The following is a 123,795-nucleotide window of genomic DNA, read 5'->3' on the forward strand; positions in this document are numbered from 1 at the left end:
TCAAATGCTGCTAATGGTTGCCGCTCAAATTCTGTATCCCAACTGTATGGTTACGACGAGTCCATTGAAATTGTGGTGTCAAGCTTATCTCTAATGGTTTGTACTTTGTCACGGAAGAAATTTGCAAACATGTCAGGAAGGTCGAGTGGAGAGAAGGTAGTTGGAAGTGGTGTAGATTTGTTCCTTGACATTAGCTTGTTAGTAATCTCGAAGAGCTCTTTGAAGCTGGAACTTTCCATGATCTTAGTAGTGTAGTAGGCTGATTTCTCTGCATGGACTATATTTGTGACATTCTTCTTAGAGGCTTCATAGATTTGCTTATGAATAGTGCGTCTGGTGGAAAGCCAAAGCCTCTCAGCTTTACGGCGGTCTCTTTTAGCAGCGCGCAGCTGGTCCCTAACACTGCTATATCATGGAGAACACTTTTGAATTGATACTTTGCACTTGGTAGCTGGGGCATGTTTGTCAAGCAATGAACGCAGGCAGTTATCGAGTTGTTCTGCGGTAGGAGGTAAGCAAGTTGTTAAGTTAGCTTGGATGTCGTGCATTAGTTTGGTTCTATTTATCATACGGAGGTTTCTCTTAGTAGCAGATAAAGGTGGAGGGTTAGGGACTGATACGTCAAGATGGCATATAATGCAGAGGTGATCTGATGCAAGGTCATGGGATACCAGGGAGGACCGTAGAATGTTATCATCAGGTCTACGAAGAATCCAGTCTAAAATGTGCCTTTCTATAAATTGTCAAGTTTTCGATGGTTGTTGCTGACTGTGGTCAACCCGCTATGGCGACCCCGATGTGTTAATATGTATGGTATAGCACTTGACCTTGAGTTTAAGGTCGTCACTGGTTAGGCCGGAATATGGTTTTTCTCCAGCACTGCTTTAATAGTGGCACTTGTCGATTTGCGTGACCTAGGGCTAGGATGAGCTTTACTACGCAACTGGCTAAGGACCAGTCGAAATTGTCGTCTAGCCTTTAGTTCATTGGGTTTCAGCTTGTCGGCCTGATGGTCATCTCCACAACAGTTGCGTTATGTTGTGAGTGGCGATGGTGCCTGCCCCGCATTTTCAGCATGACAAGAGTTGGACCCCATCTCAATATTGCTGGGCATGTACCGTGCAATAGGCGTTGCAGCATTTTTGTCCACAGGGTGTTGCCTGTCTCCAAAGTATCCATGTACACGTATTTGTTTCTAGTCGGACCGTCGCTTAAACATACTGTGTCTCTATTAAGGCATATCTTTGATGGTTGCTTGCTGGACACCTCGTTACCCATCTCACTATGATCGCTCCAGTCGTGTTTCATTGTATCCCATCGACAAACGTCGTTGTTGATTGAGTTGGTAATGTTTGGCTACCCACCCCCTCTATGACTGCCATCCTCTTAAACCCGCTTCATCCTGAATACAGCTCTTACTGCCCTCTATTTGACTGGCAACAGCTTCTATTCCCACTTACCCAGCATGAGCTCCCAGGGTCCAGGCAAGCGTTACTGCTCCGTGACTTAGAATAATGTTGGGCTAGGTCGAGTCAAATTTCCCTTTCACTTATATTCTGGTTGTTATAATATGGAGTCTAATTTTATATTAAATGCGTTATGTTTTGTCCTTCTAATAAACTGGCTCTTTTATAACTGTGCCTGTCTTGTGGGCTGCATTGTTACAGTACAGGTTTGACTGTTGTCTTTGATTATAATGATCAGTAATAGGAAACATTCGTCTGTAGCAACAGCACAAGCAATTCACACATAGTGGGTGTACAAGGTGGGATGGTGGAGGCCCAAGATTCCCATCAGGCAACCTTTTTAATTGAAAAGGAGCCCCATTATTAAGTTTTGCGGGGTGGGACCCAGAATTTATTGCTACGCTACTGATTGTGGGTAGAAATTCCCATGACCTGACAAGAACTTAGGAACAACATCCAACTGGAACCTAATTTACTAAAATGTACTATTCAGATACTTATAATAAAAATTAGATCAACACTATTTTGTAATAAGAAGAAGGATATTCCTGTAAATGATATGGTCTCTTTTTTCTTTTCTTTATTCTTGTTTTCGTTGCTGTTTGTTTGTTTGTTATTGTTGTTTGTTGTTGTTTTGTTTTTTTTTGGGGGGGGGAGGGGGTTGCACGCAGTAATGCGTGATGATCTAATCCTACTTCCTCTTTTTATGTTGGAAATCATATATCAACACAGGGAGTCTAAATGAAAAGAATTTGTTAAAAATAACTATTGACTTCAAGTTTGAAATAGTTCCAGTTTTAGTTTATTAAAGACAAATAAAAGTCACTCCAAACACATTGCGTCATTTCTGCATTTTGTTTCAGTTGAAGATTTCACAGATGTTACTATAGCAGTCGCATGCAACTTTTTAACTATGCTTACTTCATCAATCAGATTTAATTGTAATGTATTGACAATGTATTTGTTTATAAGTTCATTTTGTTATTATGATTTTCATTGTAACCTTTTTTGCTCGATTAAATGGCACTAGATATGTGCTAATTAAATTATTTTCGATCCCAGATAGCCAGTTAAACTCTAAACAGACACCAACGATATAAAAAATACTATTAAAAAAAACAACCACCATCACTCCCGAAAAACTCCAAACAAAAGACAGCAACTTTGACTGAATCAGATTATTCCGAAACTGGAGTACGTCTTGGCAAATCATTCCGATACTGTTGATCTGGTTTTAAATTTACTTATATCGGAAGTAATTCTGTTTATTTCCTCTGCTATTAATGGCCAAACTTTCCTTATTGTTCGTTTGAGCTTGTGAAAAACAAAAAGATTGAACACAATGCTGCGGATATCTTCTAGAATTATTTTATTGACATTAGCGATTTTTAAAGACGTATTACTTTCCGACTGTTTTATCAATGGCGTTGATTTACATTCAGATCTATCACCCGAGTTTCTACAGTGGCACTTGACTCAACATCACAAGCCTTTCTATACAAAGGCGGAAGTTGTACAAAATGGTGTATATAAAGCAGATGAAGATGCAGGTAAAATAAATGGCTCCAAGATTGAGAATATATGCCAGGCTTTTATCAGTTTATTTGGAGAGCACTCCTCGGATTTCGTGCGTTGTTCAGTTGAAAATGCTAGGCCGTTCAGATTTTGTGAAGGTTGTGTTGTATATTATCGACAAACGAAGACAACCTACGAAGATATACAAAAGGTAAATATAGCTTAGTATCAAAATAAAACTATATATGTTGTAGTATTTTACGACACCTTAACACAAAATGGCTATGTAGTGTCAACAAAATTTAAAATTAACTTGCATAAAAATATAAACTAACAAATCTCGTGTTTTTTTTAAAAAAAACTTTTCTTTCCAGAATTAATGGTAGCGGAGACCAACTGGGCGAGGCAGTATTTCATAATGGATCTTTCTGCAGAAATATTTTTGGACTGTCAGCTGCTTACTAGTAATTAATAAATTTATATAGACTGACCTTTGTATGCTGATGGTAAATAAAATCCCTGTATTTTTACCCATAGCATTAAATATTTCAGAACACTCACTTTTTTATTAGCTATTCTTGTCAGAACAGAACACCAGTTTATCTATCTTCTGTTGACCTTTTTTCCATGTGTAGAAGGCAGCATCACCCCAAGGTAAGAGTAATACGTGAAGACCATCTTGCGAGGACTGTATCACAAAGATCAGTCTAAATAAATTTATTGATTACTAGAGAGCGGCCAATAGTCTCAAAGCATTTCTGCAGAAAGATTCAGTAGTGTCAGAAATAAAAAGTAAGGAAGATATAGATCTACATGTTGGTTAGCACAGTAATATAAAAAATTAAATCTTCCTGAATAAACTTTAATTGGTTAAACAAAAGAAAGTAAGATATAAAATGTAAAGACAATAAAACTTGGTAAAATGTATGTTGAACAACAGACAAAGGCAACACATGCAAAACCACACAAACACTATCTAACATTGTTGTTTAAGCTGCACCCCCATCCCCCAAATAAAAGTCCAAGATCCTCCCAGGCAGCATGTCCTCACATAGCTTCTTGTAGCGAATATTGAACTAAAAATCATATTACGATAAATTACCATCTAACATACATGCCAAGTTTTCTGGGACCAAATCAGGGAGATCAGGGTTTCGCAATCAGGGAGATTGGGTCCAAATCAGGGAGATCAGTTAATGAATTAGTCCAAAGATAAAAAATGTAAAGACATTTTTTATGTATGAACACTGTAGCATAAATATATGAACACTATAGCATAAAGATATGCCTATTCATTTGCTCCCATGCATGTTATAGTGTTTTTTTAAAACTAGTTTTAAAATGTTTTTGACTGTCTGTTGAAATTTTAGAACTAACAAAAAATAAATTTGTTGTTTAAGTAGCAGTAACTTTAGTATTTCTATCTATTTATTATTACAATACTGTATTCTAGGTACTCCTATCAGTTAAAATGCATTGATTCTGCTGTGCTCTTTTGAATTTTTATGGCCAAAGCACATTGCATAACATCTCTATCCAAATATAAACACTTTCAATATGAATGCTGTTATGTATATTTGATTTAATTATGTCTGATTTAATATATATTTATTTCAATTTAATTGTTTGTCAGTTTTAATTTTTTTATTTTTCATTATATGATATTGTAATGTAAATTTACTCACTTGAGATGATACTTTTTTTTAGAAAATAGTTTGACCTTGACTGTCAGTTTATAAACACCACATGTTGATATAAATCCTGTCCTTGTTTCAGAATTTGTAGCAACCTTCGTAAACAAGTTCTGTTTTATTTTAAAACTATTGGTTGTTTACATGGTCATGATGGGAGCTTGTCTTTAAGATATAAACAATTTTTTATATTTTTTATTTCTTAAAAATGATTGGTTTTCATCAGGGTCACACTGGGTAAACTTGAGCTGTAACAAGTACTTGCTTTTATAAACATCTAGAAGATGATCACGTGACCTTTGTTTATGTTTTAGAAAGCCCATATAACCCATGTTTTGGAGATTTAATCTCAGTAGAAGTTGGGCTGTTAAACTGTTAGTTATATGTTGTGCCGTTTGGAACTATTTCAAATTACTTGGTTTGGAGTTATTTCAAATTACTTGGATTCAAAAGAATTAATTCTGTTAATTTTCTTGAAAATAAGTGTGCTCATGTAATATTGTGAAACAAGGACAGTTTTTTATAAAAATTTATTCAGCTATCAGAAACTGGAGTGATAATTCTTATTTCTACAAGGAACTGTTGACTTCAACACTACAGATTGTGGCATACGTCATTGTCTTCCATCTTGAATTCTTCATCGGGATTCGAATGTGAAATCATTTGAACATTTTGTTATTAGGACTACTAAAATTTTATTCTCTGATTATTTTTGGATCATTTTTTTATTTGATTCTATAAAACCGTAAGTTCATATTTGTTTCATTTTTACAGAACTTTTCCAGGGAAATAAATTATTGTATTTTTAAAAGCTTGTTGTTTTCACTCTTTCTTGTGTTACTGTTTATTCGAGCCTTAACAAGTGACATAAGAATGCATATACCAAATGTGTACAATGTACATACAACACAGAAAATTTTCCATTTTCAAGATAAAGTATTGCGTAAAACCAATGTTACGTGCAAATACCCAGTATGCATAATGAGAAATAGAGACCACATTTCAAAAAAGAGAACCAGAGCACTGACACATGAATAAATTTATATATATATATATATATATATATATATATATATATATATATATATATACCGCTTCCTCGATAACTTGCGCCCGGATAACTCGCGATCCCGCTTATAACGTGGTGTCCATCTTGGCTCCCGATTTTTTCCAGACAAAATGTATTTAAAATATCTTTAAAATATGCTGAACATGAAAAAATTACGATTAGAATTGATAAATTAAACCTTGATACATTGCTCGTTTTATCATCGAAAATGGTGATTAATGCCCGTAAAAATGTATCCATATTTTGAAATTTGCAAGTTCTAAAGAAGAATTAATTTCAGAGATCTCGAAAACGCTTAATTACGCGTATTTGGACGCCAATTTTTGATCTGGGACGCAGAAAATCACTAAGGCGGGAGTCCTCCGTACGCATGTAATAGGTGCGCGGGAAAATTCAAAGATTTGCTGGTCCTGTTTCAGCCACCTGCTTTGTGGGAAAATGTGTTGATCAGTTAACTGTGCTGATATTTACAATGACAGAATTCAGTGACTGAAAGGCTCTTTGATGTACTGTTACCATTTTATAAGAGTACATTAAAAAAAAAAAGAACATGATGCAACAGCTAGGCGGCTAGTTCAAAGGCTTTGACAGGCGGTCGAGTGAGAAAATGTACTGATATTTAGTGATTGAATTCAGAGGCAGAAAGACCCAGTTTTAAAATCCTAGCGAGACCTCTGTTTAAAGATATCATATATTATGTAAGTTTTTATGATAAATAGTTGTCAGTATACTGTAAATAAGCAGTCTGGTGAAATAGCGATCAATGAAAACTTCTGGTAGATGCTAACAGGTGGCAACAGAGAATGAAATAAACACCAGTTAAACGTCTTCCTGTGTGAAAGTCACGTTCTAATCCTTTAATTCCGTTTCATTGTAAACATTATAATCACAACATATTCTGTTCATTGAAAACATGAAAAGAGTCAATCGACCGTCACATCGAAACCTGTGAGTACTTCTGTGAGAACCTAATTACATGTACATGCCGGCTTTGTTTTGATCAACAACTTGGGGAAGTGTTTGTTGCATTAAAAAAAGAAATCGATTACAAGAGACCTCGGGTGCTGGATTAAGGGTTTTGGAGCTGCCTTTGGCGTAAAGCAAAACAGTAACAGACACAATGACGATGATAGTGACTTCGAAAGTTTCAGTGAAACTGATGTCATTAATGCCGAGGCTGTTTGGGAGAAATTCATACAGACTCATGGTCCTGAGATGGGCGTTTCTTTTGATGATATGGAGGAGTGGATTTGTGCTGATAATGATTGCCCCACAGCCGAATACATGTCAGATGAAACTATAATTATTTCTATAGCAAACAAATTTGCAGCAGAAGATGATTCTAACTGGAGTAACACAAGTGCTGAAAGTGATGCAGACGCAGATGTTGCACCCCCCACCCCTCTGCACAGGAAGCAATCAAATATTTTGATATTGCCATAAGGTGGCTGGAGACCCAAAATGTTGACTGCGTAAAGCTCATGCAGTTGAGAAATCTGAGGGATTTTGCTCGGCGGCAGAGAAACCAAGGAGTAACACACACAAAAAAAATAACTGATCTTTTTCAAAAAGTGAATTGATATTTGTCAAGCGTGGCACAAACGGCAAGTGTTAACTTGTTCTAATTTACGTTGTTTTAAATTTGTAGACCAATTAAATATGTTAGTACTGATTAACCCTTGTTTTTTTTGTTTTCCATTTTACTTCTATCGCATTCAAATCTATCTATCTATCGTTCGATCGACACTGTTTCTTGAAAAGAGTCGATCTTTTGTATATAAAAAAACGTATAATTTGGATCAAACAATAAAACTAGAATGTATCCAATTCAACATAAAAATTAGTGACTTAGTACACAATGTGTGAAGTGGTACACATGTTAAGCAAACGGAAACCAGGTGGAATAATGTTTTTGATGATCGCCACAATATACTGTAATTTATCCTGAAATTAATGTTGTCCTATGAGGAAATAATAAAGTACACCGTTATGAAGAGATATTTATTAACAGTTAATCTCAGAACGATTATAAAGTGAGTATTCAACAGTATAATCTGCCTACACCCCCCCCCCCATTTCTCCGTTATGTCGTCAATCACTTTATTGGTTTTGGGCTTATTTTATAGGACCCTCGATAACTCGCGCCTCATTTATAGTACGGTCAATGTTTCTGGACCCCGATGTGCACGAGTTATCGAAGGAGTGGTGTATATATATATATATATATATATATATATATATATATATATATTTTGCATTTCTTGCTTTGCTGCCATTTCTCTATGTTCTACTACCTATTCTGTACAAAAGAAGAAGTCGGTTCTCTCTAAAAGTCAAGTCGGCTTGGTCCTTGCATTCCCCCATCAACTTTGTGTTTTAATTTTGAAAAGGAAAGTGGAAGGTTAGAAAAAAGTTGTTGTATGTTCTTTGGTCAACATGGTGCTGATAACAGAATATCAATGGTATCAAGAAATCACACTTTTATTTTTTTAAAGTGATAAATTTAATATTTTAACACAGAAGTGAATTATGACTCACTGGATGTATCCAGATTAATTAATAAATTAATCATTTTATTTTAATGTTTAAGATGGACAAATTTAAGAGCTAAGTACAGGGTTTCTCTTAACAAAATAAATAGGCATAGTATATGGTTGCAGGACAAAAAGTCACATTGTTTTGTAATTTTCACAATTGTGAGACACATGTAGGACAAGAAAGTCACTTGAAATTCTGTAATGGTGCAGGGTTTTTATGTGAACAACAATTAATTGCAACATATTCGTTGAGATGTTAACATTAAAAAAAATATCAGCCATATAATATTTTATAGCAGTTTGTAACAGAATAAGAATACATAGTACTAAGAAATTAATCACATTGTTGTAACAAGGAATTGGTTTTGGTATTCTAAGGCTGTGGACAAACTACCTCTACACACAGTGCTAGACCTAGGTTTTCACTTTCACCATTAATTGGACTTACCTAAGGCTTGTATAGTGCACAGGTAACCTTCAAGACACAGTTGAGAACCACCTTTTGTTGCTTGTGATGATCTCCATTTTGGAATAATTTCTTTGACAAAAACCTTGGGAGTTTTATTTTTATTTCAGTAAAAGAGATTTAGTTTTTTGTTTATATGCCTATATTTGAAGTCTCATGAAAGTAAAGCAGTTTAGCACAAAAGGGGTTTGATTTTATTTATATACATGTTTAAAAAGTGTTTAGAGATTGCAACTTTTTATGCACATATTTATAAGCAATTCCTAGTTGCAACAATCCTTGGAGTTTTGTTTTCATATATCAGCATGACGATTTATCATCACCAGGTTTTAGCATGACAATTATATTGGCCAAAAAATATGAATTGTTGATATGATATATACAGCATATATTCATTTATAAGTTGAGTAGTTCAACTGTACAGATAATGTGCCAGCAGATCTTTATCTGTGTAGTTTGGTTAGGAATAACCAGTAGAACAAAGAACATGATCCTGATCTCCAGGCACATTATGCTACGTCAGATCAGTATTCTTGTTGTTTGCAATCTGTCTTATAAATGAATATATACGGTATTTGAGATTCCCAATCCCATGTACGTACATTTCCAATTCACAGCAATACAGTGTACTAAATACTTAGCATGTTTACTGTAATAAGCTTTGTCCTCAGCATACATATATTTTAGTTGATATTATTTATCAGATATACATGTAAGTAACAAGTATTCAGGTAATGATTTTTTAAAATATGAACAAATTTAATTTTCCATGAGATTGCGATGCGAGAGGACATTTGCTTGAAACAAGTGAACGACACATATCATTGAGTGGGTGAAAATACTTGATATTTTTTTACCTACAAGAAGAAATGTATCCCTAATTTACTTCCATCAGTTTTCTATTTATTGTATATTCAGACATTTGGCTAGTAGACTGAAGTAGCAGATTTATTGATGTACCCTGTACAATAATATCATTGGTTTATCGTTTATGTTCTGCTGTCTTTTGTGCATATTCACACAGAAAATAGTAGTAGTAACATAATTCTTCTTCCTAATTCAAGAAAAAAAATACAAAATAGTTTTTAAAAAGATTGAAAAATAAGTATAAGTACTTGGTTACCTTGGTTACCTTACGTTACACTTGACCAAACAAGGGTCTTAATTCAGCTCTTGGTCATAATGTTATTGATGGGGCAGTGAAAACACATTACAGTCCAGTGAATTATCAAATTTATTTCTCTTGGAAAATCCAGTAATTCACAGCCTGGCTTAAATTGAAATCTTGATCATATTCGACAGGCACAGGTCTTTCACGTGCTTCGTGGAGAATGACACTGCACATACAAAAATTATGATGTTATACAGGGTCATGCTACCAGGTGAAGTGGGTGATTAAGTCACCTAAAAATGTATGCTTCACCTTCTTTTGTTAGGAAAGCGAAAACGACTTTGCCCTGTGTAGAGGAACATTGAATGACTATCCTTTTTGAGATGCTCCCTCACCTTCGTCAGGTTAGTTCCAGTGTTGTGTTATATAGCTCAAGGCAAAATGTAGGCTTCAAGCCATCAAATAGTTGATGTTGATATCAATTGCACCGACAAGCAAACTCTTGCACATTCACAGACATGTGTTTTGATAGCTGATTGACCATTAACCCGTTCCCAATTAAAGTTATCAACTATTACTGTTCGATTTCCTCAAGTTATCCTTTGATGATAAAAACATGTACATGTGTTCAAAACTTAAACTTTTTTAAACAGCAATTTGTGTTTTAAGAATAGAATTGGTAATATGAATATTTTAACTGCCACATGTACATTATTTTCATCATAAAAATCAATTTGAAACAATAAGTGAATCTGTCATGGGGAAATAATGGCAGACACTGCTCTGTCAAGGAAGTACCACTTTATCAGATTGTCTCTTTTTGCAAACCATTGGGCAAATATATTCAGAAAAATATACAATTCATTGAAAGCAGAGTCTGAATATTGCATTATTGAAGATTAAATTTAAATGCTATTATGTAGGTCAGAAACATACAGGACAATGCTATGCTGTACAATTTGAGAGATGCTGTATGGTCAAGGTGTATACTAAGTTCACTCATTTTTTGTGAAAATGCAAAAAAAAAACAGCAAAACAAATACTATTTAACCAATGCATAATGTTACACCAGGTACATAGACAAATACAAAAACCAAATATTTGCAATCCTATCAGTGTTGTAACAAAGCTAAAAAGTGATTAGTTACATTAAGAAAACCCCTTTTTCTAAAATTAGATGTACTTGCATGTTTGCTGTGTCAATTAGGTTTCATATACTGACTTTAATTCTTCAGCATGTTGTCTATGAACAGTTATGGTAAAGTTTTATAGGCAACAAAGAAATTAGGATGAACAGTTTGATCTGAAAGATGTGTGCATTTGCTTTCATGTACAATATCATTACTGAACACAACAAGGTCAGTGATAAACCATATAATTATAGAACCATTTAAAAAAAGTTTCTAATACTCTGGAACTCTGCTCTGGAATAGTATTCCAGTTGAGATTAGAAATGCCCACTCTATTTCCTTCTTCCAAACCCAATATATCCAGTGGCTTCAGAGATGCAGCTTAAATAAATGAATTCCTTTGTATGTGGGCCTCAAGGTAGATTAGTTTTTAGCTAATTGTGTTACCCTCTTTAAATAAGGTCATTATTATTATTATTATTATTGTTGGCAACTGTTGGCCACACATTCTATATCTCTGGAGATGGAAGTTGCTCTTTTGAAGTAAGTATCCCACAGCGCACTCACTTTCTACAGAGAAATTATTTTGTAATAGCTTTTTGTTTTCAATCAGCAAATTTATATGATGTGTGAACTTGATATTGTTGACTAAACTGGAAGATATGCAAGCCACTTCAACATTTCTTTCTGTGTCTTCACCTGTTAATACAGCACACTGTTATTGTTTCAGGATGATGAGAAAATGAGCAACTGTCGTGCACTATTGCTGAGTTCTGATCGTGTGCAGGTGATTCGTTCAGTTGAAGAAAATATAAATAAAATCTGGGAGGATGCAGCTTGTGATCGTAAGTTTTTGTTTTGTCCAAGTTGAATGAAGTTCTTATGGCAGCTGATCTTGAGTTCACTCTCTGCCAGCATCAGCAGGACAGCATGTTTTGGATCTTACCACTTTATTAAGTAACATTTGGGTTTTTGTCTCGCTTTCAACACATATCTAAGACTTCGCTGTCACTTTTAGAACAGGTTTGTTGTTTTTGGTCTCCTTTTAAGAACAATGTTAATTACTTTTATTTATTCTCCATCTTTTAAACTGCTTCATGAGACTTTGTAGGTTAGAGTCATTTGTAAAACTAGGTAACAGTGATTCACCTTATATGTTCCTTTAGTTATTTTAAGTTTCTGCATTTGGCTTCTTTTCTTTACATTGTGCCATGTACAAACCTATCATCAAATTTGTTAAGTGCATTCATTTTGAGAACTAATGATTACACATTGGAAAATGTGGTCAAAGTCATCAGCTGATTGTGCTTTTGTGATTTTCAGTGTTTTGGATCATGCAGAAGTTGACAACAATACAACACAGTCAGTGGAATTATGTTTGTATGCTGTGCTAAAAAGTACAGCCAAACTGGGTTGTTAATAGAACTGTACATTTTTGTGCCACTAAAATTGGTAGCTTTACAAAATTTTATGTTTTCAAGGAATATTAAAAGGTGTTTTCATTAGTGTGAAAATAAATCTTTCTCATGTTTCAAGTGGGTTATTCATTATACTGGATATTATTTCACACCCATTTATTTATGTCACATCACAGTTTGCCATAATTTTTTAACAGTATTTCAGTGAGTATATATGCAGGTAGTTGCCCCCCCCCTTTTTTTTTTCATGAAGAGTGGCTAGCATAGTATCATCATTCCCATCCCTCTGTCCTTCTCTCCATTCTTCACACTTGTTTATGCTCAGTAACTATATAGAGATTACAGGATGAAACTTCGTATACTTATTGATTTAGTAGGTGTGGCACATATTGCATGAAGAATGGCTAGCATAGTATCATCATTCCCATCCCTCTGTCCTTCTCTCCATTCTTCACACTTGTTTATGCTCAGTAACTATATAGAGATTACAGGATGAAACTTTGTATACTTATTGATTTAGTAGGTGTGGCACATATTGCATTAGGGTGAGTTCTTTCTTTATTTTCTAGGTCATGGCTTGATATTTTAAGTTTTCCATCTTACTCACTCCACTATAATTTTCATGCATTTTGAGATTAAGGAATTAAACTTAGAATACCTCCTGTAACATAATCATTCTGAGCTGAGTTACATACCACATTCAGGTCCTATCTTCAAGGTAAAGATCATAGCTCAATATTTTTTATGTTTTCCCCCATACTTTTCATACCATTCTAAGACTTACAGGCCATTTGAGATGAAGGAATGAGACATTGTAAGTTCAGCCCCATCAAGGTGTTTCATGTATCACATTGGTGGTTTTGTCATCAATTCCATGGTCATAGTTCAACATTTAAAGTTTTCCCACACGTTCCTTACTGCATTATAACTTTCAAATCATTTGAGATTTACAGATGTAACTTGGTATACTTGTACATCATCATTGTGTCAAAAGCTGCATTTGGGGGTCCTATAGTTGAAGTCAGGGTCATGGGTGAATATTTGAAGTATTCTGTCACATTTTCCATTCCATTTTACAACTTAAGAACCATTTGATGTTAATTTTTGAAACTTAGAATACTTATCAATCATTGTTATAAGGTGAGTCACGTTCCAATTTGTTTGACCTATCTTCTCGGCTAAAATAATAGCTGAGTATTTCAAGTTTTCCATCAAACCTTACATTTGGCTGTACACTTCTTGAGGTTAAGAGATGAAACATGGTTTGCTTATAGAGTATTATTAGAAGCTGTGTTATATACCACAGTGTTATTATATGTTAAAGGTCAAGGTCATTCCTTATTATTTGAAATTCCATGCACTTTCCATTCTGGTCGTTTATTTCAGAGCTATTATAAGAGCTGGGGTCTCCAACCACCAGACTTACTGGTTTATGTGAATAGCTTATCACATGCTGAAAAACCCACAGAACCATACTGTTAAAATTTTTATTTGTTTGTGACTGGCAGATAACCTGGTACATTCTTGAAGACTATACAATGATGAGATACTAGGTGGTGGTTTACAGACTTGGAATAATGCTGATTCAGAATTTATTGTTTTTCATGAAATGTTCTGTTGCTGAACATCCTTTTCCAAGGGTATATGTTATGTTTATTTGATTTAATTTTATCTGATTTAGTATATATTTATTTCAATTTGATTTAATTATATCTGATTTAATATATATTTATTTCAATTTAATTGTTTGTCAGTTTTAAAAATATTTATTTTTCATTACATGATTTTGTAATGTAAATTTATTCACTAGAGATGATGCTTTTTTTAAGAAAATAGTTTGACCTTGACTGTTAGTTTATAAAAACCAGGTGTTGATCCAAATCCTGACCTTGTTTCAGAATTTGTAGCAACCTTCGTAAACAAGTTCTATTTTATTTGAAAATGATTGGTTGTTTCCAAGGTCATGATGGGACCTTGTCGTTAAGATACATGTATAAACAATTTTTTATTTTTTTATTTCTTAGAGATAAAATGATTGGTTTTCATCATGGTCACACTGGGTAAATGTGATCTGTAACAAGTATTTGCTTCTATAAACTTCTAGAAGATGATCACGTGACCCTTGTTTATGTTTTAGAAAGCCCATATAACCCATGTTTTGGAGAATTAGTAGAAGTGGGCTGTTAAACTGTTAGTTGTATGTTGTGCCATTTGGAACTATTTCAAATTACTTGGTTTGGAGTTATTTCAAATTACTTGGATTCAGAAGGATTAATTCTGTTATTTTTCTGGAAAATATGTGTGCTCATGTAATATTGTGGAACAAGGACAGTTTTTTTTATAAAAATTTATTCAGCTATCAGAAATCGGAGTGATAATTCTTAATTCTAGAAGGAACTGTTGACTTCAACACTACAGATTGTAGCATACGTCATCGGCTTCCATCTTGGATTCTTTGTTGAGATTCAGATGTGAAATCAGTGGAACATTTTGTTATTAGGACTACTAAAATTTTATACTCTGATTATTTTTGGATTATTTTTGGATTTGATTCCTTAAAACTGTAAGTTCATATTTTTTTCATTTTTGCAGAATTTTTCCAGGGAAATAAATTATTGTATTTTTAAAAGCTTGTTGTTTTCACTCTTTCTTGTGTTACTGTTTATTCAAGCCTAAATGAGTGACATAAGATATATTATGCAGTTCAGTTAAGTTTTATTCTTCAAATTCTGCTTTTTCTCTGCTTTGCTGCATTTTCATTTGAAAAACAACCTTTAAACTTTAAAATATGATATTGTCATTTTCGAAGGAAATTTAATAAGTTTAAATGGAAAGGAAATAATATTGGAGCTGTAATTAAATTACCGTAGGAGGATTACCATGAAATTTTATACACATTCATTCTAAGATTTACTTGGTCCAAAATGAAAAACTTGCTGCTCTTACATCCAGTATGGTCACCATGGCAGACATCTTGACAGTTTTGTTTTTGCTTCTTTGGAGGAATTGATGGTCATATCAACATGGGGTTTTCACTAAAAGACTTATTATATCTAGTTGGTCCAAAATGAAAATGATGCCAATCTGATGTCCATTATGGACACCACAGAAATCCTTCTTGAAAATCTTATCACTACTCTTCCGACATGGATGGTCATATCAAAATTTGATTTTCATCAAATGACATTTTATGATGTCTAGTTTGTCGTAAATTAAAAATTATGCCTATCGGACAGCCAATATAGGTATGTGGCAGCCATCTTAAAACTCTTATTACAATTCTACCTGAACAGAAGTCATATTGACATGGGGTTTACACTAGAAGACTTCATATGATGTCCAGTTGGTCTCCAATGAAAATGATCCAAATTTGACATCCAATATGGCCATCAGACAGTGGCCCATCTTGAAAATCTTGTTTTAGGCAGCTACTGAATTAGGGAGTCATATCTTGAAAATATTTTCTCTACTCCTCCCAAATGGATGGCTATATCAATATGGGGTTTTCACCAATAGCCTTGTCATACCTATTTGGTCCTGAATGAAAATGGTGCCAGTCATACATCAAATATGGCTGCCACAACAACTGACTTTCTGACTTTAAAATATTGTCACTGCTCCTGAATGGATGATCATTATGACATGGGGTTTTCACCAAACTCTTATAATGATGTCTGCTTTGTCCAAAATGAAAATGGTGCCAAACTGACATCCAGTATGTGCATTGCAGCAGCTAATTTAACAATTTTGTTATAGCTGTCAGAGATGGTTTGAACACTCGGCAGTTAAAAGGAATAAATGGTCTCATCTTGAATTCCTGGAAATTTGTTTTGCCTAATAGATTAACAGTCCCTTTATGGGACTCTTGTGTTACCTTTTGTCAGTTGTTGACACTTCTCTTATTAGATTTAGGTTAAGCTCTTGCTAACCATTTGAAAACATTTTTCTTCATGTAACTGATCAACCAGTCATACTGTTATAATTATCATATTACCTTATGCCAGCTGCATACCTCTGAGTTAGATCTTTTGTTTTTGACTGGTAAATCAGCTGCAGTGTTTGGATTGAGCATTTCTGTCCATCAGTCTATCCTTTCATCCAATGGATTGAGTATTTCTGTCCATCAGTCTATCCATTCATCCACTGGATTGAGCATTTCTGTCCATCAGTCTATCCATTCATCCATTGGATTGAGCATTTCTGTCCATCAGTCTATTCATTCATCCACTGGATTGAGCATTTCTATCCATCAGTCTATCCATTCATCCAGCATCATTGCTTTGACTTCTGTTACAGTTTGTCATGTGCTACAGTAAAACAGTGATTATTCGTATATAATTATTTAAATTTCACTCATCTGGATCAATTAAATGTTTCCTAAATCTACAATGAAATGTCCTCTGAACCTACAGTTAATTGCGCACTAAATACCCCTGAACATACAATTAAATGTTCCATGAATCATCAGTTAATTGTCCACTGTTCTATGGTTAATCATCTGGTGGTTAATGTCTCCTGACCTTATCATTACATATCCCTGAACCTACAGTTAAATGTCTGCTGCATGTACAGTTAATTCTACCCTGAACTTATGATTAAAGCCCCCCACCCAGTTACAGTTGTATGTCCTCTGAACCTACAATTAAATGACCCTAAAACTTTCAATTAAATGTCTTGTGAACCTGCAGTTAAATGTCCCCAGAATCTAAAGTTAAATGTCCCCAGAATCTAAAGTTAAATGTCCCCAGTATCTAAAGTTAAATATCCATTGACCTTACCATTAAATGTCCTCATAATTTACAACTAAATATTCCTAGTCAGCAGTTAAATATCGCTAGAATTTACAAGTAGATGTCCCATGAGTCAAGAGTGAAATGTCTCCAGAATTTGCAATTCATTGTCCCCCGAATCTACAGCTAGATGTCTCCTGAGTCAACAGTTAAATGTCCAATGAATTAAATGTCGCCTGATCATCCAATTTATTATCCTGTGAACTTATAATTAAATTTTCCCTGAATCCAAACTTAAATGACCATTGGATCTGCAATGAAATGTTTCAGGGCTCTATAATTACATATCATATGAACTTACAATTAAATGTCCCCTGAACTTACAAGTAAATGTCCCCTGAATCAGCATGTATGTGTTCCCTGAATCAACTATGTCCTTTGAACCCATAGTTCAGTGTCCACAGAATCAATGCTTCTTGAATCTAAAATCAAATGTCCTCTGACAGTTCCTTCAGTTTAATTTATTTTATTGAGTAGCAATATTCATGCTTTTTGTAAGAAAAGCCATTTTCCTGCATATTTAATTTATTGTAGTTTGCTCTATCAAAGTCTGCAATTTTATATCTATTTGATTTCATGGATTAAAATCGGGAGTTTACCAGAATAAATAATACAAATATGCCAGGAATAAAGTTGGGTCATTTGAATGGCCAAAACAATAGTATCACTAGTGTGGCCACAAATTAAACACATGTCAAGATGGCCACAAATTAAATGCATGTCAAGATAGTAGCCACATTAGTAAATCTCCCCTGAATCAAGTCTCCATGAACACAAAGATCTTTGGCAATCCAAATAATCTCCATACTGCATAATTACAGCCCAACTTCATCAAAGCCACAGAAAATCTGGACCAAACTCTTAGACATTTTTTGTGAACTTAGAAATAAATATCCCATGAACTTAGAAATAAATATCCCATGAACTTAGAAACAAATATCTCCTGAACAGCCTTCAGTTAAATGTCTGATGAATTTACAATTAATAGTCCTGGAACCCACAACTGAAGGTTCCCATGAATTTACAGTTCTATTTTCTCCAAAATCTACAATTAAATATCCCTTGAATTTTCAATTGATTGTCCCCTGAATCAACAATTAAATGCTCCCAGAACTTATAAACTTCCCCTGAACTTACAATTAAATTTCTGCTGAATTTTCAGTTAAATGTCCCCAGAATTTTCAGTTAAATGTCCCAAGAATCTACAGTTAAATATCCCAGACTTGCAGTTAGATTTCCTCAGAATCTTCAGTTCAGTGTCCCCTGAAGCTACAATTAGACTTACAATTAAAATATCCCTGAACTTACAATTAAATATTCTCAAAATCTACAATTAAATGTCTTCTGAACTTTCAGTTAAATTCCACCTGAATCTAAAGTTAAATGTCCTGTGAATTTAAGAATTTAATGTCCAGTGAACTCCTGAATCAGATGCAATTTCTGTCTTTCAGGGTGTCTGAATAATAGCTGTGTGACTTTATTAGCAGCAGTGTCTAAATAATAGCTATGTGACTTTATTACCAGCAGTGTCTGAATAATAGCTGTGTGACTTTATTACCAGCAGTGTCAGAATAATAGCTGTGTGACTTTATTACCAGCAGTGTCTGAATAATAGCTGTGTGACTTTATTACCAGCAGTGTCTGAAGAATAGCAGCAGTGTCTGAAGAATAGCTGTGTGACTTTATTAGCAGCAGTGTCTAAATAATAGCTATGTGACTTTATTACCAGCAGTGTCTGAATAATAGCTGTGTGACTTTATTACCAGCAGTGTCAGAATAATAGCTGTGTGACTTTATTACCAGCAGTGTCTGAAGAATAGCTGTATGACTTTATTAGCAGCAGTGTCTGAAGAATAGCTGTGTGACTTTATTAGCAACAGTGTCTGAATAATAGCTGTGTGACTTTATTAGCAGCAGTGTCTGAATAATAGCTGTGTGACTTTATTAGCAGCAGTGTCTGAATAATAGCTGTGTGACTTTATTAGCAGCAGTGTCTGAATAATAGCTGTGTGACTTTATTAGCAGCAGTGTCTGAATAATAGCTGTGTGACTTTATTAGCAGCAGTGTCAGAATAATAGCTGTGTGACTTTATTAGCAGCAGTGTCTGAATAATAGCTGTGTGACTTTATTAGCAGCAGTGTCTGAATAATAGCTGTGTGACTTTATTAGCAGCAGTGTCTGAATAATAGCTGTGTGACTTTATTACCAGCAGAAATGCAGATACATGATGATGAACTATACAACATTTAGACAAAACTTGGTCACTGTTACCTATATTTCACTCTTTGAGAAAGGTTTTAAATTTAGTGGAATCATAGAGATGTAGCCATTTAGTTCACTCTGACTCACATCACTACAGTGATTTGCAGTAAATTTTGAATTATTGTGAAGCTCATTTGATCAGACGCTATTGACGAGTAGTTTTCTGTTTAAAACAATAATGAAAAAGAAAATTATACATACTATCCCGTTTAAGGTTTATTGTCAACTTTATTCAATCCAATAATTTTGTTGATGATTTTCTTTTTTTTCAGAATGTTTTAATGGTGAAATCAGAGAAGATGAAAATGGCACGGTCACCTATGAACTCGCACAATCCACCAAAGACTTTTTACTTCTCTACCAGAATTTTACAGCGTGTAGATCTCATTATGGGAATGATACAAAGGTTCATTGCTGTCTATAAACATTGCTGCATGTATTTGCACAATGCATGTACTTAACATACACAGAAAAACATTTTCACATGCTATGTAAGCACATGTTCACATGCTATGTAAGCACATCAGGCTTTTTAGCTCACCTCTGTGACGTACAGTACAGCTCACGTGTATTTTTGGAACTCCACAGATTGCAGTGGGGATAGAGAGTGAGTGGAGAGGATTAAGAAAAAACCTCTACCATCTCTCCGCATGTCCTGCCAGAGCTGCCACAGCAACTCGCAGAGAAATGCTGTGCACACCATGCTTTCTCGTAGAGTCATTGAGGACAACCACCATGGAATCAGTCATATGGAAATTATGCATCAATAACCTAATCAGACTGTAGATCTAAGACGTTTAATTATTTCAGTGCATTTACCTGTTTGTGACTTTTAACATTTGGCTATTGAGACAAAAAAATAAAACATGTAAACTAATTTCTTTCAATAGTATTTAGCGGATTTTTGTATTTGTTAAAATGGAAGACAATGGTTGGATTCCTGATCTTAATCGATCAGTCGATCGATAAAAAGATGGCTGTTATATTTACATTTCTATAACATGATGTAATGACTTTATGCAAATGAAAGACCTACCAGTAGCAGTGATAAAAAATTTGGTCTCTACATTTATCTCAGATTGGTTTAGTTCCTTCTACTGTATATTATGGAATTCTCTTCTTAAAACGAAAAAAAAACTTAAAGTGCTGATGGATCTCTTTTGAGTACATTTAGCATAATGAATGTTATTTAAAAATTATCAGTGCTATTATTATTGGAATGTTCAAATGGATTCATTTCCTTATTTCTGTTGCAGTTCATGCAATATACTTTGTTAAGTATTAACAGGAATTGAACAATATTGCACTCTCTACAGTGAAAAGAATGATAAACATAAAACATTTTATGAAAAAGTTGCATTGATACTTGATTGATGTGAAACAAAATTGCACAAGTTCCAATAGTTACCCCAAGAATGAGCAGTTCTGGATCAGGTCAAGTGTTGGGTGGGTGGGTGGTTCCAAAATTTCAAAATTACCCCTAATGCAAAATCTTGTATGTTTGTTTACTAAAAGCATGCATAATACCCAATAAATGTGCACATGAATAAAACGATGTTCAAATTTCAAGTAACTGTTCCTTTGTTTGTCTGTGTGTGTTTGCAATATGTTTAAGGTTGGGGGGGGGGGGGTACTGGTCTGGCCCTGACGAGTTCTCAATAATATAATGTACTATTTCTTCCAAAATCCAATCACAGGGTTATTTAAACATGAGATTTTATATTATTAAAGGGTGTCCTGCAATTCCTTTTCATATTTAAAATAAATTTTTCTTGTGATGAAGGAAAAAAGACCAGAAATATCCTGGTCAGAAATAATATTCTAGCTCCATAAATTAAATGGCCTTGCAGTACATGTGTAGTTAAAATTGAACAAGTATGTATATTCAACCTCATGTCTGGGTCATTACATGATGTACAAATTCAGAATTTGCTAATGTGTTTGTTGTTGTTTTGTTGTTTTTATAATTAAAAAAAAGAGTGGCTGTTAACTGGAATTTAATTGTCTATTCCTGGATGATTACTTTTCATTTTTAAACAGGAAGATAAATTTACGCTGTTAAAGAGAAGATCAGTATGGTGTGCCTCTCGTCAAATCAGTGCTTAAGTTTGTTCAGATTTCTTTGAATAAAGTGTAAATATATTGCAAAAGAAGTCAATCAACTTCATGGAAATGGTATCTGATTGTAAATAATGCATGACATCTCTCTTTTAAATGTCAATCAGTGAAACTTCATTGTTAATGACTGGACCATATTTTGAGCTACTTGTATTAAGTGCAATGTGCCAAATCAATCATGACCGCTCCTGTGGCCCTGTAGTTAGAGCATCCGCCTTGGATGCAGGGGGTCGTGGGTTCGATCCCCAGCCGAGTCATACCAAAGACTTACAAAAATGGTACGAAAAGCTGCCTCGCGTGGCACTCAGCATTAAGAGGTTAGTGTTAGGACTGGTTGGCCTGGTGTCAGGATAATGTGACTGGGTGGGACATCATGCTACATGTCTTTGGCATGATGCCCCAGTGCTAGACATCACTTTAAACTTCCACACTACAGACATTGTAGCAATATGACTGAAAAATTGTTAAAAGCTACGTTAAAAATATTAATCACACACACACACCAAATCAATCATGCACAAGAAACACACCTTTCTCAAGCTGAAAATGATATCTTCTGATGCTAACATTTTGCAATGGTCACTGCCATGATTGTGGCTGAACATCCACTGAAGCCAAGTCTTTATTAGGGGGAGACCATTAAACTGTCTTGGGGAGGTGGGGAGATGCTTGAAACCTATTGTCTTATTCCAATTTGTGGTATGAAAATGGACACTATGACATTCCTTGCTTTACTTGAAACAAACTTATCTTGTGATGAATAAAATAATAAAAATTACCAGTCATGAATAATAATTTAGCACCATAAAATTAAATGGCTAATTTCCATACTGTACACATGCATTCAGAATTTCACTAGTTATTTACTGTGTACATGTATATTTCTTATCATAACTGGGCCATCAATGCTTAAGGACTAAATGTGGTTTGTATTTAAGTGTAAATTCAGTATTTTCTTATTTGTTTGCATTTTTAAACAAAAGATGTTGCTCTCTGGAATTTAATTATCCGTACCTCACTGGTTTGCTCTTTTTGTTTAAACAGTAGGATAAATCTACACTGTTCAAGAGAAGCTCAACAAGGTGGGCCTCACATCAAGTCAGTGTGTAAGTTTTCTAAATGTGCGAAATATACAAGACTTTTACAATTAATTTCTTTTGTCCATATATATGATCATTATAAAGATCACTGATTGCTGAAATGGTATTTTATTGTTAATCTCTCATGACAATCAGCCTTTCCATGTGTTGTCTTCATTGATTGGCTGTTCAGATGTAAATCAGTAATGCCACAGCAGAGATGCCAGCCTATTCATGGTGGTGATTTGTATGTATGCACCTTTGTGGATTGTTATCACCATGCGAAAGTAGATGGGGTTAAGTCCCCCACCATGATGTGGGGTGTTCTAAAATTATACGTGAGCTGTACTGTAGAGTAGAGGCATTGTAATGCCCATGGTGTTGGTGTCCGCTTTGGAGTCCACGTATATATAAGCATATTCTTATAGATAATCTCACTGCATGTGAAACATTCTTTCTTCCTAGGTCCTGGGCAACAGATTGGAGTGGTTTCATGTTACCTACCCGCTGGGAAGGGGTATACCTTTCTACATAAATGATTTAAATTAGTTGCACGTTCTTAGCTACATGTAAGTTACATTTTTGCTAGGGTGTTCTGCACACTATATACACCTCTCCCTGGATAACTCACACCCAGATAACTCACAAACCCGATTATAATGCATGGTTAGGTGTGGATCACACTTGTTGTTGTCACACAAAAATTCTAGAAAATACCAAAGCAGCTGACCCATATTTGTTGAAAATGAACAAAATCATGATCAAAATTGGTAAATGAAACAAAGATATATTGCTTGTCTTTTCTTAGATTAGTGCCTGGAATTTTTTTTCAGTGTCATGAAATACTCATCTTTTAATAAGAAGTCATATTTTGTTAAATTTTATTTCCAATAATTTCAGTACACTACATAACTTTATATGATACAATTTCAATAAACGAAAGTGTCACCAATGCATACATGTGGCAGCACTTTAATTAATAAATATCAATTAAATAAGTTTTGTAGAGGGAAAGATTTTTTTCTTCAGTTCTATCTTTTGATTCAGTTCAGTGTAATTATCATAAGTGGAATATGCCCTCATGAATTCAGTCATGAAAAAATATCAGTATATTTTCACATCTATGTCCTCAAGCATTTTTGGGAGAACCTAATTAAGTGCTGACTTTGTTTTGATCTCTGACTTGTACAAGTATTTGTTGTCTTGTTACACTCAGCTAAAACCAGACCTGCTTTGTATTATCACATTGATCACATCAAACAAAGTGGTTGATATAAAAGAAAAGTTAAAAGGCATTCAGTTCCTGCATGCATATGAGCTAGTGGTCATGGTCATTTGTTATGTCAACTCATTTAAGTTGATTTGTGTAAGTATTATAGCTAAACTACCATACATTAGTCAATTCATTTCAGTTGATTTGTGTAAGTATTATAGCTAAACTACCATACATTAGTCAACTCATTTAAGTTGATTTGTGTAAGTATTATAGCTAAACTACCATACATTAGTCAATTCATTTCAGTTGATTTGTGTAAGTATTATAGCTAAACTACCATACATTAGTCAATTCATTTCAGTTGATTTATGTAAGTATTATAGCTAAACTACCATACATTAGTCAATTCATTTCAGTTGATTTATGTAAGTATTATAGCTAAACTACCATACATTAGTCAATTCATTTCAGTTGATTTGTATAAGTATTATAGCTAAACTACCATACATTAGTCAATTCATTTCAGTTGATTTGTGTAAGTGTTATAGCTAAACTACCATACATTAGTCAACTCATTTCAGTTGATTTGTGTAAGTATTATAGCTAAACTACCATACATTAGTCAACTCATTTCAGTTGATTTGTGTAAGTATTATAGCTAAACTACCATACATTAATCAACTCATTTCAGTTGATTTGTGTAAGTATTATAGCTAAACTACCATACATTAGTCAACTCATTTCAGTTGATTTGTGTAAGTATTATAGCTAAACTACCATACATTAGTCAACTCATTTCATTTGATTTGTGTAAGTATTATAGCTAAACTACCATACATTAGTCAACTCATTTCAGTTGATTTGTGTAAGTATTATAGCTAAACTACCATACATTAGTCAACTCATTTAAGTTGATTTGTGTAAGTATTATAGCTAAACTACCATACATTAGTCAATTCATTTCAGTTGATTTGTATAAGTATTATAGCTAAACTACCATACATTAGTCAATTCATTTCAGTTGATTTATGTAAGTATTATAGCTAAACTACCATACATTAGTCAACTCATTTAAGTTGATTTGTGTAAGTATTATAGCTAAACTACCATACATTAGTCAATTCATTTCAGTTGATTTATGTAAGTATTATAGCTAAACTACCATACATTAGTCAACTCATTTCAGTTGATTTGTGTAAGTGTTATAGCTAAACTACCATACATTAGTCAACTCATTTCAGTTGATTTGTGTAAGTGTTATAGCTAAACTACCATACATTAGTCAACTCATTTCAGTTGATTTGTGTAAGTGTTATAGCTAAACTACCATACATTAGTCAACTCATTTCAGTTGATTTGTGTAAGTATTATAGCTAAACTACCATACATTAGTCAACTCATTTCAGTTGATTTGTGTAAGTATTATAGCTAAACTACCACACATTAGTCAACTCATTTAAGTTGATTTGTATAAGTATTACAGCTAAACTACCATACATTAGTCAACTCATTTCAGTTGGTTTGTGTAAGTATTATAGCCAAACTACCATACATTAGTCAACTCATTTAAGTTGATTTGTGTAAGTATTATAGCTAAACTACCATACATTAGTCAACTCATTTCAGCTGATTTATGTAAGTATTATAGCTAAACTAGATACATTAGTCAACTCATTTCAGTTGATTTGTGTAAGTTTTATATCTAAACTACCATACATTGGTCAACTCATTTCAGTTGTTGTTGTGGGGTTTAACTCCATTTTTCAGCACACGATAGGCTATACATGGCAGCCAGCATTAATGGTGGAGGAAGAACCCGGGGAAAACCCCAGAATGAACCACCAACCCACGAGAAGCTACTGGCAAGCTTTCTCACATACCCACATTGGCCAAATCCGAGACTTGAACCCACGCAGACATAGGTGAGATGGTAGTGATCCGTAACAGAGATAGCTTTCGGCCACTCAGGGCCCCTCATTTCAGTTGATTTGTGTAAGTATTATAGGTAAATTACCATACATTAGTCAACTCATTTCAGTTGATTTGTGTAAGTAAAATATCTAAACTACCATACATTAGTCAACTCATTTCAGTTGATTTATGTAAGTATTATAGGTAAACTACCATGCATTAGTCAACTCATTTCAGTTGATTTATGTAAGTATTATAGGTAGACTACCATACATTAGTCAACAAATTTCAGTTGATTTTTCTTTTCATCACTGGCTTGTCACACAAATTACAAGCTGTTGTGACCAAGAAAAGCACACAAACATTCAAATTTAGTGTTCAGTGTTTATTTCTCAGGCATTGTTCATGCAAGAATGATAAATTGATGTTATTTTACCTCCCTGTTACTACCAAATCCTTACAACAAAAGATTTTTTCAAGCTATATGCATCCTAGCCTTCACAAACCCTTTCTGAATTGTGCAGTTCACTTGAATTCTGTTCTCCGTATTATTGACTATAAATTGTATATTGTTGTAGGTTACTATCAGCAGGTTAGCTGTGTATTGTACATGTGAACGACGAATGAGTTTATGATTAGACTGTACACTTCTTAGTTGATGATATGTTGTGGCTAATACAAACTGTGACTCTGGTTACTGTAAGCCAACGACTTTCATGAAGTAAAACCTGGCTTTTTAGGGTGGACATTGATAATAGCATCTGAAGCAGATTTTAAGAATAATTATATTTTGTAGAATCATCTCTGGATTTTGATCTCACCTGGTCGGAGGGACAAGTGGGTATGGCCTGTGTTCATCATACATCCATAATTGGTATGGCCCTGTGTGCATCATACATCCATAATTATTCATGGTATGGCCCTGTGTGTATCAACATCCATAATTATTCATGGTATGGCCTTGTGTGTATCAGCATCCATAATTATTCATGGTATGGCCCTGTGTGTATCATACATCCATAATTATTCATGGCATGGCCCTGTGTGCATCATACATCCATAATTATTCATGGTGTAGCCCTGTGTGTATCAACATCCATAATTATTCATGGTATGGCCCTGTATCATACCTCCATAATTATTCATGGCATGACCCTGTTTGCATCATACATCCATAATTATTCATGGTATTTATTGATGTTGTCAACTTCTTTGCAAAAAAACATTGAATTGATTTTGGAGAAATTTTACAAATGATGCCAGTCTGCAATCACAGATGGCTAACATTACTGAAAAAAAAATGAAAATATTTAAATGACTTCTTTTCAATAACTGCTGCACAAAATATGCTCCAATTTGAATGAAAGCACCTGGAAGAAAGACATTTCAGATTTGTACAAATGATGCCTAATACACTTTCAAATATGGTCAATTTTACTACAAATAAAAAAGTAACTTTTGCTAAAAGTAGAAGGACCTTTAAATGATTTTCTTATCCCAAAATTTTTCCAAACTAGAATTTGACCAAACTTGACAGAAAGCATGAATTGAAGACCAGTTAGTTTGGGGCAAGTGATGCCGATTCATGTGAGCTGTGTAATGCTCGATTACATTCTAGTTTCAGATGTAGCATAAATTCATAACTGTTTGCAGCATTTACAGTTTTTTACGCATCACTGCCATCTCACCTCTGTCTGCGTGGGTTTGAGTCTCGGATTCGGCCAATGTGGATATGTGAGAAAGCTTGCCAGTAGCTTCTCGAGGGTTGGTGGTTCTTTCCGGGGATTTCCTGGGTTCTTCCTCCCATTAATACTGTCCGCCATGTATAACCTATCGTGTGCTGAAAAATGGCATTAACCCTACAACAACAACAACTAAGGTGGCGCTATACAGTTTCGCATTTTGCATAGGGTTAGGATTTTAAAGAAAAAGAATTTCCCCGGCTTTCCTCACTGGTTATACTGGCTGTTTAAAAAAGACCTTGTATATCTTAGGTATAATGCAAAGAACCTTTAATTCCCTTTATTTTGGTGTATGATTGATGGGTGTACTATGGGTTATAGAGTATACAGCTTGGCCTTACTTCAAATGTGCACCTTTCAAAAAAGTGCTAGCTCTACTTGGTCATTTTCACTTCCTGAACTTCAGAGGTCAGTTGTATAAAAAAGAGCCGATAACTTATTTTACATTTTATATATTTGGTAATTCATTCATTGCACTTTCAGAAGCTGGTATTGTCTAGTCTGGCAAAATTCATTTTCCCTATTTTAGTAGCTGCTATGTATAGTGCACTTGAGACTAATTCAGACTGACTTTTTAACACAAGGGAGCAGTCATTTTAGTTAGCAGTGTGCTTAAATCATGTAAAATTTCCAAAAGTACAATATCCAAAAGAAATATCATCCGCATTACATTAATGTAGCATAGAGATATGCCAACATTCTCTCCACTGTGCATGTTTTAAATGCGAACTACTTCACCTTACATATGTCACTCTCTCAAAAGTACATATTATCTGGTGAGCGCCACCATAAAGAAGATATAGGTATTATTTTTGTATGATTTAATTATGTTTATATGGCTGAAACATTTAAGTCGCAAGCATCAAAACAATCCTTTTGAATAATTCTCCTGCCTTTCCCCCCACAGAACAGTATTTATGAGTGTCAGAGTCTCTAACAAGTCCAGCCTCCCCCCCCCCCCCCCCGATAAAAGTGAGCTATTTTAAGAATGCACATTACATTTTGTAAACATAGCAACCAATGTTATGCTGAATGACAGGAACATGAAACTAGCCAGAATTATTTCTGAGAGATCAACAATGAATTTTACAATTAGAAAAGGGAGGTAACTCATCAGGTTCATAAAGGTCAAAGGTCAAAGTGTAAAATATTTGCCTATTGTTTAATATGGAAGAAGCGAATTCACTTTCTCTTCATTTATTTTTTTTTATTTCATTGCAAATGAATGAAAAGAAACATTTTCACCATATATTTCTGTCACTTATTGCAACAGTTTTAAATTTAAGTTGACTCTATTCCTATATTCTAAGACTTCTAATTTCCCCATAATTAAGGTCCCTACTCACACAAACATACCTCATGGAAAGTTATGTAAGCAAGAGAAAAATGATCATAATTAGCTTATTTTCATGCTTAACATCAATATGAATGTAGCATTTTATTCAGAACATCATACATAATTATATAAAAATAAAAAAAAATAATTGCAAACATTTTTATATTTTCTTTAAGGTGGCGCTATACAGTTTCGCATTTTGCATAGGGTTAGGATTTTAAAGAAAAAGAATTTCTCTGGCTTTCCTCACTGGTTATACTGGCTGTTTAAAAAAGACCTTGTATATCTTAGGTATAATGCAAGGAACCTTTAATTCCCTTTATTTTGGTGTATGATTGATGGGTGTACTATGGGTTATAGAGTATACAGCTTGGCCTTACTTCAAATGTGCACCTTTCAAAAAAGTGCTAGCTCTACTTGGTCATTTTCACTTCCTGAACTTCAGAGGTCAATTGTATAAAAAAGAGCCGATAACTTTTTTTACATTTTATATATTTGGTAATTCATTCATTGCACTTTCAGAAGCTGGTATTGTCTAGTCTGGCAAAATTCATTTTCCCTATTTTAATAGCTGCTATGTATAGTGCACTTGAGACTAATTCAGACTGACTTTTTAACACAAGGGAGCAGTCATTTTAGTTAGCAGTGTGCTTAAATCATGTAAAATTTCCAAAAGTACAATATCCAAAAGAAATATCCACATTACATTAATGATGCATAGAGATATGCCAACATTCTCTCCACTGTGCATGTTTTAAATGCAAACTACTTCACCTTACGTATGTCACTCTCTCAAAAGTACATATTATCTGGTGAGCACCACCTAATCTATCAAAATGCTTCTATCAAAAGCTACAAACATTGTCTTCAAAGTGAAGTACACAATTCATGAATGGGAAATACATCACAGGGGCTCTGTACCAAGAAAATTGAGAGCATCTGTCAATGAATGGAGGGAGGTATGTGAGGATCCAACCTGTTACAAAACGGCTGGGGGCTGTTGAACCTGTAACGATATGTTATATTGTTACAGGTTGGATCCACAAGTCCTCTATTCATAAGGTTAATCAGTAGAACAAACAGCACAGACCATGATCTCCAGAGCAATATGCAATGCCAGGTCAGTTGCTTGCAGTTAGACCTGAATTATATTCAAGTATATACTGTCTTTTAATGTACAAGTCTTACATGCTTCTTTGTAATCCTGATCTTATTCTTTTGTAAAAGTGTGTACATATATCTTTTGTAAAAGTGTGTACATATATCTTTTGTAAAAGTGTGTACATAATCTTTTGTAAAAGTGTGTACATATATCTTTTGTAAAAGTGTGTACATAATCTTTTGTAAAAGTGTGTACATATATCTTTTGTAAAAGTGTGTACATAATCTTTTGTAAAAGTGTGTACATACATTTTTGTAAAAGTGTGTACATATCTTTTGTGAAAGTGTGTACATAATCTTTTGTAAAAGTGTGTACATACATTTTTGTAGAAGTGTGTACATAATCTTTTGTAAAAGTGTGTACATATATCTTTTGTAAAAGTGTGTACATAATCTTTTGTAAAATTGTGTACATATATCTTTTGTAAAAGTGTGTACATAATCTTTTGTAAAAGTGTGTACATACATTTTTGTAAAAGTGTGTACATATCTTTTGTGAAAGTGTGTACATAATCTTTTGTGAAAGTGTGTACATACATTTTTGTAGAAGTGTGTACATAATCTTTTGTAAAAGTGTGTACATATATCTTTTGTAAAAGTGTGTACATAATCTTTTGTAAAAGTGTGTACATATATCTTTTGTAAAAGTGTGTACATAATCTTTTGTAAAAGTGTGTACATAATCTTTTGTAAAAGTGTGTACATACATTTTTGTAGAAGTGTGTACATAATCTTTTGTAAAAGTGTGTACATATATCTTTTGTAAAAGTGTGTACATAATCTTTTGTAAAATTGTGTACATAATCTTTTGTAAAAGTGTGTACATATATCTTTTGTAAAAGTGTGTACATATATCTTTTGTAAAAGTGTGTACATAATCTTTTATAAAAGTGTGTACATACATTTTTGTAAAAGTGTGTACATAATCTTTTGTAAAAGTGTGTACATATATCTTTTGTAAAAGTGTGCACATATATCTTTTGTAAAAGTGTGTACATAATCTTTTGTAAAAGTGTGTACATATATCTTTTGTAAAAGTGTGTACATAAATCTTTTGTAAAAGTGTGTACATATATCTTTTGTAAAAGTGTGTACATAATCTTTTGTAAAAGTGTGTACATAATCTTTTGTAAAAGTGTGTACATACATTTTTGTAAAAGTGTGTACATAATCTTTTGTAAAAGTGTGTACATATTTTTGTAAAAGTGTGTACATAATCTTTTGTAGAAGTGTATACATATATCTTTTGTAAAAGTGTGTACATATATCTTTTGTAAAAGTGTGTACATATATCTTTTGTAAAAGTGTGTACATAATCTTTTGTAAAAGTGTGTACATACATTTTTGTAAAAGTGTGTACATTATCTTTTGTAAAAGTGTGTACATAATCTTTTGTAAAAGTGTGTACATATATCTTTTGTTGTTGTTGTTGTTGTTGGGTTTAACACCATATTTCAGCACACGATAGGATATGCATGGCGGCCAGTATTAATGGTGGAGGAAGAACCCGGGAAAACCCCGGGAAGAACCACCGACCCACGAGAAGCTACTGGCAAGCTTTCTCACATACCCACATTGGCTGAATCCTAGACTCGAACCCACGCAGACAGGTGAGATGGCAGTGATCCGTAACGGAGAGCGCTTTAGACCACTCGGCCACTCTGGGCCCCGATATATCTTTTGTAAAAGTGTGTACATATATCTTTTGTAAAAGTGTGTACATATATCTTTTGTAAAAGTATGTACATATATCTTTTGTAAAAGTGTGTACATAATCTTTTGTAAAAGTGTGTACATACATTTTTGTAAAAGTGTGTACATACATTTTTGTAAAAGTGTGTACATATATCTTTTGTAAAAGTGTGTACATAATCTTTTGTAAAAGTGTGTACATATATCTTTTGTAAAAGTTTGTATATATATCTTTTGCAAAAGTGTGTACATAATCTTTTGTAAAAGTGTGTACATAATCTTTTGTAAAAGTGTGTACATATATCTTTTGTAAAAGTGTGTACATAATCTTTTGTAAAAGTGTGTACATAATCTTTTGTAAAAGTGTGTACATATATCTTTTGTAAAAGTGTGTACATAATCTTTTGTAAAAGTGTGTACATATATCTTTTGTAAAAGTGTGTACATATATCTTTTGTAAAAGTGTGTACATACATCTTTTGTAAAAGTGTGTACATATATCTTTTGTAAAAGTGTGTACATATATCTTTTGTAAAAGAGTATGTACCATACATACATGTTATGGTGGGTAAAGACTTATGTTCAGTTTCAGTGTTGAACGTTGAGTGCTGGATTGCAGATTTCTTGCAATTTATTGACTATTTTCACCAATCTTGACCCTCTATGCCCCCTGGTCACACTTTTTCATCTGAATAAAATCGAAAAATATGCCGGCGAGTTTTCATTAGTGGATTAAGTTTATTATGGTACTATCAATGGCTAGAGCCACGAAATGTGATAAAAACTGTACAGAGGTAATGAATATCTATTTTGAAATAATGCATAATGGCAATGAAAATATTTAATGTTTGTTTTAGTCAGCCCAGTTCCAATGTAAAGTATAGATATGCAAACATGTTAATGTTTACATGTGTTACTTAAGCGCATGATATAGTATAGATAGACAAACATGTTAATGTTTACATGTGTTACTTAAGCGCATGATATAGTATAGATAGACAAACATGTTAATGTTTACATGTGTTACTTAAGCGCATGATATAGTATAGATAGACAAACATGTTAATGTTTACATGTGTTACTTAAACGCATGATATAGTATAGATATTCAAACATGTTAAGGGGCACAGAGTGGTTGAGTGGTCTAAAGCGCTCACCATTACGGATCACTGCCATCTCACCTCTGCCTGCATGAGTTCGAGTCTCAAGCTCAGCTAACGTGGGTACGTGAGAAAGCCTGCCAGTAGCTTCTCGTGGGTCGGTGGTTCTTCCCGGGGTTTTCCAGGGTTCTTTCTCCACCAATTATACTGGCCGCCATGTATAGCCTATCTTGTGCTGAAAAATGGCGTTAAACCATACAACAACAACAAACATGTTAATGTTTACATGTGTTACTTAAGTACAGGATATAGTATAGATATACAAACATGTTAATGTTTACATGTGTTACTTAAGCACATGATATAGTATAGATATACAAACATGTTAATGTTTACATGTGTTACTTAAGCGCATAATATAGTATAGATATACAAACATGTTAATGTTTACATGTGTTACTTAAGCGCATGATATAGTATAGATATACAAACATGTTAATGTTTACATGTGTTACTTAAGCACATGATAAAGCATTTATTGCAATAATGTAAATGTCCAATGAAAATATTATAGTACAGTGCAGACCACAAATGTAAGGTGGTAAATCTGTTGAAGATTATTTCATTTTATACAGCACTATCAGTGCATTATCTGCTATTTTCCTCTAAAATGTAATGTGTCTCAAGATTTGAAGGTTGTGTGTGTCCCTCTAAAATGTAACGTGTTTCAAGATTTGAAAGTTGTGTGTCCCTCTAAAATGTAATGTGTTTCAAGATTTGAAAGTTGTGTGTCCCTCTAAAATGTAATGTGTCTCAAGATTTGAAGGTTGTGTGTGCCCCTAGCATAGATATAGATTGGACTTAAATTTTCAGATGGTAAGCTGAATTGATGAAAAGTTTATATTAAATCAAAGCCTTCTTACGACTTCTGCATTCCCATTGCTATTAAATGTTAGTAAATTAGAGATTAAACTGCATACCAAGTCGATGGATGATGGGTGACTGGGTGGGAGTTTCTTGTACAAGTAAAACAATGTCATGATAGCAAGAACAATGCTTTTTGATGTAGAAAAATTCAGTAGGATAAAGCTTTATATGTTAAAATGTCCTTTTTCCTTTCAGAAAGTTTGTAACGACTGTACAGATTCCTATCTGGCTATGAACAAGATGTTTAATGACTTGTTGATGAACTCAGAACATATATGCATGGATATCGTGGACATGGTAATGTTTACTAATTATATAACCTTTTGGGTATTCAGTTAAATGTTTTAACTCCTTGTATCTTTTTCAGATAATGTTTTAGGTAGATGATTAGCATTTCAGTGGTTTGAACATCTGCCTCAGATATGGGAGGTCATTTGAACCCAGCCGAGTCTTACCAAAGACTTATAAAAATTGGTACTAACAGCTGCCTTTCTAGGCGCTCGGCATTAAGAGGTTAGTGTTAGGACTGGTTGGCCTAGTGTCAGGATAATGTGACTGGGTGGGACATGATACTACATGATGCCCCAGTGCTTGACATCACTATAAACTGCCACACTGCAGACATCATAGTTATATAGCTGCAAATATGTTAAAGCTCCGTTAAAAATCCAAAACACACACACACACAAACACACTCATATTAAAACCAGTATAGTTTTGGTGACAGACTGTGATTTGGATGAAATATTACTAGTTGGTCATAATTCAGATTTGAGACATTATGATCACATCAGTAAGCATATTTATAGTTTTTAAATGCAGTGGAAAGCTGTTTGTAAACATTTAACATGAGTTTAGGTTTTTCAGAAATTTTGTGTCACTGTTTTGCTTAGACAATGAAAGCTCATGGCATTTACAGCACAGAAGCTAAAATAATTACAAAGAATAGGTTGATCAACTTGCACTGATATAATTTGTAGACTTTCCATACGTACTCACTTATAAGTCCAGATCAACTACAGGCAACATAGACTTTGACCTGCCATCACATATGTGAGAGCAGATCAGGGTCTTGGTTGTTTGTTGTACTGATTATACCTTGCAAACTGCATAGACCCTGATCTGCATTATGTGACACAGACCTGGGTCTATGCAGTTGGCATTTGACCTTGAATTTCGAACTAAGGTGTTCTCAGTGAAGCAAAGTATGTTAATCACTTGTGGATTTTTTAGGATGATCCATTTTCAAAGTCAAGTTGGGGACCTTTTGGATGATCAGTTGTTAAAGTAGAGTTGGGGACCTTTCAGGATGATCCATTTATAAAAGTAGAGTTGGGGGCCTTTGGGATGATCCATTTCTCAAGGTAGAGTTGGGGACCTTTTGGGATGATCAGTTGTTAAGTAGAGTTGGGGACCTTTCAGGATGATCCATTTATAAAAGTAGATTTGGGGGCCTTTAGGACGATCCATTTCTCAAGGTAGAGTTGGGGACCTTTAGGGATGATCAGTTGTTAAAGTAGAGTTGGGGACCTTTCAGGATGATCGATTTATAAAAGGAGAGTTGGGGGCCTTTGGGATGATCCATTTATAAAAGTAGAGTTGGGGGCCTTGGGAAGTATAAATTGTCAAAGTAGAGTTAGAAACCTTTTGGGATGATCCATTTGTCAAAGTAGAGTTGGGGACCTTTTGGGATGATCCATTTGTCAGAGTAGAGTTGGGGACCTTTTGGGATGATCCAGTTGTCAAAGTTGAGTTGGGGACTTTTTGGGATGATGCATTGGTAAAAGTAGAGGCTGAAGAATCCCATGCCTAAGCTTCGACCAATGTCCTCAACAAGCATCTATGCTTACTGTTCATTTCTTTTGGCAGATGAACTATACAAGACTAATGTGGGGAAATGAGCTTGGATGCACATACATTCCTCGTCTTATTGAACCTATTATTGTCATAGCAGTGGTATTTTTCTTCTTGCCATTCGTTTTCTATGGTGGTTTGAAGTTTTATGGCACCAAAAAGGAAAAGAAATTAATGAAACGTAAGTAAAGCTTTATTTTTCTGGTTTATATTTATTAGTTCCATAATGTCAGCTACAAGGAAAAATTAAGTATAGTTACTTGTATATGAAATACGTCTTTTGGTTTTTAAAGATTTTTTGACGTGGCTTTAAAGAATTCTTTGCTTGAGATTCTGTGTTTAAATTAAGCTCATTATTGATAAAAAAAAACTTAAGGCAAACATCCTGATACTAAGACCCATGGTCATATATAAATACAGGATATCTATCTTAATTATTGAAATCATACATAGAAATCAGAATTATGACAACTTGGGAATTTACATACTATAAGCAGTTTTTGGAGTTAAACTTTCAACAATGTGTAGATTTGAAAGGCAAACCATATGTGTGTGAAATTTGTACTTGGTATTTGGTCAGCTTAATATGCCTTAGAAATAAAGTTTGTAACAAATCGTACAATTTCTAAGAAGCTCTAAGTAGAAAGTTTCTCACTGGATGTACTGGTATACCTAAGTAAAAGTTTATACAATTATCTTTGATCACTGAATGCTGTTAAAGGCTTTTGTTTTCCAAAGATTTCAAAGCAGTCTTAGCATTGGGGACTGTATTAATTGTGAGTCATAAACAGCAAGCATTATATTGTATAGTAAACAAATATTATTCTCTAATTTTGTTCAGAGAAAAGGTTGACCACCTCTAAAACAAAGCTTGATGGCTTCATCGGAAATGGTGAGAAAGCTGTTCTCCTGGAAAATGAGGAGACTCCCACTTCATCACAGGAAGACACCTAGACATCTCTCATGACAATACTTGACTTGTTTGTTACCATTCTGCATCATTGAATCTGGATGTGGCATTTAACAAACAAACACATAATGTACCCAGATGTAACATCACATGATTCCATGCAGATATGGTTCTTTTTTTCTATAGATTTGGGTCATGTACCTCAAAATGCAAGATAAACTTGATTTAATTACTCAATCGTCAACTGCAATTCAACCTTTTTACAATAGACAATTAATTTTACCTGCATTAAACAAAGGTCGTGTTGAATATATTTGCCAAGGAAAATTTTGATTTATTATAGATTCAAAAATTTAGTGTTTATCAAGCTTTGAAAATTGTATTGGCCATTTAAAATGTTACATTACCAAGCCATAATAATTTGGTCACTTTTGAAATCAGAATTCCTGAGTATGGAGTTATTGGTAAAAGATAACAAAAAGTAAATGCGTTAGTTATGGCCAGTTAAAGAGTCCTAAGCATAGTTGTTTTTAATAGTATTGCTAGATCTGTCTAACAATGCTTTCAGCAGTCACCATCTGCTTCAACTTCAGGCTGGCCAGTAAAATTCACAATATGGGTTTTCTGGACCATATTTCTACCTACTAGCAGGTCTCAGTTCAATGATAAATGACCATATCTTACATGTTAGCAGGTCTCAGTTCAGTGATAAATGACCATATCTTTCATGTTAGCAGGTCTCAGTTCAGTGATAAATGACCATATCTTTCATGTTAGCAGGTCTCAGTTCAGTGATAAATGACCATATCTTTCATGTTAGCAGGTCTCAGTTCAGTGATAAATGACCATATCTTTCATGTTAGCAGGTCTCAGTTCAGTGATAAATGACCATATCTTTCATGTTAGCAGGTCTCAGTTCAGTGATAAATGACCATATCTTTCATGTTAGCAGGTCTCAGTTCACTGATAAATGACCATAACTTTCATGTTAGCAGGTCCCAATTCACTGATAAATGACCTTAACTTTCATTTCTTTCTGATTATAGCTTATATTAATAGGCCTTAGCTGTATCAATATATATTTGACTAAGAGCAGTTTTACTTATAACTTTCTGCATTTGTCTCTCTGTCCATATTTCTCTGAATGTGTACCATTAGTTGAGGTTGACTGCACAGGTCATGATCTAGACAGGTCACTTGTAGACTGTAAACCATAGTAGTCACATACAAAGAAACTACTTAATTTAGGAACCGGCAATATCACAGTTTTAAAGGGATTGTGCTGTAAAGTAAATTGTATTTGCTGATTTTACCATACAGTGTGCTTGTAAATTAAAATATTTTTATGCAGTTTTGTTGGCACATCATGATTCTGAAGGTTGTCTGACCATTTTAGTTGCAACTTGTTGTGCTGTAATTAGACCATAATCCCACATGAAAATTTTATAATTTCTGTTTCTGTAAATTGACTAGCTATTAACTTTGATCAGTGAGAACATGTTTTACTCTGCAGAGACCAGTCTAACAAAAGGAAGAGGAACCAGTCAGTGTGCAGTTACAAAATAGAAATAACAATGGAAACATATTTAGATTTTCATATGCTAAGTATCAAATCAGTACCAGATCCAAAATTTCCCTAAGCAGATATTTCATCATGACCTTTGCTCACCCTAGATTGTAATTATTTTTCTGTCTGATAAATTTTATAGAAGAAAAAAAATGCTGAATTACACATGTGTGACCAATAGTGTTGCAATTTAGTAGACCTCGATGTCTTGACTTTTTTGCAATTTCTGTTGTTGACTATTCCATTTAAGTGTGTCTGGGAATTGAAAACATTTTTTAAAAAATTATATGAGGGAAATATTCATTCATTTCTGTAATGGGGGGGGGTGCCTAATAAAAAATGGTCACATTTCCTCTCTCTCCCACCCTCATCAAGAGGGGGGAAAATTCAAATTGCTCACATTCATTTTGTTGTATTAGAGGAATTGTTGGATAAGGCTCAGGCCTATAGGTTATAAATATATCTTCATGTTCAACTCAACATTTTTGGCTGCATTCTATAAGGCTATCATTAAGTGGTGTTCAGTTATAGTTGAACAATTCTAATGTATAGGTTACTAATTAATGGCAAAATCTGACACTAGAAACGTAGCTTGCTTCAGGCAGTGCATGCAGTGTTTTGTCTCTCACTGAAGAGCTTGCCAACTGAACATGTAAACAGAGGTTTAAAGAACATCAGTGCGTAGTCGATTTACCTTGAAAGTCTTATATCAGAAGAGTATTAACCTGTGTGCTCTGCAATATAGGGCAAGTAATGTTTATTTATTAATCTTTGAAGAGTAGTTTAAAAATGGAAATTTCAGCACTAAGCCATGCAAGAGTCTGTCCATGATGTAGAAAATTCCTACCAGAAGATGGGTCATTCAGTTATGACAAATTGCCTTTTGTGATAACAGTACATGATGCCATCATTATTGGACACAGCCTTGGTATCTGATTAGTCCATGTTCAGATATTATCCAAGGAGATGTCAGTATTCTTTTTATTTGAACCATAATTTCAGTGGGAGAATGATTTCAACAAATTACAGATGTATTTCTGATCCTTATATTTTTGCATCTATATAGTGTAAACATTTGACTATTGCTTTTACAGTGTAAATTTGAGTGTTATTGCTTTTACAGTGTAAATTTGAGTGTTATTGCTTTTCTTATGTAAATACTTTCATATCCTGTCTATAAATAGGTGTACAAGGGTTTTGTTACTGTTAGGAAAATATATATCTAGTCATTTTTTCCTGGTGCAAATCTGAGGATCCAATTGTATGGTGTAAATCTATGACATATTTGCATTTGTTTCTTGATGGTAGAAATCTTGGGCTCCATTCATTCATGTGGAACAAATTTATGTCATTTGAGTCCTTGTTAACTGCTGGTACAAATCTGGATCCAGCCACTCATCTGGTGTATATCTTTTGTATATGTCTTTGTTAATTGCTGGTTAAAATATTTGGATCCAGCCACTCATCTGGTGTATATCTTTGACATATGTCTTTGTTAACTGCTGGTACAAACCTGGATCCAGCCACTCATCTGGTGTAAATCTTTGGAATATGTTTTTGTTAATTGCTGGTACAAATCTTTGGATCCAGCCACTCATCTGGTGTATATCTTTGGTATATGTCTTTGTTAATTGTTGGTTCAAATCATTGGAACCAGCCACTCATCTGGTGTAAATCTTTGGCATATGTTTTTGTTAATTGCTAGATCAAATATTTGGATCCAGCCACTCATCTGGTGTATATCTTTGGCATATGTCTTTGTTAATTGCTGGTACAGATCTTTGGAACCAGCCACTCATCTGGTGTATATCTTTGGCATATGTCTTTGTTAACTGCTGGTTCAAATCTTTGGACCCAGCCACTCATCTGGTGTATATCTTTGGCATATGTCTTTGTTAACTGCTGGTTCAAATCTTTGGATCCAGCCACTCATCTGGTGTATATCTTTGGCATATGTCTTTGTTAACTGCTGGTACAAATCTGGATCCAGCCACTCATCTGGTGTAAATCTTTGGCATATGTTTTTGTTAATTGCTGGTACAAATATTTGGATCCAGCCACTCATCTGGTGTATATCTTTGGCATATGTGTTTGTTAACTGCTGGTTCAAATCTGGATCCAGCCACTCATCTGGTATAAATCTTTGGCATATGTCTTTGTTAACTGCTGGTACAAATCTGGATCCAGCCACTCATCTGGTGTAAATCTTTGGCATATGTTTTTGTTAATTGCTGGTACAAATATTTGGATCCAGCCACTCATCTGGTGTAAATCTTTGGCATATGTCTTTGTTGACTGCTGGTACAAATCTGGATGCAGCCACTCATCTGGTGTATATCTTTGGCATATGTCTTTGTTAACTGCTGATACAAATCTGGATCCAGCCACTCATCTGGTGTAAATCTTTGGCATATGTTTTTGGTAATTGCTGGTACAAATCTTTGGATTCAGCCACTCATCTGGTGTATATCTTTGGCATATGTCTTTGTTAACTGCTGGTTCAAATCTGGATCCAGCCACTCATCTGGTGTAAATCTTTGGCATATGTCTTTGTTAACTGCTGGTTCAGATCTGGATGCAGCCACTCATCTGGTGTAAATCTTTGGCATATGTCTTTGTTGACTGCTGGTTCAAATCTGGATCCAGCCACTCATCTGGTGTAAATCTTTGGCATATGTCTTTGTTAACTGCTGGTACAAATCTGGATCCTGCCACTCATCTGGTGTATATCTTTGGTATATGTCTTTGTTAATTGCTGGTACAGATCTGGATCCAGCCACTTATCTGGTGTATATCTTTGGCATATGTCTTTGTTAATTGCTGGTACAAATCTGGATCCAGCCACTTATCTGGTGTATATCTTTGGCATATGTCTTTGTTAATTGCTGGTACAAATCTGGATCCAGCCACTTATCTGGTGTATATCTTTGGCATATGTCTTTGTTAATTGCTGGTACAAATCTGGATCCAGCCACTTATCTGGTGTAAATCTTTGGTATATGTCTTTGTTAATTGCTGGTACAAATCTGGATCCAGCCACTTATCTGGTGTATATCTTTGGCATATGTCTTTGTTAATTGCTGGTACAAATCTGGATCCAGCCACTTATCTGGTGTATATCTTTGGTATATGTCTTTGTTAATTGCTGGTACAAATCTGGATCCAGCCACTTATCTGGTGTATATCTTTGGCATATGTCTTTGTTAATTGCTGGTACAAATCTGGATCCAGCCACTTATCTGGTGTATATCTTTGGCATATGTCTTTGTTAATTGCTGGCACAAATCTGGATCCAGCCACTTATCTGGTGTAAATCTTTGGTATATGTCTTTGTTAATTGCTGGTACAAATCTGGATCCAGCCACTTATCTGGTGTATATCTTTGGCATATGTCTTTGTTAATTGCTGGTACAAATCTGGATCCAGCCACTCATCTGGTGTAAATCTTTGGCATATGTCTTTGTTAATTGCTGGTACATATCTGGATGCAGCCACTCATCTGGTGTAAATCTTTGGTATATGTCTTTGTTAATTGCTGGTACAAATCTGGATCTAGCCACTCATCTGGTGTAAATCTGAGATGTGTATCTTTATTGTCATATGTATTTATATCATATTTATCTGCTTAGATGAAAATAGCTCAGATACAGATAACTTGGAAATAACTTTTGATGCAAATGGTTTAGATCCCAACAGCTTGGAAATAGCTTTTGATGAAAATGGTTTAGATCCAAACAGCTTGGAAATAGCTTTTGATGCAAACGGTTTAGATCCAAACAACTTTGAAATAACATATATACAAAAAACAGTCACAAATGTCTTAGGTACAAATAACTTTGAACAGCTTAGATACAAATGGCTTGGATACTGATCTGTATTTTAGTGTTAGGTTCTATGAGGTAAATGGTTCAATAAAAATATTTGCAATTTGTTTACTGTAAAATCTGTTTCGTATATAATATATATGGATGTTTTCAGTGAATCACACATTGTTTATGTAAGAGTTCACCACCCAGACAAATTGTTTATGTAAGAGTCTACCACCCAGACAGGGCCCCGAGTGGTCTAAAGCGCTCTCCGTTACAGGTCACTGCCATCTCACCTCTGTCTGCGTGGGTTTGAGTCTCGGATTCGGCCAATGTGGGTATGTGAGAAAGCTTGACAGTAGCTTCTCATGGGTCGGTGGTTCTTTCCGGGTTTTTTTTAGGTTCTTCCTCCACCATTAATACTAGCCTCCATGTATAGCCTATCATGTGCTGAAAAATGGTGTTAAACCCTACAACAACAACAACAACCACCCAGACAAATTGTTTATGTAAGAGTCTGACACCCAAATTGTTTATGTAAGAGTCTACCACCCACACAAATTGTTTATATAACAGTCTACCACCCAGACAAATTGTTTCTGTAAGAGTCTACCACCCAGACAAATTGTTTATGTAAAAGTCTACCACCCAGTCTACATTATGTAAGAGTCTACCACCCAGACAAATTGTTTATGTAAGAGTCTACTACCCAGTCTACCATTATTTATATAAGAGTCTACCACCCAGACAAATTCTTTATGTAAGAGTCTACATGGAACTTGGTCAGTTAAGATACAGTTGCTTTATGGATCATGTAGGTGCTTACCCTGAACATATTTGTGTAGCCAATCCAAGTGCTCAGGCAATCAGGTTGGTCAAGAAGACAGGCTACTCCTTACTTCACTCCATATTGGTAACTTTTCTTATGTTGATGACAGGAAGACCAGTCTTGCATCATACTACACCAGAACATCTTTAACATGTTATCACCATAAATAATAGAGAAAAGAAGTATATTTTTTCCAGTTCCCCATTTTGAGATGTAAACTTAACGAAAATATATTGTGATACATTTTTGCTTACTATTTGATAGTTTACGTTGGCAGTGGGAACACTGTTAAGCACTATCATAAGTAACAACCTTTGACATCTTCAGCTTGCCATTGTGATGAATTTTTCTATCAGATCTGGCTAAATACATAGAAATGAACTTGCCTGGGGCAGTTTTCATTGCAGAATCCCATTCTCTGTGTCTCCTTGACAATGACTGCATAAACATACATCCCATAGTCAGATTGCATTGAAAGTAGATGTCACAGCACCAACCAGACATAAACAGTACAACAACTCAGTTTCTAGTAAAAATTGGCTGTGCTGAGGAAACATTTACTACTTTACTCATCCCTGGGTCAAGTGATGCAGATTCGCACCTTGAGAACATCTGTGTGCATGTTTTGCCCTTAACAAGCTCTGAACCTCGGCATTACAGACATCTAGAATGCATAGAAAGATAGATGCTTTGATTTATTCTCTTTTAATGTAAGAATAATTTCTAGTCAGCTTTGATTTATGCCATTGACTTTTTATCCTGATTTAATAAGGAGAAAATTAACATACAGGTAGTTTTGTTCCTTACATTAATAAAATTCCTATTGTCTCTCTGATTAATTTATTTTTCGTTATAAAAACAATTTTATTTGGCATCCAGCATTTCTGATCTGATAAAAATAATATTTGTATTATGAGGTCTTCCCATATAGAGAAAATATTAAAATGGGATAGTTCGTTTGAAAGGATTTTCTTCATTAAAGTTGAAGAGACAGTCACTATTGTTGTGATCAATATTGATTCCTAAATTTACACAACTTGTTGATTATCATGGCATATAGTATTGTAGTTTAATTTATTAAAAAGAAACAACAAAGAGGATCAACTCACAACTGCTAATTAGATTGTGATTTTGTACACATTTTGTTGTTATTTTGTACACATTTTGTTACTATTATTTTGACATTATTGTAAGGGAGTTAATGTGCACAGTCAGTTTGGATTACTGCATCTCTTCTTACCCAATACAGCCTAACCCCAATAACTTTGAAATTGTTGAGGTCCCCACCCAAGGGATCTACAGAGGTTCAGTGGTTAAGACATTAAACTTGTGCTTTAAAGATTACTAGTCTTAATAACAAATCTCGATAGGAAATTAGGCCTCTAATTTGTTCAACCAATCTGATTCAAGATCATCTATTATTATGCATAGATGTTGCTCATGATTGAACTTGTCTGAGGTCTTAATAATGCAAGCTTACATACCAAATCAGATCAAAATCTGAGGAAAAGTATTGTTTCTGCACTGTTCACAAGCAGTTATTGACAGACATGTATGACATACTACGCACAACAGACAAAACAGATTACATATTCATTTCAATGTAACTGCACTTTTTTACGTATGCAATCACTTGGGGGTGTGTGGCTTTTTTTAAGAATTAAAACCTGTATTTTACAGGATTATTGATTACACAGCATATACAGCAGTAATGAAGTGAAGGCTGTTCATAGATCTCTTACATTTTCAAGCTTCATAACTTTCTGAATCCAGTCTTAATAGGAAGCTCTGTTATAATTAATAATAATGGGTGGTTGTAATTAATAATAATGGGTGGTTATAATTATCAAGAAAATAAAATGGAGAAATAAATAACTATATTTTAACTGTGCTTACAAATATTGTCATAGTACACAAGAAGGGTGCATGAATACACAAGCTGAGACATCATTAGGGGAATCTAGAAACCATGCAGGTTTACATGTGTGTACTCATATGTCATTTTGGAGATTTTGAAACCAACAATGTGTAATTTATTGCAAATTTAGTTGCGTGTGATAGGATTTTTAATCCTTAACCTATATTTTGCTTACAGCCTCCATTTAGAAACCTGGAAAACCTGTAGTGAAATTGCTTCTTTCTTGTGTTAGGAACTAGTAACTTCAAGTTTTTTTTCGTTGTCACATGATGTAGTTGTACCCAGTCCAAATTGCTTGTACATAGGGTTGGTAAAAATATCTAATTATTAATATATGATTTTCCAACTTTTATTTTTGAAAAGGTTTAAACTGTATAATTAATTTCTCATGTTAAATTGTACAACTTTAATCTGTAAAATATGTTAGATACATTGTTTTAAAGTTTCATAATTTTAACATATCTCAAAAGTTTATTAATAAACTTTTGTTTTTGATTTATTCTAAATAGTACTATAGATTATCTGAGAAATATCTGCAAACTTGTTATTATTGTCAATACAAGATAATACAATTCATCTAATACAAGATAATACGATTCATCTAATACAAGATAATATGATTCATCTTTAGGGAGAGCAGGTTGTACTTTTTTATTCTAAGAGAGAAATGTATCAAAAATGAGTTATTATTGTATATTTCAGATTCAAGAAACTTGCATGTTCATACACTACAGTGTAGAACAAATGTATTAATTAACTGAAATTAATCTATATTTTTTGGTTTGTAATTAGTATATTCCTTGTTTACATGTAAGATGGACTCAACACATTGAATATTTTATTGCAGATTTCTCTCTTTATAGAGACATTTTGACAATATTTGTTGATGTTTTAAAGAACAATTGCTACGATTAATGTAGGATGTTTCATTTAGTGTTGTTTATTTATTTCACTATTGCCTTTATGGGCAAGTTTCCTGCGGTACTCACACATCATCTTTCCCATGTTATTACTGTTTTATAAACTTTTTATTGTACCGTATGTCAGTTAAATTTACAGGAAAAGTACTTATTTTTAATAAATGTAATCTTACGAATTACAGAAATAATTCATTTGTGAATTTGTCACATTATCATTTTAGTTATGCGCATTCTGTTAGGAACTATTTCCAATGTGTATAGGTCTTTGTTTACATGTCATCTACACCAGTGGTTAACTGTATGTCTATAATCCCAATGAAAAAAGTTCTCTTCCATTTTTGTTCAGAGTTTTTCATGATAGTTGCTATTTGAGATTGGCACAATATATTATTTTGTCTGATAGCAAAATAACCTGTTCAATTATTATAGTTTATCCAAACTTAGTGGCATAACAAATTATTTAGAGTGTCCATGTGTGATAGATATATTTTGAGTTATACTTGATTGTATACTCTTTGTAATTTACCCATGTAGAAGATGAAGAAACTAATTGTATATGTAAGATACATACATGGACCTTGTTTATACTTCTGTCATCAGTAATGGTAATCGATCATGCAGTTTCTTGGTATGACATTTGTGTCCGGCTGCATTTCATTTTGGAAACCAGTAAATAGATCCTAATTAGGAATGTTTTCTGGTAAATCCTCATGTATATTTTTATTTTTGAAATCTTGATAATGCAGACTAGAAATATTAAGAATTGCACCCAGTGTGACATGGTATCTTGAAAGAAAGCCCACCCAAGCATGACATGGCATTTTGAAAGAAGCCTACCCCAGTGTGACGTGGTATTTTGATGGAAAGCCCACCCCAGCGTGACACAGCATTTTGAAAGAAAGCCCATCCCAGCATGACCTGGCATTTTGAAAGTCCACCCCAGCATAACTTGGCATTTTGAAAGAATGCCCACCCCAGCGTGACATGGCATTTTGATGGAAAGCCCACCCCAGCGTGACACAGCATTTTGAAAGAGAGCCCATCCCAGCATGACTTGGCATTTTGAAAGGAAAGCCCACTTTCTGCAATATCTTCTCTTTGGTTTTTTATGCCCAGTACATCCTGATAGGAAGAAATGGTTTTGGATAGGGCATGATAATTATACAGGTAATCTGATGCTTTTGTATAATGCACTGGGACATAAAGTACATATGCTAAGCCTTTTCTTTGCCAAGTCTGTAGTTAGGAATGGGTGGGCTGTCTAAATTTTCATTGATATTTGTTGATATTTTATTTGTCTTACAGTATGGTTTTGTAAAAAAAAAAGCATTTAAAGTCACATGTGGTTGCTTGCATGCAGATTTAAGCAAGCAGCATAGTCATAAATGTTTTATCTTGACAGTGGCGTTATTTTTTGCCAACTAGTTTTCATTATTTTCATTATCTGTCATTGGGAAACGCACAAAATCAAGTTTAGTTTATAATCTTTTTGGTAAGCAGTTTTTTAAGGTATGGCATCTATAGTGAATGGTATTACATCATTTTCATTACTATAACCTATTAAAATTGGAATGGGGCACATCAACTTGTTCCATTTGCTTCATATAGGGTCAGAAAATAATGGTGAATATAGACTCATTCCTTGTGTTTCATGTAGGGTCAGATGGGTTCAGTAACTATTGGGGAATATTGACTTATCTTTTGTGCTTCATGTAGTCAAAAAGTAATCATTGTGTGTGCCTCATATAGGGCCAAAATCTAATGGGGCGTATTGACTTATTCCTTGTGCTTCATACAAGGTCAGGATCTAATGGGCATATTAAGTCCTTCCTTGTACTTCATACAAGGTCAGGATCTAATGGGCATATTAAATCATTCCTTGTGCTTCATACAAGGTCAGGAACTAATGGGCATATTAAATCATTCCTTGTGCTTCATACAAGGTCAGGATCTAATGGGCATATTAAATCATTCCTAGTGCTTCATACAAGGTCAGGATCTAATGGGCATATTAAATCATTCCTTGTGCTTCATACAAGGTCAGGATCTAATGGGCATATTAAATCATTCCTTGTGCTTCATACAAGGTCAGGATCTAATGGGCATATTAAATCATTCCTTGTGCTTCATACAAGGTCAGGATCTAATGGGCATATTAAATCATTCCTTGTGCTTCATACAAGGTCAGGATCTAATGGGCATATTAAATCATTCCTAGTGCTTCATACAAGGTCAGGAAATAATGGGCATATTAAATCATTCCTTGTGCTTCATACAAGGTCAGGAAATAATGGGCATATTAAATCATTCCTTGTGCTTCATACAAGGTCAGGATCTAATGGGCATATTAAATCATTCCTAGTGCTTCATATAGGGTCAGAATAAATTGGAGCATATTGATTCATTCCTATTCCTTCATATAGGGTTGTGAGCTAATGGGGCATATCGACTCATTCTTTGTGTTTCATAATGTTTAGAAAGCTAATGTAGCATATCAACTTGTTCCTTGTGCTTTATGTAGAACCAGAGACTAATGGGGCACATTGATTCATTCCTTGTGCTTTATCTTGAGCCAGAAACTAATGGGTGTATTCATTTTTTGTACTTCATATAGAGCAAGAAACTAATGGGGTGTATCGATTCATTCCTTGTACTTTATGTAGAGCCAGAACCTAATGGGGCATATTGATTCATTTTTTGTGCTTCATATAGAATCAGAGACTAATGGGGTGTATTGATTCATTCCTTGTACTTTATGTAGAGCCAGAACCTAATGGGGCATATTGATTCATTTTTTGTGCTTCATATAGAGCCAGAGACTAATGGGGCGTGTTGATTCATTTTTTGTACTTCATATAGAGCCACAGACTAATGGGGTGTATTGATTCCTTCTTTGATATCCACATTTTTAGTTGCCTATCGTCTGTAGTTAAAAATAGGCAGATAATTCAATAATTTATACATGGATTCTGAAGGCAAGTATTTGGATATTTGTTAGGAGATTATTGTTTATTGTTCAGATTTGTATGTGTAAATGCTTTTGAGTGTGCATTTATTTGGAATTGGTTTTCTACAGAATATAAGTGAATAATGTACATAGAGTTTTTATTACATGCAGATGTATTCTGGCATTAATATGTGCAATTGTTTGATTAAAACCTCCACATTTTATTTTGTTTGTTTTTATTTTTAAACTTGGTAAATAATAGGAATTTTTAGGGATGTGTATCTCAGCAGGAAGGAATCCAGAATATCATCATTTTCTGTTACCAGCAGAGTTAAGGGATCATTTGCTATTCCAAATCTTACTTAGTTTGATAAAAATTTGGTGAAAGACAAGCTTATTTAAAATTTCACTGATTTTCCAAAATTTTTTTTTAGTTATAAAATTTGTTTTCTCTTTCTACAATATTTTTATATCTTTGAATTGCATGATGATTTGACCTTTGTATTTTACCATTCTGTTTAGTGATTAGAATTGGTACTTTTTAATTGTTTCTTGGAGGTTATGTTTGGTTGCTTTCATTGTCAAGAAATACATTGTTGCAGGTGCTTTTGTGGAGATAAAATAGCAGACAACTAAAGAAAGATTGGATATTTCTGGTAATTGAAACTAAAACATTTTATCTCCAAACATTTTGTGAAATTTAAAGAATAAAAGTCTGTAACCCATGTACCTGGTTGACATAACTAGAATTGTTACGGTGAGCAAAAGCTAACTCAAAAGTAGGCCATTGCATGCCAGTTTTGATTTGACACACAACTTAATTGCCAGATGCACCTACAATGCATATTTAGTTGCAGTAAGTTTAAAGGTGTTGAAATTAAAGCTCATACACCATCCATTTTAACTGAATCCTAAAACAATAGGTCACACTTCCAGTTTTGTTTATTCCAAGATGCTTATATGTAATGTCAATAGGTACAGCAGTATAAAGCCAAGACAGGGAAGAATAATTTTTGTCAAATTTAGTAAATACTGAGAAATAGGTCACTGTGACCTAATTTTAGTGTCCACCATTTGTCCATCACATGATATAGCTAGTGTGGTGGCAATGTGTAAAAGGTATTGAAATTGGACATTATTTTTCACTTGTTGATAAAGCATGGAAAGTAGTTTTCATTTGAACAGTTTTGATGCACGACATTTTGAATCTCAAAATGCACATTATGTTTGATGCAAACAGCCACAGCAGTATAGGAGTTGCACCTCGGCAGTGTACAGGTTGAGTGTTGGCTTGGTGGTAATATGTGCAATGATATGGGAATTAGAACCCACACACGATTTTAAAGTAATTTTCAAGAAATAATGGAATAGGGAAGAACATTTGGTGCATTGCATGTTTATCCCAAGATGAACTGACAAGTGCAACAGGTGATATTAGTATGGGTGTTATAGGACGAGGACATGATGGACAAAGGAATCCTATGTAGCATCTGTTTTTCTTGAAGCAGGTGTAAAAAATATTGCAGCTCTGGACATAATTTGTACTGGTGGCTCAGGTATCTCAGGATAAAACTCAAATTATTAATCAAAATTCATTGTCATCAGCCTTTGCTAAAGGCATGAAGTTGATCTCATCTGTCCATGTTTATACTTTGGCTTCCAGTGGCGTCACACAGGGGGTGCGGACCGCACCGGGTGACACCATCTCAGAGGGGTGACACCAAAATGAAAAATTGCAAATTTTACAGAGCACACACTGCTCGGTCTAGTCGGATTTCATAAGCGGATAACCGATCATAGTTAAATACATGACTAGCAGGCACAGCAGTGGCGTCGCTAGGGGGATGCTGGGGGTGCGGACTGCACCGGGTGACACCAACAGAGGGGGTGACACCAAAATGACATTACTAAGGATTCTGTATGGTCTGTTACGAAAGGAGGACCATGGGGGTGACACCATGAGCTACCGCACTGGGTGACACCAACCTGAGTGATGCCACTGTTGGCTTCACAAACATATCTCCAGCCAAGTTTGTTTTTGAATATTTGGTGTGCAACTCAATACTGATCCATTCTGACTAATATATTATTTCCACAATATAACATTATACATGGTCTCCAGATTTAAAAATTCATTAGTGTTATAGTGATGGGACATCATTGGTCGAGTTATGGCCCCCCAATAAATAGTCTATTGTACTGCTATCTGAGCCCATAGACCACAATTTAGCTAGCAGCTCACTGTGATGACTCAAATTGATAATTTCAGTGATACTTTCCTGGACATAAACAGAGGAAAGAAAGAAATATCTACAATGCTCTATGTTCTGTGTCAAGTTTTATTAGGATCAGAGGATTCTGTCATGTTTAAAAGACAATACCCAACATACTGAGGCAACTTTATCTGGAACACTTTTTCTAATCTATTCTAAATTAAAATTTAAAAAATTCTTCTGTGAAAACCAGCCGTAACAACTAGAAATGGAAGCTAAAGGCTAAGCTACAAACTAAAATCATTTCAAAGTTTGTTGATCTATCTATAAACAAGTTGGTCTCAAATCTTCTTCAGTTTCATGCCTTTTTTTTAAAGAGTGAAAATGAAACATAGCAATTCTGATGTTGGCAATGTCAGTGGCTGCATCAACATAATGTTAAAATGTATATGCAAATCAGTGTTAAAGATTTTGTTCAAGCCTATATTACTGAAAAAGATGGGACAGTCTTTCCTCTAGAATCCCTTATATTTGCATAGGAGGAGTTTGACAGCATTTTGCAGAACCTATGTCATAAAGGGGTTCTAGCCTATTTTGCAGAACCCATAATATATTTTCTCTCATGGAGTTGGACAACATTCCACAAAACCCGTATTTGTTCTCAAAAGCTGGACAGCATTCAAAAGAACCCATGTCACAATTATGGAGTTTGTCCACAGGCACTTGATTGATGGGGAAATCAATAACAACACACCCCCAAATTGGGTGTGTTATCATTGGTTTCCACATGAATCAAGCGCCTGTGAGTTTGACAACTTTCAACAGAACCCATGTCATATTTGCTCTCATTGTAAGCTAAATTTTCTGCAGCAGGAGAAGATAATAATAGAATCTATGTTGGTGTTTGCATGGAGACGAGGAAATCTGAGTCAAGGGTTTACATTATTTGTCTCCCCATGCTATGCTGAGGGGTGAGACAAAGTAACCCAATGACTGGGATTTTCTTGTCTTGGTATAAACACCAATAGAGAATATTTTTCTCACCCAATTGTTTTCAATTAAAATTACTAGTACCCTGCATTTTTGCAATATCGTTAGCAGGTTCAACGCATACAGCATTCATTACATACTATTATTACCTCTCACTTTATATAAAGGTCATTAGGTACTCTTAAGAAAATCTGAATAATTATCTAAGTAGAATCCAGCTATATATGCTACTCTTAGAAAAGGGAAAGAAAATCAGGAAAAAAGTTATAATCTCAAGCCATCTGCTATTCTTGGAAACACACATTAATACAAATATATTAATGAAGGCATTAGGTAACCAGTCGACTCCAAGTACACAATTTCTATACCTGAGAAAATAGAAACAAAACTATTTGATATTATTACTGTATTATTACATTTAATCGATGGATGTCGTATGAAATAACAATAAATTATTACATTTTATATTGGATAACTTTTAACTTCCAAAAGTTCTAATTTGGAAAAGTTACATTGTAGTAAAAGGTACAAGGTGCAATAAAGTAGACAGCTCTAACAAAAGTGTAATGACCGAGATTTCTAATTCATGATATTCTTGGAAATATATATTTTGTCCTGGAAATATGTCAAGTGTTGCCATTACTAGTGGAATGATATGCTACAATGTTGTTGTTAGATTTTACAACTCCATCAGGCAGAGCAGAAGACATGGGTTTCTTGTTAAAAGTAGTTCCAAGTGTGGACACCATGCCCGAGATTACTACACCAAGATAAGAAAAGATTTGCAGAACAGCTTGATTTATGTTGCATGGGTGAGAATATTGTACTGTATATCTATATTTATTTTGTAACTGCTGGTGCATGTACATGATTTTATCTGGTATTTATAATTTTTATTTTTGACTGTAAATTGTACAGTTTTTCTTTAGTTAGATATTGCCTAAATTACTAGGTCTGTCAAGAGTGCAAAATTACAAAATCTATAAATAAATGCTTACGTTTTGAAAATTAATAATAATAATAATCTTAATAATAAGACAACTTACTGATGACTTAGGGTTAATTTCTTATTGGCAGATGGGGTTTGGACGGTTCTAGAAGAATTCAGTAACTTCCTACTCATTGGGCTAGGTCTTATAAATAAGCAAGATCGATATAAATTTAGTAGCAAGATCTGTCATGTGGGGAATGTTGTGAAATATGGTCGTAATAGAGGGTATATATCAAGAGAAAACGGAGCAATCATATTCATTCCTATTTTGGATTCACTTCGTAATACTCTAAGTTCCTCTAACATTTTCATTTATAACTTTGATAATGAAATATTATTTACGTTTTAGAAAACTTGTTGATTTTGCTTCTTTCTGTTACTTAGTTTATGACCATAGATTCATAACAATAAACAATCAATGAAAACATTAACTTTATTACAACATGATAAAATCTTCAGTCATTCACACACAGCCATGATGGCATTTATATCTAAATGACTAAAACTAAAACCATTTTATATGAATTTCTGATAGGGTATCTACCATTAATGACTATTACATTGGTACGGTCTAACTTTTGACTGAAATACAACAGTTTGGTCTCTCTTACCAAAAGCAAATAGACAAAACCTGTCAATAGACACCCACCCTGCAAAAATAAATTATTTTTAAAAAAATAATTCCTGAAAATTGGTAGTCTCTTAAATGATATAATTACATTATGCCAAAATAATGACATATTAAAAATCTGGTCTTTAATGATGAGTGGTTTCCCAGAACAATGTTCTTTAATTATGGTTCTATTCTACTCCCATCAAGATTATATTTGTTTTACTATAGAATGAATGATGGTCTGAACAACCTGCATTAGATTCATTTTTACTGGCAGTGTAACAATGCAATAACTTGTTACATTATTGAGAAAATTGCCAAGTACAAATATACACTTGTTACACAGACTGTCATTACTCTCTAAACAGTCTTTAATATTTTTCATGCAAAATGGAAATAAAGTAATTATAGAACAGAAATTAGTCAAATTTACAAGCAAAACCAATTTTTAAAAATTACAATCTTTAAAAGACACCAAAAATTATTACCGATGATTAAAATAAATGTGGAAACTGACACGCGTTAGTGGTTGCTGTTCATTAATGCAAGAATCATTCATCAATGAATCCAAATTTAAAATGAATTTTGCCATCAAAGAAATTCACAAATCTGAAATGGATCAAGTGATAAGCAAGGCATATCAAACAATAAACAGGGAGATCACTTCTAAATTATAGCATCCTGTGACATACACCTGCATTTATTCAAACAATGTTGGTATTTCTAGCATTTTACATCAATAAATATTGTATTAGCCAATTAACAAAGGCATTTAATAACATCGACCATAAAAGTTTGAAAATCAGATTTGCCATTAGTTTCAATTAAGAAAAAGTTACAAAAAGCAATGCCTTGTTATTCCTATATATATTTGTTTTGCAAGACCTATAAGAATAACCAAATATTTTGATGCACAATTTAAATAAATGTTTACGTTCATACATATTGTAAAGCTTTAATAAAATGTGTCAATTATGGAAATCTATACAAATTTGTTGGAAGCAGCAATTCATTCAGGATCATCTATTGAAATGTTCCACTTAAATCAACCTGGATTAGTTTGGTGTTTGATGGTACAAGTGCCAAGGCGACTGAAGTAAAGTGCCTTTCTCTGGGTCACACCACAGCAGCTGACCGTTGGCAGATTTGATGAATGGATTTGAGGCTGTACCATTCAGGTTCTTAGTCCTGACACTCTAACCGTATCATCATGGCTGTTTTAAATCTATCACAGGGAATGCCAGAATTTTTTTAATGGGTATCGCCACTTGAAAAGAATTTGAGAAAAAATCCCAGAAGGTTTAGATCAAATTTAAATGGCATAGCCTGAAGTTAACTTTGCTTCATAATAATAATAATAATAATAATAATAATGAAATAATAATATATATTAAACATAAAAAGTTAAGCCCAAGCCATTGTATTGGAATACTTTGTACCAAACATCAGAATTTTGTTTAATGAAGCACACTGAATACATGTGCTACTTGTAAGCAGTCATAAGTCTTTTATACACAGATGTTGACTCCAATGAAAACAGTGTATTATCAGTGAGAATGTCCTTAAAAATGTTTTGGTTAAAAAAAGGTCTAGCATTACTCTTCATCATTTCTGTCTTTCTTTAAAACAGCTTTACAAAATGGCCAATATGAAAACTGCACAATTATATACTTGTAGAAAATGTAAACCCTTTTAAATGCAATGGGTGGCTTTACGTCTTTGTGACAAACACTTTTGTTCAGATGAGAAAGTGCAGATAAATCAACCAATTACTTTTTTTTAAATGAACTGTTGCCAACAAATAATAACAAAAAAAAGAAAGAGCATCATAGGCAGATTATGAAACATCTTTCCCTGCAGTTACACACATCAAACCTGGCTTTCCCTGCAGTTACACACTTCAAACCTGGCTTTCTCTTTCACTTACCTCTAATATGGTTTTCCATTTCACTTACACACCTCAAACTTTGCATTTCCTTTCACTTGCACATCTCAAACCTGGTTTTTCCCTTCGCATGATGACCTCAAACCCTATATTCCCTTTCACTTACACACCTCCAACCTGGCTCTTCCTTTCCCTTGCACACTTCAAATCTGGTTTTCCCCTTTTACTAGCACACTTCAAAAACTATGTATTCCCCTTTAATTACACACCTCAAAATATGTATCCCTTTTCGCTTATACACCTCAAACCTGGCTTTCCCTTTCAGGTACAAACCTCAAACCTGGCATTCTCTTTCACTTACACACCTCAAACCTGTTATTCCGTTTCATTTACACACAGCAAACATGGTAAATTGTATAGTCAGCGAAACAAACAATGCATTTCTTCTGTTTTCGTGTCATTTTAATGTAAATAATGATAATAATTCACAAATGTAAATACAATTTTCATTGATACTATACTGATTCATTATTGTTGAGTTATCAGATTTGTAAAGCTTAAGACAAACTTAAATCATTGGACAAACATTTTAATGTAACGTTATGAGGTGAATCTTTCATCTGTACAAAGTCCGTATTGGCAGAATTATGATTGTTTGCACCACAAGGCTGATTAAGTAACGACATTTTTTTACTCCATGAAAGGTCTGCACTTGACTCATAACATCGTGTACACATTTTTGATAGGTTAGTATAAATAATCACAACTACTTCCATTCTTGTTTAAATATCACCGATTAACAATACTGAAATCTATCCTCAGATATATCTTATGAATTATACTCGAACTTTACAAAATGTGGTATATGTAACAATTCTAGCACTTAAGTTTCCTTCTATACTATTTGCCAATGAAACTTACTGTGAGACTAATGGCTTGTTGTGTAAACACAAACAGCAGCTTTGTTATCAGTTTATGCACATCAGTAAAAATGTTTTCATGATTAAATAAGTACTAGAATTTTACAAAATGTTTTTTTTAGTGATTAGCAGGTCTACATTATATAAATTTTCCACATAATGCTTTACACCCTACTAAAAACAAGCAAGGTAGTTTTTTTTATTTAAAAAAATAACAAAATCAATGCTATATACAATTTGGCAAATCAAAATTAAAATCTCCCATGAAAACCTTTATATCCTAATTCTGATCATTTCAGTCCAGAATACCAGGACTACAATATCTAATAGCAGGGAAGTGAGTCCAAGAGTAACAGTGCCATGCAATATGGTTCCTTACAAATCAACCAATTATAAATAGCAAAAATAATAATTTATAACAATACAACCTGCATATATGCATTGAGTAATGGACAAATCTGCAAAGGAAATCACTTATCCTATTAACTAACAGAACCATTATCTATTAAATTCAAGACGCGAAGCACACAATATAATGTCGCCTCCTAGAGTATTGGTTTAGTTTCAAAACAACTATCAAAGATGGATAATAGCATAAACAGCATGGATAGGAGATAATGATTTTATGAAGCTCCAGACAAGTTTGATATGCTAAAAATGTTCGAGCCACAAGGAACCAATAAAAAAGCTGATGAAATATTTCAAAGAACAGTCCTGGATCTTCTTGTGTCTTGCCAGATCGTGTTTCACTCTGGACACTTCATTCACCACCCTAAAAGAAAAATGTCAAAGTTGAAATAGAAAAACTATAAATGTGTCTGAAAGAGATAACATAATGACTCTCTACTGGTCAAATGCATTAACATAATGGACAACGGTAACATTGTATACCCCTTCCTGCCTGAAAGAGATAACATAATCACTCTCTACTGGTCAAATGCATTAACAAATGGACAAGGGTAACACTGTATACCTCTTCCTGTCTGAAAGAGATAACATAATGGCTCTCTACTGGTCAAATGCATTAACATAATGGACAAGGGTAACACTGTATACCTCTTCCTGTCTGAAAGAGATAACATAATGACTCTCTACTGATCAAATGCATTAACAGAAAAGTCCATTTCCATTTTATTCTTTTCAACTGTACTGTAAGCTGGTGGCAGATTGGGCCACCTTTTGTGCAATAAGACTTAGTCTCAAGGCAATGCCATCACTCTGGTGCACTAAAGGAGAAAGGAGTAGCTCTAATAAAATCCCCTGATGAGTTAGGCCCACGAGTAGCCCTAACATCTTGGACTTTAAATCTCATGAAGGAAATGTCCCCATTAGGGGCATTTAAGCTCTCTTTGTAGTGAAGACAATCCACCTGGAAAAGTCAATGCCAAAATATCCGTGGAGCCATTTATAGTCGGAAAAGACTTTCTTCACTGTTTACAAGCAGCCAAATAGAACCATAAAGCTAAAGAAACGACTATCTCGATCACCAATAATGCAAATAGTACAGAGATCAGGAATCTCAACAGGATGTGGAGCGACACCTAGGTTAAATGTGCACACCATAGATCTTTGCTCTAAAAATTTGTCCTGCCAGATTGATCACTTCTTTTGAGTCAAGCATGAAAGTGGAGAATAGGTGGGCCGTTGTAAAGAAATCCTTTACCTCCTCTAAGGTAATGACATGGAATGAGTAAACAACAATCACTCGGGTCACAGAGGGGTTATTATAATGAGCTGAGCAGTGGAAGTTGTGACTTTGTGAAGCACATGCAGAAATATTCTGAAAGATTTAAGTAAACAGATGGTCACATTCAAGAATGAATCTGTAGAATGCCAAAGCCATTTGATCTGATACACAAAAATGGAACTTGTTAACTCTCATCATATACAACTCTACTTAGTGTCTGCCCCCCAGTCCAACAGATTCTGCAATGGATAGTGCAGAGATCACTGTGAGGACTACCCTGCCAGTCCTGGACAAAATGTCTGCCAGAATACTTTTCATACCCGAAATATTGCAAACCCGCTGGTAAATCCCTCCAAGGCAAAGGAGATTCTAAACCTCCATGCAAAAAGAAAGCATGTGTACCTTCTTGTTGCCCGATTCATTAGTGTACAGAGAGGATTGGGGTTCAGGGGTGTGAATTGGAACTCCAGACAGAAACTAGTCACAGTTGGCCCACCAACTCAAGTGGTGATTAAAATATGGTGTAAGAAAAATCACAGCTGACATGGAATCCTGTGTAGTGTCCACTTCGCCAAAAGGAGAAACTAGAGATCTATTTGTTTCTGAAGGATATTAACGAAACTGAAGCCACACCAGTACCAGCTGTTGTTTTGTGAAAAAATGGATTCTTATGAGAAAAGGGAGACCACCTAAAGTATCTGCTGGCAACGAGTGGTCAGAGAGCTATCAAATTGTTGTTCCCAAGTCATATCGACAAAAAATTCTTAATCCAGCACAAAAAAACACCCTTGGCTGATCATTTAGGAGTTAGTAAGATTTACCATAAGATCTTTGATCATTTTTCTTAGCAGAAAATTAAAAGTGAGGTTTCTAAATACTATAGATATTGTCACACTTGTCAAATGGTAGGAAAACCCAATCAGAAGATACCTAAGACTCATCTGCAACCTATTCTAGCATTTAACAAACCATTTAGAAGAAAGATGGTAGATTGTGCAGGTCCATTACCTAAGATTGTCAGGCAACCAATACTTGTTTATCACAATGTGTGCATCATCAAGACTTCCAGAGGTTATACCTTTGAAAAATATTAAAACTAAAACCAGAGTAAAATCGTTGATATATTTATTAAAAAAATTTTGGTAAACATTTGGCTCCCCCAGGTCTGTCCAATCTGATAATGGGTCAAATTTTATGTCTGGAATTTTCCAGCAAGTTATATATCTATTAGGCATCTGACATTTGAAATCTGCCTATCACCATGAAAGCCAAGGGCTCTGGAAAGACGTCATCACGCTTTGAAGAATATGATTCAGTTGTATTGCTTTGATACAAGAAGACACTGGAATGATGGTGTTCATTTGTTGTTGTTTGCTGTTAGAGAATCAGTTCAAAAATCTTTAAGTTTGGCTAGGTATTATGGTCCTTATAAAGTCAGAAAGAAAATAAGTACATCATTAATACTCCTGGATGGCAAAACAAACAATTTTGCCAAATAAATATGTTAAAAGGGATATGTTGATTGCGATAGCCCTGGAAACCATGCAATCAATTCAGTTGTACATGTCCCCCACAGTGAGAACTGAAATGACGTGAAATCATACTGTAGTGATTTTGGCATAACCAATCTTCTGAATTCAAAAATATTGAATAATCTGGACAAGAAATGTTTGCATCTGCTGCCACAAAAGAAGCGTTAACAGCTATTATGTGAACATGAGCACTTGTTTCCAGATGTTGCAACATAAGCAAATAAACCTTTTGCCTTTTTTGGAAACTGGTCATTTTCTACCCTCTCAACTACATTCTTGCACCGAAGGGTGTTTCACCTCTCCCTTATCTGAACAAGTACTGACTGGTGAAAAAGAATGGGTGTTCTTGAAAAAGGAGGCTGCCCCTGGAAACATTGCTGGTAGCCCTCTCATAGAAAGGAAAGAACCCATGCATCTTTTGTGATGTCTGACTCTGAAAAGAGGGCAAACTGAGTTGCCATGGTATTCCTGGGAAGAGAGATGCATAGCAAGAGGGGAGCAAGTCATTAAAACTGCCCCCCCCCCCTTCCTTAGGAAAGGGGGAGGCACCTGCAAACTTTCTTCCTGGGTCAACACGACCACTTTGTCAAGGTACAGGGAGGTGAAAGGGAGGGTTAAAACAGATTTGCTTCCTGGACCAATGTTGTTGATCTCTCAGGTTCTAGGATGCTGCAGTGGGAATGATTTTGGTTTGAAACCAGTCCCGACTGCCACCAACTCCAGATTCTAGAATCCAAAACTGGAAAGGGTGCAAGTGAAGTCTTCATAAAGGTAAAGGCAAGCTCAAAACCGTTTTTTTTTAATTTCCGTTTAGAAAAGCACTTATGAGGGACAGGATTCTATTGATCCTGTTCAGAGGATCATGAACTCTTTTCAGGCTGGGAAAGAAAATTCTTCCCCTCATTTAAGAAGTCCTGAGAAAAGATGAGACCTGACTTTTCTAGATTCAGGATAGGACTCAGATGGGTTTTTCATTGTGGATCAATCATGAAACAGGTCCTTCAGAAGAGAATCTCTGGAGATGTTGCACATCAGATTCATAATACTAAACAATGGGGATCCTAAAGACAAGTGCTCCACAACTACCCTGGTAAAAGCTCCAGGCCCAATGCAGGGCCAAATGGAACAGTTCAAAATTGCAATCCCTCCTGGTCAAGACAAAAGCAGACAAATTTTCTTTGGAAAGATGATGAAGGTATGTATAATGAAGATCGAGATAAACCACCATTTTCTTGGTCTTGTGGTGTTCCATGACTGAAGTAGCAGGCTTCATCTTGAAGCATTCTTCTCAAAGAAATCTTTATGAGGAGGAAAGGTCAACTATTTCCAACTTTTTTGACACCAGACGAATCCAGGAATAGAAAACTGGAGTCAGGTCAGTTTCCACCCTCTCAATTGTGCTTTGACACAAAAGGGTGTGTACTTCTTCCCTTAAATGAACCAGTTTGGACTGGTAGGCTACTACCTCCTGCCACGTTAACTCGCTGCCAGGGGTTAATGTGTTAAATGAACCAGTGTGGACTGGTGAGAGATGGCTCTTCATGATAATGGGACAATGTTCCCAAAATGAAGACAGTAACCATCCTTTAAAGTGGAAAAGACACGTATTGTACATTATGCTTGACAAAACCCTTGAAAAAAAGACTATTTAAATGCCTACCAAGATGAAAGGAAGATGAAGACACAGCAGGTGAGGACACAAGTCCATAGAGCTAACACATTTCCTCCTTTCAAGGTTCAAAATCATGTTTTTCAAGGTGCATTATTACATTAATTTTAAAGGATACATAAATGAAACTGCATGTAAACACAAGTTAATACTTACTATTACTCCATACAAGGAACATTTCTTGCAAACTTTAAAAAAAAATAAAACATGAAGTCAGTAATATCATTGATATCTTTCCCATTAATATTAAACATCCTACATGTGGATATAAGAATAATGTAGTCACTGAACAGAGTTCATTTTACACTGTCTACACTACACTAGTTATAAAGTCCAAAATATTTTATAGTAAATTTTTCAGTTCTTGTAGCTTGTGTCAACAAGCTGTTTTTCAAGAGTTCCAAGTTTAGCAATTTTGTCCTTTTCACTTTTCCCCAAATTATTTTGTTGTCATGATAAAGGAAATTTTCTTAGGGATCTTTGCTTTCAATGCATCAGCAGCTGTTGCTGTCTCAATGTTTTTTTCAGTACCTTCCTTTCTTCACTCATCCCCATAAACAAAAAAGTAAAGATATTTGTTTCTATATTATCACTTATTTAAAAACAATGTATGGATATTTTAAACTATTTCATATTAGATGCATTTCTTTCAGCTTAGCTCTATTCTATTTTAGATTTATCTTGTTAATTGCAATTATCATCTGTCCTATTTCCACTCAATCCCAAATTAAGACTATATACACTTTCTATTTTAAAACTTGAATCTAATCTCTGTGTTCACAGCCATACCTCATTCGTCAAAAATGATTTCAAGCTAAGGCTTCTTGTTTTGCCTATATTAAGTGCCATTGCAAGAGCTTGTTTTTTTCCAGCTGCATGTGGCCGTGGAGCATTCTCTCCCACTGCAAGCAAATCAATATCCTTCTGCAAAGCTCTTCTGAGAAAGATCGCATAATCCAAAACTTTATATTTTTCTTCATCTAGCCACCAAAGTTGGAATCAGCAGCCAGCCATGTTGAAGCAAATGATTCAAATTTAAACCACTGCTACATCTGGGCTTTGTACAATCGGACGTTCAAAATGTACGACTGTGCAGTGGCCAGTTGTGGAAAAATTTCCGTTCCTGCACACACTTAGTGAGAGATTGTTTTTTTTTTTGTTTTTTCCCCCTATTTCTTTTTATTTAATTCTGTAAAACAAAAACTATTTATTAATTCCTTTTGGTTTCATGAAAATCAAGGCTTTTCAAGGTACCCAGACAATATTTTCAATTTTCAAGGTGTTTTCAAGGCCTTGAGTGAACAATTCATTTTTCAAGGCTTTTCAAGGTCCCCTAGGGACCCTGTCCTTGAGGTACAGGGTAATGTCTAGAGACCCATGATATTTCCAACTGCCCTCATCTATTGAACAACGGGTGAAAGGGAGATTTGAATTGAGGTCACTTGCGAGACTGCTGGGATTAAGACTCTTTTAAAAATTTGAGAGGTTCCAATGGGGTAAGGACGAACATGCTTCTTATACATTTCAATGGGCAAAGAGCTTCTTGTCACCCATGTTATCAATCTCTCCCATCCTGTAATGCCAAATATGGGAAAAGATTCAATATCTCCTGGGAAACGACGGTAACATCCAATTAAGATGAGGCAAAAGAAAGGTCTTTCTTGCTGACCCTATGTGTGGCAACTTTCAGTGAATCCTATACTTCATCTGAGCAAAGACAACACATTGGACCACTGTCTGTACATGCACATACTTTAAGCTGGCAGTATATGTATCCTACAAGACCTTCATGTACCCCCACATACAACATGTGACATACTCTGAAAGATACAAATGTATACACAAACAATGATCTGGAACACAAATAGGGTAAATACCCTAGTACCAGAACAATGATGGGGGGTGCGTGGGTGGGGGGTGATTTAATTTAAAGCAAGGCAGTAAAACATCCAAAAGGTTACAAGAAGAACATGGGTAATTCTCAAACATGGACTGAGGGGACCAATACTTGATCAATAGAAAAATGGAGGTAGAGTGCCACAAATATGTTTAAAAGGGAAAACAAAAGACAATTTTCGCTGAGCAATATTGTACACATCTAATGTGTACATTGTCCAAAGAAAAAGCAAACAATATTCTATGCCGGCTGTGTTGCAGGAGTCAGGCTGGAATCCTGTGCTTTTCAATTCTGGTCCTTCAACATTATCTGAAGGAGGTACTAATTTATTTTGGGAAGGCTATATAACTCCCAGAAAAGGAAAGCAATGCAAATATAGCAGATAATGTATTACTGCTCAAAATTGTTAATAAAAAAGAAGCACCACCAAAAAAATTTCATGATGACCACAAAGGTCGAACTAAACACGGAACAAACTCTTCTGATGAAAAATCCCCATGTCAAATTGGCTTTCCATTTAAGAGGAATAGCAACAACTTCATTCTCAAGAAGGCCACTATGCTGACCATATTGGACGTCAGGTAAGAACCATTTTAAGTTAGGACCAACCGTTTCTGAAGAAAACCCCATGTTAAGTCTTTTAGTAAAAGCCCCATCCTGATACAACCATCTATTCTGGAGTAGCAACAACAATATCTTTCATTTAGGGCCAACCACACAGCATATGAAATCTTTTGGTGAAAATCTGGTATCAACAGACCATTCTTAACAAGTCCATCATTAATATTCACATCTTGAAAAAAAATGAGGCCAAGCTAGGCTGTTGGGCAAAAACGCCATGAAAAATCATTATTCATTACAATGTAGTTAGGATTAGACTAAGTTCCCCCACTCACACTTTTGTAAAATATTAGAGAGCAGTGTGCTCAAATAACTTACAGAAGGCCTAGGAATGTTTTTTTCCTATAGCCATCTACTTTATATGTATATTTGTCCTCTTTCTAAAATAGTGTATCCTGTGTTCTTATCAAGGAATGTATTGTATGTGCAGAAACTACCTGACATAGGTGTACAGAAACCGTACTTGACATAGGTGTACAGAAACTGTACTTGACATAGTTGTACAGAAACCATACTTGACATAGGTGTACAGAAACAGTATTTGACAAAGGTGTACAGAAACTGTACTTGACATAGGTGTACAGAAACTGTACTTGACATAGTTGTTATTTATATGCTGTTAATCTTGAACTGGAGTGTTCCTTAATTTTCCTTTGAGTTCATACTGATGAACATGTGCTAAATATGTTACTGTCAGTAAGTGTGATATGATGATGGCAATGATGATTAGTAGTAATAATGATATTAGCAATAGGTATTACTCTTCTGGCACACCTCACCCCTACGCCCCATGTTTCCAATTGCACTGGTTTTAAAATCAGGGCAGAAATGTCATTTTTTTTATTTAAATTTTTTATATATATATTTAATGTCATTTTTAAACTTTTACATTTTTTTAACCATGGGGGCAAAAGTTGCAGAGAGACAGGCAAACATGACAGTGTATTATAATGCTCTTGTCAAAATGTTTAAAATCCAACAATTATGATATAACTATATTTGCTGCAATTCAGAAATTCAATTTCATACTTACATCTTTCCCTCGTCGTAATTTCAACTCTAGCCTGAAACAAAATAGAAATGGTCTGCTTTAGACCTCCGAAAAATACAAAGACAAAAGTCTAAAACGAAACTGTCAGGAAAATGCATTATGTTATTCAGTAAAATTGAACCATCAACAGACATAACCCTAACCCTAACCATCAACAAACCTAACCCTAACCCTAACCATCAACAGACACCATTTAACTGATATATCTGTAGCGTCTCTCGTGGAATAACCCACAAAAAAGCCAACAGAAACAACTAGATTGCTGTCACTGGAGAAAGCAAGATTCATCAAGTAGAGAGCACATTTCAACAGTATCACTACAACATTGACATGTGCTCTCTGCTAGATGAATCTGACTGTCTCTAGACTGCTGCAATAGCAACAGGTTTCTGATCACTGTTCTCAGAACATGTTGTTAATGTGTCAGTTCATTTTTTCATTTACAAACTTTACACGAATTTTCATCAATATTTTCAAAATTTGTACAACACTGGGAAGTTTTTTAGAGGTATCACATGACTATTGGACCTCTGATGTCATTGACACACAAGTTCTGGAAAGTTTTTTAGGGGGTTGGTGTCACATGACTATTGGACCTTGGATGTCACTGACACACAAGTTCTGGAAAGTTTTTTAGGGGGTTGGTATCACATGACTATTGGACCTCTGATGTCATTGACACACAAGTTCTGGAAAGTTTTTTAGGGGGTTGGTATCACATGACTATTGGACCTCTGATGTCACTGACACACAAGTTCTGGAAAGTTTTTTAGGGGGTTGGTATCACATGACTATTGGACCTCTGATGTCACTGACACACAAGTTCTGGAAAGTTTTTTAGGGGGTTGGTATCACATGACTATTGGACCTCTGATGTCACTGACACACAAGTTCTGGAAAGTTTTTTAGGGGGTTGGTATCACATGACTATTGGACCTCTGATGTCACTGACACACAAGTTCTGGAAAGTTTTTTAGGGGGTTGGTATCACATGACTATTGGACCTCTGATGTCACTGACACACAAGTTCTGGAAAGTTTTTTAGGGGGTTGGTATCACATGACTATTGGACCTCTGATGTCACTGACACACAAGTTCTGGAAAGTTTTTTAGGGGGTTGGTATCACATGACTATTGGACCTCTGATGTCACTGACACACAAGTTCTGGAAAGTTTTTTAGGGGGTTGGTATCACATGACTACTGGACCTCTGATGTCATTGACACAAAAGTTGCAAAAGTTGGATCGTCATCTCGCTAGCAATGCAAATGAGGAGCACTAAGTCAAATGTCAACAAAGCTGTCTTTTTGTCTCGTCTGACACTGGATTAAAGACATAACTTGCAATATCAGGGAAAATAAATCATCCTTCTATTGAATTTATACAGGTATGGCTTGATGTAAGGTCATCTAAGTTTTCTACACACGGAAGAAGCTTCTACCCTATGCTGACACCACACAATGCTAGCAAATTCCAACTATTCAAAAACAAAACACTCTGACCCCACACACCAACATAAATATTAAAATAAATAACAAAGCACTCTGACCCCACACACCAACATAAATGTTGAAATAAATAACAAATCACTCTGACACCACACATAAACATAAATGTTGAAATAAATAACAAAGCACTCTGACCCCACACACCAACATAAATGTTGAAATATCTAAAACAGGATGGGAATGGTCACAGAACTTTTCTTGGTATACAATGCACTAAAATTATGATAACCCTGCTGCAAACAGCTGTGAGCAAAAAACTGATTGTAAAGGTTGTTCTCAAAATAAAGTGACAAACTTGTTAAATGATGATTACATACGTATTTGTTATTAATGAAATTAAAATGAGAAATATAACTATCCACACTCAATTGCTTTGTGTCCAACCTCTGCTATGAGGACAAAAAATTTCTAAAACTGAAGAGCAGCTGTTGGCTAAAAGGCACACCATATATCAACTCGTATCTGTCTTCTGACATGTGGCATGAAAATTCTGTGTACATTAGCCCAGCCAATTTGTTAATTTTTCAAGGATAATAATAAATATGTATTTTACCGGTCTGTAAATGATGGTAGAACATTAACAAGATCAGCTAAAATTGCATTTAATAAGGACCTTCTGCATAAAAAAGATAAAGACTGCATTATATCTGGAAAACATTGTTCCTAATTTTGTTTGCAAAACCTTTGATAATGAAAACATCTATTCTATATCTATTTGATCTGTGCTGAGAGCTGCTCCATTAAAATATACATGGGACCCTGGGAAGGCACTTTTTAAGTGGGGTACTCGCCCATAAATGAAATTTAGAATTTTCTTATCATTTTAATATGATCTCTGTGAACTCAAAGTACCCTGGCATATATTTTTAAAACATTGCCTTCCATGGGTACCATCATTGTTTAAAAGGAAAACCCCTGAGTAAAAAATACAATCATGTAACATAAAGCATCCAATGGAAATGCCTTTCTAGAATTCAAAACTGCTCATCTTTCAACCAACCTGTTTCTGTTTTTACTTTTGCTTTTTTTATGTCTTATTGCATTTTTGTTTATTTTTCCTGAGTGGTTCTGTGTGGATCCCTGACTATCACTGCCATTTGAGAGTGGTCCATGTCCATTTGTCTGGCTGTTTGGTGTGTTGGCACTGTTCTGATTGTTTTGAGAATCAGGGCTGGATGGAGCTTCTCCTCCTGAAAAAATGATATGCACAAAATTAAGCCAAAATTTAACAAAATCTGACAACTAAAGCAAGTTTATCTTGGATTAAAAAACCCAAAACCAGTGTTTCCCTTTACGCATATTTGTGCATCAGGGATGCACGCTGGAGAAAATTGATGCACACATTTTGTTGCCGTGTGTTTTTTTTGACGCAAGGAATTCGCATAATGCAATCAGGATTTTTTATTTAATATCCAATGCGTTGGACGAAGTGTGGCATCGTGTATACTTCGAGCAAGGTACTGACTGGTTCCCCACTTTGTTTACTTCCTGTGTTGGGCTCCTCTATTCGTATTGTGGAGTGGAACGCAGGGAACATACGAAATAAGGAACCAGACTAGCATAGGCAATGTTATGATGGAGTAGCTTCCCCATATCTCGCAAGCTCTTACGTGATTTCCATTGAGCTCAGCAAGATGTCATCTTGATGTTTAACCTCAATGCTTGTTGCAACAGAAAGTGATCTCCAGATTAAAACGTTGTGCACTAAAAATCATTAGCGAAGAAAGTGAAAGAAGCAGAACACAAAAGAGTAACTGTGGATCTAACTTTAATGAAAAATGGAGAAAATAATTCCCTTGACTGGAATACGGCACATCCATTAGGATTACCGGTGTGACTTCTGATAGCGTGATTGTGAAGACTGCAGAAGTGAATAATCCTTTCGTGACAGGGTTTAAGAATTTTAACAAATCTGCCCTCATTCGCCACAAGATATCTGGAGAACACATTATAACCCAAGACATTCTTTCACAACAAAGAAATCAGTAAACTTGCCGAGACAAATGTGTTTATTTGGATTATACAGTCAGGGTGTCATTGCAGATTTTGTTGGTTTTAACTTTGCTGCAATAAAAGAAAGACCTTAAAGTTCAAGTGTAACTTATTAGAAACAAGATGAATCATTAGCCTCCTTCATGTTTGGATAAATTTGTTCTAGGACGAAGTACAATGAAACCGATGATAGTACACATTTTATGACAGGCAGTAAACTGACTGCCATTCGGTTAAAAAGATTTATTAGGCTTTCTGTATTGGCCTGTATGTAATAAGATTATAAGGAGACTGTTAAAAGTACGATCTTAAAAGAAAAATTACCTAATAAAATTATTCTTTGAATGGACAATGCATTTGTTTGTTAACTGTGCATGTTGGTTTATTTGTATGTTTAGAGAGAGAGAGAGAGAGAAAGAGTGAGAAAGAGTATGTTGTGCAAATTGCAATATCCTATTTCAAGCTGAAAAAGTACGAGTTGGATGAAAATTTGTCAGTATATTTTTGACCCTACATTTTTTATTTGACCCCCAGTTCTGACACCAATTTCTTTTTACCCTCAGTTTTACACCCCTGGGGGATACACTGCAAAACACTTCAATATTTAAACTGGATCAAAATTACCTCTTACTTTTCACTGCTAATCAACTATACTCTCCTGAATAAATGCACATGCCACAATAATACACTACTTCCAACTATTACATGTATCAAATTATCTCCCTTATTCTTGCATGCATGCAGCAAAAATTAAAATAAGAGAAATGTTTCTCTTTTCTTCACAAGACAGTTTCTTGCCGAATTCTGCAGTCCATAAACATAACTGAAGACAGATATATAAAAAAGGAAGTATAACCTGTTGTGCTTTGCCATGTGGCCCTTTGTAATCCTACTCAATTAACACAGTTAAGCATGAACAACTTTCAAAAATCACTGGAGCGTGTTGTGTGTGTGTGTGATTTGTATTTTTAACATAGCTTTAACAATTTTTCAGTCATACTGCTACAATTTCTGCAGTGTGGAAGTTTATAGTGATGTCTAGCACTGGGGCATCATGCTTGAGACATGTAACATGATGGCCCACCCAGTCACATTATCCTGACACCAGGTCGACCAGTCCTAACACTAACCTCTTAATGCTGAGTGCCAAGCAAGGCAGTTGTTAGTACCATTTTATAAGTCTTTGGTATGACTCAGCTGGGGATTGAAACCAATGACCTCCCACATCCAAGGCGAGCGCTCTAACCACTAGGCCACCGAAGCAGTCACTGGAGTGTGATTACAGTCCAATATGCACATGCAAACCTGATATCAATAATGTCTGTCAAGTTTTTGGGGCAATTTACCATAAGCTGGAGGACTATTTGCAATCAAAGGCATCTAGGAATACAATTGGATTTTGTCCAAAACTGGAATGTCCAGATGGTTATGAGCCAACACTAATCTATCCTCAGACATACTCCAGTATAGTTTTTCTTGTATTTTCTAATGTTTTGTTAAAATTATTGCAACATATTGCAATAATTAGCAAACAAGCACTTTGGAGGAATTACCACAAAGATGCTATTCAATACACATAACTGCACAATGTCAAACTGTGATTGGCTGCAGAACAAGGCTGACCTATCATTAAGTGCATGGAATTCAAATGTGACCCCAACTATTGCACCATTTCAACCAGCACACGGTTCATGTTATTAACTGTTTCTTTCTTATAAAACAAATAGTTGTTAGATGAATCTGAAAATATGATTAAAAAAACAAAAACAAAGGGACCTTTTAAATTACAAATTGCAAAATGCATATGCCCAAGTTTATATGTATGCAGCAAGATTTACGTTTTGTAGATCTGTCCTGTAATATTCACACTATTCTAATTTCATTGACAGTCAATGTATATCAAATAGACTATTCCAATTTTATGGACAGTCAATGTACACAGACTACCGTATTTCATGTTAATTTTTGTACCCTTTAATTTTTCGTACACCATCAAGCCATAAAAAAAATAATTAATTAATTCTATCATATTTTTTCGTACACAAAATTTAATATTTTTTCGGTCATCCTATTATTTTTCGTACATAAAACGATCTTCTGTGAAGATTTACTTTTGCCAATGTGATAAGAAAAAGTATGGCCCTTTAAATTTTACGGCCTAAAATAAGAGATAAAATCATTGTTTTAGTTGCATTTTTATTTTTTATTTATCCATTATTTTCATTTCATTTTGTGAAAACTGAAAACAGGTTCCCATTTCAAACGGATTCAAAAATATAACCAAAGATCAGTTTAGGAATATCAAATAACCAGGGTATTGTTTTGCTAAGCAAGTTACGAGTAATGACTAACTTTGGCCATGTTCTTAACTGAGGCACAAGTCATCAATTTATTTTCAAATGGTTGAGATATTTTGAAGAAGGAGTGTGTCACTAAACATGAATCCAGGTGGGGTAAGTAATACATGTATGTTAATTTTGTTCATTGATCTTTTACTTTTGCCATCAATACCATGTTATGACTCCAGTGTCTTAATCTATGCAACAAGAAATAGCAGAAAACAAACAAGTTTTGCATAATTGAAAATAATTTATTTCTCAAAATACAGAAGTGAAAGAATTAAATTAACTTATAGCATGGTGGACGAATTCTTGTTTCCTAAAAGTCCTTTCAATTCCAATAATTCCAAGAAATCCGAAAAATGCCCCTTCTGTGTTGAAGTTTCAAATGTACAGAAAGATTTCCAAAACATTCACCAATTATAAGTGTGTAGAAAGCCCGTTGCTCAGCTTACTCAGAAAGGGCAACTGTTTTGTTAACTGAGAATCTATTCACATTCATTTTGGATGTAAGTAAAATTTATCTTCGTTTCACTCAGAATCAAATCCTTCAGAACGTTCACATTTTCTGTAATAATCCCTGTCGTCAGAACACCTGCGTTATATCGTCCGTTGACCCTTTGTTAATTTTCAGATGCATGCGTGGAAGGCAGCATCAAGCTACTACCACAAATGTAAATGTATAACAACAAATATATAAAAAAATTAATAATTTTACTTATTGGTTTATTCAGTAGGCATGGAGGAACAGTAACTAGAATAGTCTAAACGACGGCCAGTTCCTTTTTAAAAATGAACCCAGATAAAATAGTTTGCTGACATTTCAATGGAAACAGATTAGCTTTGAAGCACTGACTGTTATGAAAACGTACTCAGCAAATGGAAAAAATACCAGTCTCAATCATGCAATACAGTTATTTGATGTTGCCGCCACAATAAGAAATGGTCATTCATTTGGTTCTCGAAAGCTGTCCTTTAGCAGTGACTTCAATAGCGCATGCACCCTTCATCAAATAAAGCCGACTACAATCTTTCAAAAACAGCAAAGAACTTTTCTTTAAAGGAAGTCAATACCAAACTTAAATAAAAGTGATGGAATCTGATGGATTTTTGCATTGTTTCAAATGTACAAAAAGATTTCCAAAGAATTCACCAATTATAAGCGTGTAGAAAGCCCGTTGCTCAGCTTACTCAGAAAGGGCAACTGTTTTGTTAACTGAGAATCTATTCACATTCATTTTACTCCTTATTCGTCTTTTGTATCGGCAAGAAAATATAATGATTGATGTATTTGTTCTGTTGTTGTCATTACAAGATATACTGCTATTCATCAAAAGCTGGACAGTGTCGTTAATGAGTGCTCTTGATTACCTCAGTCAGTGTAACAAAGCAAAACGCGCATTTGAAATCGAGTTCAGAAGCCATTTGAGTTTATTTATCCAGTAAAAATAATAATATCTCAATACAGGAAGACGCGAAGACCACAGACCATTTGGCAATTAATCTTATTTTCTCAATATAGTAATGCAGTAAAAAACTAAAAAAAAACTCAGTTACTTTTAATGGGGGTGATCACCAGATAATATGTACTTTTGAGAGAGTGACGTATGTAAGGTGAAGTAGTTCGCATTTAAAACATGCACAATGGAGAGAATGTTGGCATACCTCTATGCTACAATAATGTAATGTGGATGATATTTCTTTGGATATTGTACTTTTGGAAATTTTACATAATTTAAGCACACTGCTGACTAAAATGACCGCTCCCTTGTGTTAAAAAATCAGCCTGAATTAGTCTAAAGTACACTATACATAGCAGCTATTAAAATAGGGAAAATGAATTTTGCCAGACTAAATAATACCAGCTTCTGAAAGTGCAACAAATGAATTACCAAATATATAAAATGTAAAAAAAGTTATCGGCTCTTTTTTATACAATTTACCTCTGAAGTTCAGGAAGTGAAAATGACCAAGTAGAGCTAGCACTTTTTTGAACGGTGCACATCTGAAGTAAAGCCAAGCTGTATACTCTATAACCCATAGTACACCCATCAATCATACACCAAAATAAAGGGAATTAAAGGTTCTTTGCATTATATCTAAGATATACAAGGTCTTTTTTAAATAGCCAGTATAACCAGTGAGTAAAGCCGGGGAAATTCTTTTTCTTTAAAATCCTAACCCTATGCAAAATGCGAAACTGTATAGCGCCACCAATCATAAATGCAAAAGTCATTGACTCCGTGAGTTCAAGTTACATATACCGGTAGTCAATATCTTCAAAGATCTTGGTGTGTTTGTGCTTGGGCATGTCTTCATTATTAAGTTTCTTCAAACTCCTGCCAAAGGGAGAGACTTTTATCCCACCACCACCTAAATGCACTGAACCACCAAACATAAGGCAGAAAACTGGACCTGGACGGCCCAGAAAAGACAAAGGTGAAACCCATCAATTGTCTGTTACCACTACATAAGGTGCAACAATGCAGCTCCATTGGAAAGTCTTTCCAGTGATGAAGAATGTGAATGGTTTGAAGGTTTTGAGCTGGAAGACTTGTAAAACTCTTGACAATTATGAATGTTTCATTGCATCATGTTTTTGTATTTGTTTTGTGCATTCTTCCCACGTTGAATCACAAATTATGTCCTTGAAAATAACATGCTATGTTTATAATACAAAACTATTTTTATATACAAGTTGCTTTGTTGTTCTCTCTCTCTCTCTCTCTCTTAAAATCATTTGCCCTTTTTTGAACTGGCTTCAGAACAAGTATCAGTAAATTAATATTTTTCTTGAGCTAATAGACTTGTCGTACACATTTTCAATACCCCATGGGTAGCCTCATTTCCCTACGTAGAGCCTCCTTAATTTGATATGTAGAGGTGAATCTGGTCTTCAATCCAGTATTTACTGGAAAAGACCAAGCTAAAGGTCAAGCGTATTTAATTAGCATGTATATTACGTCTGCATAGCCATGTGGCACAGTGACAATGGATCTCATAATTACAACCAAAACGATTTACTTATTCAGGTTTTAATTGCCAATGGAATATAATAGTGCCCTTGTAGTGTTTACATAAAGAATAACACAGGTAACTGAACAATAAAGATTATTTTCTTATTTCTCTCTATCTCTCTCTCTCTCATAATAACAACAGATTTTTCTTGAGTTGAGCAGAATGAGACCGATTTTGTACATTAGTTTTGTACCTTAGATTGTTGAGTGTCCTGTGTTCCACAGGCCTTGTCAGGTATGATCCCTTTATTTTTTGTACACGGTAATTACCACAAAATGATAATTAATTATTTTACATATAATTTTTCGTACATTGAAATTAATAATTATTTTTTCGTGTACGAAAAATAACATGAAATACGGTATTCCAATTTTATGGACAGTCAATGCAAATCAAATAGACTATTCCAATTTTATGGACAGTCAATGCAAATCAAATAGACTATTCCAATTTTATGGATAGTCAATGCAAATCAAATAGACTATTCCAATTTTATGGACAGTCAATGCAAATCAAATAGACTATACATTCAAGACCAAGAAGGTGCACAACTCTTGAAAAATGTATGACACCACATCTTGATACAACCACATGCACAGATCCACCTTAAGTCAATAATGGTAGCCAAGTTTCAACACAGTCTATGAAATGCAGGAGTAGCTGCACACATGAATGCTGGGACATACATGCAGGATGTAAGCCTAACACTACATACCCAAGTCATATTCATGGCAAAGGTATACAAACATGATATATATGCACAGAGAATTTCTATTAAAGTTGGAAGATGAATGGCAAGGGCATACAAAAATAAAAAGGATGCACAGGAGGACTACCATATTCCAGACTGGTTTAATGATTGTCTAAATTGATGACAAAAATCGAAGATTGGTTCATTGGGTGAAAATGAACAAGAATCCAAGTTCATCCCAAGACCAGTCACCTGGCTGGCATCTGCCTAACGCATGGCCAACAAATATGGGTCAGTAGATTTTAACTTTCTTTCTATTTTTATTAAGGACCGGCTAAACATCATAAGAAGTCTTTTGGTGAAAACCACATGTCATATAACCATCTACGTACGATTTTCAAGCTAGCTACTGATGTGGCCATAACAGATGTCTGAATAAGGCATTTAAGAGCAATTAAACTTTGGGATGAATATGTGTGCATAGATTCATGGCAATATTTTATCGTAATACTTTAGGAGAAGCAGTGACAACCAACTTGTTGTAAAAGACAGATGGACAACATACAACAGGCCATCCCATTAAGCTCTTTTGGTCAGCAGAACTAAAAATGACGAGAACTGTTGCCTTAATGTTCACATAATTTTCACAAAACTAGTAATCGCTCATTACGTTATAATTACTTTAATGATTCTGTATTGAAAATTATATTATTGTATATGTAGTAACTCACTTTTGTCAGACACTTGATCTGAAATTCCTGAGACAGCCTGTAATAAAAAAAGAGAGAAATTAGAGAAAGCACATCTTCATGACTAGATGCTTTTTATTCAAAATGAACATCAACATCTTGCAGTTTTGTTTCACTCTAATGTACAAGAGAAAATATTCAGACAGGCAAAAGTCAAAACAAAGAACATGGTGTTGTCTTGGGAACAGCACTAAGCTTCCATTTCATCAGCATAATATAATAATGTCTTTAAAGTGCCATTATAAAACAAACAAAATATAGAAAAAATGTTCCATTAAAGCTTTCTTTTAACACACTAAGGACACCATTATATAACTCTCAATATACACTGCATCTGCATGTACTTTAATTCTTTGATGAGAGTTTGAACAGTTCACAATAATTTTCAACATTCTATTTTATACATCCAAGAAGTTTGCAATTATTGCCATGCTACGCTGGATTGTGTGTCCCCATAAAAGTTGTATTTGCAGCAACAAAAATGAGTACTTTCTGAAGCAGTACAGAAACTGCAACACATTATGGACATGTAAATTAATCTTTGATAAAGAAATCTTACCCAGATAATATTCGCATTTCAATGATGACAACAACAATAAGTACACTGCAATGCACTGTTGAATCGGACTCGCATTGTTTCAGATAGGGTCAATTAGTTTACAAAATAACAAAAATGTAATTTTGAGTGAAATTAGGTCAAACCAATCCACAGCTGTCTTAGGTTAGGTATATTTAGATGACCAGTCTATAAAAGTGATGCAAATTTATGAAAAAGGGGGTGGGGGAGGCAAGAGTGAGTTTAATATTTAAAGCTTTGATTCTGGTACAAGTCTGGTACATAATAAAAAGAAATTTTCCTTACCTATGTTAATATTGGATATATTTCATCATGCATTACAAAAAACGTGATATTTTAATTCGTGGTGAAGCCGTTTGTTAAAATATCATGTTTTTGGTTCCACATGATGAAATATATTTGGTAATAATGTAGGAAAAGAAAATATCCTCTATATATTTTATGACAACAAGAATTAGTTGAACCATAAAATCACATCTTGTCCAAATTGCTGCAATCCCCAGCAAAGAAATGGATGTCACCAGGTCTAGATAAGCATCATACTGGTATATCTTATGTACCGTATTTACTGCATATGTTGGGACACGATAAAATAATTATGTTTTTTTCCTGTCCCAGAACTTATGGTGAAACATTTTTTCACTTTGGTCACATGTCCCAAGACTTAAGAACGAAATATATTGATACTGCATTTGTGCCCCCCCCCCCCAACTGCACGTCACAATAAAATAGATAAATAAAACGCTTAATTGATTATAAAAAGAAAGAAACTAACCTTGTGTTGTTATCATTTATTCCTTTTTTTCAACATGAGCATTAAAGAATAAAACATTTCCACGAAATCCGTGTAAGTAGCGTAGGCTTCCATAATGTAGCGTGTATCAATTATGTCCGATACCACACACCATGTTGTTCATTGACATGAACACTGAGAAACAATTGTGTGTGGTTGTGCTCAAAGGTTTGAACATGTTATCCGACTGAAAACTGGAGCCAACAAAATCGCATACAAGAGGGAAATAGTCAACTGATATCTTGAAGACGCCATTCACGCATGACACGGTGTTGGGTGCAAAATAATCAAGATTGAATTATATCCAGGTCTACTGTATGACAATATCTCTCAAAAAAAAAATCATTTGAAAACACATTCACTTGAGTACAAGTGACAGTCTTTTCACCAGCTAGGGTTACATAATTATCCTTACTATAACAAGCACACATAAGCCCTGGTGGTGAATAAACACGACTGGCAGCAAGCAGTTAACTCCTTCTTTGAACCTACCGACAGGACATCAAAGACAAAAGGTTATTTTTATTACAAAGCAGGCGATCTCAGAAGCCGACCCCGGTTACTTTATTTTGTAAAGGATATCAATACAAAGGTTATTTTATTGCAAAGCAAGCCGACATCGGAAGTTGACTATGGATTCTGTGAAGTGAGCCGATTTTTTATTTTTTTTTGAATATACAAAGACGGCCGAGATATGGAAGCATACTTGGGTTCCTTTTCAACTGTATTCACGTGAATTTTGAAAATAAATTGAAACAATGGAACAAATTTCAAAGTGACACAATATAGTGCTTTGTGCACAGATGTCGATGACCCAGTGTCACCCAGAATATCTGGAGAAAATAAAATCATGTGATGAATTTGTTAAGGCCAGAAGAGAACTATACTGTATGCCAGTATCTTGTAAATAAAAATCATTATTTTAAAACACATTCACTTGAGTGCAAATGACAATCTTTTCGCCAGCATGGGTTACAAAAGTATCATTAATATTTATCCGCAGACATCAGTGCACCTTTGTATTAATTATTACTAAAGATGCCAAGCACATATAAGCCCTGATAGTAAATAAACACAACAGGCAGCCAGCAGTAAACTTCTTTGAACTTGCCGACAGGACATCAAAGACAAAGGTTATTTTTATTACAAAGCAAGCAGACGTTGGAAGCCGACTTTGGACTCGGAAGCCGATTTTTTTTAAAAGGATATCAATACAATGGTTATTTTATTGCAAAGCAAGCTGACCTCAGATGCCATCTACTGGATTCTTTTAAGTGTGCCGATTTATTTTTTTAGCTTTGAATATACAAAGACGACCAAGATATGGAAGCTAACTTTGGTTCCTTTTCAACAGTATTCACAAAAAGTTTGACAATAAAGTAAAACAATGGAACAGTTTTTTAAAGTTGCACAATATAGTGCTTCGTGCGTGAACATCGATGACCCAGCATCATCCAGAAGATTTGGAGAAAATAAAATCACGTGATGAATTCATGATGGCCAGAAGAGAAACAGATCATTTCGCCGACAATATGATCATTAACATGGATGAAACTCTAGTGTACTTTGATCGCATTCCTGGATGGACTGACGATAAGATGGGCATCAAAAGTGTGAGAATTAGTAAGAGTAGTGCAGATTTGAAAAAAATCTTCCTTTTGTTCTTGCAGTTTCCACTTCAGGTGGTGTGTTACCTCCAACAATTTTTCACGGTATGAGAAAGTTAAAAAATGTATTCATGTACCAAAATCATAGACTGTACGTGTGCAGAAGAAGGGTTGTGTTGATGGGATGCTGCTACAGTGGATTAAAGAGTTTTATCTCAAGTACAGTTTTATATTTAAAAAAATAAAATTTCAGTTGGATTGCAATTTCCGACATGTAATTTTCGAATGATTTAAAAGGTGTCCCACAACTTACAACTCGAAAATAAAATGTGTCCCAGAACATACAGTGCACAAAAAAATTACTTTTAAAATTAATTTATGGTGTCCCAACAAATACGGTATCCCAACATATGCAGTAAATACGGTACCCTAAAAAAGTATAAAGAAACATCAACATGTTCAAAATAAACAGAACAACTTAATTTCAAAGCATTCAGCCCAAAGTTTTCAACTTATTTCTCCTGCCATAAGTACGGTCCAACTTTATACTGAGCACATTTTTTTAAATCAGTTCAAACTAGGATCAATTCCTGGCTGTTCCATGCACTTTTGAAATGATACTACATCTACTACATCCACAGACCTGCCAACCCTGACGAGTCCGTCTCAGTAAGGCAGTTCATTTTTTTTTCTGTAAGACTGGCCATTTTCAGTAAGGTGTAAGAAAATATCAATAACTGCTTTTGTAAAGCTGGAAAATGTAATTAAAAGTTTGATGTATCAATGACAAACATTATGTTCAACTGAAAAGTTTGTAAAGTACGTGTGGACTTTATTTACCACTAGTACAGTTGCACAAACTCTAGTTCCAAACCTTATGCAGCTCAGTGGCTTGTTGCCATCTCTCAACTTGACATAATTCATGGAAATTCTTTTCCATTTCACATGACGATGGCAATCATATCTCCAGCCATGAGACATACTCAAATTGACATGTGATGTCCAATTTTCGTAACTGTTTCCTTTCTAGCTTTTATTCACAAGAATGTGAATACTCCTTTTTATTCTTCTGTGTTGATTAGTAACACTCTTCTAGAAGCTTATTTTCCCCTAAAACATGCATCGCTTTCTGTACGCAATTTTTAAAAATTCTATAATCAACTGTTTCATCGTGCAGATGCTCCACACGAACAAATAGGTGCAGTTTAAAGTGTCCAGGGTGCTTTTGTAAAGTTAGTCTTGTTCCCTGGCTAATTTTACTAATTCTAAGATGAAACCCAGATCCAAATAAAACACAAACTAATTATCCAGATATATCAGGACATTATGGCAACGATGATTTTTCCGTAGTTTTTGCTAGTATGTTGTAAGTCCATATTTTAAGGGTAATTTTTTTAAGACTTACGGCAAAATCGTAAGAGTTGGCAGGTCTGCATCCATGTGAGAAAACTCACTATAACAGAACAATACAATTAAACACACCCTAAATTGATCCTGATCACTAAGCTGTTTGAATCATTTTCAAAAGGCACAATTAGCATCTGGATGATTAAGAGAGTCTGGTATTGCAAGTTTGTATTTGGCTCATAAAATACCCGATTGAATTGCATAAAGACATAAATAGTACCAAACCAGTGAGAAAAATATTCAATTTATTACATTTTCATCAAGAGTTCTGTGTCACTGACAATTGGACAAAATACTTAACTGCATACAAATAGTTATTAAAAAGTTATTATAATCCAACTTCAGCTAAAAAATGTAAAACCAAAGGTACAAGTGCAATATACTTACAGCTGCTGATGTTACAGATGACTTTGAAAACAATCTGTCAGCATCTTTAAACTTCCTGTTTCTCTTGTCTGATTTACTGTTTGTACTTCTGGAAATGGAAGTAATTCAGTAATTTATGAGTACTGTAATGTTTTCAAGTATACTACGTATTAGCAAACTGACATTACATACAGTTCAGTAATGAGTTTTATTATATGCTCATTTTTTTCTCCATTAACTTTACAGTGTCAGAATCATGCAATATTTTTTTATACTACACAGCATCATACTGCACGGTGTCTAAAAATAATATTGGGCATTATGAGCTACTTTGTAAATATGTACACTCATGTTGGGTTGATTATATTTGTGAAATAAACAAGCTGTTTCATCCTGTTAAAGTAGAGTTGATCAAGTTAACAATGTGGACAAGTTCATTGAGTCACAAACGAAACAATAAACAAGCAAACAAATAAACATTACCATTCTGATCATTTAAACGGTTATTTTGAGGCAATATTCTTAACTTTTTGCAAACAGAAAGGTTCAGTCTACGACCAGTGCTCTCCAGGGTCTAAAAAAATAGCATAGAAAAGCATGTTGTGGCCAAGGGCTGTTTGCATATTTATAAGAGATGTAGTATTTTACATGTCAATCAAAACACAAAATTAGTAAAAAATATGCAACCGAAAGTTTGGGAATGAAGCTATAAGCATAAAAGCCAATAAACCAAGATGATGGAACAGTATTATTTTTGCTGGCTAAATGCATAGTCACACAACAGCTGCTTTACAATAGAAGGCATACACTGCAAGATACATGTCATAGCTGGGGTCCCTCCAATAGCGAGCATGCAAAACACAGGGTATAAACATGTCTTCTTTAGCTGGTAAAAAGAATGGTAATAAATATACTTACACTTATGCATGAAGTATTTCCTTAAAATATACTTTCTTAGTTCTGCAAATCTAAAGAACATGACCCGTGCCATGGAAAACCTGATACACACCAAAACTGTGATGTAATTTCAACTACATTTCCAACTGAAATCTCAGTCTTCTTACTGAACTAAAATGACCCAATAAATCCAGCCAATCATATGCTGAAAAGCAGAATCGAGTTGGATCAACAGAAAGCAAAATCCATTCAAGTCAACTGTAAAAGTTTTTTCAATGCACATTCATTCAAAATATGACTCAAAATTTCAATTTTAAGTAGACCAAAACGAGAATTAAAAGAAAAAATGTCAGAAGTGTGACCAGGCAATTGGTTGGTGCTATGTGTGCATTAATATTGTTACTGTCTGTTGATGAATCTACAGTTGTGTATTTATTCTGGAATACAGCATAAATTCAAAATTTTTTCTTATAGTGTATTCATTCATTTTTAAGCCTTATGTAGAAAAACAAAACGAGTATATAATAAAAAGGTTACTGCATTTATATGAGAAAATATGAACTCATTTTTTCGGACTAATACTTTGCTCCCAACATTATGTGCTGTTACTCAGAAAAAACTTGTTCATATTTACTCATACAAACTTAATGACCGATAAAACCAGTCACAAGTTTTCTCATGCAAAAAATGCTGATGGTGCTATGTGGAGTAATGGATACCATATATACTCTCATATAAGTCAAACTAAAAATAACCAAGAACCTTATCTGCCATCGCATACTGCTCAGGCAGATCAGGGTCTATGTTGTTCAATTTACTGATTACTCGTAGCTACAAAGACTGAGATCAGCCTGTGCATCATGCAACAGCAGATCTGGGTCTATGCAGTTTGCAACTGAACTCAACTTACAAACAAGTATACAAGATACAAGTTTTCTAATTCAGAGCTCTCTTCACCCAGAGTACCTGCTTTCAAAATTCAGGACCTTCATCTTAAGGTCATAAACTTTTGAGAACTGTATCAGACTCTTCCAAATACTGGAATTCCATTTTCAAAAATCCTACAAAGGATCTGTGTACCCAAAGAAATTAAGACACTAGTCAATGAGAGTATTTTTCTGTATGAAATATAAAAAGGTATAATCAAAATATAATGGTGGTGGGGGGATAGGGTGAAACAAATTTTAATTATGTAATACTTACCACCTAATATTGCACAGTTTTCCTTTTCTGGGACCCCTAGTCCCCAGTCCAAGCTAAACATTCCCTGTTCCAGAATTGAAAACAACGTGATCCCAGTCTAACTCTTAAGCCACTGCCAACATATGGAAAAACATGTCTGACCTGGACCTAAAGTACAGAACATCAAATTGGGACAGGGAGGAGGGAATATGTGCAACAGTAGCAGTATTACATTATTAAAATTAGCTCCCCCATCAACACACAGAAGGCATATTAATACAATTACCTGCTTCTATTGATTTGCTGAATTTATGTCAGGAGGGAAACAGATGACCTCAGCAAATCTGGTATAGAAAACAAATCCACTTACCCCTGACTGTGGAAGTGTCCACTATTGCAGGCTGCTTATAAGCTTATGCCACATGCTGTGCTGTCACTACAGGACCCAAAATAAAATGCGGACAAGATAGTACGAGACTGTCATAAGGTGGTTCTTTTAACATCATCCAAAAAGAAGTGATTCAAACAGATGTAGCAATAGCCATACCTTCAATTTCTTGAAAGAAAGATCCCACTGATAAGCTCTCTTAATAGTGAAGACAATCTACATGGAAATAGTGGCTGTCAATGTCACGAGAAGGGATGAGATTCTGCTTTTCTAGATTGGGGGATATCACTGAGATAAATCACTGCTGACCAACTAAGGGACAAGTCCTTTAGAAGAGAATCTTGAAGCACATTCAAATACTGTGGAAAAGGAGATCCTTAAAGGCTTCAAGTGGGTTGCTGCCATCTCCATCTTCCTTTTAAAGGCTCTGGGAGCAGATGCAAAAGCCTGAAAACAAAATACCTTCTGGCATAGACAAAACTGGAGGGTTTTTGTGTGGTAGAAAACTAGGTATGTAACAATACACATCTTGAAGATTGATAGAAGTCACCTAATTGCTAGACCTTATGGTATAAGTCACTCTCCATCTTCGCCCTGAAGAAATCTGACAAAGCTGATTAGCCAAAATTTTCTGCCTTCTTTGACATCAGAAAGATCCAGGAATAGAAAGCCAGAGTGTGGTCCTTTTCCACCCTTTTGACTGTGCCCTTCCACAGAAGGAAGTGTACATCTTCCCTTAATTGAGCTAGTTCAGACTGGTAAAAGATGGGGGGTTCGAGAAAGGGGGAGGTTCCCAAAGACAAAACCAGTAGCTGACCTTTTAAGTGGAATGGACCCACACATCGTCTGAAATGCATGACCAAACCCATGAATAAAAAGGGATGGATGAGCACCTACTGGGATTCTAGGATGATCAAGAAACTGCAGGAAAGAGAAGGGCTGACCCCTTCCTCCTTGGGGAAGGAGGAGGTGTCCAAAGACTTTCTCTCTTGGCCTCTCTTACCGACTCACCAAGTGAATGATGGAAGGGAGAGTTTAAACTGAGGCTGTTTGGGAATTTATTAAAGCTGCACCTGCTTAAAGAACTTGAGAAGGTCCAATAGGTCAGTCTGGGTGACTGTGTTTATTGGCCTGTTTCAGCTGGCACAGAGCCCTGCCAAGGACTTGTTTTGCTGGTCCCTCAAATCATGTGATGCTATGGAGGCCTCAGTGCCAGAAGGCTTAAGACACAAGTTGGGGGGAAGAAGGTCCAATCCTCCTCCTCGCAACACCTGACAGGTGGGAAATAGGTCATGACCCTAATGAAGGGGGATGAACCACCACTGTGGATTCCTCCAAGAACTCATTCCAGTCAACCATTAAGGAAATATGGAAAGAACATTTTTCTAATGGGCCTCCTTCCAAGGCAAGGCAGGACTGGCCTTCCAAGCATCTCTCTCTGGAGAAGGGAGATCTCAAAATGGAGTTGCTACTGTCCTGAAACCTCTCATAAGGGATGATGAAATTAACCCTATGAGCTGTCCTGCTACATTAACATAGTCACTGATCCCTTCTAGACCATCCAAAAGGTGGTGGCCACCCTCCATTTTGATAGAATTTTCAGAGACAACAGAGCAGATACATAGATTGTCATTGTGCCCTACCTTGAAAGGCAATGATGTCCATGACAACAATGTGGAGAGAGGAGTAAAATTCACTTCCTGGAAAGACAGGGTCTCCACATCCCATCGGGATTAAATGCAAACAAAGGAAAGAGAGCATACTGCTCCAACCACCCCGTCAAGTTTGGCAAGTACAACCAAACTCTCTATCACCAGAGGATTAAACAGTAACATAGGAGCAGGTGGCACTGACCCCAATCTGTCCCTAAAATGATAATCAAAACCCAGTCAAAGATCTGATGTATAAGCCACTCTTTCATCTCAAGAAGGCGTGATCTGCTTATATATCTGTCACTGGGACACTGACCTTTAGAAGGCATGGCTCATCAGGGTTTTGCCCTCCAAAAGGGAGTGGACAAGAACTGATCTCTCACTAGTACTGATAACATCAGGGATCCTTGGCCTGAAGGTGACCCCCATAATAGAGGTTGCTGTACTTTCCTGCCCCACTAGGACAGTTGTCTTTCCCTAATCTGGGTTCATGCACCAAAATGATTTTTATTTTTCAAGAGTTTTGCAGGCAATTTTAAGAAGAAAATGACATTGCAGGGGTCATTTTTAAAGTCTGATGCTTTGATTAAGAAATGCATTTGCAGGCAACTTTTCTTAAACAGGATAAACTGATAAAATTATTCCATAAATCAAACAAAACATTTGAAAATCTTAAGTGTTTTTTTTAGCTTATCAACCACAATGTCTCTTTCAAACTTTTCAAGAGGTTCATTCTTCTCTTTAGTATTGTGATTCAAGGCATTTGACTCGATTAAATATTTATGAGACTGGGCATTCTCTGCAAGTTTATCTGCAATATCATAAAGTGATTGTATGTCCTTTCATGGCCTTATCTTCCTTGCATTCAAACATTCTAATCAGCAAATTCATCATTTCTCTTCCTTTTTAATTTTTCCTTTCTCTCTTCTGCTGCCATCTCCTCCAGATGATCCCTGTATTTGGACTTGCAGCTGCCATAAGCATGCCACTTTTATTATAAGTGATATTCCCTAGTACTCCAATGCTGTTTAAATAGTCAAATATAGAATGCATAGCAACCCATATGCCACTTTTATAAGTGATATTCCCTAGTCCTCCAATGCTGTTTAAATAGTCAAATAAAGACCACTTAGCAACAAGACTCTTCTGCATGTTGGCAGTCATTGTCTCATTATTTACACTAAAACCTCTTTCAAACTGAGCTTGACCATAATAAAGAAACAAGATGGTTTTGCTGACTGACCAGAGATTAGCATATGATTACTTGCTGAAGTCACCATGAAAACACCCATCTTCTTGCCACACATTGTTGAACTATCTGGCATTTTAAATCATTATTAAATAAATCAGGATGAAACAAATATTTAGTCTTGCCACTATAACTGGTACAAAATCAAATTACATGAATAAAGAAAACTGATGACTATGCATTGTTAAATGTTTGGGCTCGAATAAACAGTAACACAAGAAAGAATGAAAACAACAAACTTTGAAAAAAACGAACTTACAGTTTTTATTGAATCAAATCCAAAAATAATCCAAGAATACAATTTTAGTAGTCCTAATAACAAAATGTTTAAATGATTTCAAGTTCGAGTCCCAACAAAGAATCCAAGATGGAAGACGATGACGTATGCTGTAACCTGTAGCATTAAAGTCTACAGTTCCTTGTAGAAACAAGAACTATCACTCCGGTTTTGGAAAGCTGAATAAATCATTTTTAAAGCTGTCCTTATTCAGTAATTTCACATCAGCATACTTATTTTCCAGGAAAAAGAATAAATCCTTTTGGAATCCAAGTAATTTGAAATAACTCCAAACAGCACAACATACAAAATCTAGTGTAAGAAAAAACCCAGCTTCTACTTCTACTCTACTGAGAATAAGTCTCCAAAACAAAGGTTATATCGTCTTCTAAAATGCAGAAAGGGGTCAAGTGATCATGTTCTAGAAGCTCATAGAAATTAGGTACTTGTTAAAATATACGTACACCCAGTGTGGCCCTGATGAAAACCAATCATTTTACTCTAAGAATTAAAAAAGAAAAAAAAAATGTTAACATCTTAAACACGTAGTCCCATCATGAGCTAGACAACAAATAATCATTTTAAAATTTTGAACAGTCAAGGTCAAACTATTTTCAGAAAAAAGTATCATCTCTAGTGAATAAATTTACATTATGATAGCATGTAATAAAAAATTTAAAAATCTAAAACTGACAAACAATTAAATTGAAATAAATATATATTAAATCAGATATAATTAAATCAAATATACATAACTGCATGTGTAGAAATTATTAGGCTCATGTGCAAAAAGTCACCAGATTCAACCATGTAATATGATGCCCATTGCCAAATCCTTCTCTGTAAAGTTGCAGTGGAAAATAATGTTTTCTCTAACAAATTTTTTAGTTTTACTTTTTAATATCAAATTCCAGGACATTTTATGATAAATATTTTCAAGGTTTCCATGATATTTTCAATGAATTCAAACCCAAGTTGGATTCCAGGACCTTCTAAAAAATCAGGAGTGCGAGAGAACCCTGCTAAATACAGGAAGACATACAGACCCCACTTTGGAATGGAGGGGGTTGTCTAGTGATGACAAGGAGGAACAGGGAACCATCCAACTCCCACTTTATATGCAGTGACTTTCCACGAAATTCTACACTTTAGCAGGCATGAGATAAAAAAAATGGACATCCATTTGTGCATGCGCGACCATTCCACACTAGGCAGGTAGGGTGCATGACTCATTGGGCCTTCCTATGACAATACATAGAAATACCCTATGACAAAATAAGTTCTGGAAAAGAAAAAAAAAACAGAGAAAAAAGTCACACAAAACAAACTGTCTGAACCAAAAATGAGTAGAGAAAAACCTGCTTACTAAGCAAGGCACAAAAACCCTTCAAAATTAAATACAGAATACAGAAAATACTCATAACAAGGATGAGAAGACAAACACTCAATAAAGACAACACCGTGATAGACCTAAGAAACTTAAATGAAAACAAAGGTATTGGAGTATGAGGAAGGTACATTGTATGTTGGTTATAACTAAGGGGGATCATGTTCTTTGCTCTCCAATACCAGCTGGAGGATGGAATAAATTGGACAGGAGACTTTTGGTCCCGGAACAGTAGCAGGCATTATATTACCGTTATTATAAAAATACTTTGTGCCAAAAACTTAAAACCTTCAGTAACCTTCCTTTTATCTTCTGACCTAAATATATGAAAACAATCAACACAGCACTCTTTTTGATCAACTCTCTAAACTAAGGAAAGAGAGTTGATGTTAATTTTGATCGTTTATTTTCAATAATAAAGCAATTCATGCATACGTTTCATACAAAATAATGATTTTCGTCTAATATTCACTGGTTTGTCATATTACGTCTGGGGTCATCCACCATTAAGAATCTCTATGTTGGCACTAGTGATCACTATAATTGCCAACAGAAGATCAAATATTATAGTTGGCAACTAATTAAATTCAAAGTACAAATTTGGTAATGACAATTATAAGGTCTTTCTATTGAGATCTGAATGACAGTTAAAAATCCCTGATTTTGTTGTGAGCTCATAGCTGAGATTGTTAGTTTTTGAGGTGTGAGCTCATAGCTGGGATTGTTTGTGATTTTGTTGTGAGCTCATAGCTGGGATTGTCTGTGATTGAGTTGTGAGCTCATAGCTAGGATTGTTTGTTTTTGAGTTGTGAGCTCATAGCTGGGATTGTTTGTTTTTTAGTTGTGAGCTCATAGCTGGGATTGTTTGTGATTGAGTTGTGACCTCATAGCTGGGATTGTTTGTTTTTTAGTTGTGAGCTCATAGCTGGGATTGTGATTTGAATTGTGAGCTCATAGCTGGGATTGTTTGTGATTGAGTTGTGAGCTCATAGCTGGGATTGTACGTGACTCATGAAGCAACGGATGCTCAAGGTTTATTAGAAATGTTGGAGATTTATTCTCTTTCTCGGAATTGTTACTAACTTTCTGTTTCTTTAAAGTCTGAGGGTTGGAATGATCATCACTGACATGACATTTCTGAGACTGAGACAAAGAAAATATACTTCTTTGAGCACTTCTGATTAGTTAATATGAACCAGTGTATGGCAATACACATGAAAAAGGAAGAGATGTATATCTTATAGTTAATAAGAACCAGTGTATGGCAATACACATGAAAAAGGAAGAGGTGTATATCTTATAGTTAATAAGAACCAGTGTATGGCAATACACATGAAAAAGGAAGAGGTGTATATTTTATAGTTAATATGAACCAGTGTATGGCAATACACATGAAAAAGGAAGAGGTGTATATCTTATAGTTAATAAGAACCAGTGTATGGCAATACACATGAAAAAGGAAGAGGTGTATATCTTCTAGTTAATAAGAACCAGTGTATGGCAATACACATGAAAAAGGAAGAGGTGTATATCTTATAGTTAATATGAACCAGTGTATACACATGAAAAAGGAAGAGGTGTATATCTTATAGTTCAATGTAAAGATATTTTTTGGTAAATAAAATCCACGAGCAATTTCAGTTTCCTTCACATGACTACTGACCGGTGACCACTAATGACATTACCTGCAATTAAGTTTAACACTTAATAGGCTCTCAAATTATTTTCTGGCGCAGATTTTCCCTTCAATAATTTTTGTTTGAAAATATTATTGCTATGTTCATCCTGTGGAAGAAGTTTCTGAGCTGCACGCAAGATTTCTTTTATATTTCTTTGAGATTTTTAGCACTGGAAAAAAAACATATGTTTCAGGATTTTGACATGAATTGAACTACACACACACACACACATATATATATATATATATATATATATATATATATATATATATATATATATATATATATATATATATATATATAATGCCCTTAAATGTTCCTCTAAAAACATCTGGAACAATGCAATAACAATCAAACATTACATAAAAAAATCTAAAAACCTGCTAAGTAATTCTGCCAAAATCATTTACTGTTAGGTCTCTCCTTTTTATCTCATATCCACCAAAGGTCAGTTGATATTTTTTAAAAAGACTTAAAAGCCATCATGGACCACTGTTGACCCCTTTATTATTCATACACCTTATACAACATCCTGTATCTGACTTTAAACTTTCCAGATTACAAGATAAATTATTAACATACTGTTGCATACATGTGTTTGTCTCTGAGTGCACCAGGATAACATTTCCAGTCTCCAGTAAAATAGTTCTCACTGGTGAAGCAATGTGTTGATAGACTGCACAGATATATTAAAAGAATTAATGTAAAAAAAATAAATTAATAATAATAATAATAATAATAATAATAACAACAATAATCTTTATAAAGTGTATTTACTGTTGACAACATTTAAATGGTATTTCTGTCCTACCACTGTAGAATCTGATGGGCAATAAAATGCAGATATTTGATCAAAACTTACTTCAACCAAGTCACAATTTATTCCCTCTTTCACTATCATAAACATCAAAGATAATTTCAGAACAACCTAACCTTGATTCAATTATGCACACCTAAGCATGACATCCATAGCTCTGCCCAGTTCCTCTTGATTTTGCATAGGTGTGATATTATTGGCAGATAAGGTGTAAACAGTAGTCTATATTAAATGTCAATCTCTCGTGCACGCAGTCAACTTATTATGGACAGCGCTCGCTTAAGTAGGAAACTATGTAGGTTAATTAAAATTGATACTCTGACCCAAATCAACATGCTTCATAAAAATGTACAGGTTGGAATTACCATGCCATGGAAACGAGTCAAACTCAAATACCCAGCTTCAAAACCCGATGAAACACGTCTATTGAAAACCTACTTGCCAAAGTATTTTTTCTAAAAACTGGAATAGTATAACTATTAGACCATGCTGAAATGGGCTACAGACAAGTATGATGTGTTACAACACATTAACCAGAAACAAAACAATCGTCAAATATGAAATTTAAGTTGTTTTATATATGTTGTATATTTAACCCTTACATTGTTTCTCATACCTGCATGCAATGCAGTATTAATCTTACTGCTTGCAATATGGATGATGGTATATAATGGTTAGTACATGTGAACACATTTAACCCCATCTGCAAGGGTTAGAAATCTATACACAAAGCAAAGCAATGAAAATTATTATTTTGAACAAAATTCTATGTAATAACATCATTATATACTTTACTTTGTATTTGTTAGATAACGGTCCCATCCTCTGATGATGTTCCCATACAGCTGGGTGTCTTCCAGATAACTTCCCTCAAATGCATATATTTGTCGCTCCAAATTTGCCAAGGTTTCCTGCAAATAATAATCATAAAAATAAAAAATAAAAATGCAAATTCTGACACTGACCATTTGTGATTCTGCCACTAAATATGGTAAAGCAAGTAGTAATGAAACCAACTACTTTTGCTGGTCAAGTAAGTCAATAAAAAAAGGAACAAAAACAACTTGTAAATATATAATTAATATTACAGAACAATAAATCATGTTTACAATGAGAACTGGTGTTTAAATGACTGACAAAACATCTCTATAACATTCTTTGCAAAAAGTTTCATTTGATTGAATCATTTATATCTATAGATGACAGTTGATAAATTTTTAATTTGTCATCCATAAGTGTATTAAACTTTCATAAATGATTATGGATAAAAATCAAAGATTTTGTGCTTCAAACAAGACCATCAAAAAAACACAAAGTACAATTAGTGTGTGTGTGTCATTTGGATTTTTAATGTAGCTTTAACAATTTTTCAGTCACATCGCTATGATGTCTGCAGCGTGGCAGTTTATAGCGATGTCTAACACTGGGGCATCTTGCCAGACATGTACCATGATGTCCCGCCCAGGCACATTATCCTGACACCAGGTCGACCAGTCCTGACACTAAGATCTTAATGCTGAGCGCTAAGTGAGGCAGCTGTTAGTATCATTTTTAAAAGTCCTTGGCGTGACATGGCTGGGGTCCGAACTCATGACCTCCTGCATCTGAGGTTAATGCTCTAACGAATAGGCTACCAGAGCAGTACAGTTAGAAAAGGTAATACATTTCCTTGGTCCTGCTAAACATAAATTAAAACACATCAATTGTGGCAAAAGATAGGTATTCTGTGTAAAATGCATATCAATTTTTAAAGCCCATACTGTCTTTAGAGATTTTTGTTGCTGTTTTGGTTACTCAATAAATTTATGTCATAAAGGAAGTGCTTCAGATTTTTTGTAATAGGGTGTAATTGTTGGGATAGCAGATACCCCATACTGTGGAGAGACTGTACTGGACACGCAGCATGACCTGCATGTACCTAAGAACTATTAAAAATCTGTCATAATTAACAATTAAAATGACACTAATTTACTCATTTGATTAAAAAGATAAACATCTGCTTAGGTGTCAGCAAATTATACTTAAAATTAATGGGAAAAATGTATGTTTCCTATTGCACTGGTTTAAACTTAGGGTAGGCAGGTAGGTTCTTTCTTTTTTCTTATTTTAAACCATATATATATTTAATGTTATTTATTTTTTTATTTTTTATTTTTTTTTACTATGAACAAAAATGCTCCAGGGTCAGCTATGAGAAACAGGGATGGTTGACCAACTGGAGAAATTTCTCTTTGGCCTAAAAGCTTTCAAAAGTCAAGTGGGATGGCAACTAGTCGACTGGCAATTCTGTTGTCAACTATGAAAACTCAACTTGTTGAAAGCCAAATAGTCAACTTGCTTCAGCATTAGAAGAAAGACCTGACAATACATGCTTTATTAAAATAAGTTCATCACAATACTAAAAGCAAGTTTATAATAACAATTCTGACTGACCAGTGATAATTTGGTTGAAAGAATATACTATTTTAATTAGTTTCAACATTCACATGTGAGCACAATTAATCTTCTTATTTTAATATTTGTGGACTGCTACGTGTCTCGGCTCGAATAAACTGTAACACAGAAAGAGTGAAAACAACAAGCTTTTTAAAATTTATCAAATTTATTTTCCTGGAAAAATTCTGCAAAAATGAAAAAAAGGAGAAGAACTTAATTTCAAGAATCAATTTCAAAAATAATCTAAGAATAATCCAAGAATTATTTTGCAAAAGTCCTAGTAATAAATTATCTAATAATTTCAAGTTCGAATCCTGATGGAAAATCCAAGATGGATGATGATGACGTATGCTGTAGTCAGTACTGTGCTTATCTACAGTTCCTTGTAGAAATATAAATGTCACTCCGGTGTTGGAAATCCAAATTAAACTTGTAAGCAATGTCTTTCCAAAATTTATGTGTGAGCATTCCTTCAGAGAAACAAGAATTAATCCTTTTGAAATCCAACTGATCTGAAGAAAATTATAACTCAAAATCTGGCTACAACAAAATGACTTGACATCAGTGTAACAAGCTAAAAACTGAGAAATATCTCTCTATGCATCTCTATTAAAACTAACAAATGCGCAGTAATGGAAAAACTGGTATTGCGAAATCGAAAGGGGGATCACATGATCGTGTTTATGTCACGTACACCAAAAATGACCATGACGAAAACCAATTAATTTAAAATAAAATAGAACTTGTTTACGAAGGTTCTACAAATTCTGAAACAAAGTAAAGATTTAAATCAACACCTGGTGTTCACGAAAGAATGATTCAGGTCAACTGATTTTCTGGAAAAATATCATCTCCAGTGAATAAATTTACATTAAAATAGCATATAATAGAGAAAAGAAATTTAAAAACTGACAAACAATTATAAATATGAATTAAATCAGATATATGTAACACAATCAAATTTAGTTTAACGAGTCACGTCATGTCATGCTTGAAGAACAAAACAGTAGCCTACCCAAAAAAACAGATGTGACAAATATGGTTAAATAAAAATTGTATACTTCTGTCGAGAACATTTTCATATGTGGGACTTTGAACTAATTTGTGGGAGTTCTTGTGCATCACTGTTCTCCAAGTGTGCACATTCGTACAAATTTTGCACGAATTGTGCAATGGCACATGCTGATAGCATCTTTGTTTAATTACTACATATCAATGACTTTTGTGCAAAATTTGTTGCTTTGCTAGTAGTTCTTGTTTGTCATGCAGGGAATTGGCTGCACTAATTCCTGATTGGTGGTTGTTGTTGTTGTGGGGTGTAACGCCATTTTTCAGCACACGATAGGCTATACATGGCAGCCAGTATTAATGGTGGACGAAGAACCCGAGAAAACTCTGAAAAAAACCACCGACCCATGAGAAGCTACTGACAAGCTTTCTCACAACCTACAACTGGCCAAATCCGAGACTTGAACTCATGCAGACAGAGGTGAGATGGCAGTGATCCATAAGGAAAAAACCTTTAGACCACTCTGCCAATCAGGGACCCTCCTTTCAAATCAACCAGAGCAGATAAGATGAAATTTAATGTAGAAAATTTGTTTAAATATTAAATAAGTAAAGTCCTTGATTATACATGTGGAACGTGCTTGGATTGTATCCTATATGCTGAACATGCTGCTGGGTTAAACTAACTGGCATGGAATGTGAGAGGGCACAATATGAAATATGTCATTGAGTTAATTTGCAGATGGCAAGTGACTATTCTCAAAAGTCTTTTTCTTTTTTATTAATAAAAATGAGTGCAGTGGACTGCAAATACTGTTTCTGAGTAATTCTATATTTAAAGAATAATAAGGCAAACTAATAATAATTATTTATGGCTGTTGAAGACGAATATAACTTACATACAGTATCATTTTGTATCGATTCTCCATCCCTTGTATTGATATGTGTATCACTGCAGCAAAAGTATTGATGCATCGTTTCACCCCTAATAAGTTTCAGTATTTTTCTAAGGTTTAATTGTATTTCACTAATCATTTAATCATCTGACATCAAAATATGCAAAAGCAGACAAAGTGATGGTCTTGAACATTATAAACTGTCATCTCTCTTCACTCACTTCTTCGAACTTTTCCCTGTTCTGACACAAGACACTTATTTTTAAAGCCAGCATGGACCATGATCATCAGATAAACAAAATGTTAATTACATTATCTCTCTCGTATCAAATGTAAATGTCAGAAACACAACTTCAAGATCTGTTAATTATTTCTTATTATATTAACGCTATTTTTGTAAACAGAAGTACATGTAACACCTATTTCATGACATCAAATGCTATTATTTTATCAAAGTAAACACTAATGCAGCATACCGTACTGCATAAAGTATACTGTAAAGACAGTTTAAATAATAATTCATTTTAGATGCAGGTTAATATATTTTATTTCTTTTACATGTAACGACAAGCAAATAGTTATCCAATGCACTGGAATTGGTAAAATGAACCTAAACTTTATTTAGGTATTCCAAGCACTTTTAGGATATCAGCAAATACAATTAAAAGCACTAAGCTTTTGTTACCATCCTTAACACCGTAATATGAAAATATAATGCTGAAAAAACATGTAAATTGGTCAAATACTTTTCAAGATATGACCTTTCAAAGTTTTGAGAAACTTTGTGCGATCCCCACAGAAAATGCAATTACCATCAACTTTACTGCAAAGCTAGACAAGTTCCTTGTTATTCAGCAAATGCAAGCACTAGTCATACAAAAAATTCCTTTTTATCAGGTTCACTCTAAAACAGTAAAACTAAAGAGGGCAGCCTTACTGGAAAAGCCAGAAATTCTGCTGTTTATACAAAAATAAAGTATAATGAACATGCTTTAAAATGATATCAAACTTATATTTTAAAACTGAGATTTACCTGAAAAATTGTCATTTTGTAGTTTTCATAATGTAAAATTTGAAGCAAAAACAAAACCGATTTACACAGTAAAATCAAAATGTAGGTTGTTCTCTCTGCTTTACAATGGTGCTACATATAGTAACATGGGAAATACCACACATAATCCCAAGCCTGACAATAACATGTAAAATGTCAATGTTCGGATGAACTGCCACTGTACAAATTATGCCCTTTACATACCTACACAAACATACATTTAAATATAAAAACAAAAGAAAAACACAAAGATTTATGTATAAAAGGAAAGAAGAAAAGTAGTTTCTGTGACAAATGCATATATTTATTGATTTTATGAATAGTGATGGCACAAAATTTATTGTTCAAAATGTCCTTATACCCTGCTGGCAGCCCACTGACGTGGTCAGCTAGAGCAGCTTGGAACACCTACTTTATTTAAATCAATAACTTGGTGGAATGTTGTCAATTTGTTTCAGACTTTTCAAGTGGTGGCTTCGAGTACAATCAAAGATTAGGATATATGTATTTCTAACTTCATGCTATCCTATTATGTTTCATATCAATTCCATTTGGGTAAACCAAAAACAACTGGTTCAAGTTTACTCTTAAAACAAGGCCAATGTTTAACACTTAAAACCAGACAAACTGTAAGATTTTGATTATTCTTGTTTGTGATGATGGCTGTTCCATTAAAATATACCTGGGACATAGGGAAAGCAATTTGAATGTGTAACATCACCCATAATTTTTTTATATCTTTGGCTTATAATGTCTGAAGAGTAAGACCACCTTGGTATATAGTTTTATTTTAAAACAGTCCCTCCCCTGGGTACAATATATGCTGAAATGAACAGACCTATAAAAAAAAAAATCACAAAAATTTGTGAGAACTGTACACATTACTTAAGTCAAAGATATATGAAAATTAGTGATCATCACCTTTCTGTCACTAGGCAACACAAGTTGAAGCACAGCTTCAATGACCATTTTATAACAAAATAAATGACTGTAACCTATTACCCAGTCTTATCAACAACATTTCAATTTTTTTGTCAAGTTTTACCTTTTAAACAACAAAAATCAAAAACAAAGTTCAATATCTTACTAAAATTAATTGGGGTTTTAGAGTCATATTTTTTGTTTTAAAATAAGATTTAAGTCTTTAGCTCTTAGGGTAACATATTCATATTCTGACCAGTAGGGTAATTATGACACTGGATGTATGTCCTGCTGTTTACAACAAAGATACACAAATTAGTAAAGATGTTTCCAGGCGACAAGGGAAACACGTTACAAAATGACATAACTGCCTCAGTATTCTCTCTTCCATGCGAGTTCAGAAGCAGCATTCATAAAAAATGTTATTCAGGACCCAAGTCAGGCATCACTCATCCAATATTTATATAGCTTTCAATCACATAATAATTATGTTATTGTAGCTTAAACATAATAATGTGTCTCGCTTAAAAAGTATGTGTGCATGTGTGATTTGGATTATTATACCACCCTGGCACATTATCCTGACACCAGGTCGACCAGTTCTAACACTAGCCTCTTAATGTTGAGCGCCAAGCAAGGCAGCTGTTATTACCATTTTTCTAAGTCTTTGGTATGACTTGACCAGGGATCGAACCCACGACTGCCCACAATTGAGGTGGACGCTCTAACCATTAGGCCACCAGAGTGGTTGCTTAAAATGTAAAAATTGCACCAGTTTTATGACAAATAACAATAAAATGCAATGTTCTGTATAGTGGTCGGATTCACTCCAGGTTCTTTTTCGTAAGCGGGCAATTCTGACCAAGAACACAAGCTCAAAGAAAATGTAGAATTATAATTAGTTTGTATTGAACTTTAAAGAGAAAAAAAAAAGTTTAATTCTCTGCACAATTATCTCTATAACAACATCCACAATTATCTATATAACCATATTGCTTTCTATCTCCCTATCTGAAACAAATAATAAAAACAATTTAAAGCTTTTAAATATGACAAGATAAACAAAATCTTTGTATTTTAATGACAAACTTGTATATGTAAGGTCCATATATGGTTGCCGGAATTACACATATCAGAGGTCAAAATAAGCCACAACACGGTCAGATTTACCCCAGCATATTAGTTATAATAACATCACTTTCAGTAAGAATTCAAATTATATATACTTCAATAATGAAGTTGTCTATCTCATGTCAACAACATCAGTGGTTGGAATATGACCAGATTACCTTAGACTAATAACAATTTCTTAGCTTAGCTGACAATATGAATTTAATTTACAATATCCACCCTGCCCCAAAATCTTGATCCCTTAGGTACCTACTGTAAGTAAGGTTTTCTAAAATCTTAAGTATTATCATAGGTGAATCATGTTTTTTATTTAAGTTTGTAGTATAAATTTTAATTATGTATGTACTATATACACACACTATGTTAATGTTATTTGGTTGCTGTATGTATTACTTCTACTTTGTTATTTGTTGTTCCAACCTAAATATATTTATTATTAAAACTACATGACAAAAATTAAAAATCAGATAGTGCTATCTAAGCACAGTCCTACAATGTAAGACCTCGACCCTGATGTTTATGTTTTGGACTTCGGGGTCTCACTGACTAAATAACGGCGCTGTGTAGCATGTTTTGATGTCGACTAACATTAATACATTGACCTTGCTTTAATAAAAGAATATATACCACTGACGTTTCCAAACGGCGTTATATCAGCCTTATAATCTTCTCATTACTTTACTCAAACCGTTGATATTTTCCAGCACTGAACTGTTCAAATTTGGCGCCAAATCCATCAAACTACATTTAAATACGCAATATTTAAAAATAAATGTGAACATCTGAATAGAAATTCAAAGTACCATGTGGCTATTAAAACCATTCGAAGTTTATAACAAGTAAAAATTTCATATATGTCAATTAAAAATAACTTCTTGCACATATTTTTGGCGTAATTTAATGAACCGGAAATAACAATCAATGCAAAACCCCAATCATGGAACGGGGGAAAAACAGGTATGGTTCCTTAGCTCTGCCTGAACTATGACCCAGCTTAAATATCAGGATTAAAATACACTAATTCTATGTATGAATACATTCATAATACCGCTATTTCTGCTCTTCTTCGAACCAATTCATTCAATTCCGTTCTCGTGTCGATTATATTTGAAGCCTTGGTCGCCATCTTAATTGAACTTGGGTTTCATAATAATGGTACGGGCTGGCGCATCTACCACGGACACGGGTAATGCGCTAGCAAAAAGTACTAAGAAATCAAATGAAATAGGAGTATTGTGTCGATTATCAGTGTTGTTGTCATGTAAACACATACAAGGCTAAGAATAAATTGGGATTACCAAGGGGTCTTTGAATTCTTTCTTTTTTCTGTTTACCTGATTTCCTGTTTTGATTTTGATTTATTTGTAATTTAATTTCCTTCCATTGCATGTTGTCAAATTGCACCCTGAGTATGCTGATGTCTTTGTTTTTGTTTAGAAAGTATTTTAACACCTTATCTGTAATATCATACCAAAGAAATGGGAGCTAAAGTTACTTTGTCAAAGGACAAAACGAAGCAGCCAATCCGAGCTGGCCTGTGCAGGTACCAACCAGCGAACCATGGGGGGGGGGGGGGGGGTATAAGTTTGAAGCTTAACGAGCTGAAACTACTGCGGCTCCCAATAAATATGTAAAAGAGAGTAACACTCCGGTATTTGCCTTGGGCAGTTGCAACAGAAGGAATTAAAGAAAATTGTTTTGGGTTTGTTCTGTTTTTATTTTTTTATTTGTTTTCTTTCTTCCTTTTTTTTAATAGATGATAAAATACGATCACGAAACACTTGCAAAACAGTTCTCCATGATGGACTCTAGAACAAGGCTTAGAAACTGTATATCGCAGTTACATTCCAAAGTTTATAAATAACTAGATTATTTTTGCGGCATGTAACAAATTATTTTATTTGTTCATTTTTTTTCTACATGGAGAAAATAAGACGAATAAAGAGAATCTTCGACATAAATTGACGTCTGGTTCAATCAATACGAGGCGTCTGACGTCTGATTCAATCAATACGAGGCGGGGACGTGTTCTGCATTACTCTGATTTTATCAATAATTTGTAAAATTGTGTTTGGCAAGATGCTTACTTTCAACAAAACCATAGTTATTCATGTGTAAACCTTCTGGAAAATTTCCTTCTCACCTGCAACAATATTTTCATTGGGGTTTTATAATTACCTAATAGTCAAACTGTGTTACCTCATATACAATTCTTTAGTAAGTCAGCGTTTGTATTAGCATTAAAGTTAGTCCATCGTATAACTCTTTCAGACTTTAAATACAATGTATATTGATCATCACCAGCGGCTTAGCTAGGACATTTGGGACCCTATGCGTGCCTCTTTACAAACTTTACCTATGGACTCCTACTGAATATATAGCGTAACAAAAAAAAAATATTGTAGGCGTTATGCAATGCATACTCTTGCCATACGATAGCTACGTCACTAAATATCAATATAATTTATTTACGCAACATTAGACTGGTACATTTCACTTTGCTGAAGACTTACTTGAAAATATAAACGAATCGACAGATTAATCGTGTGTTTTGTTAAATGTGTAATTTTTTGAATTCTCATTGCTGTAGTGAAAAGGATAACCTGTGCGGAACTTCTGTCCAAATTAATAAGACAGGTTATTTGCATTTGCAAGGGTTATAATGGTCACCCATCCAGGTATGGTGAATTTTACGGGTTCTTCGATTTCTTCCACCACTGGCATAATGTTCACCAACTTAGGTCCAGAATTTCCTATTAGTAGTGAAGTGGGGCACCCTACGTACAATGGGAATTAGCATTACAGGGACCCCTGGGTCAATCTACGTACAATGGAAATTTAACATGGCGAAAAATCGTGGGTCAATCTACGTACAAGGGGAATTTAACATGGGAATAAATCGTGGGTCACTCTACGTACAAGGGGAATTTAACATGGGATTTTTTTTAAATTTTAAAAAAATTTTTTTTAAAAAAGGGGTAGGCAATGGAAAGGCTATCTCTTTTCGAGAAATATGGCTGGCCCTGAAAAGGGCCTTTGGGTTTTATGTTAATGTATTCATTAACATAAATGGCACCGCATTGGTCTTCTTCTTGTCCTTAGGCTGCGTCTTACTGTTGGTCCGTACATCAGCACTCTTTTCAGGCATCCTTGTCTTTCTACGTAGATCCTACGTATCCACAGGCTGGTGTTTGTCCTGTGGACAACGGTCCACTTCGATCGGACATACATGAGCAAGTCTGTCCGAAACATCATGGAAGACACAAGGGTGGATGACTCAACTGTAGTCCACATCTTGAAGCGACGAGAACAGGTGAATCAATGCATTGAACGGCGCTTATTTATAGGCGGAGGAAGGATTGAAACGGATTGAGTTCATTTACCAATCCGAACACGCGTTACAGAATTCAGTCAGCTCGCATCCAATCCGAAGAGAGCAGTCTGTGACGTCACGTAGTCAATATAGATTCGCTAGCGCTTGTGTGCAGTCAATCTATGCGACAGTGATTCAACATGACGGAAACTCAGAAAACGATCCAGTGGGGTGCACCAGCAGGGGAGACTGCCCAAGGGAACCCGGACTTACTTTCAGAAGAGGTGAATTGGGATTTTGTGGATTTTCTCTCCTCGCAAGAATTTGTTCCGGAACCTTCGTTACTTTCTTCATTACCGCAAGTGGAGAATTTTAGACAGAGACAGAAAGAAGAATTGGAGAAATTTATACAACGACAAAAGGAAGCGGAACAGACTTTTCTCCTACAGCAACAGCAACAAGAAGAAGAGGTAAGAAAAAAACAACAGCAACAACAGCAAGAAGAAGTAGCAGCAAAGAAACAAGAGGGTGAAAATCAAACGGTCACGGTACTGTTGGACATTTTAGCGGAGTTAAGAAGTCTGAAACAAATGTATCAGACTTCTTTATCACGACCGAAGAGAATACGACCTTCCCGAGCTAAACACGTCAACCCTGTGACTAAGCCTACCGTACCACCCTTAGTGATTTCAACCCAATCATCATCATCATCAACATTACGCAGTCCAGAAGTAGGCCTTGGCCGTGGCAAAGGCTTAAGGCAGTTAAAATTGATTGCTTAAACTCACCCCTACACCATGAAGAAAAAAGGCCCTTTTCAGGGCCACCCACATTTCTCGAAAAGAAATACAATTTCAATTTGCCAATAACTCAAAAAAAAAAACTCACCCATGTTACCCTTTTAATACGTGTCTGTGTATGAGTGCGTGAGTGTAGCTTCTTATTTTAAAGTCACAACTCAAAGACACTTACCTTATATCATTCATTTATTCTTTTCTCCATTTTTTACAATCCAATTCACAATTTATAACACAACACTTTAATAAAAAGTTCATTAATTTCTTCTTTTCTCCTTGTTTAGTCTCTCTGTTTTTTGAATTTCTTCACCGTCACACTCTTTTCCTCTTCTTCCTCCTCGCTTTCTTCCCTTCTTCTTTTTTTCTCCTGTTTCTTTTTCTTCACCTGTCTTCTTTCTTCCTCAGAAGAATCCCTCTCTTCCTCTGAAGAATCCCTCTCTTCTTCTGAAGAATTCCTCTTTTCTTCTGACTCCTCTTGTTTCTTTTTTGGGCAATCTGGAGACCAATGTCCTTTTTCTTTACAATAATAACAGGTATCTTGACTTTTGTCTTTTTTATCCCCTGTTTTTTTTCTTTTTTGACGGTCTGGACACTCTGAAGACCAATGCCCTTTCTTCTGACAGATATAGCAAGTATCTTGACTTTTATCTCTAAAGGAAGGAGAGTAGTCCGTAGGCTGGTCTGAAGAGAATTTTCTAATGACCCCTCGCAAAGCTCTGACGAAACGTTCCATCTGGTCAGTCTCTTCCATCGTTGTGCTCGGCTCGAGAGTGAAATGAATAGTGAAAGGACAAGACACACACCCTTTTATATACGCTGGTCTGCTATGACTATAAAGTAGTTTATGGTGTTTGAACTTGAGTCATTTGACTTTTTGCTTTCAAGATGAAACGATCCCATTCATTCGAGAAGAAAGAAGAAGAAAGTAAGAGGCAGAAACGTGATCTATCGCCTCGTACCAGGGCTGAGATCTTGGCACAAATTCATGCCAGTGATTTTGAAGAGGACATGAGTGAACCAGAATCCGAACCCTCTAAACCAAGTTCATCACCCTTAGTTAACCCTGAAAATTACTATTCCATTCGAGAGACGGAAAAGCGCTCCTCTAGAAAATTTAGAACCACGGCTTACAAATACACGGTGAAGTTTAAAGATTTCAAGGCTGAAGTGCCGTTAGAGAAAGCAGAAGGGTTCATCACTGAGGTGTGGGATTCTTTGCTCACTGCACTCAAGCGACAATGTCAACCCAAAGAAGACGATCGCTTGAGACTTTCCATACAACACGACGGTTTGAAATCCCCTGTTTGGATCGAGTTTAGCACCCCTGCAGAATTAACTGCTTCCAAAGTCATGGACAAGATTCAACACGTACAACAATCTAATGATCAGTTTGACATCACCGATGGTAAAGCCACACTGGACATGACCCACGTCTCTCCTCCTCAAGGGACTGGACGCAAAAAGATGTTATTGGTGGACGACCTTCGCAACACCAAAACGAGTCTCGTCCGAATTAACAACCCTCATGACCAGATGTGTTTAGCCCGTGCCATCGTGGTGGGACGAACCTATGCCAACAAGAACGACACGGTAGAATGGAAAAGAACCTGGAACACTATTCAACGTTCCGACCGAGCCAAACAACGAAACGAAGCAGAACTCCTGTTACAACAAGCCGGACTGCCCAAAGACACACCCTGTGGCATTCCCGAGATGCAAAAATTGCAAGATGTCCTAGCTCCACGATACACCTTGAAAGTGCACCCTCAAGAAATGCGCGGGCCTCTATTGTTTCGAGGCCAAGATTTTAAGGACGGAAAATACATTCACCTTTATCATCACGATGACCATTTCGATACCATTACCAGTATCACTGGATTCCTGGGATATGTTTATTATTGTGAGAAATGTGACTATGGTTATAATAATCGAGAGCAACACAAACATTGTGGATGGAAATGCTCAGGATGTTTGGCCTCTCCACCCTGTCTGAGCGAAGAACCAGTGCCTTGTTCAACTTGTCTGCGCACGTTTGTCAGCCCTACCTGTTACCAGCAACATTTGAAGACGCAAGGTTCACAGAAGAAATGCGCTTGTCAACTGCTGAGATTGTGCCCTACGTGTGGACAAGGCATACTTACCAATAATGCCAAGGCACACGTATGTCGAGGAAAGAAAAAATGTCACATTTGTCACCACATCGTGGACTTGGAACACCAATGTTACGTGCAAAAATACCAACCCCCACCAGAGAAAGAGGACGGTCACAAGAAGAAAGGCAATTTCATCTTTTTCGATTTCGAATGCATGCAAGAGACCGGCATTCACATTCCTAATTTTTGCGTGGCTCATCGAGCGTGCGAGAAGTGCATTCAAGAACCTATCTTCAGTCATTGCCCTCACTGCAGCAAGATTCCTGGAGGACGTGAAAAAATCTTTCGGGGACCGAACACGTTAGCCGATTTTGCACAATGGGTCTTAGACCCCATCGACAAGACGTGGAGCCAAGAGGACATCGAACGTTACGGAGATTGTCATCGTCATGCCACGGTGATGGCTCACAATTTCTCCGGATACGATGGACAGTTTCTTTTGAGGTACTATACGGAACAAGGCACCGAGCGTCCTAAAGTGACTTTGAACGGAGCCAAAATCATTTTCATGCAAGTGGGACAAGTACAGTTTAAAGATTCGATGAGCTATTTGGCCATGCCTTTGAGTCGAATGCCTAAAACGTTTGGAATGACAGAAATGGCTAAAGGGTACTTTCCACACTTTTTCAATACGGAAGCCAATCAACACGCCGTTCTACCCCATTTACCTGAGGCTCACTATTACGACCCCGACAACATGCGTACCGAACAACGAGAAGCTTTCTACGCTTGGTACCAGGCTCACGCTTCGGACCCTTTCGACTTTCAGGAAGAAATGCTAAAGTATTGTCGTTCCGACGTGGACATTTTACGGCGTTGCTGTGGAAAATTTCGAGAACTGTTCATGGAACACGGAGGGGTCGATCCTTTGAAAGAAGCTTGCACCATTGCCAAAGCGTGTTCCTTAGTGTATCGACAACGATTCATGCCTGAAAACACCGTGGCTGTCATCAGTCCTCAAACGACCCACTTTGTCAAACGTCAATACTCGGTCAAAGCCCTACGTTGGTTACATTACTTGTGCGACAAGGAAGACAAGTGGATTCAGCATGCCCGCAACGGAGGGGGCGAAAAGACCATCGGAACATATTCGGTAGATGGCTGGGACTTAGAAAACCCCAAGATCGTGTACGAGTTTAACGGTTGCTTATTTCACGGATGTCCCGTCTGTTACCCTGACCGTGGTACTAAAAATCAGTTTTTGCAACGAACCATGGAAGACTTGTACCAGGACACTTGTCAGCGACGCCTAAAGTTAGAACAGGAAGGATACCAAGTGGTGGAAATGTGGGAACACGAGTACGATCACCGTATGAAAACCGATCCCGAGTTTAAACGCCTCGTGGAAAGTTACCAGTTCATGGACCCGCTGAACCCGAGGGATAGTTTGTACGGAGGAAGGACCAATGCCACCTGTTTGCTGTACCAAGCCGACGAAGAGAAAGGAGAAGAAATCAAATACTTGGACGTGTATTCGCTGTATCCCTACGTGTGCAAATATTGTCACTTTCCTGTAGGGCACCCGCAATTGCTGACGGAACACATCGACCTGGTCAACATTCGACAATACGAAGGCTTGATCAAGTGCAAAGTTTTGCCTCCCACGAACCTCTACCATCCCGTCTTACCTCACCATTGTCAAGGCAAACTGATGTTTCCCTTGTGCCGTACTTGTGCCGAAACGTGCAACCAAGACCAGCCTTGTCAGCACAGCCAGGAAGAACGGGCCTTGACGGGAACCTGGGTCAGCGTGGAATTGTTCAAAGCTCTGGACATGGGATACCAACTGTTAGAAGTGTACGAAATTTGCCACTTTCCCAAGACACAACAATACCGCAAGGGTGACCCCACGCAGAAAGGCATTTTCGCAGACTACGTGGATGCCTTTTTGAAACTGAAGCAAGAAGCTAGCGGCTATCCTTCCTGGTGTCACACTCCCGAAGACCAAATACAATTCAAAGAGAAATATTACGAACAAGAAGGTATCACTTTAGACCACATCGAGAAAAACGAAGGCAGGCGATCGTTTGCCAAAGTGATGTTAAATTGCTTGTGGGGTAAAATGGCACAACGACCGTGTTTACCCAAGACGGAATATTTGACAGAACCTTCCCGCTACTTCCAGATGATTCACGACAAAACCAAATACATGAAACACGTGGACGTCGTTCGAGAGAATTTAATCTTGGTCAATTACGAAGAAGATCTGGACTTTGTACAAGACGACCCTTTTGGAAATGTCATCATTGCGGCTTACGTGACAGCCCATGCTCGCTTAAAATTGTACGAAGCTTTAGAACTGTTAGAAGAACGCGTCCTGTACTTTGACACGGACAGTTGCATTTACATCCATCACCCGATTCAACATCACCCTAGCATCGAAGGAGACCGTTTAGGAGCCTGGACAGACGAGCATCCCGACCACAAGATTCTAAGTTTTGTCAGTGGCGGTCCCAAAAATTACGGCTACCAATACCGTGACAAACAAGGAGAAGTGCACACGACGTGCAAAGTGAAAGGACTGACTCTGAATTATCGTACCAGTCGAGTGGTCAACTTTGGGGTATTGAAAGAAGCCTTGCAATCGGGAGAGGATGGAAACTTTAAAGTGACCACCTTTCAACCGAACAAGATTGTACGTTTACCCACTCACCACATCGTCAGTCGACCCTTGGAAAAAGTCTATCAAATCGTGTACCAGAAGCGAGTTCGACTTCCCAATCATTTCACCTTACCGTATGGACACGTTGGTATAAAACATTGGTTGTAAGATAGTTACCCCACCAGAAAGATGACTTCGCCACAGCAAGAATCGAGTGAGAAACCCGATGAGAACTCCAAGTTCAAACCCTACCATTTTCCATTCTTCTTACCTGACTATTGTGATTGTGCCCGTCGATTGGACACGTTTCAGAAATGGCCTACGGATAGGGAAGGATTACCTTCTTCGCATGTTTTAGCTAGAACAGGATTTGTCTACTTGGGACCTGAGTCAGGATTGGGATACGAGGTACAGTGTTTTGCTTGCGGACTGAAGTTACGAATGGATCTATGTATCTATAAAGATTCAGCTATTCTGGAACATACTCGATGGTCTCCGCACTGCCCTTACCTTTCTATGGCCTTTCCACCCATCACACTACGGTACAATGTTGACGGTACCTTAGAGACGGTACCTTCCAGAACAAGACATAAAAAACGTAAAAAAGGAAAGATGTACAAGCTGGAGACTGCATTGCGACTAGTATAAAAAGGGGGCTATGGTCAAGATCGATAGTTCATTGTGACTACCAAGACCGAGCGAACAAGATGAATACTTTGAAAAAGACATCGTTCCAGTTTGGGGATTGTAAAAAAGTTGTATCTTCCTCTAGTGTGACTAATACTGGATGGATAAGACCCATGCATTGCGACGGAAAATGTCCGGAAGGAAACTGCGATTGTCCATGTGGTTACCATTGTAATTGCGTAACGGAGTTTGCAGACGAGTGCGATTGTGAGCCTTGCGATGGGACCGATGCTGTACGTTGTGACCTGAGCGATGCCGTAAAGCATCATGGGAACTTTGTTCTCACTGCCCCTGTCATGGAAAGTGATGCTGTGCGTGTCAAACCTGAGGGATGCGAAAGCGATGCTGCTCGTCCTCTTGGACATTTTACTGGGTTTCGTTTTAAAGGGGAATGTCGACCTTCACGTTTACCTCCCTACGGATGTCATCCAGCCCTGAGCAAACTCCTACCCATTTCACTCAACCCTCATCGAAACGAACCTGTGAAAAACGAATATTCGTTTCCTGTGCGTTCGTCGGAATACTGCGACTTTGAAAATCGTCTTCAATCGTTCAAAGGAAAATGGCCAAAGTATCTGGGAGGACCGACCCCCGAAGAATTAGCCAGAGCCGGATTTTTCTACTTGGGCGAAGGAGATAAAGTCAAGTGCTTCAGTTGCGGTGTGTCACTTCACCACTGGGAACCGCAAGATTCGGCCTTCGTTGAACATGCTCGATGGTCACCGAATTGTCATTACTTACCCTTAGTGGGACCGAGACATTGAAGTAACTTTTTACCATAATCATCTGTTCATGGATACTTTACAAGAGAACATTCGTGCTTTGCCTGTGGAGTTGAGAGAACGCATTTACCGAGAGCTGGTCAAAATACAAGTGAAACGTAAAGAACAATTGCATCCGATACGTCACCGGTGTTTGAACCACTGGTACCTGAAGGCTATACAAGGACTGATTCAATTGAAAGTGTTCCATTGGACAGACATTGATCAACGACCTTCTGGTTATAAAAAGGAATGGTTTGGTATGGACGATTGTAGTTACTACATTGTAAACGTACTGCATCGAATTCCAGAGGAAGAGTTAACGAATTACAAACTTTTTGAACACAATGTCAACTTGGTGAAAGAGGAAACTTCTGAACGAATTGTAATGTGTAGATTAGTGACTCAACGATTTAAATTCGACACTGAAGTGAAACCATGTTTGTGCAAAGAGTACATTTCTTGTGTCAGACCAAAGAGGATTTAGTATGACCTATTCATGGATACTTTACAAGAGAACATTCGTGCTTTGCCTGTGGAGTTGAGAGAACGCATTTACCGAGAGCTGGTCAAAATACAAGTGAAACGTAAAGAACAATTGCATCCGATACGTCACCAGATCTTTAACCACTGGTACCTGAATGGTATAAGAGAACTGATTCGTCAGAAATTCTTTCAATGGTCAGACATTGTTCAACACTTTGAGGTCGCTAATGATCGACATGTTCATGATTATGATTACTTCGAGATTCACCTAGTGCAATGCATTGAGGAAGACAAGTTAAACGATTACCAACATATTTTACGTGGAATCTACTTAGAGGAAGAGGAAACACCTAAACGAACTCTGACGTTTCGGTTACAGTATGCAAGATTTAGATTCCCTACTGGAGAACGAAGATCTCTGGCTAGAAAGTACGTCTATTGCATCCGAAAAAAAGAGAATATAAAAACAGGCTGCCATGCCACGGTTTATGTCACATGTCATCCAACAGATTCCGTGGAAGGAACTCAATGACCATATTCAAACCGTGGATCATTACCATCAATTATTACAAGAACTGTATCCATTCAATTTTGGACGACAAGTGGTGTGTGTCTTAGTGACTTGTTTTCTGGGATTTCGTTTACCAGCCGATTCTTTGTGGACTCTTTACGATCAGTACTTACCACCTCCATGGCCTTAAATGGTCACGAAAAACTCCTTTTGCTCAAAGCCTTGCGTTTTCATCTGGATACTTCTCGACCTCAACAGGAAAAAAAGATTCGTCAACTTTTAGCGACCCAAGACGTGTATGACGATGTGTGTGTAGCTTGTGACTTACACCCTCATTGGACAGATGTTCGTGATTGGAAAAAGGGGGGTTTTGAGGCTTGGACCCAAGAAGTGGCCCAGTATGCACAAGAGTTGTTCAAGGAAAAAAGTTACTTTTCAACCCGTGTTAGTGACGGTGCCAGAAGAACCCGTCACCGAGAACAACCACTCGCTTCAGGACAGGACTGTCATGGACATCCCTGAAAGGTCATTCCGGGAGGACACTTGTGTGACAATACCTCATGTAGAGACTGTAAGAACATTACACACTGTCCCTAGGACATCTTGGTTAACCAAAACATGTTGTACAGACACTTGTTTATATTCCACTTTGATCGCTTTGCTGTGTTTTATATTCCTGTACATCACTATTTGGGTTGTATGTATTTTTGTCTTTCGTGTTCATATTTGAAACATTCAATAAACGTGTTCTGAAAAAGTATATAAACTCTTGTCTTGTTTGTTTTTTCGTGTCACAAGTGACATTTCTCATGCCATGGCTACCTCTGCTGTCTCTGCTCCCTCTTCCTCTACTGTCAAAGTCATCGACGAACACTTAGATCGTGCCAGTTGGGAGGCTTTGTATCTTCGCCATCCCTTTAACATGCTCATTGCTGGACCTAGCGGTTCAGGCAAAACCGAATTCGTCAAACGTTTGATCGAACATAAACATCATTTGATCGATCGACCCCCTCAACGGATCGTGTGGTGTTACAAAGAGTGGCAATCGGCGTACAGCCTCTTGCGAGAAAGTCAAGGCGATTCCATCGTGTTTGTGGAAGGCATTCCTAAAGAAGACGATGGCATCGTCTCTGACTCCCGTCTAACCCATTTGGTCATTTTCGACGACATGTTAGGAGAAGACGAAGAAGAAATTAAATTGTGGTTCACGCGCAAAGGGCATCACCGTAATGCCAGTGTCGTTTACATCACCCAAAATTTGTTTCAACAAAGTAAAGCCCATCGCACCATCAGTCTCAATGCGCATTACGTGGTCTTGTTTAAAAGCCCTCGAGATAAATCGCAAGTACAAGTCTTAGCCAAACAGTTAGGAACGCCTTGGCTGACTCAGGCGTACGACGATGCCACTCAAACGCCACACGCCTATTTACTCGTCGATTTGAAACCTACGACCCCCGAGGATTTGCGATTTCGTACCCACTTGTTTCACCACTGGTGCCAAGACGGAGGGCCTGTCCTGTACACGTCTCCGTCCTCGACTTCATTTCACTCCCCATAAAAAAATCTATAAAAACCTCAGACCCTTTTTCGTCTGTCTCACACAGTGTGAACATGACGTCCCTTCAGTCGCATCTTCCCGTCAAATTGATTCGTGCCTTGTATGGCATCAGCCGAGAAAAAGATCCACAAACACGAGCCCGTGTCTTAGAAGCTAGTCTCAAAGAAGTCTTACGATGGTTCACGGTGACGGCACGTCAATTACTCCAAGGAATCATTCAGATTCCTCATCAAACCAAACGCTTTTTCGATCGAAACAAAGTCGCTTTGGTCCAACTGGCCGATCCCCGCATCGACACTCAAACCAAAAAACAAATCATTTTGAAACCTGGAGGGAGCGGTACTCTAGGAGGGGTCATCATTCGCTCACTCTTAAGATGGGATCCTAATGCCCCCAAAGTTATCCCCAAGACAAAAGTCCAACGAAGCCCCAAGAAGAAAAAGAAAAAGACCAGGTCCCCAAGAAGAATAACTTCTCCAGTGGCAGGACCCTCCTCTTACCAGACACCACCACCATCACCCCGGAAAAAGAAAAGAAGCCCCCAGAAAAAGAAACAGAGAAAAAGTCCCCAGAAAAAGAAAAGTCCACAGAAGAAGAAAACTAGTCGCAAGAGAGGCACTTCGGCCAGGACGCAACCTTACAATCGCAAGCCACGACCTGCCACAGCGTCTCCGGCAGCCTCACGTTTGTCCACTTCTCCGTTGATGTCACCAGGAACTGAAGAGTACTTGGAGACGTTGATTACACCAAGAACTTCTCCGTTGATGACCCCCAAAAGAACTTCCCCAGTGGCAGGACCCTCCAATTTAGCGGCAGTGGCTGCTGCTCACAAAGTACCTTCTCCCAAAATCAAAGTCCATGAAAGATCGGGCATGTTACAAAGTTTACTGGATTTGTCCAAGCAAGAACTGGCTCGATTTAGTCCGTTACGTACCCCTGCACGACGTGTCATGCCTGTCCTCAAACTGATAAAACGTAAAGACAATCAGTGGCGACGAGTTCCAGTATAAAAAGACCTGTGACCAAGTCGGGGGTATCAGTGAACTTGTAAAAGATGTCACCTCCAAGAAGCCACAAAAGAAAGAGACAAAGGCAGACGCGTCATCCGACAAAGCGCTTAGCCAAGCATCGACGTTACCCTAAAAAAAGACACAGTCGTTCCAAGAAAAAGAGGCGTCAACAAAGGGGAGGATTCCTTGGCGATTTTCGGAAAAACATTGTCACCTTTATGACAAAGCGATAGTCCCAGAAAAAAAAGATAAAAGGGTGTGCGTTAAGTCATCGACGTTAGTGTCTGTTCGGTGAATGTCCCGGAACCCACAAGCAAAAATGTCACCCTCCAGAAAACCCAAAGGAAAAAAAAGGAAAGGACTGCCACCACGTTTAGCCAAACATGGGGACCTGTTATCTGTCCTGTCCAAAGCTTCTCCACCCCTACGAAAAAAACTCATTCAAACGGCCTCCAAAGAGGTCATCGATACCGTGTGCGAATGTTGTTTGAACGTTTTGAAAGGCACGATCCCTTTGTCCAAACACCAGAAACAATGCTTAGGCAAACATCGTCACGTTCTTCGGAAAATGGTTCAAAAGAAAATTCCCATTCGTCAAAAAAAGAAGATGTTGGTCCAACGTGGAGGCATTTTACCTCTCTTGTTAGGCCCCATACTAAAAGGAGTCTTGGGAACCATGTTGGGAGGACTGATGGGAGCAAGATAAAAAGGCCTTCGGAAGTCCCAAGATCTCAGAATTCATCCCTGACAACTCCATGGAAGGACGAAAACTAGCTTTAGTGCCTTACAAACGATGGATGGAATACCATCGGTGGCAAGAACAACGCACCCCGCATTTACCTCCCAATCCCAATTTGAGCGAGATGTCCCAGTTACAACACGAATTGCAATCCTTGATGGATCGCCAAGATTTGTCCGAAACAGAAAAATCGCAAAAGTATGGTCAACTCTTGCAACGACTGCAACTCTTTCACCAGAAAGCTTTAGACGAAACAGCTTTACCCACTCTAAAAGATTTTAAGACCTTGATGAAAAGTCCAGCACCATCATTACCACCACCACCACCACCACCGCCACTACCATCCCCAAGGGTTACCAGAGATGCTACCCCACAAAGACCTGAGGAAGAAGAGATGCGCGAAGTGTTTCAAACACCGTCAGCAGCTCCCATTTCGAGTAAGATTGCAGGATCCTTGTTGACCCCGTCCCCCACACCCCAACGAGAAGAAATGAAAGCTTGGGTTAAAAAGATGATGTCCACGCCTTCTTCGACAGAAGTGAAAAAGAAAGAAGGGAAACCAGAAGTGAAAAAAGAAAAGAAAACCAAAGTCATTCCATTGCCACCTCCACCTCCACCACCACTACCTTCGACTTCTACTCCCGTAGCCCATCGGACACGTAAATCCGTTTCCAAACCACCCTTTCGTCCCACCCAAAGTAGCATCACCGAAGAGTGGGTGACTTATTAACACACAAAATAAAAAATGGAAAAAGTCTTAGCCAGCATTTACTACGATCCCTCGCATCCTGCAGGTTACGCAGGAGTTCAAAAATTGTATCGTGCTGCCAAAACGCGGCTGAAAAGTCTCCGTTTACCTCAAGTGCAACGATGGTTACAAGAACAAGCTACCTACACTTTACACAAACCCATTCGACGCAAGTTTGCCAGAAGTCGCACCCGAGTGGAAGGCATCGATCATCAATGGCAAGCCGATTTAGCCGATGTCTCTCACTTGGCCAGCTACAATCGTGGTTACAAATATTTGTTTTGTGTCATCGACGTCTTTTCCAAATTTGCCTGGGTCGTACCCTTGACTTCCAAATCCAGCAGCGAGTTAGTGCGAGCCCTGCAACGAGTGCTGAAACAAAGCGGTCGTCACCCTCTTCGATGGCAAACGGACAAAGGCACCGAATTTCTGAACCAAGCTTTCCAAAAAGAATTAAAGAAACGTGACATTCATTTTTTTACCACCGAGAATCCCGAAACCAAAGCCAGTATCGTGGAACGTTTTCAACGTACTTTGAAAGAACGCATGTGGAAATATTTTACGCATCACCACACTCTGAAGTACATCGACATCTTACCGCACCTGGTGCAAGCGTACAACCAATCTTACCATCGAAGCATCGGACGTGCCCCGCAAGACGTGACTCCCGACAACGAAGTGCTGGTGTTCGAGCGCCTGTTCGGTACGTCCCCGACGAGGGCTGTCCCCAAGAAAAGTGGAGAGTTGACCGTGGGAGATTGGGTGCGCATTGGCAAAACCAAACGCACTTTCGACAAAGGTTACTTACCTAACTGGACGACCGAACTGTTTCGCATCACTGGACGAGTACATGGCCGTCATCCTGCCGTCTATAAATTGGAAGACATGAACGGAGAAGTACTCAAAGGAACGTTTTATTTGCCCGAGTTACAACGTGTCACCAAAAAAGAAGACGACGTGTACGACATCGAAAGCATTCTCGAACGCAGAACCCGTAAAGTGGGCAAACGACGTGTCAAAGAAGTCAAAGTACGTTGGAAAGGATATCCACCCAGTTTCGATTCTTGGATCGACGCTTCGCAAGTCATCGACTATAAAAAGAAGAAGTGACCATCATGCCCTTTCACACAGCAGCAGACGCAGCTACGTCGACCAGTCCTTCTTCCCCTAGTTCTTCTGTGCAAGATTTACAAAAACAACCCTTGTGGGTGTGGTGCGGAGAACGTGTGCCTAAAACGCAAATCGTCTTTTTCTGCCAAATCTTCGTGGTGTATTGTGTCATCGGGGCAGCCATCGCCAATTTGAGTTTGCAACAAGGAGACAAACAATTGTGGACCATTTTATTGAGCAGTTGCATCGGTTACCTGCTTCCCAATCCCTCCCTGAAATTCTCCTCGAACGGGAACGTTGTGTCCAGTGCCAGTGCCAGTCACCACTCCAACAACCACAACCAGAACCCCATTTTGGGCGGAGACACGCCTCTGACGTCCACTAATATTCCCTCGGACAGCCACAGAACTCTGGAATTATGAGTCACCAAAACCAATTTTACTTGACCTTACCCAGTGACAGTTCCATGGAGGTGTTTCCCCACAACACGTTGTGCTGTTACACGGCCAAATTACCTCAGGCCATCCCCTTAGATCACGAAGCCCATTGGGAAGTGGCTTTAGTGGAAATCATTCACCCAACCCAAGTCCTCAATGTCCTTCCCAATCAAAATTTTTTTCATGTGGAAGTTCATGACGAGCCATTGCAACAGGAGTTGAATAAGAAAGTCATATATGACAATAAAACCTATAATGAGAAAACTCAAAAGTGGACCTACCACTTTTTCATTTCCCCAGGCTATTATTTTAGTGGTCAACATTTGGTCAGCACCATAGCCTCCAGGTTTAATGCCGTGTTTGGGAAAGCTTTGGAGCATGTTAACAAAAGTGTCACCATGGAGTACCACAAAACAGCTCGTCGCTTCTCGATGAAATTTGAGCGGAGTAAAATCATGTCCATTTTATTTTGTCCTGAATTGTTTGACATGTTGGGCGGAGACATGAACCTGAGAATGAGCATACTCAAGAACAACGAATTACCCATCGTTTACGACAACGAGTCTTTTAGCAAGTTATTTCGTACCCCAGTAGAACTGAACCAAGGACTGAATTTGATGTTCGTGTACTCCGATGCGGTGGAGTATAACGTGGTGGGACACACCTCCGTACCGTTACTGCGTGTCATTCCTTTCAAAGTGGATTCTGCCGCGAACGCTGACGAGGAAGGTGGAAACACTTACCACGTCCACCGCGAATTTGTCCATCCTCACTATTTGCCAGTCAGCAAGTCGTATTTGGACACGGTCAACATTACTATAAAAGGAGATCTGGGACAAAATATTCCATTTACCAAAGGAAAAGTCACGGTGAAACTCCATTTTCGAAAACGGTTCTCTCACGATTCGTAAGTAAGTCATGTATCCAGTGTACCAAGGGGTTGCACGACAGCGAGGACACGGTTTAGGAGACATGTTAAAATCGGCCTTTCGTTCGGTGGCCCCGGTGTTGAAACCGATGGTGACACGCGGATTGCACGCCTTGAAAGATGCGGCACTGACGCAAGGCAAAGAATTTCTCCAAAATGTCATCATCGACAAACAAAACCCTAAAGAAGCCTTCATGAGGGCAGGCAAAAATGTCCTGCTGCAAACGGGTAAAGACATTTTAGGCCGACGAGACACACCTATAAATGCCCTGCACGCTACCGAGTCAGGCATTCAGCAAGGACAAGGCAGAAAGAGACGACGAAGAAAACACCCTTTCACCAGACTTCAAGCTAGAAAAGCCAAGAAAAGAAGAACCGTTCGAGACTTAGACGTTTTCGATTATTGAGACACAGAAAAAATGATGCACCGAGAGTCATGTGCTTGTTCCAAGACGGAACTGGATATGTTTGCCATGCCCCCCACCATGATGACGATGCAAGAATCCCAGTGGGTGGAATTTCATCCCGTCTCCTCTTTGACGGATTCCGCTCCCATCGAGTTCGAAATCAAAGGACAACCCGAAGATTACATCGATCTGAATAGCAGTTACCTGTATTTGAAAGTCAAAGTGATCAAAACTGACAACACCAATCCTGGAGCCAATGATAGGGTAGCGCCCGTCAACAATTTCATGCATTCCTTGTTCAGCGAAGTGGACTTGTACTTGAATAACAAACTGGTCAGCAGCAGCATGGATACTTACCCATATCGTGCCTACTTGGAAAATCTCTTGACGTACGGAAAAGAAGCCAAGAATACTCATCTGGATGCTTGCGTGGTATGGAAACCTGACACGGCAGGTGCAGGCACGTTTAGCGACACAGCCCTGACAGAAGATGACAATCCTCACAATGTGGGGTTTAACACACGTAGAACTAAAATTTTGCAAGGACGTAGTTTAGAACTGATGGATCGTTTGCATTTGGACATGTGGTTACAAGAAAAGTATTTACTGAACGGAGTGGATATCCGCCTGAGACTGAATCGTAGCACTGCCGCTTTCCATTTGATGGCCCATGCCAACGAATACAAAACTGTTATCCAAGAAGCCAGACTTTACGTACGCCGTGTGGAAGTGTTACCTAAAGTGGGAAACGACATCAGTCAGACGTTGAGCAGAACGACCGCCAAGTATCCCATAAGACGTGTGGAAGTGAAAACGTTCACCATTCCTGTTGGACAGCGATCCATGATCGAAGATCATCTGTTCCAAGGACAGTTACCCAAGCGTTTGATCGTTGGTATCGTCAGGAATTCAGCTTTCAATGGACTTCACAGCGAAAATCCTTTTGAGTTTCGACACTCTAGCGTGTCCAAAATCGAAGTCAGTCGTGACGGCAAGACCTTGTGTACACGACCCTTTGAGCCTAACTTTGCCCAGAATAATTACTTGAGATCGTACTTGTCCCTGTACGAAGCCACCGGACAGTTAGGAACCAATACCAGTCACGGTATTACGTACGAAGATTATGCAGGAGGCTACGCTTTGTGGGCTTTCGATTTCACTCCAGACCAAGGCAGCGACGAGGGACATTTCCACCCTATAAAATCAGGCCAGATTCGTGTGGAAATTCAGTTTGCAAATCGAGACCCTGCTGATCCAACGTTGAACGTGATCCTGTATGCAGAATTTGACAATACGATAGAAATCAACAGTTTGAGAGAAGTCATTCTAGATTACTAGAAGCCATGGAAGACTGTTATCCCTCTTTACCTAGTGAAGAAACTTTGGACATGAAATGTGAGGAGACCGTGGAAGGAGAATCCCAAGACAAAGACGAAGAAATTGTCATGATGAAGTCGAGATGGCCAGAACAAGAAGCCCATTTAGTCTCCTGTTTTGCCAAACACTTGGTCGACAAAATGACGGAATTGATCAAGAAAAATTGTTATGGATGTCAAAACGATCATCCCAGTCAAATTCAACACGATAAATGCCTGATGTTGAGTCAAGAAGAAAAATTGGACGAGTATCTGGACGAAGCTTGGAGTCTCATCTCAAACAAAGACGTGTTGCACCAGTGGTATAAAGACTTGCGTGAACATTCTTGTCCACCATTAACCACTCAAGAGATCCATCGTATCGAAGCTCTCCTGAATCAGAGTGAGGAAACAGAACGAATAACCGTTTATTCGTCAGACATTTTCAAGCAAAAAGTCAGGATCGAATTGACGACTTATTATTACCTGTGAAGAAGAAAAAAACACAAATCAATGGATACCTGGGAACTTTATTACCTTTTGAACCATAGTTCGTATACGGCTTCTTGGAATCCTGTCGTCTGTGCTAAAGATGAACTCCCTCATCGCAAACCTAAAGACCATCAAGCTTACGTGATCAACACGGACGAAAGTCATCTCCCAGGAACCCACTGGGTAGCCGTCTACTTTCCTCAAGAAGGATGTGTGGAATATTTCGATTCGTACGGATTGCCCCCTTTGGAAGACGATATCATCGACTTTATGAGAAGAAATGCTCAAACCACCCGATTCAATAACGTGAAATTACAAGGCACAGATTCCTTGGTGTGTGGACAGTACTGTGTGTATTTTCTGCATCATCGCAGCCTGGGCTATTCCTTAGAACATTTAGTGACTCATTTTGATCCTCGTTCTTCTGCTAGAAACGATGTGAAAGTAGATCGATGGTTTTGTGACCATTATGCTTATCTTTTGTCTCAAGCTAGGAAACGTAGTGTCCATCAATGGCCTAATGATTTCCAACAGTGGAAATCACAATTTCATTCACAACGTTGTCAGCCCTGTTCAAAGTAGTTAGTATTTGAAGAAAAAAATGTTTGTGATTTGAAAAAAATTGTTTGATGTTATAGTGTTGGATTATTGTTAAAAATGTTAGAAATGTTGTTGTTTAGTGTTAAGTGATTTTTGAATAAAAAATGTTGTGTTTTGAAAAAATGCTTTTGTCTTTTGTTTAGCTATAAGAATGTTGAATTGATGCTCTTTCATTTCTTACTATCCCTCTCATGACAATCACTGAACGTTGCGACTCGAAAACCGTGTGGGGGATGTTTTCCTTCACGTCCGCGCTTTCACTTTAAGAACCGGGGTTGTTTCCAGTCTAACCATCCATTGTCGACTCATCCTCCTACGAAGATGTGCTCCAAACTAGCTAAGCTCAACGAAGCCTACGTGAATTTGCATAGGGTCAGACACAGTCTGATACCGAAGCCAGAAGAAATAGAGAATGTGAGAATGTTAAAAATCACTGAAGACCTGATAGAAGAGCTCTTCAGAGAAGAAGTGAACAGGGAGAAAGAAGAATGGACAGAGAAGTACAGACTTCAAAAACAGCAACAACAACAACAACAACAACAACAGCAGCAGCAACCTGAACCTGACAGAGGCTTTGTCGATTGCCGTATCGACACCAAAGAGTTCTTCTTCTCTTTCCGAAGAAGCAGACCTATCGCCAGAAAGTCTATCCTCAGAGGACATCGCATTCTTAGAAACTAAAAAAGAATGCCATAGCAAACAAAAAAACAGCCCTTTTCAGGGCTACCCCAATACTCTAGAAAAGAAGTAACGATCGATTTGCCAATGTGTGTGTAGGTAGAGTAGTGTGAAAATAAACACTAACTCTTTTTAAAAATGTGAGGGTATGTGTTGGTGTGTTAGTGTTTGTAAGAGCTCAAGTAAGTTGGTGTGGATAGTAGATTAAAATGATATCTTTTCTTAGTGTTTGAGGTGTATATTTGGAGTTAGATTGAATTGCTTTGCGTATGTGGATAGTCTATTGAAGTGATTTATAAAAAAATTTTAAAATAGTGATGGGTAGCATAAAAAAGTGAGTGAGTGTTTCTTTTAGGTCCGCGCGTTGTTGTTGTTTCTTGGTCATGATCTAGGTAAGATGAATTTTATGTTATTAGGGGGATGTTTTCCTTCACGTCCGCGCTTTCAGTATAAATTGAAACTCGTTCGGCAGTCCAGCTACCCTTGTTGATTGATCAACACCAAAAAATGAACACGAGACTTGAGAGACTGTTGGAGCTTCATGTGCATCTGGAATATGCCAGGCGCATATTAAATGAACTGGCCGCGGAAGCCATTGTCGAGGAGGGAAGGATAAGAGAGGAGGAAAGAAGAAACAAAGAAGAGGAGGAGAGAAGATATAAAGAAGAAGAAAGAAGATATAAAGAGGAAAGAAGAAACAAAGAAGAGGAGGAGGAAAAGGAGAAAAGAAATTTCAAAATCCCAGAGAGCGAAAATTGGGATTCTGAAGCGACATATCCTGCCTCTGCTCTCTCCCCCCAAAAGGTAAAAAGTAACTGGGGGATAAGATGTGTATGTGGCGCCAGGCCTGGAAGGTGCCACCATTAACCAGGTGTCCATGAAGTTCCAAACAAAAACAGCCCTTTTCAGGGCTACCCAATACTCTAGAAAAGAAATAACTATTAATTTGCCAATGTGTGTAGGTAGAGTAGTGTGTATATAAACACTAACTCTTATTTTAGATAGTGTGAGGGTATGAGTTTGTGTGTTTGTGTGTTTGTGTTTGTAAGAGCTCAGGTATGTTAGTGTGAATAGTAGATTATGGGTTTCTTAGCGTATGTGAAGAGTATAGTTAGGGTTTTATTATATGAAATGAGAAAGTAGGGGGATGTTTTCCTTCACGTTCGCGCGATGTTGGGTCATCATCTAGGTAAGATCCATTTTATGTTTTAGGGGGATGTTTTCCTTCACGTTCGCGCTTTTCGTATAAGAAGCCACAGTGCTCGTTGTTCAAACCATTCTGCAAAGAATACAAAGAAGATGGCTTCTAACCAAATGGACAAAATGGAAAAATTGCAAAACGTCCTCGACAATTTAGGAATGATAGAGCAAATGTTGGTTAACCTAAACGAGGATCACTATTCATATAGTCCCCATCGAGTGAAGATGGAGATAAACAATTTACGAAAAATGAAGGTAATCATCAGTGATCTGTTGAAAGAAATAAAGGAGGAGAAGGAGGATGAAGAGGAAAAGATAAGAATAAGAACATGGAACGAAAAAATTGAAAAAGAAGAGGAAAATGAGAAGAGGAAGAAAGAAGAGGAGGAGGAGGAAGAGAAGAAAGAAGAGAAGGAGAAAAAAAAGAAGAGAAAGAGTGTTGGAGATAAAATAAGAAGTTGGTGGAGGAAAAGAAGAAATTAGAAGAAGAAAACCCAAAGGCCCTTTTCAGGGCCCCCATATATCTCGAAAAGAGATAGTCTTTGAATTGCCTACCCCTTTTTTAAAAAAATTTTTTTATTTTTTTTATTTTTTAAAAAAAATCCTATATTCAATTTCCCTTGACGCTAGATTGACCCACGATTTATTCCCATGTTAAATTCCCCTTGTACGTAGAGTGACCCACGATTTATTCCCATGTTAAATTCCCCTTGTACGTAGATTGACCCACGATTTTTCGCCATGTTAAATTTCCATTGTACGTAGATTGACCCAGGGGTCCCTGTAATGCTAATTCCCATTGTACGTAGGGTGCCCCACTTCACTACTCCTATTGCATGTAAAGAACTAGAATAACAGAAGACTACATCACGCCACCATCCGAACCGTTGAGCTAACATTAGCAATGGCAAGTTGAATTTGTGTCATCGATGTTAAATAAATACCTTTTACACGAAAATATGCGAGAGTCTGTCAAAACATCGAAAAGTACCTTTATCACCAGCCCTTCCTCTTTGGTCTTCGTATCACCAATTAATTGAAATGTTTTTTTGCATTTTAAAGAATGTTTTTTTTTTAAAAAAAAAAAAATACAATGTATGTGCCGAGCCTATTTATTCCTGCACCATTAGACTTCTTGGGCCATTAGCAAATGTTAGAAGCTCAAAAGCCTGAATACCCGTATATGACACCATCCCCTCCATCCTGCCCGCAATGTATCTCATGATCTAAAGATAATAATTAAGGTTTCAGTTAGAGCTCGTGTTACCAAGCTCAGTCTATTACTAAATGCAAGGCGGATTGTGTAGATTGTTTGCTTGTGGTCAGAACTAATTTTGTAATTCACTGTTAGGTTACTTCGTTGTAAACTAGTGTATTTATTAATGCGCTATGTTAGAATTTACATATGCTTGAATTGTGAATTTGGGAAAATGGTTGAAGTGTGTAAGATTAGTTAATATAGATGTATGGATATAGTCATCATCATCATCATCATTGGCGACTCGGTCTCGAAAGACCATGCGAATAGCGCCCTTGGGGTGTTGTCTGTCTCTCTTGGCATCGTCTGCTGTGGCTGTGCAGGCCTATACATAAGTGACAGTCCCTACTGCAGTTGGTGCAGACATACTGGGAAGTCTGCGTTACTGTGGTTGCTGCTGCGTTCTTCTTTCTCTTACGTTTCTCTGCCGCCAACTGGCCTCTCCTCGCATCAGCGACTGATATGCCATTGTTTACCATCAGTCTCCAGGTGCCTCAGTCCTCGGCCAGCTCTTCCCAGCCATCGGGTGAAATGTTGCATGCCTTCATGTCCCTCTTGCACACATCTTTGAAACGGAGTGAGGGGCGTCCGACTCTTCTCATGCCAGTGGCCAGCTGTCCATATAAGATGTCCTTTGGCAGCCTTCCATCCTCCATGCGTCGGACGTGACCCAGCCATCGAAGGCGGCGTTTAATTAGCAGGGAGTACATGCTGGGGATACTTGCACGCTGCAGGATCTCGCTGTGTGGAACACGGTCTTGCCAGCTGATTTTCAGGATGCGTTTTAGGCACCGTATATGGAAGGAGTTGAGCCGGCGTTCTTGCCTCATGTAGGTACTCCAGGTCTCACTTCCATATAGAAGGGTGCTGAGAACGCAGGCCTGGTAGACTCGGACCTTGGTGTGCTCTGTCAGCGCGTTGTTTTCCCACACCCTCTTCGTTAATCGAGCCATGATGGTATTTGCCTTTCCAAGCCTTCTGTCCAGCTCCATATCAATCGAGAGAGTGTTGCTGATGGTTGACCCTAGGTAGGTAAAGTTGTTGACTGCTTCCAGGGTGACACCGTTGATTTTGATTGAAGGGGCAATGGTGGTATCTTGCACGCTGACATTTGTTTTTTCCAAGCTGATGGTGAGACCAAACTGCGTGCAGGCAACAGCAAAGCGGTCTCCCAGTCTCTGGAGGGCTTCCTCGGTGTGGGCCACAAGAGCTGCGTCATCTGCAAAAAGCATCTCCCTGATGAGCACAGCTCTCACTTTGGTCTTTGAGCGCAATCGTGCCAGGTTGAACAGCCTCCCGTCGGACCTGGTGTGTAGATATATGCCATCCGTGGACGTGTCGAAGGCGTAGGACAGGAGCAGGGAGAAGAAGATCCCAAAAAGTGTTGGTGCCAGCACGCAGCCCTGCTTCACACCACTGTTAATTGGGAAGGAGGTTGAGGAGGATCCATCATACAGGACTGTTCCCTTCATATCTGCATGGAAAGAGATTATCATGCTGAGGAGTTTTGGGGGGCAACCGATCTTACTCAGAAGTTCAAAAAGGCCCTTCCTGCTGACCAAGTCAAAGGCCTTGGTGAGGTCGATGAACATCATGTAGAGTGGTTGACCTTGCTCTCTGCTCTTCTCTTGGAGTTGTCGTAGGGAGAAGATCATGTCTGTCGTCGACCTGCCTGCTCTGAAGCCGCACTGTGATTCCGGGTACACACGGTCTGTCAGCAACTGCAGCCTGTTGAGTATGATGCGGGTGTACACTTTACCAACAATACTCAAGAGCAAGATCCCTCTGTAATTATTACAGTCACTGCGGTCGCCCTTGTTTTTGTAAAGGGTCACAATTGTGGCATCACGCATGTCTTGGGGGACTACTCCTTCCTCCCAGCAGCGGCAAAGTAACTCGTGCAGTGGTTTAATCAATGCTGGTTTTCCACATTTGATAGCTTCGGGCGGGATGCTGTCACTATCTGGTGCTTTGTCGTTTGGAAGGCAGTCGATTGCTTTGCTGAGCTCCTCTAAGGTTGGCACTTTGTCGAGCTCTTCCATGGTGGGCAGACTCTTTATGCTGCTGAGGGCTGCATCAGTGACTGACGTTTCTCGGGAGTATAGTTCTGAGTAGTGCTCCACCCATCTGGCCATCTGTTGCCCACGGTCTGTGATCTTCTCTCCCGTCAGGGATTTCAGGGGAGCGACCCCTTTCACTGTAGGGTCTTAGAGCCTTCTTAATGCCACTGTACATACCTTGGATGTGTCCGGACTCGGCACTGCGCTGGATCCCTTCACACAGTTGTTGCCAGTACTCGTTCGCACACTGTCTAGCAATGCGTTGGGTGTTACTTCGGGCACTTCTGAGAGCAGCAAGCGTCCGTTCATTAGGGCATTTTTTGTAAGCTATGAACGCTTTTCGTTTCTCCTCGATTTGTGGTTCCATCCTTGATAGGTGTGCATTGAACCAGTCCTGGCTGGGTCGTCCCTTCTTGCCAAACGTTGACATAGCTGTACTGTAGATGGCACCCTTCATGGCGTTCCACTTGGCTGTAGCGTCGTACTCAGGCAGGTCCTGGAGAGCCTTGTTCAGGGCAGACACATACTCCTCCACCTTGGCAGGGACTGACATCTGCGCAGTGTTTATGCGAGGACGTCCTTTTGGTTTTGAGCGGTGTAGCGTGTGTGGCTGTAGTCGCACTCTGCTGCTCACAAGGGCATGGTCGGAGTCACAGTCTGCACTGTGGTAGGTTCTGGTGGAGAGGACGCTGTTAAGGGCAGAGCGCCTGGTGATGACCAAGTCGAGTTGGTGCCAGTGATGAGATCTGGGGTGTTTCCATGACACTTTGTGTTGTGGCTTACACTTGAAGAAGGTGTTTGTGATGCACAGGCCATGGTAGGTGCATAGCTCCAGCAGTCTCTGGCCGTTTTCGTTGGTCTTTCCAGTGCCATGATATCCGAGGCAGGTAGGCCATGACTCGTGGTCCGCACCTACTCTGGCATTAAAGTCGCCGAGGAGGAATAGTGGTTCATTTTTGGGGCATCCTTTGATCTGTTCGTCCAGCTGCCCATAGAACTGATCCTTCACGTCTTCTGATGACGTGAGGGTTGGGGCGTAGACACTGATGATGTTGACAGGACCTGAAGCAGTGGTGAGGCGGATGGACAAGAGACGCTCAGTGCCCCCTGTGGGAGGTTCAACCGAGGCCAGGAGATTGTTTTTAATGGCAAAGCCCACTCCGTGCTGACGGGGCTCCTCAGGTTCTCGACCCTTCCAGAAGAAGGTGTAGTTTTCCTCTCTGAGGGAGCCACTAGAGGCGAGCCTGGTTTCCTGGAGGGCAGCTATGCTGATATTTAGTCTGGTGAGTTCTCTATCGATGATGGCCGTCTTTCTGGTGTCGTCCACTT

General features: G+C 36.6%; 2 protein-coding genes across 3 annotated transcripts; one reads left to right on the top strand and one right to left on the bottom strand.

Annotated features, from left to right (window-relative positions):
• The first annotated feature begins 2,727 nt into the window (after positions 1 to 2,727).
• On the top strand, positions 2,728 to 48,711 carry LOC149801062 (osteopetrosis-associated transmembrane protein 1-like). The gene is made up of 6 exons (XM_089955096.1): positions 2,728 to 3,192; positions 11,716 to 11,830; positions 19,729 to 19,862; positions 33,934 to 34,035; positions 35,608 to 35,773; positions 36,434 to 48,711. The coding sequence occupies exons 1-6, from the start codon at positions 2,809 to 2,811 to the stop codon at positions 36,544 to 36,546; spliced, it is 1,014 nt and encodes a 337-aa protein (XP_089811222.1). The 5' UTR covers positions 2,728 to 2,808; the 3' UTR covers positions 36,547 to 48,711.
• Positions 48,712 to 53,102: 4,391 nt separating this feature from the next.
• On the bottom strand, positions 53,103 to 97,711 carry LOC149801063 (chromatin modification-related protein MEAF6-like). 2 transcript variants are annotated; one of them, XM_089955097.1, is made up of 8 exons: positions 97,625 to 97,711; positions 89,929 to 90,044; positions 79,627 to 79,714; positions 74,838 to 74,874; positions 67,067 to 67,256; positions 64,541 to 64,571; positions 61,146 to 61,177; positions 53,103 to 56,873 (listed from the first exon to the last, which is right to left on the bottom strand). In XM_089955097.1, exons 1-7 carry the CDS (start codon positions 97,700 to 97,702, stop codon positions 61,148 to 61,150), a joined length of 570 nt encoding a protein of 189 aa, XP_089811223.1. In that variant the 5' UTR covers positions 97,703 to 97,711; the 3' UTR covers positions 53,103 to 56,873; positions 61,146 to 61,147. The 2 variants fall into 2 exon arrangements, with proteins under 2 accessions (XP_089811223.1, XP_089811224.1); XM_089955098.1 differs by lacking the exon at positions 61,146 to 61,177.
• Between the last annotated feature and the right edge of the window lie 26,084 nt (positions 97,712 to 123,795).

The sequence above is a fragment of the Sinohyriopsis cumingii genome, chromosome 4 (genome assembly GCF_028554795.1).
Source record: "Sinohyriopsis cumingii isolate HCF-2022 chromosome 4, ASM2855479v2, whole genome shotgun sequence".
Taxonomy (NCBI): Eukaryota; Metazoa; Mollusca; class Bivalvia; order Unionida; family Unionidae; genus Sinohyriopsis; species Sinohyriopsis cumingii.

Coding starts and splice junctions, on each gene's coding strand:
- LOC149801062 (XM_089955096.1), top strand. CDS start 2,809: ATGCTGCGGATATCTTCTAGAATTATTTTATTGACATTAGCGATTTTT. Junction 3,193..11,715: donor CCTACGAAGATATACAAAAG/GTAAATATAGCT, acceptor TTATTGTTTCAG/GATGATGAGAAAATGAGCAA. Junction 35,774..36,433: donor GGAAAAGAAATTAATGAAAC/GTAAGTAAAGCT, acceptor AATTTTGTTCAG/AGAAAAGGTTGACCACCTCT.
- LOC149801063 (XM_089955097.1), bottom strand. CDS start 97,702: ATGGCGACCAAGGCTTCAAATATAATCGACACGAGAACGGAATTGAAT. Junction 79,715..89,928: donor CGTTATCTAACAAATACAAA/GTAAAGTATATA, acceptor TTCCATTTCCAG/AAGTACAAACAGTAAATCAG. Junction 64,572..67,066: donor AAAAGTAAAAACAGAAACAG/GTTGGTTGAAAG, acceptor ATTTTGTTTCAG/GCTAGAGTTGAAATTACGAC.